The sequence below is a fragment of the Schistocerca piceifrons genome, chromosome X, assembly GCF_021461385.2.
Source record: "Schistocerca piceifrons isolate TAMUIC-IGC-003096 chromosome X, iqSchPice1.1, whole genome shotgun sequence".
NCBI classification, from domain to species: Eukaryota; Metazoa; Arthropoda; class Insecta; order Orthoptera; family Acrididae; genus Schistocerca; species Schistocerca piceifrons.
The window spans coordinates 65085348-65229526 of record NC_060149.1 but is presented as its reverse complement, the minus strand read 5'-3'; positions in this window follow the sequence as shown (position 1 = coordinate 65229526).

Below are 144179 nucleotides of genomic sequence, written 5' to 3'. Positions count from 1 at the left end.
CTCTTCACTAACTTGTCTGCTCCGTTCGTTAAGGTTGTCTTGTTTTTCGTTCGTCAGTTTGAAACTTTCATTTAGTTGTTTGAAATAATTATTCATCATTTCATTCCGCTGTTTGTACTGTTCCCTAAGTTGTTTGAGATCTTCGGCATTATTGTCAAGTTTTTCATTTAAGTGTTGTTTGAGTTTTTCATTATCTTGTTTGATATCTACACCAAGATCGTTCTTAAACTGTAGCATTATTGTCATAAATTGATCCAAACTTAAAGTAGCTGTTGCATTCTCAGTACTGTTTAATGGTGTACCTGCAGTTGTCGCGCTTTGTGTGACCATTTGGTCATTTTGCAACTTACAAAAAGGATTATCAGTCGGATGTACACTGTCAGACATTATTTCGGAATTAAATGGATCCGTCATACTCTCACTACACTGATCATTTTCATTCGAAAAATTTGTCTGTACATTACTTGGATTTTCTAAATCGGGTGTGTTAAACTCGGCAGCGCTCATTACCATAGAGCATTCTGCGTCATCAATTGTCGTCAAGTTAACAGACGAGACAATTGAGTTCGTTTGTTCATCATTAAGGTGAAAGTCATCATTAGTGGTTGGAATGTACTGATTGTTAGTGAACGCAGGATTGTCATCATTACGTTGCGTATCACAATTACTATCGGTCACGTTGTTTAAGTCGGTAATTTCATTCACAATACTTCGCGATACACTATTCACAGTCTTTCGCGGCATTTTTACAATAGTCAAAATTTTTCACAAAACAAATCAACACAGTGCAAAAGCAACACACAAATACAACAAAGCAACAAACTGCCGTTGACCTGTAGAGAGAAAGTCACAATATTATTAACAGCGTTGCGCTAAATCCTAATTATATCTAAGCAAACAAGAGCAGATATCTGACTGTTGTTCAAAAGACTCTCAACGAAATACGATCCTGGACTGGGTGTCGCCAAGTGTAACCTCCCCACCGCAATTTTTAAAGAAAATAAAGCAATACTTAATAGAAATGGGAGCCAAGTGTAACCTCCCCACAAAAATTTGAAAGAAAGAAACACGACAATATTTAATTATGAATGCTAATGGACATTGCGCTAAGCGTAACCTGCCCACAATCAAATGTACTGACAATGGCAACCAAAAATGTGAAATTCGCAATCTGACTCAAATATAAATTCCTCATGGAAAATTAAAGTCCATTCAGTGATAAGAAAATTTAATTAAACCGAAATATCGGTCTTTGGCCCTGTGTAAAACAATCAGAATTAAAGTCTTACCTCAGAATAAATGGATGTCACATATCTGCTCTTGTTGTTGCGCACCGCTTGGAGGAACTGCATTGCAAATAATAATATTCTGTTTTTTTTTTTGATTCTAGTGAAATTTTTCTTCAAAAGAAGTGGAATGAAATGGGAAGTGCAACGAGATCTTTAGTTCAATAAAAAATTAAATTTTTGAAAAAAATGCTTTTGAAATAAAAATTATTATTGGGGAACTTGTTGGAGAATAATTACAATAAATAAATTTTTACATTATCTAATGATTATATTAATTAACAGTATACCTTATTCCTCATCTTGACCAGTGTTGCCGACCGCCTACATCACACAACCGCACTGGGCTGCTACTACTGACCGACCGCTCTGCATGACGACTACAGACTGAGTACTGCTCTCAACTAGACAGAGCTACAGACTCGCAACGACTGAACTGACAGACTCGCAACGACAGACTGAGAACCGCTCGCAACACTCGCGCGGTCAAGCGCATACTCTCTGGTCACAGATGCTACAATGCCTCGCCATCGCTGCTGCGTTACATACGTGTTTCAAGCTCCAGTGTCTCATAAGGCCGGCCGGAGTGGCCGAGCGGTTCTAGGCGCTACAGTCTGGAACCGCGTGACCGCTACGGTCGCAGGTTCGAAACCTGCCTGGGGCATGGATGTGTGTGATGTCCTTAGGTTAGTTAGGTTGAAGTACTTCTAAATTCTAGGGGACTGATGACCTCAGAAGTTAAGTCTCATAGTGACGAGAGCCATTTGAACCATTTTGTTGTCTCATCAATGCGCAACCTCACAAGACAAATAACAACCACACTACATGCACTCCGCTACATTCTGTACGGAGGATTACAGAGAAAAATTGCAGTAGTAGATAAGATCAGAAGACAAAATGTTAGTAAAAAAAAGTAGATTACTCGTTTTGGAGCGCTCTAGGTAGTGTACAGGTGGTACCAGGGGGTCATGTGAGCCTCCATCGTATACGCAGGGTCATGCCAATGTAGTAGTGTGTAAATGCTAGTCATTTTTTATGGAATGAAAATAAAAAGACAAAGGAAGGAAGAAAAAATAAGGTTTAACATTTCGCCCACACCGAGGTCAGTAGAGACGGAACACAAGCTCGGTTTGTCTCAATGATGGGGAAGAAAACCGGCCATGCCCTTTCAGAGGAGCCATCCCGGCACTAGCCTAGACCGATTTAGGGAAATCACATAAAAACTTTAAGCTGGATGGTCGGACGCGGATTTGAACCGTCGTCCTCCCCAAAGCGAGCCCGATGCTCTGACCACTGCGCCACTTCGCTCGGTTTTTATGGGGTCAGCGCAGTAAGACTGGTCAACGTGAAGACGGGACGCAATGGCTACCGTAAATGAATTTGGTGGATTTGTTAGTGTGTCAACGCGGATTCTCCAACGTGTCTACAAAGAATAGTGTACCACTTCACGACATAAGAACAGTGGTCGTAGAAAGATCCTAGCACACTGGGATCGGAGACGAGTGTCACGCCTCGTCAATAGCAATCGGCTTCAGACTCGGCAGAAATTGCTACGATCAGTAAATGTAGAACCACCTGAACAGATTCCCGAGAGAACAATATGAAGGGAAAAGCGTGGGGGTGTTTTTGAGCCCACTCACTCATGTTAACGTGTGAATGAAATAGGATGTTTTTTCAACATTCTCCGTGGCCAATTTTTACCACTTTGTCTTCTACATGTTCATGATGAGTATGCTGCGCCGTGCGGAGTGGCCGTGCAGTTTGAGGCGCCACGTCACGGATTGCGTGGCCCCTTCCGCCGGAGGTTCGAGTCCTCCCTCGGGTATCGGTGTGTGTGTTGTTCTTGGCATAAGTTAGTTTAAGCAGTGTGTAAGTCTAGGGACCAATGACCTCAGCAGTTTGGTTCCTTAGGTATAAAAACTTCCCCAAGCAAGTGTTATAGGCACTCTATTGTTCCTGATCTACACTCCTGGAAATGGAAAAAAGAACACATTGACACCGGTGTGTCAGACACACCATACTTGCTCCGGACACTGCGAGAGGGCTGTACAAGCAATGATCACACGCACGGCACAGCGGACACACCAGGAACCGCGGTGTTGGCCGTCGAATGGCGCTAGCTGCGCAGCATTTGTGCACCGCCGCCGTCAGTGTCAGCCAGTTTGCCGTGGCATACGGAGCTCCATCGCAGTCTTTAACACTGGTAGCATGCCGCGACAGCGTGGACGTGAACCGTATGTGCAGTTGACGGACTTTGAGCGAGGGTGTCTAGTGGGCATGCGGGAGGCCGGGTGGACGTACCGCCGAATTGCTCAACACGTGGGACGTGAGGTCTCCACAGTACATCGATGTTGTCGCCAGTGGTCGGCGGAAGGTGCACGTGCCCGTCGACCTGGGACCGGACCGCAGCGACGCACGGATGCACGCCAAGACCGTAGGATCCTACGCAGTGCCGTAGGGGACCGCACCGCCACTTCCCAGCAAATTAGGGACACTGTTGCTCCTGGGGTATTGGCGAGGACCATTCGCAACCGTCTCCATGAAGCTGGGCTACGGTCCCGCACACCGTTAGGCCGTCTTCCGCTCACGCCCCAACATCGTGCAGCCCGCCTCCAGTGGTGTCGCGACAGGCGTGAATGGAGGGACGAATGGAGACGTGTCGTCTTCAGCGATGAGAGTCGCTTCTGCCTTGGTGCCAATGATGGTCGTATGCGTGTTTGGCGCCGTGCAGGTGAGCGCCACAATCAGGACTGCATACGACCGAGGCACACAGGGCCAACACCCGGCATCATGGTGTGGGGAGCGATCTCCTACACTGGCCGTACACCACTGGTGATCGTCGAGGGGACACTGGACAGTGCACGGTACATCCAAACCGTCATCGAACCCATCGTTCTACCATTCCTAGACCGGCAAGGGAACTTGCTGTTCCAACAGGACAATGCACGTCCGCATGTATCCCGTGCCACCCAACGTGCTCTAGAAGGTGTAAGTCAACTACCCTGGCCAGCAAGATCTCCGGATCTCTCCCCCATTGAGCATGTTTGGGACTGGATGAAGCGTCGTCTCACGCGGTCTGCACGTCCAGCACGAACGCTGGTCCAACTGAGGCGCCAGGTGGAAATGGCATGGCAAGCCGTTCCACAGGACTACATCCAGCATCTCTACGATCGTCTCCATGGGAGAATAGCAGCCTGCATTGCTGCGAAAGGTGGATATACACTGTACTAGTGCCGACATTGTGCATGCTCTGTTGCCTGTGTCTATGTGCCTGTGGTTCTGTCAGTGTGATCATGTGATGTATCTGACCCCAGGAATGTGTCAATAAAGTTTCCCCTTCCTGGAACAATGAATTCACGGTGTTCTTATTTCAATTTCCAGGAGTGTATATCAACAACATAGGACACAATCTGAGTAACCGTCTTAGATTGTTTGCAGATGATGCTGTTATTTACCGTCTTGTAAAGTCATCAGATGACCAAAACGAATTGTAAAATGATTTAGATAAGATATCTGTATAGTGTGAAAAGTGGCAAATGATCCTGAATAAAGAAAAGTGTGAAGTTATTCACATGAGTACTAAAAAAAAATCCGCTAAATGACGAATACGCGATAAGTCACACAAATCTGAAGGGTGTAAATTCAACTAAATATTTATGGATTACACTTACAAATAACCTAAATTGGAATGATCACATGGATGTTTTGGGTGTGGAATCCGCATCAGGTGGGATTGACGGGAGACATCGACAAAGTTCAAAGAAGGGCAGCTCGTTTTCTACTGTCGTGAAATAGGGGAGACAGTGCCACAGACATGATACGTGAATTGGAGCGGCAAAAATTAAAACAAAGACGTTTTTCGTTGCGACGAGATATTCTCATGAAATTTCAATTACCAGTTTTCTCCTCCGATTGTGAAAACATTCTGTTGGCACCCGCCTACATAGGAAGAAACGATCATCACAATAAAATAAGAGAAATCAGGACTCGCACAGAAAAATTTAAGTGCTCGTTTTTCCCGCGTACCGTTCGAGAGTGGAACGGTAGAGAGACAGCTTGAAGGTGGTTCATTGAATCCTCTGCTAGGCACTTTATTGTGAATAGCAGAGTAATAACGTAGATGTAAATGTAGAAAAGTATGCTGCGGACACTCCCGACTTTCAAGTTGACAACAGCCACACAGGGCTGCACGCACGCATTGCAGGTTTGACCAACACTTTGGCATCCTATTTGAGCTCAACTGGCCCGCTAAATCTCCAGATCTTAATCTCACGGAAACTGACTAGGACTGAGTGAAGCGTAACAATCAACTTTCCCGAAGCTTGGTAGCTTTACGGAATCTAATCATCGCTGACTGGCTGCAGCATGATATAGTATACCTAAAGAAACCTGACTGTCTTCCTTGCCGAACTGAGACGATTATCAGTATTAGAGGTGGTGTTACATGGTATTAGCGTCATGTCTCCTAGAGGTGCCTAATTTATATCCAGTGTTCTTACATTGTACACATTTGACACTCGAATTTTGTCGTTCGCTTTATCACTGACGTATTGCTTCTTACACTCGTATGTTGCACGTTCTCAGGTATATATCGACTCCATTTTCATGACCACCGTCTAGTTTTAATTTAAACCTGTGTAGATTTATCTTCTTCTCCTGATTCCTGCCCGTTCCGGATGTTGGCAACCATCTTGGCAGTGCTTTTCCTGTTACTTGCAGCTCTAAATAGCTCAGTAGATGCAGCTCTAAATAGCTCTGTAGATGTTTTAGAGGTCCACGTCCTGATGTTCTTAAGCCAGAATATTCTTCTCCGGCCAGCGCTTCTTTTTCCTGGTATTTTTCCTTGCAGGATGGTCTGGAGGAGATGGTATCGTTGTTGTTCCGCATGGTCTGGCCCACGTACAGGATCTTTCTTGTTTTCACGGTGGTCAGTGTTTATTTCTCTTTCTTCATTCTTCGTAGCACCCCGACATTTGTGACATGCGCTGTCCCCAGTATTCTTAACATTCTTCTGTACAGCCACATCTCAAAATCATCCAGCCGCTTACCCAACGATTCTGTCAGAGTCCATGTTTCAGCACCACAGAAGAGGGTGGAAAATACGTGGCAGCGTAGAAGTCTGATCTTCGTCGTCATTGCTCAGCCATGATTCTTGAAAAGTTTACTCATCTTACTGAAGACAGCCCTGGCTTTTCCAATTCGAGTTCTCACCTCATCAGCAAAATCCCACTGGTCATTTATTGTAGTGCCAAGGTACGTGTATTTATGTGCTCGCTCTATGTGATTTTGGCCTATCTTAATGTGACATGCAGGGACTCTGTTTTTACTATCATTTTTTTCGTTTTTTGAGGGCAGACATCTAGACCATATTCAGAGCTTTTTTGGGCAAGTCTGTCGACAAGGTACTGCAAGCTATCCTCACTATCAGAAAATATTACTGTGTCGTCAGCATATCGGATGTTGTTGATATATTTTCCGTTTAAAAGCACTCCCATTTCTACTTAATCAAGAGCTTCCTTAAAGATGTGTTCTGAACAGATGTTGAAAATTAGTGGGGATAATATACAACTCTGCCTTACGCTTCGTAGAATGTCTGTCTCTTCTGTATTTTCTCTGTCCAGCCTCAAAGAAGCCGACTGGTTCCAATATAGGTTCAGAATTATACGTCGGTCTTTATCATCCAAACTAATGCTTCTTAAAATGTCAACAATCTTCTGGTGTTTTACTCAGTCGAAAGCCTTCTGATAATCAATAGATCAGGCATAAATGTCGCAATTCCCGTCTCTGCACCTTTGAAATAGTACCTGGATACTAAATAATGCTTTGCACGTGCCAAATGCATTTCTGAAACCAAATTGTGTAGAAGAAATTTGTTCTTCACAGATCTTGTAAATTTTCCGGTGAATGACCCTCAGAAATATCTGGAGCAGATGACTCATGAGGCTGATGGTCCTGTATTCACCACAAGTCTTAGCTCCGGGCTTTTTGGGCAATGTAATAAATTCGGATTTAAGCCATTCCCGTGGGATGTTATCAGAGTCGTAGATGTCATTGAATATTGCAGTCAATCATTTTAAATCATCCTCACAGAGCAGCTTGAGAATTTCGGCATTCAAATTGTCGGGACCGGGTGATTTACTATCTTTCATTCCATTTATCGCAGCTTGTTGTTCTTCCAGCAGAATTCTAGGTCCTGTTTCACAATATATTTGAGGAAGTTCTGGCCGGTTGTCATTAAAGAGGTGTTCTATGTATGTTTTCCATGTTTCTTCAAGTTCATCTTGTCCAAATATTATTTTTCCTTCATTACTCACCAACCTGTTTCCTGTCCTTTTCTGTAATTTTCTGTCATTTCCTTGACTTTTTTTAATATTGAAACTATCATGCTTCAATTGTAATTTCTTTATTTCATTGCACTGTTCCTGTATTACTCTTTCCTTAGCTTCTCGTATCCGTTTTCTGATCTCCTTGATGATATTCTTGTATTCATCAGTATTACTTTTCACTTTCCTCCTTCTGTCCATCATTTTAAGTATCTCTTCAGGCATCCATGACTTCGTTTTGGTGACATTGGATTTCAGATATTCTTCTTTAGCTGATTCCACTACAGAGTTTATTATTTTAATTTTCCCTTCGGTGCACAAGTTACCTGACAGAGACTTTATTTCATTAAGAAGATGGACTCCTGCATGTTCTCTTATGCAAGATACTTTCAGTTTGGGGATATCATACATTTTCACTTTTTTCTTCTGAACTTTCTTCATTCTGATTTTAAAGACACCAACTAGGAGAACGTGGTCTGAGTTAATGTCGGCACCTGGATAAGTTTTCATTGAGAGACAGCTGTTTCTATATCTTTGATTCGTTAAGACATAATCATTCTCATTTCGGGTAATATTTTCGTCTGAATCTCTTGGGGACTTCCATGTGTACAGACGTCTGGGTGGTAGTGTGAAGAATGTGTTGGTTTTTACAAATCTTCACTCTCCTGCAAATGCACTGAGTAGTTCGCCTCTCTCATTCCTTTCATCAAGTCGCCTTCGGATCCCCTTCCTATTTATGAATTAAAATCTCCCATAATTATTGTAACATCTTTCTTCGGTGGTTGTTGCAAAACGCCTGAGATTTGGGAATAAAATTCTGCAACTTCTTCATCACTAAGGTCTGTTGTTGGAGCGTAGACCTGAATAATGTTCAGTTGTGCTGGTAGAACACTTATTTGGAGTAACATCAGTCTCTCTGAGACAGGTACACAATTAGTGACACATTCTGCGATTGCTTTCGTTGATCTAAATCCTGCTCCAGACTTATACTGTCCATTAGATGTTCCTGAGTAGTAAATTCTGTGTTCATTGATGTTACAAGAACCTGAACCTGGCCATCGCATTTCACTAATGCCCATGATCTTAATGCCCATTCTTTGCATTTCTTGGATTGCAGTGTTGATTTTTCCAGCCTGAGCCATCGTCTTCACATCCCATGTGCTTATCTTTATACTATATTTCGATGATAATCCCTTCTTTGTGACAGCGTTGCTCAAAACTTAATAGTGTCCTGCTTGACACAGCTAAGTCGTTAAATATCTGGGCTTTACGCTCCTAAACGATATGAAATGGAATGAGCATGTGAGAACTGTGCTAGGGAAGGTGAATGGTCGACTTCGGTTTATTGGGAGAATTTTATGAAAGAGTGGTTCACCTGTAAAGAAGACCGCATATAGGACGCTGGTGCGAACTATTCTTGAGTCCTGCAAGAGTGTTTGGAACCCGTACCAGGTCGGATAGAAGGAAGACATAAAAGCAATTCAGAGGCGGACTGCTAGATTTGATACAGGTAGGTTTGAACAAGACGTAAGTGTTACGGAGATGCTTCGGGGACTCAAATGGGAACCCCTAGAGGGAAGGCGACGTTCTTTTCGAGAACACGGTTGAGTAAATCTAGAGAACCGGCATTTGAAGCTGACTGCCGAACGATTCTACTGCCGCCAACATATACTGCACGTAAAGGCCGAGAAATCAGGGCTCATAAGGGGACATATAGACAGTCGTTTTTCCCTCGCTCTAATTGCGAGTGGAACAGGGGAGGGAATGATAGTAGTGGTACATAATACTCTCCGCCACGCACCGTACGGTGGCTTTCGGAGGATCTGTGTAGATGTAGATGTAGAAAAGTGTCACATGGCCTCACTACTTCTGACAATGCGGAAGGTTTGAAATTCAATTCATAACATTGGCACGAAGTCTGGGAAACACGTACCTTAAGGCACCACCTGTGCTTTTTCTGGCCTAACACTGGCTGTTATAATTTATCCCAGTACAAAGATTCGAACTGGCTACCTCCGAGTCGAGCTTCACTGCACAAGTGCGCGTTAACGATATCAACCACGGAGGCAGGTATAATTTGATTAATAGCACCGTTTATTAACTTGCATGTTCTGAAACCACACTTTTAGAAGTCAGTCACATTTGCTCCCTGTGCGTTGTTAGTCAGCCACAGAGATTTATTCTTTTAAGCTGGGGGAAGTGAAACGGCTGAGGTCAGAAGCACCCAGAGCATAGCTTGAAAAAGAATCGGTTCCTGAGTAAACGACTCCTTAGTTCTTGAAATTAGGTAAGATACGGGAATCCAGATGTCATTTGTAGATGGGTAGGACTAAATTGCTCTGAAAAACTGAAGGACGACACAGATAAAGTAACATTACATGTTAACTACTAGATGGGAACGAGTGAAATGCGGGAGTATGTTGCTACAAGCCTCCCAGTCATGCATGGCGTAAGGACAGCGTGGCTATAGTGCCTTCGACACGAGGCAGCTGAAGGAACCGGAAGAGGCAGTGTGTCGATCAGCAAGCAGTTATAAGGGGCGTTGAAAAAGAAACGAGCAGGAGGCGTAATTACAGAAACCAGCACCTGTGTGTTAGAAGTATTGACCCTGGCTATTGAGACCTTTGTCCCACTGTGACACAAGGCAGTGAATGGCTGTCTCATAAAATTCCCGGGGCTGCGATGTGAACCAGTTCCGCACGTACAGCTGGACGTTGTCGTCCCAGGTGAATCGTTTGCCCCTCGGAGATTTTTTAAGGGGACCAAAAATGGTGTAATCACAGGGAAACATTCACAACAGTGAATGCCCAGCGTTACTCGCCAACCTTGATCACCCTTCGCCAAGCGATCAAATCAGAATGACTAGGCAATCTCACCCGTGGGATCATTCTGCTCCACGACAATGCAAAACCTCACACGGCCAACACAGTCGCGGCACTCCTGCAGAAAGTCAAATGGGAGGTTCTCGGCCACCCTCTATACAGTTCGGACCTCTCTCACTGTGATTACGCCATTTTTGGTCTCCTTAAAAAGTCTCTGAGAGGCAAACGATTCACCTCGGACGACGACGTCCAGCTGTATGTGCCGAACTGGTTCACATCGCAGCCGCGGGAATTTTATGAGACAGCCATTCACCGCCTCGAGTCACAGAGGGACAAGTGTTTCAACAGCCAGGCTCAGAACTTCTAACAAACAGATACTGGTTTCTGTAATTATGCCTCCGACTAGTTTCTTTTTGTACTCCCCTTATACATTACATTTTGGTGGTGTTCTTCATTAAGTGTGACCCGAAGACAACATTTGGATAACATCACAAGGGAAAGAATCATGGGGAAACTGGAAGAAGGACGAAATGTGACGAGTGTAGCCCAGGAGTTTGGTATTGCTCACAGCACTGTTTCACGTGCATGGTGAGCCTTCCGAAACACAGCCACTGCTTCCACAATGAGATTTTCACTCTGCAGCGGAGTGTGTGCTGATATGAAACTTCCTGGCAGATTAAAACTGTGTGCCGGACCGAGAGTCAAACTCGGGACCTTTGCCTTTCGCGGGCAAGTGCTCTACCACCTGAGCTACCCAAGCACGACTCACGCCCCGCGCTCACAGCTTTACTTCCGCCAGTACCTCTCGCTGGAGAGCTTCTGTAAAGTTTGGAAGGTAGGAGGCGAGGTACTGGCGGAAGTAAAGCTGTGAGGACGGGGCGTGAGTCGTGCTTGGGTAGCTCAGTTGGTAGAGCACTTGCCCGCGAAAGGCAAAGGTCCCGAGTTCTTGTCTCGGTCCGGCACACAGTTTTAATCTGCCAGGAAGTTTCACAGCCACTGCTGTCTGAAGGAGAGCAGATGCTCGCCCACGGTCAACTACTGCCGCACATGATCGCCACCTTGTGCAACAGGCAAGAAGAGACCTACGTAAAACGACTGGTTCATTTGCAACCACATCTGACAGAACTGCAAGACACGCAATCTCACGCTCCATAATGGCACGGTGATTGCTTTGGGGTGGTATCTTTGCACGACGTCCAGTAAGTCGCTTGCCCGGTGTCGGCGGGTTATACGATATTACCGCGCCTGTGTTATTCCGAATTACGATGCAATGTCCCTTACGGGAATATACACTCCTGGAAATGGAAAAAAGAACACATTGACACCGGTGTGTCAGACACACCATACTTGCTCCGGACACTGCGAGAGGGCTGTACAAGCAATGATCACACGCACGGCACAGCGGACACACCAGGAACCGCGGTGTTGGCCGTCGAATGGCGCTAGCTGCGCAGCATTTGTGCACCGCCGCCGTCAGTGTCAGCCAGTTTGCCGTGGCATACGGAGCTCCATCGCAGTCTTTAACACTGGTAGCATGCCGCGACAGCGTGGACGTGAACCGTATGTGCAGTTGACGGACTTTGAGCGAGGGCGTATAGTGGCCATGCGGGAGGCCGGGTGGACGTACCGCCGAATTGCTCAACACGTGGGGCGTGAGGTCTCCACAGTACATCGATGTTGTCGCCAGTGGTCGGCGGAAGGTGCACGTGCCCGTCGACCTGGGACCGGACCGCAGCGATGCACGGATGCACGCCAAGACCGTAGGATCCTACGCAGTGCCGTAGGGGACCGCACCGCCACTTCCCAGCAAATTAGGGACACTGTTGCTCCTGGGGTATCGGCGAGGACCATTCGCAACCGTCTCCATGAAGCTGGGCTACGGTCCCGCACACCGTTAGGCCGTCTTCCGCTCACGCCCCAACATCGTGCAGCCCGCCTCCAGTGGTGTCGCGACAGGCGTGAATGGAGGGACGGATGGAGACGTGTCGTCTTCACCGATGAGAGTCGCTTCTGCCTTGGTGCCAATGATGGTCGTATGCGTGTTTGGCGCCGTGCAGGTGAGCGCCACAATCAGGACTGCATACGACCGAGGCACACAGGGCCAACACCCGGCATCATGGTGTGGGGAGCGATCTCCTACACTGGCCGTACACCACTGGTGATCGTCGAGGGGACACTGAATAGTGCACGGTACATCCAAACCGTCATCGAACCCATCGTTCTACCATTCCTAGACCGGCAAGGGAACTTGCTGTTCCAACAGGACAATGCACGTCCGCATGTATCCCGTGCCACCCAACGTGCTCTAGAAGGTGTAAGTCAACTACCCTGGCCAGCAAGATCTCCGGATCTGTCCCCCATTGAGCATGTTTGGGACTGGATGAAGCGTCGTCTCACGCGGTCTGCACGTCCAGCACGAACGCTGGTCCAACTGAGGCGCCAGGTGGAAATGGCATGGCAAGCCGTTCCACAGGACTACATCCAGCATCTCTACGATCGTCTCCATGGGAGAATAGCTGCCTGCATTGCTGCGAAAGGTGGATATACACTGTACTAGTGCCGACATTGTGCATGCTCTGTTGCCTGTGTCTATGTGCCTGTGGTTCTGTCAGTGTGATCATGTGATGTATCTGACCCCAGGAATGTGTCAATAAAGTTTCCCCTTCCTGGGACAATGAATTCACGGTGTTCTTATTTCAATTTCCAGGAGTGTACATAATGGATGTACGAATATAGGTTGTACCTGTATTGAACTGAAAATATCCAAACTACAGCGAAAATGTCGATTGTGTGCAGTAGTAAGAAATCAAGTGACAAGCATTTAGTCTGTAACTAGGCACTGGACATTACGGGTCCGCTATACCAGAATATTCAGAAAATATATTGCAGTGTCTGTGTTATTCCGAATACGATGCAAAGTTTCTTTCGACAGGCACTTCAATAACGTATTTATCGGCCGACACTGGATAGGTGACTTTCAAGTAAAATGTCTCATCTGTACGGGAATAGATGGACGAGTACAGGCTGTAGACGCATGGTTGACAACATACGGAATTTGGGTCCGGCCGTGAGTCGTGCACGGATAGAGAAATGGCAAGGTGACCGCTGGCGATGAGCGGGAAATCTGAGTTCGAATCCTGGTCCGTACAAACTTTCATTGTCGTCATTCCATTCTACAGCTGATGGTTATCCATATTCGCAGTTACGAATACATTTAATGTACTTCTTTACGGCTGTAATTGCCGCAGTGCATGTTCCTTTTTACATACATGCATGCCTAAAGGAACTTTGCATCGTAATTCAAAACAACAAAGGCACTGCAATATCGTATATACCTCAGTGCAGGTGCTCAGTAATGTAACCAGTGCAGATGCAGGTCATTTATAGCTGCTTCAGAAACAATTATCACAGATTTCACGCGAGATGGGTATCTCAGAACCTTCATACGAAAGTGCGAAAGACGCTGCCCTTCAAAGTACCCGGCGGAAATGAGGCATCGCTAGGTGCGAGAGGCAGGCAGCTGTCCGAAAGGTTAAAGTTCAATGTCCTGTCGACGAGGAGGTCATTAGGAACGAAGCACCATCTTGGAGCCACTTCTTATGGCTCAGTGGTTAAGTGTCAGACTTCAGATTCAAAGGTCTGGAGTTCGAAGCCAATCAAACATAGGATTCTTATCTGTCACTTCTTTCACATCTGGCACTGTTTGAGGACGTGGGAAAAAAAACACTTCGAACTTGATCCGTCTGTAACTGTCTGGATATTTTAGTTCGAAGATTGGAGCAAAGCAAAGAAATACCAAATTCGATAGGACTGTATATAGGGTGGTCAGGACCAGTCTGAAAAGCTTGTAAGGAAGTTGCAGGGGAGATTTTGCTGAGAAATAATCGTTAAGTGAAAAAATCGATACTTTGCGTCGTTTCCGAATTAATTAGCATTGAAGTTTGTTAAGGAGAGACAGTGTCGCCAAAGGTGGTCTTCATTTGGTATCCTAAAACCGAACAAAAGAGAAATGCAAATATTGACATGAGACGGTAGTAAAGATCGAACCCGAGCCAAAGGCTGAGCAATCTTGTGAGGTATCATCAACACTATGAGAACAAGTGACACTTAATGTATCTGGCAGGTGGCTTGAATTTGCACGCGCGACGACCTGTTAGGATAACTTCAATGCTAAATAATCCGGAAACAGCGCAACATATCGAACTTTTTTCTTAACCATTATTTCTCAGCACAACCTACCCTGCATTACCCTTACAAGCTTTTCAGACTGTTTCCGGCCACCCTCTATATAAGCTGGAATAAGTGAAGGTAGATTTATTGGTGTATGTGTGGGAGAGGGAAAGAGAGAAAGAAAGAAAGATGTCATCTTTATGGATTATATGAATTTCCGCAGTTACGGGAGAGTTCTAATGGAAGCACTATATGGACTGTGCAATTTCAAATAAGGTTGTTTACTTTCTTCCCCATTGTGTAACTAGGAGGAGTGTTGGTAACATGAATTTTCTAAGTATTCAATAGAACTATTCCGGCATTCGCCTAAGACGATTTAGGTAAACCACAGGAAACGTAAATCTGCGTGCTCTGGTGTGGATTTGAACCGGCGTTCTCCTGATGTGTTAGCCTCTGCACCACCTAGGTCGGTTCTGGCGCTCAAGAATATATCCTTGGCACGACATAAGCCTTTCTCCCCACGTCAGAAGACCCCGTTATCGCTTCCTCCTAGCGATAAGCCGGTACCACAGCAATGCCACTAATGCTAAGACGCCGCCCCGGCATCTGCTGCGGAGAACTTGTGGGGCAGGCTGTGAATTCACGCACGACTCCTCAATCGTGATTTCTTGAAAAAGGAAGTGCAGGGGGAACTCGCGCTTGTCAAGATTCACCCTCGCCAGCCTCCCTCACTCATTTATTATGTCGCGTCATTTTTTTCTTTAATCTCTCTTCTCGCGTCCCTTAAATTCTACTTCATTTTGTTCTTTCCCCCTCCCGCTTTTATCTGGGGATTACGGAGGGTTACGAAAAAGAATGAGCAAAGTGACAGAAAAAGTGGAGGGAGAGTCGCAGAAGTTTGCTCCTCGCTTCCCAATTAATCGGCGCGCGGCTGCAGCGCCGCCTCCGCGCCCTCCCCCACCTTCACCCTCCCCCCCCCCCAGTCACCGCCACCCCCACCCGCCCCCACCCCTGGCCGCCCTAAGCGTCCGGCTGCCGCCCTCTTTCACAAACATTCACCAGCTACCAGCTTCACAGCGCCTTTTCCCGTGTTCTCCTTATCGGATTCGACGCCTGTACACACAAAAATCATCTCCGGCTAAAAGAAGAAAATCTTAAAAAAAGTCTGTGTCTTCGAGCCACTCACAGGACATAAACATCTATTTTCGCATTACCTTCGTAAATATTATGTAGTTTCACCTTTATAGCTCCTGAGAAAAGAAAGAAATTTAAAAGATGAGCTAACAAATATGCGATATTCTGTATACAGTTTTTGTATTTAACTTGGTCGGAATAGGGCACTCAGATCCTCTCTTACATCGGATAAAGATTTTTTTTAATCATGATTGCTTAACGAATGATAATTTTCGTATTATACATAGTACTGAAATTATAGCAATAGAATTAAAAATTATTTGAAACCTGATAAAATATCTAATGGCAGTTGGAATAGTATTACCGAGTAAGAGCTAATAGCAATAATACCAGCGATAACACTATTACTGCCATTATTGTTATTATTAAGGAGAGGCATGTAGTATAAGCACCTTAAACATCAGACGGCCGCTGTGACCGAGGGGTTCTAGGCGCTTCAGTCAGGAAACGCGCTGCTGCTACGGTCACAGGTTCGAATCCTGCCTCGGGTGATGTCCTTAGGCTAGTTAAGTTTAAGTAGTTCTAAGTCTAGGGGACTGATGACCTCAGATGTTAAGTCCCATAATGCTTAGAGCCATTTGAACCATTTTGAACCTTAAACATTTTAATAAAAAATTAAATTGTAAGTATCAACTACCACGTGATAATACGACTTTTTAATACAATGGCAGAAAAAGATAATTATTCTAGAAAAGAATCAGCCACAACAAAAACTTGAATATATTAAATGAAGCTGACTTTTTTTTAGATACAAGAAAGTTTTGCTTTTCTAACAACTAACAGTTATATTGTTATTCAATGTTTCTACACAATTTCTAGCAGCATTACTAGATCTTAATTTTACATGGATGTTAATAATAGTGTGGTGTCACCGCCAGACACCACACTTGCTAGGTGGTAGCCTTTAAATCGGCCGCGGTCCGTTAGTATACGTCGGACCCGCGTGTCGCCACTATCAGTGATCGCAGACCGACGTTCACCATTAACGGATTAAAGTTAAGTATTCCACCAGCTACGTCCGTTTTTCTAAATTCTAATTTCCTTGTCCTGTTCCAGACCTCACGCCAGCCTGCGTGAGCTAAAACGCGTGCCTTTCGGCTTCCTCTATTAACAGGGTGGGCTCTCCTGCCAACCCACAACAAATAGCAATGAAAATAATCCACGTTTTCTGAAAGTTCATGATTTCAGCTCTCACATAGGACATAGAAACCAATTCTCTTCAAGATTCTCACTACATAAAATGATGACTACACTGGATCAAACAGATGGTTGTTGTGCAGTAGGTAAACGAGCTGTTCTTTTTTTTTTTTTTGGATAAAATTTTGTCGACGTGACGACTATTATAGCCTACAACACGTATTAAACTGATAACCTAAGATTTCCTGTGGCGTAATTCTTGGTGTTTTCGATAACGGATAAGTTACCCCTGTTAATTTATGTTATAATTCTAATCTTTCAGGAAGTTCATAGAAATGATTAAGAAATTCCTTCCGTGATATTTATTAACTCATCCTGGTAAGATTAGTGGATTAGGCGTCCTTCGTATTTTACTTTACCTTCAGTACGACACATATGTTATAAGATGTATTACATCCTGTATGAAATACAAAACTTAGAAAAACTTACAACATAAATAGTCGAAACAGTTGTAGCTACAGCAGAAAACAACACAATTAATGTTCGTTCAAAAAAAGTATAACAACAAAGAAAAATTACACGCAGGTAGACGCCGGAAGCAAGGGATGCTAGAGAAGGGGTGGGGGAGGAAGACGCGATAAAATACAAGACGTGAAGAGAAGGGGAGTTATGGTGACGAAAAGAGATGGAAATGTGTCTGGAAAATGATGGAACATTGACTTTACTATTTTACTAAGAAAACTGGCTGTATATTTCTACCATCCTTTTTAAGGAGAAGTTACGACGCTGACGAGAGTAAATGCTTCAGCTTTCTATTAAATGAAACAGAGCACTGAATTTTGAGCAGAGCTTGTTCCGGAAGTGGGCACTAGCAACAGAGGCATTTGTGAATGTTTTTTGGATAGCCAAGACTAGGATAGTTGATAAGTGAGATCTTGTTGTATGATTTATGACACAAGCCGAACATTCGAATCTTTCATATAAACTGCAGTTGTTTCAAAGAAAATGCCTTTTTTGCATGCTGCACATCGAATTTTTTTTTTATTTTTAATTATGCATCCAGACGCGTTTCGCCTTTTTTACAAAGCATCTTCAGTGAGTGTCAGATAACTTCTAATTCACTGCATCTACGCAAACTGCTTTTTCTGACCTGGCAACCAGGTGGACATCTTACAGTACACTGTTTACGTTACACATAAATCTTTCATATTTTACGAGTCTGTTTTCATGTAATTCGTCGAATGTGGTCAAGTATAGTCTTATGTATACTTGTGGTTCAAACCTTATAGCCGGCCCGAGTGGCCGTGCGGTTATAGGCGCTACAGTCTGGAACCGCGTGACCGCTACGGTCGCAGGTTCGAATCCTGCCTCGGGCATGGATGTGTGTGATGTCCTTAGGTTAGTTAGGTTTAAGTAGTTCTAAGTTCTAGGGGACTGATGACCACAGTAGTTAAGTCCCATAGTGCTCAGAGCCATTTGAACCAAACCTTATACAGGAAATTCTACATCTATATCAGTATCTATACCCCGCAAGCCATCTTATGGTATGCAGCAGAGGGTACTTTATGCACCACTGTCACTTGCCCTCTTTCCTGTTCCAATCTTGAACGATGAGCGGGAAGAGCGACTGCTGGTAAGCCATCGTATGAGCTCTGTTCTCTCTAATTTTACCTTCATGGCCTGTTCGTGAGATAAACCTAGGACGAATAAATATATTGTCTGACTCTTCTAGGAAAGCACCACTCGGAATTTCAACTGTAAAAGACATCGTGGTGAAGAACGCCCCTCTCGCTGCGAATGATAGTGGAGTTGGGTGAGCGTCTTCGTGACAGTATTTCGCCTAAGAAACCAACCCGCGCTGTTCTTCTTCGGATCTTCTCCACTTCCTCTATCAACCCTTCACCCACACAGAGCTCCCAACGTTACCCACTAATGAAAACACATGGTGAGAGAACGGAAAGCACCTTTCCGTGGAACTTACGGACGTGCAGCATGATTAAATCATAGGATGCCAGAGGTGTAAAAGATCGGTGCAAGTGGCTTCAGCCGTACTAAATAAACCTAAGGAAACTACACACATCTAAAAAAGTTTTGCATAACCCCGATTCTTGCCGGCCGCGGTGGTCTAGCGGTTCTAGGCGCTCAGTCCGGAACCGGGGGACTGCTACGGTCGCAGGTTCGAATCCTGCCTCGGGCATGGATGTGTGTGATGTCCTTAGGTTAGTTAGGTTTAAGTAGTTCTAAGTTCTAGGGGACTGATGACCACAGATGTTAAGCCCCATAGTACTCAGAGCCATTTGAACCATTTGAACCCCGATTCCCAGAACTCCTGAAGATAGACGTTGACTGTGGATATTGTATCACGCTGCCCCTTTGACTGTTCAGATATGTCACTAAACCCGCCCAAGGACGTAAACAATCATGCATGAGCAGCGGCTATTAGACGGAGGGGGTCCGACAGCCGATCAGTTCCAGTCATTCCACCATGAAGGAGGTACACGGCTATTGTTGTCTGTAGTTCAACCAAGCCTAGACGGTCAATACCGCGGTTCGATCGCGTCCGCTTTGTTACTTTGTGCCAGGAAGTGCTCTCAACAAGGGAAGTGTCCAGGCGTCTCGGAGTGAACCAAAGCGATGTTGTTCGGACATGAAGGAGATACAGAGAGACAGAAACTGTCGATGACATGCCTCGCTCAGGCCGCCCAAGGGATACTATTGCAGTGGATGACCGCTACCTACGGATTATGACAAGGATGAGCCCTGACAGCAACGCCACCATGTTGAACAATGCTTTTCGTGCAGCCTCAGGACGTCGTGATACGACTCAAACTGTGCGCAATAGGTTGCATGATGCGCAACTTCACTCCCGATGTCCATGGCGACGTCCATCTTTGCAACCACGACACCATGCAGCGTTGTACAGATGGACCCAACAACATGCCAAATGGACCGCTCAGGATTAGCATCACGTTCTCTTCACCGATGAGTGCCGCATATGCCTTCAACCAGACAATTGTCGGAGACGTGTTCGGAGGCGACCCGGTCAGGCTGAACGCCTTAGGCAAACTGTCCAGCGAGTGCAGCTACGTGGAGGTTCCCTGCTTTTTCGTGGGACCGACGTACGCCGCTGGTCTTCATGGAAGGCGGCGTAACGGCTGTACGATACGTGAATGCCATCCTCCGACCGATAGTGCAACCACATCGGCAGCATATTGCCGAGGCATTCGTCTTCATGGAAGACAATTCGTGCCCCCATCGTGCACATCTTCTGAATGACTTCCTTCTGGATAACGATATCGCTCGACTAGAGTGGCCAGCATTTTCTCCAGACGTGAACCCTATCGAACATGCCTGGGATAGATCGAAAAGTGCTGTTTATGGACGACGTGACCCACCAACCACTCTGAGGGATCTACGCCGAATCGCCGTTGAGTAGTGTGACAATCTGGACCAACAGTGCCTTGATGAACTTGTGGATAGTATGCCACGACGAATACAGGCATGCATCAATGCAAGAGAACGCGCTACTGGGTATTAGAGGTATGGGTGTGTACAACAATCTGGACCACCACCTCTGAAGATCTCGCTGTATGTTGGTACAACATGCAATGTGTCGTTTTCACGAGCAATAAAAAGGACGGATATGATGTTTATATTGATCTCAATTCCAATTTTGTGGACAGGTTCCGGAACTCTCGGAACCGAGGCGATGCAAGACTTTTTTTTTTACCTGTGTATTTGTGGCTCGGCACTAAATTACGAGCGCTTTCTTTTTTCAACCTCCGATATGCCATGAAATTAAAACCACAGTGAAAATCAGTTGAAACTTCGCGTAGATGCGTTGCGCAGTGTCTCTGGTATGCCCGGCACTTAAAGCTACCTGGAGAATAATGTCTTCCGCTATGTGTGAAGTCGTGCTGATGGGCTTTCGCCAGACTTCATGCAACCCACATAACGAAACTGTCATGCGTTTCCTTCTTCATGACATTTCTCAGCCGCAACTGCAGGGGCAACGAAGACGCTCCTGAGTGTTTTCAATGGGGAGTGTTTGATCACCCCCTATACAGCCCCACCTTGGCTCCCTCTGACTTCAGTCTATTCGCTCACACGAACAACAGGCGATGAGAACAACATTTTGGCACTGACAACGAGCTGCAGATCAGCGTTGGGAATTGGTGGAAATCATAGGCGGCTGTCTTCTTTGTCGAGGTTATTGAAAAGCTCGTACTACGCAAAACCAAATACCTTAATCGGAGCGGCGACTATGTAGAGAAGTAGCTGTAAGGTGTAGCTACATGTTGTAAAAAATCAGTTTTGATTTTCTGTGTGGTTTCCATTTCATGAGCGATCAGAGGTTGAAAACAGTAGTCCTCGTAATACTCTGAATTTCAGTTCGAAGTTTTCAACATCTACTAACACAGAATGAACTTTTCATTCTGCAGGGAAGTGTGCGCTGATATGAAACTTCCTGGCGGGTTAAAACTGTGTGCCAGATCGAGACTCGATCTCGGGACCTTTGCCTTTCGCAGGCAAGAGCTCTACAATCTGAGCTACCCACGCACGACACACGACCCGTCCACACAGCTTTACTTTCGCCAGTACCTCGTCTCCTACCTTCCAAACTTCACATAAGCTCTCCTGCGAAACTTACAGAACTAGCATTCCTGTGAGGAGGGGACCTGAGTCGTGCTTGGGTAGGTGGGATTGTAGAGCTTTTGCCCGCGAGAGGCAAAGATCCCGAGTTCGAGTCTCGGTCTGGCACACTGTTTTAATCTTCCAGGAGGTTTCACGATCACAATTTGTAAAATATAATTTCTTTTCGTAATCGTTCAATAATTTATTTAATTTCATGTTGCTACATATTGGCTGTTCAATTGTGATATGTCCCGATATTTAACTGCGTGTACACGAGTTTGTATTCTTTTCCCTGATGCATTGTGGGAATGACATTGCCACGTTTCATAGTACAACTGTGCACGGAGGTATACATTAATGTGAGGTAACATAATCCAAACCATCCTACCTAAATTTCACATGATTGAGTTCTTTTCAGTTACAAGCTATTTTTGCAGTCAAGGTGGTCTGCGCATTGTTTATCTTGTTTAATGCCACTGTCGTTTCTTTGAAAATGAACTAAATGTACTCTGATTTCAAGCTGCGTGTGTTTTTACGGTGGCAATAGTTTTTTAATACCATATAACGAAAAATCATATGGAGTAAAAAATTTGCTGGGAACCTGTTTTAATGCACTGCTCTCTATCCTTGAGTAAGTAATAACACTAAAAGAGTCTTGTCCATTTCATTAAGTAAAACGCAACACTATGATTTCGAACTAAAATACGTACTTTTGACCATTCGTAGCTATGTTAGTTACTGTTTGTAAAATTTACGTAGTGACTGGAGTTGCAAAGAGCATACTTTTCCTAGCAGAAATTATGATCGATGACACTATATTTCTGCACCGGTTCAGAGTTAGTCATTAAAATGTTTACTGGTGCAACTGATGAGAGCAACAATATTATGAAAAAAAACGAGGCTTTCTGATAAATAAAATGAAATGAATAAAAGTTTTACTTTAAAATCGGCGTAGCTGACTTTCATGGTCAGCCATTCACAGTGTGATGCTAGACTGTGTATCGGTAATAAAGGCTTGAATCGCATAAAAATGCGTACAACAGACTGTAGAAAATGGTTCAAATGGCTCTGAGCACTATGGGGCTTAACATCTGAGGTCATCAGTCCCGTAGAACTTAGAACTACTTAAACCTAACTTACCTGAGGACATCACACACATCCATGCCCGAGGCAGGATTCGAACCTGCGACCGTAGCGGTCGCCCATTTCCAGACTGAAGCGCCTAGAACCGCTCGGCCACAGTGGCCGGCCACCAGATTGTAATCGGGCTTCGTAATTCATGAGAAGATGATGAAGGTAGGTTCTATGATTCATCATGCAAATTTGTATACAAGCTGCTAGATTGGCGGCCGATCAATTGCATCGCCTCATCAAAACTTCCACGTCACCTCGTCTCAAATTAATGCAGAAACAGATAAATACAGGTTAGGACCAAGTATACGCAGTAATTCATTTCACTAGAGAACATTTCAGAGATTAACTGAGATACTGACATAAAATATGAGGACATTAGAAAAACCACATCTCCTATCAAAGCGTGTGTCTACATCGGAAGCTAAGACAGAAGCGAGTAATAGAGACAAGATCCCTCACTAAAGAAACTAGAATCATTTCACATTTGAAGATTACGTTTACATAAGTTTCTTACTACGTCGCGTGCGTCCATCTGTGGAGTAATCAATAAATTTAGAAAAATGGAGAGCACAACACTCATCTCTTGCGAAAATCTGGTGTCTTAATCACTATGTCGCCTCTCTGGTTCTCTGAAAGCACGACACAATCCCCTTCAGTTCTAACGTTGTTTCTAATTTCCAGATGGCGCACCACCGGCAGAGAGTACACCGAGCCCAAGGGGAAGAAACAGCACTATCCACAGCAGACTGGGGAGTCACCACCGAGGGAGATGAGCAGTCCCGTATCAACATCCAAGCGCTCCATATCGTCGCCACGAGTACGAGAATATTTCAGATAGCCTGCCGCCGCCCGTACAGTTTTCGTCGTTCACACACGCAACGGCTGCTACAGCTCTGGTCAGACGTACTGGTGGATGGCTGCTGGCATGCTGTGCGCGAGTCACATGCACTTGACAGTCATACGCATCTCTATTACACGTTGTAACAGTTTCTGATTTGGCCACAATCGATATAATAACGTTTTTACGGTGAAATATTTATTTAGGCTGTGACAGTCATATCTTTATGTAAGCGAAGTACGTGTACAATATTTGAATTTTAAAACATTTTAAAAGCGCTCTCATTCAATTCGTTATTTGCCGTCTACAACGCGTAAAATTATTATAGACGCCATTAGGTATTATATATTTATATGAAGTGTAAATGTACGTGAATCAATGACAAAAACGCATTCCAGAGTAAAAACATAACTACTGCCTTTTCGAGAGAATTATCACGATAACAAAAATTCATAATTGGTCAATAGGACACATTCTGAACCTTCTAAGATAGCTGAAATCTAGTTCTGGAATAAAACCGGATTACTACGCGACTAACTGCTACCGGCTGGAGTGGCCGAGCGGTTCTAGGCGCTACAGTCTGGAACCGCGCGACCGTTACGGTCGCAGGTTCGAATCCTGCCTCGGGCATGGATGTGTGTGATGTCCTTAGGTTAGTTAGGTTTAAGTAGTTCTAAGTTCTAGGGGACTGATGGCCTCAGACGTTAAGTCCCATAGTGCTCAGAGCCATTTTTGACTAACTGCTGTAAATACCTACCTTGTTTTCCAAAACATTGCACAGTCACTAAGCACAACAGTATCCCACGTTTGCAAATGAATACAAAATACAAACCAAACAATATTTTATTGAATTATTACTTTCGAAATGTTCATGTTATAACTGGACAGTAAACTGAGAGAAAAGTCGAAAATGTTGCAATGTCCCATCTCAATTGTCTTCACTTGTGTCATCCTCCTCATCGCATTTTTCTTATTTGGCTTCTTCTTCGCTGCTCTCATCATCTGTGGTTGCTGAGTCATCATTGCGTGTGATGACTATAGGACGACTTCTTTCTCAAAACCTTCTTTCTGTAAATTTCTGCATACTGAACACATTTAAGCCATTGTTCGCTTGTGAGGTTTTCCAAGGCTTCGTAAAGTAAGCGCTCAACATCGGCGATTTTAAACATGTTGTTTCTCACGGCTGCTTCTCTCTTGAATTGGGCCCGAATGAGCTCAGTTTGGTTGTGTTGGCAATGAGGCCAGAACAGCAAGTTCGTATATAGGTTTTACTTCGTTTAAACGAACCTCATCCAACATTTCTGCCTGTAGGTGAGAAGGCAATATTTTTTCGCGGTTAGCCAAGCAACTATTTCAGCCTTCTGAGTGTTCGGTTCATAACTATCGAATGAGACTTGGCGTTGTCCATGGGGGTGATGGAACCTTCCTCCAGTAAATACAAGAAACTGGTCTCAAACCAATTTTTAATCTTAGATCTGCTCATTTTGAAACGGTAACCTCATTTTTTCTCGTTTGTTTCATCTGTAAATTAATTTACCTTCTGTAAGAAAACCAGTCTTCGCTGACCACACATGCACAAAAATGAGCCTGGCGCGTTATCAAACAGGTACCTTAAGGTCCCTACTTTGGCTCGAATCCTGCCAGCTGTACTTTAGTGAATGGGTTTGAGTAAACCAAGTTTCATCCAAATAACAAATAGATCGCATGTCACATGAAGTACGCAGCGAATTCATCGTCCACAAAAACTTAATTCTCGAGGCCACTATGTCGTTGCGTACAAGTAAAAATTGTCTACTGTCATTCTGACGCTTGTATTTAAATTCGATATCGTTTAACATACATCTCACAGATCCAATAGCTCCAGTAAAATTTATTTTTTCAATTAACGGTTTCCTCAATGGTTCTGATGTGGGGTACTCGCAATTGTAAAATTCATAGACTGTCCGCCTGACAACGACTTACCGAAGTCGTTTACGATGGTTAAAGAACTGTGTTCTTTGATATTTTTCCTAGGAGGATCGAACATCGAGGATTTTCCTGTCGACAAACGCGCAGTATAGTCCTTAAGCCAATGCCACAAGCACAAATAGGCTGTACGTTAGTGAGGTTTTCTCTAACAATGGTTGTTTTTTTGGTAACATACCACTGCAATTTTTTCGTGTCATCATTGTTGAGTATGCGTACGTTCCGCAAATCTTTCCTAACAAGTCTGCATGTAGATGCTAACATTTTACCATCACTGCCTGCGAGATGTTTTAAATATTCGTAGACTTGTGGATTATGGATTTGTTTTACCAGCGAAACTCGGTTACCTTTTTCAGTCACATTTTCCTGGTGTCAGAGTGCGTCTTGTTGGAGATGTTTGTAAACTCGACACGCATGGCACAGGGAGAACTCTACTTCTTCTTGCTTTTCTATTTTCACCTTAAAAAAAATGGTTCAAATGGCTCTGAGCACTATGGGACTCAACTGCTGAGGTCATTAGTCCCCTAGAACTTAGAACTAGTTAAACCTAACTAACCTAAGGACATCACAAACATCCACGCCCCAGGCAGGATTCGAACCTGCGCCGTAGCGGTCTTGCGATTCCAGACTGCAGCGCCTTTAACCGCACGGCCACTTCGGCCGGCGTATTTTCACCGTACACAGACACTTTCACTAGTAAATAAATTCCATAAATAATACTACAAAATACACTTTTTTATTTCGAATCAAACTGTCAAAACTGAAAACTCAGTAAGGAATATAAAACAAGAACAGAGGGAAAATCTACACTAGTACGGTCTACTGATACTGGAATTAGGCAACTATGAACACTCAGCGTTGCCATTTTGGAGTATTCCAGAGAGAGCGCTAAGCGAGACTAGGCACAAGTGCTGAATCAGCGCGCTTGCAGCCACCCGCCAGCAAGCCTGGCCTAGGCTGCAGCCACAGTTCGCCGCCGAGCAGCGACTGCCTGTGCTCGACCGTCACCACGCGTTTCGTCTCCCCGTCAGACCATAGGCCACCATCACCGAGTGGACTGCCATGTATCAGCAGCGAGACCACTGACGAATAAAGTACTTGAAATACACTGAGTGGCCAAAAGTCATGGGAAGTCACTGGATGTGACGTTAATAGGGAGTCGCTTCTCCGCGAGCCCACAAAACTGCCGTAATACGTCAAGGCAAGGACTCTACTAGGTGTTGGAATTGTTAACGAAAGATACTGATCCATACATCTTTCAGGGCTCCCCGCAACTGTGGTCGTGTAGTTCGTGACGAATTCATCGAGCAATAACGGATATCAAAAGCATCTCATCGATGCTCGATTAGTTAAAAGCGGGTGACTTTGGGGACCAAGCCATGGTCGTGAATCCACCCGCGCGTGCAACAGAAGTGTAGTGAAATGTCACATTGTCCTGTTGAAATATGGCATCTACATCAGGATACTGTAATGTGAGAAAGAGCTACAGACGGTCTACAGGAGTGTACGAATGGTTCGAATGGCTCTGAGCACTAGGGGAGTTAACATCTGAGGTCATCAGTCCCCTAGAACTTAGAACTACTTAAACCTAACTAACCTAAGGACATCACACACATCCATGCCCGAGGCAGGATTCGAACCTGCGACTGTAGCGGTCGCGTGGTTCCAGACTGAAGCAGCTACAACCGCTCGGCCACAGCGGCCGGCAGAAGTGTACGCATAACGTGCTTCTTTCATTGGTTGTGTATCCGTAAAACGGGACTATTTGCGACCATTTGAACACAGTCCAGGCCATAACTGCCAAGGAGACCACACGCCAATCGGATTTTTGTAATTTTTTCTATTTATGTTAAGTGAAGTTCAGAACTCAAATATCAGTCCACCATAGCTTGTCGATGCAGCTCTCAAAATTTCACGAGAAATCGACTCTCAAAGTTTCCGATAGCCATTAGTACTCTAAAGTGAGGTCGTCCTTTCGACAGGGGGCATGGCTGTGTAGTAGAATGCTCGGATACTGGCTACGAGGCCCAGGTTCGATTACCAATTGTTGTAAATTTTTAAACGAAGGTATATGTTCGGTGAGCATTTTTGCATAGTGTAAAACGCGTAAGGATGAAAGTATTAATGTCTAATCGGGCAGGTAGGTTAGAAAATTTAAAAAGGGAAATGGATAGGTTGAAGTTAGATATAGTGGGAATTAGTGAAGTTGAGTGGCAGGAGGAACAAGACTTTTGGTCAGGTGAATACAGGGTTATAAATACAAAATCAAATAGGGGTAATGCAGGAGTAGGTTTAATAATGAATAAAAAATAGGAGTGCAGGTAAACTACTACCAACAGCATAGTGAACGCATTATTGTGGCCAAGATAGACACGAAGCCCATGCCTACCACAGTAGTACAAGTTTATATGCCAGCTAGCTTTGCAGATGATGAAGAAATTGATGAAATGTATGATGAGATAAAAGAAATTATCCAGGTAGTGAAGGGAGACGAAAATTTAATAGTCATGGGTGACTGGAATTCGAGAGTAGGAAAAGGAAGAGAAGGAAACGTAATGGGTGAATATGGATTGGGGGAGAGAAATGAAAGAGGAAGCCGTCTGGTAGAATTTTGCACAGAGCAAAACTTAATCATAGCTAACACTTGGTTCAAGAATCATAAAAGAAGGTTGTATACACGGAAGAATCCTGGAGATACTAGAAAGTTTCACATAGATTATATAATGGTAAGACAGAGATTTACGAACCAGATTTTAAATTGTAAGACATTTCCAGGGGCAGATGTGGACTCTGACCACAATCTATTGGTTATGAACTGTAGATTAAAACTGAAGAAACTGCAAAAAGATGGGAATTTAAGAAGATGGGACCTGGATAAACTGAAAGGACCAGAGGTTTTACAGAGTTTCAGGGAGAGCATAAGGGAACAATTGACAGGAATGGGGGAAAGAAATACAGTAGAAGAGGAATGGGTAGTTCTGAGGGATGAAGTAGTGAAGGCAGCAGAGGATCAAGTAGGTAAAAAGACGAAGGCTAGTAGAAATCATTGGGTAACAGAAGACATATTGAATTTAATTGATGAAAGGAGAAAATAAGAAAACGCAGTAAATGAAGCAGGCAAAAAGGAATAAAAACGTCTCAAAAATGAGATCGACAGGAAGTGCAAAATGGCTAAGCAGGGATGGCTAGAGGACAAATGTAAGGATGTAGAGGCTTATTTCACTCGGGGTAAGATAGATACTGCCTACAGGAAAATTAAAGAGACCTTTGGAGAAAAGAGGGCCACTTGTATGAATATCAAGAGCGTTGATGGAAACCCAATTCTAAGCAAAGAAGGGAAAGCAGAAAGGTGGAAGGAGTATATAGAGGGTCTATACAAGGGCGATGTACTTGAGGACAATATTATGGAAATGGAAGAGGATATAGATGAAGATGAAATGGGAGATACGATACTGCGTGAAGAGTTTGACAGAGCACTGAAAGACCTGAGTTGAAACAAGGCCCCGGGATTAGACAACATCCATTGGAACTACTGACGGCCTTGGGAGAGCCAGTCCTGACAAAACTCTACCATCTGGTGAGCAAGATGTATGAGAGAGGCGAAATACCCTCAGACGTAAAGAAGAATATAATAATTCCAATCCCAAAGAAACCAGGTGTTGACAGATGTGAAAATTACCGAACTATATGTTTAATAAGTCACAGCTGCAAAATACTAACGCGAATTCTCTACAGACGAATGGAAAAACTGGTATAAGCCAACCTCGTGGAAGATCAGTTTGGATTCCGTAGAAATATTGGAACACGTGAGGCAATACTGACCCTACGACTTATCTTAGAAAATAGATTAAGGAAAGGCAAACCTACATTTCTAGCATTTGTAGACTTAGAGAAAACTTTTGACAATGTTGACTGGAACACTCTCTTTCAAATTCTAAGGTGGCAGGGGTAAAATACAGGGAGCGAAAGGCTATTTACAATTTGTACAGAAAGCAGATGGCAGTTATAAGAGTCGAGGGGCATGAAAGGGAAGCAGCGGTTGGGAAGGGAGTGAGACAGGGTTGTAGCCTCTCCCCGATGTTATTCAATCTGCATATTGAGCAAGCAGTAAAGGAAACAAAAGAAAAATTCGGAGTAGGAATTAAAATCCATGGAGAAGAAATAAAAACTTTAAGGTTCGCCGATGACGTTGTAATTCTGTCAGAGACAGCAAAGGACTTGGAAGAGCAGTTGAACGGAATGGACAGTGTCTTGAAGGTAGGATATAAGATGAACATCAACAAAAGCAAAACTAGTATAATGGAATGTAGTCGAATTAAGTCGAGTGATGCTGAGGGAATTAGATTAGGAAATGAGGCACTTAAAGTAGTAAAGGAGTTTTGCTATTTGGGGAGCATAATAACTGATGATGGTCGAAGTAGAGAGGATATAAAATGTAGACTGGCAATGGCAAGGAAATCGTTTCTGAAGAAGAGAAATTTGTTAACATCGAGTATAGATTTAAGTGTCAGGAAGTCGTTTCTGAAAGTATTTGTATGGAGTGTAGCCATGTATGGAAGTGAAACATGGACGATAAATAGTTTGGACCAGAAGAGAATAGAAGCTTTCGAAATGTGGTGCTACAGAAGAATGCTGAAGATTAGATGGGTAGATCACATAACTAATGAGGAGGTATTGAATAGAATTGGGGAGAAGAGGAGTTTGTGGCACAACTTGGCAAGAAGAAGGGACCGGTTGGTAGAACATGTTCTGAGGCATCAAGGGGATCACAAATTTAGCACTGTAGGGCAGCGTGGAGGGTAAAAATTGTAGAGGGAGACCAAGAGATGAATACACTCAACAGATTCAGAAGGATGTAGGTTGCAGTAGGTACTGGGAGATGAAGAAGCTTGCACAGGATAGAGTAGCATGGAGAGCTGCATCAAACCAGTCTCAGGACTGAAGACAACAACAACAACAACGCTGTACACCTTCAAATGGGAAACACTCCCCTTGACATTTGGCCAGTCAGTTTATTTCTTTATGTGTATGGACTACAGCAACCTACAAGGCACGGACTACATTGTCCACTTACATTAACGTGACCATGTGTCAAAAGCCTGAGTGACTGTCTGTTGTTGTAGGAAGAGCGTCAGTGAGCTTCTGGGAGGTACTAACAGGGATGTGGAGCCTTGTCGTCAAGTAATGCTGTTAAAGCGTTTTAATTAAAACAAGCGTTATTATCATTCTACGTCTTTATTCATCATACAATCGAGGTATGAATTAAAAAAACGACTTCAGTCACAATTTTTAGTGTTTTATTCAGTACGCGATGCATTTCGGACCCTGTGGGCCATCTTCATGTGTAATACGTCTTAATACGTGCTTTGTTTGTTCTACTGAATGAGATGAAATGCATATTCCTATCACGAAAAGGTTTGATGTTAGGTTACGAATTTCGTAAGTCAGACGCGGAAAATATGTGCGAAATAGTGGAAAAGATGAATAGTGTAAATTTACCAAATAATCCAAGAAAAACGTTTTTAACGTTTTGGTAACAGCATAAGTTTTTTTCCTCCATCGTTTACATGCATATCACTTCATACAACAGGCACATTCGCAACCACATGTTTGTAAACACTTCACGGATTACAAACATGTGGTTGCGAATGTGCCTCTTGTATGAAGTGATATGCTTGAAAACGATAGAGGAAAAAACTTATGCTGTTGCTAAAACGTTAAAAACGCTTCTCTCGGATTGTTTGGTAAGTTTACGCTATTCATCTTTTCCACTATTTCGCACATATTTTCCGCGTCTGACTTACGAAATTCGTAACCTGACATCAAACCTCTTCGTGACAGGAATATGAATTTCACCTCATTCCAAAGAACAAATAGAGCATGTATTAAGACGAATTACACCTGAAGATGGGTCCACAAGGTCCGAAATGCATTGTGTACTGAATAAAACACGAAAAATTGTGACTGAAGGCGTTCTTTTTTAATTCACACCTCGAGTGTATTGAGTACAGTCACGTTTGAAGCTGCAAAATGTGGATAAAATTTAATTTATTCATCGTGTTCACATATTTGCAGCCCTCTGCCGTTAGAGCTTTTCGAATTGTAGCGTGTAAGATGGTGGTGTGTAACGTAACTATGTCGCAGCATCAGAAACAGTGTGCTGTAATCGAGTTTCGAATTCGAAGAGTTCGTCCAGACACGGAGCACACTCTCCTTGAGCGTGACAGTGCCGGACCACACACGAGCCCTGCGATGTCTGCAACAATCCGACACCTTCGGTTCCCTGTCATCGATCACCCTCCATACAGTCCCGACTTGGCCCCAACCGATGTTCATCTCTCTTCAAAATTTAAAGAACGTCTTACAAGGTGAGGCCGCCAATTGTGAAATTCAGATTCGATTCATACTGCGCATAATAAAAGCTCATGGCCAGAGGTGTAATGTGGCAAAGCACCAAGATGCACTTCTCAGCCGTTGTCGAGAAAATCGACAGTTAAAAGAAACCGTTGCGGTGAAATACTCTCTACGATTAGTAATTTTCTGCAGCGTGGTGGTGCAGCGGTAAGCGCTCGGGTTCGTAATCCGAAGGTCGCCGGATCGAATCTCGCGCCATGCAACTTTTTTTTTTTAGTATTTGTTTTTTGTAATTCATATATATATATATATATATATATATATATATATATATATATATAAAATTCCCGGCAATCGGTTGCAATAATTATGCATATAATAAGTTGTTGAAAGTCGTTTGTCGTGGAAAAACTGGCGACTTCGAACATCATTATGTTTTCCTCAAACAAAGTTGTATTTCACAAATGTTATTAATTGTCTCCATAATGTTAACCACGTATAGTTAACGGAAGACGTAGAAACTAATACGTATAGCGTAAGTCAAACGTTCGAATTCGAATAGAGACCCCACGAACACAAACTTGCTGTGGCAGGTATGAAACATAAACTCCGTTACTCGCTCGTTACACTTGAAGGACAGATGTTGAATGGGTCGAAACGAGCCGCCCCATAACAGCGTAGTTGCCTGCTAACTTCGAAAGAAGGTAGATGCGGTCCCTAGCGCAACTTATAACATCGTCGAAAATCAGTGCGGACGGGACAGCTTTGGTGCACCCTGTTAAACAAACGGAAAAATGGAGGCGGTACAATTGGAGAGCGATCCGCCTTCACCAACATGCATAAGCAATTCATTAATAGTATATATATATATTGCATGGCGCGAGATTCGATCCGGCGACCTTCGGATTACGAACCCCAGCGCTTACCGCTGCGCTATGACGCTATAGAAAATCATTAATCGTAGAGCGTATTTCACCGCAACGGTTTCTTTTAACTGTCGATTTTCTCGACAACGGATGAGAAGTGCATCTTGGTGCTCTGCCACATTACACCTCTGGCCATGAGCTTTTATTATGCGCAGTATGAATCGAATCTGAATTTCACAATTGGTGGCCTCCCCTTGTTAGAGTACTTCACTTTGATAATGGTGAAGCGGTACAAGCTAAGGCGATGATGTAGCTTCGCGAACGAAGTCAAACATCGTGCAGTGACGGTATCAACAAACTGGTCTCTCGTTGGGAGAGAAGTGTTCGTCACCAGGGTGACTGTGTTGAGAACGAAATATGTAGGCATGAAGAATAAAGATATAGAATGTTAATAACGCTTGTTTTATTTGAAGAGCTTTAAGAGTTTTAGGAAAAAAATACGAAGGCATTACTTTTCAGCAAGCCCTCTTAGTTCAGTGAAAAAGTTGCAGTATGTTGCTCATATACTTACCAGGAGTGATAGGTGAAGAAAGATCGGTCATAGTTGCGTTGCACTAACTGCGAACCATGTCCTGTTTTTGCATCACGCAGGAGGTCTTGACGTAAATGAGGAGAATTATCAGAAATCCAACGTCGACTGGCCGGCCGAAGTGGCCGTGCGGTTTTAGGCGCTGCAGTCTGGAACCGCGAGACCGCTACGGTCGCAGGTTCGAATCCTACCTCGGGCATGGATGTGTGTGATGTCCTTAGGTTAGTTAGGTTTAAGTAGTTCTAAGTTCTAGGGGACTAATGACCTCAGAAGTTGAGTCCCATAGTGCTCAGAGCCATTTGAACCAGCCAACGTCGACTGCTCTGCGAGTTAAAGTACCCCTATAGATGCAGTCGTGCCTCGTACGGATAAAAAAAGAGTATTTCAGCATCAGCGTCTCCATCACGAACAGACTGAAACAGTTAGTTGTTGTACTGACGTCGAGCTACATTATTTGATTTGGTCAATCCGTACCCAGTTGTTTCTTTGTAAGGCTACTCTTTGAGCTTGTGCACAGCTATGCACAGGTGGTCCAAATACACCAGTAAGAAGTATTAAACAGCTCAAGGCCGCTCCTAACTCTTGCATTCCTGCGAAAACCGATACTGTAAAGTATGTGGCGATCAGAGCCTGCCTCCCTGGTACTGATTCCGTGCAACGTCGGACGCATGAAACACATTGTACCAGGTGATCAAAAAGTCAGTATAAATTTGAAAACTGAATAAATCACGGAATAATGTAGATAGAGAGGTACAAATTGACACACATGCTTGGAATGACATGGGGTTTTATTAGAACCAAAAAAAATACAAAATGTCCGATAGAATAGCAATAATTAGCATAACAAAGTAAGACAAAGCAAAGATGATGTTCTTTACAGGAACTGCTCAGTATGTCCACCATCATTCCTCAACAATAGCTGTAGTCGAGGAATAATGTTGTGAACAGCACTGTAAAGCATGTCCGGAGTTATGGTGAGGCATGGCGTATGATGTTGTCTTTCAGCATCCCTTGAGATGTCGGTCGATCAGGATACACTTGCGAGTTCAGGTAATCCCAAAGCTAATAATCGCACGGACTGAGGTCTGAGGACCTGGGAGGCCAAGCATGACGAAAGTGGCGGTTGAGCACACGATCATCACCGAACGACGCGCGCAAGAGATCTTTCACGCGTCTAGCAATATGGGGTGGAACACCATCCTGCATAAACATCGTACTAATAAAAACCCATGTCATTCGAAACATGTGTGTTAATTTTTACCTCTCTATCTACATTATTCCGTTGTTTATTAAGTTTTCAAATTTATACTGACTTTTTGATCACCCGGTATTGCGATTCTACCGCCAGTGCGGATGGGAATGTGGAAGAAGAAACTAAATAAACACTCACGGCAGCAGAGCCTATGCTTATAGCAGCCAGAATTACTACCTCATCACGAGATAAATATCGGAAGAGGAGAAGCAAGCTGAATATAGACTTACCTGTATACTGCTATTGACATATCGCTGCGACTTTTGGATTTTGGGTAAACGAGCAAAAGCAAAAAGTCAGATCCAAAGTAGTGAGATACCTCCGGAATATAGAAAACAAGACTAGCCTGAATGTTCAAATGTGCGTGAAATCTTATAAGACTTAACTGCTAAGGTCATCAGTCCCTAAGCTTACATACTACTTAACCTAAATTATCCTAAGGACAAACACACACACCCGTTGTAGTACCTATCACACTCGCAAATGTTGCTGTAGAAACCAGGCGCCTGTAGCCATAGTTGGTCCTTGACTGACCCAAGCATAGCGTTGCCTTTAATCGTTGAGCGGAAAATCGTTGTTATAATGTGCACCTCCATTGTTTTGGCAGTCTTGGTTGTCGGCTTCCCTGCGTACGGAAGGAACGCCAGACGCTCGAGCAGAGATTTACGTAGCGCAGGATGGTCGCAGCTATTGGTGTTTAGGTTCAGATACTTACGTTGCTTCTACAAGGAGGTGCTGTTTAGAGAGTGTTGCGTGTATCACATCAGAGTGAGTGACCCATTAAGTTATAGTTCTGCGAGCAAAGAAAGTATGAAAGAGTTCGCAAGTGCTTTCCCGTGAGTGGATATGGAATTCTGCTTAATTTTCCTGTTTTTATCCGAATCTGCGTTTTACGGAGCTTTCACGTACCTGTTAACAAGAGGGCCGTAGCGAACCTGACGAGGTCTGAAAGTAGCCAGTAAATTCGATTTGTTTCTGTGGAAACTTGAACTGGGGTGCTTTTGTGTGTCTTTTGACCGATTGAATTTGAGCTATATTCCGGTTGTAGCTTTGCGGAAATTATCGGCGGTAATTTCTAGGGGTCAGCTGGAGGCGATGAATGAACTGTTAGCGGTGCACAAGTTGCAATCAAGTAGTCGGATTTCGGAGTCTGTCCCAACGTAGCCAGACTGCTTCATCGCATTTATTAATGGTATAGCAGTGGTGAAAATGTCTACCATTTCTCGTGGACAAAAGTGAGGCTGGAGACCATTATTTAAATTGATTTAATAGCGTAGCAGTACACGGGATTAATCTGGGTCCACCAATAAATATTTGAGGGTAAACAGGCAGAGCAATACATCTTGTAAATTGTCTTTCGTTCCACTCACCTGTGTGGATCTTGGCCGCGGCGGGTCTTGGCACGATGCCGCGGAATTTCTGAGAAAAGGATGAAAAGTAACTTTCCCCTGGCGAACACCAGCTCGGTCCATAAATCAGCATTTATTTACAAGGCATTGCTCACCCGGAACACAGCTCGCTCTTTTCACGCATCATGTTCTGTGAACAATATTTCAAATGGCTCTGAGCACTATGGGACTCAACATCTGAGGTCACCAGTCCCCTAGAACTTAGAACTACTTAAACCTAACTAACCTAAGGTCATCACATACATCCATGCCCGAGGCAGGATTCGAACCTGCGACAGTAGCAGTCGCGAGGTTCCAGCCTAGAACCGCTCGGCCACCTCGGCCGGCTGTGAACAATGGATGCAGGCGAACATACAAATTCCTCCTAGATTTCCGGTAAGTATTCGACACTGCACCATGCTGCAGACTATTAACAGACGTCCAAGCTTACAAAATACGTCCCCAGAGATGTGACTTGCTCGAAGACATGGGCGGCGAGTGTTCATCAGAGGCAAAGGTAACGTTAGGACCAGCCGCACAGTCCATGATTGCAGCACCTTAGACCGCTCGGTTAATCCCGCGCGGCCAAGACTAGCAAGGACAGGAACCGAAACATAGATATTTGGAAAAATTTAAACACAAAGTTTCTGGGGAAATCTCTCCATAAACAACAACTGAAAATGTGTGGACGTGTCAAGCGTATGTCGAAAGGTCGTCTGAGAAGCTTAATGAAAGAGTCAATCATTGCTCCACCTCGCTCGATGAAGACAGAAGACGAAATCAGCCAAGAAAGATGTGGGGAGAATGTAAGAGAAGACAGAGGGGACTGTCGGTGAAAGAGGAGGAGGCAGAGGCAGGCAGGAAGAGGTAGAGCTGCTTACACACTGAGCCAGATTAGGGCCGAATTCAGTAAATAATTGCGATTCTGCCAAGTAATGTTCCTCATTTCCTGGTAACGCACTGTGGTTTTCTCACTCGCTAAGGCCTTAGTTTAAACTGTCTAATTTAAAACTCTGTTTGTGCTTCAATAACGTAAGAGTATGTAGTAAAGGCCAATAACTGCATCCATTGTGAATATACATTTCAGTAACTCAGGTATCATCATAGCTTTCACGTCACACTGCAACACTTGCTATACCGGATGTCGCTCGTATGGGAAGTCAGGCGAATTTTCTCTGCCGTTTCAGCACATATTTTTAGTTTCGTTTTTGTGAAGTAAGTTTCGTTTTTGTGAAGTGTAACTGGAGTCAGCTCAAACAAATACTGCTCGTGAAGTCTTTCTTGCGACGCCTAGCGTCGACGGAAAGCGTCTGTTTGTTTCCCATTACAAACAAAATGCTTTTCAAAGAGGAATGATACGCCCGCTAAACCCGCAGGGCAGGATAGGTGATCAGGATTGTGGAAAGGGCCAAATAAGGTCGCAGTCAGTTTCACTTCAAAAATGTAAATTATTGTAATTTAATAACACATTTAACCAAAATGGCACATAGCCGAACCTTTACAATTAAGAGTTTCAAAATCCAATTCTTTAACGGCTAAAGGCCTCCAAACAAGAAATCTTAAAAAGCAACAAGAGAAATGTCAAGTGACTGAAGACACGCAGTTAAAATTGCAAATAAAATAATTAAAATACATTCCTGGAAATGGAAAAAAGAACACATTGACACCGGTGTGTCAGACCCACCATACTTGCTCCGGACACTGCGAGAGGGCTGTACAAGCAATGATCACACGCACGGCACAGCGGACACACCAGGAACCGCGGTGTTGGCCGTCGAATGGCGCTAGCTGCGCAGCATTTGTGCACCGCCGCCGTCAGTGTCAGCCAGTTTGTCATGGCATACGGAGCTCCATCGCAGTCTTTAACACTGGTAGCATGCCGCGACAGCGTGGACGTGAACCGTATGTGCAGTTGACGGACTTTGAGCGAGGGCGTATAGTGGGCATGCGGGAGGCCAGGTGGACGTACCGCCGAATTGCTCAACACGTGGGGCGTGAGGTCTCCACAGTACATCGATGTTGTCGCCAGTGGTCGGCGGAAGGTGCACGTGCCCGTCGACCAGGGACCGGACCGCAGCGACGCACGGATGCACGCCAAGACCGTAGGATCCTACGAAGTGCCGTGGGGGACCGCACCGCCACTTCCCAGCAAATTAGGGACACTGTTGCTCCTGGGGTATCGGCGGGGACCATTCGCAACCGTCTCCATGAAGCTGGGCTACGGTCCCGCACACCGTTAGGCCGTCTTCCGCTCACGCCCCAACATCGTGCAGCCCGCCTCCAGTGGTGTCGCGACAGGCGTGAATGGAGGGACGAATGGAGACGTGCCGTCTTCAGCGATGAGAGTCGCTTCTGCCTTGGTGCCAATGATGGTCGTATGCGTGTTTGGCGCCGTGCAGGTGAGCGCCACAATCAGGACTGCATACGACCGAGGCACACAGGGCCAACACCCGGCATCATGGTGTGGGGAGCGATCTCCTACACTGGCCGTACACCACTGGTGATCGTCGAGGGGACACTGAATAGTGCACGGTACATCCAAACCGTCATCGAACCCATCGTTCTACCATTCCTAGACCGGCAAGGGAACTTGCTGTTCCAACAGGACAATGCACGTCCGCATGTATCCCGTGCCACCCAACGTGCTCTAGAAGGTGTAAGTCAACTACCATGGCCAGCAAGATCTCCGGATCTGTCCCCCATTGAGCATGTTTGGGACTGGATGAAGCGTCGTCTCACGCGGTCTGCACGTCCAGCACGAGCGCTGGTCCAACTGAGGCGCCAGGTGGAAATGGCATGACAAGCCGTTCCACAGGACTACATCCAGCATCTCTACGATCGTCTCCATGGGAGAATAGCAGCCTGCATTGCTGCGAAAGGTGGATATACACTGTACTAGTGCCGACATTGTGCATGCTCTGTTGCCTGTGTCTATGTGCCTGTGGTTCTGTCAGTGTGATCATGTGATGTATCTGACCCCAGGAATGCGTCAATAAAGTTTCCCCTTCCTGGGACAATGAATTCACGGTGTTCTTATTTCAATTTCCAGGAGTGTACATATGTATATATCACAGCTAGGTTGAAAGCCTCAAGGCAAAAGAGGATAGAACAAACATAAACAAGATTGTCTCAATGGGAATTCCGCGATCGTTCATTAAATAAAATATGGCGTTTCAGTCTTCGATCGCTATTCTTTATTTTCAATTACCGGATTCGGGCTAGCTGCCCATCTTCAGATCTGTTAGACAAAGTTAAAAATGTAGTTAATGAGAGAGATACAGTTAGTGATAGAAATATCTTAGTTTACAAAAAGAAATTTTGGAACGTATTACATGCCAACATACCATATGTTGTAGTTACAGAGTAACTTGTCCGTACAGAACACTCGGTTCGCTGTCATATGTAAAGTAAATTTCAATCTGTTAAAACCTTATATCGTAGTTTTTAAGAGTAACCTGATTGGTAACAGTAAAAAGTGCCCTCTACATATAACAATTGTGCATCTGTTATTATTTCACCGTATATATTAATGGCGAATATTCTTTTTAATAAAACAATTTTTAAGGTAATAACACATGAATAATCTTTTTTGATTGGACGAAAAATTTTTACATTAATTTAGAATTTCTTTATCAAGAAACATAAAATATAATTAAAATGTAGATATTCTTCCGAAAATATGCGTTTCCTCTTCTTTGTTTTGATTGGTGGTGGAGTGGATTTCCCTACGTCAGAACGTATTACAACGCCACGCCGAGTCCTCTTCCGCCGCGCCCAATTCACCTCGCCGCCAGGACGCTGAGGGCCGTTCCGCTGCAGCTGGTTCTTACTGGAGCGTGCTGTTGCATTCAAGAGCAAGCCTAAAACGGGTCTTTAAAAATCTCATAATAATTCCTGTGCATAAAATTACTTTGCTCATTAAGTAGTAGGCCTGGGGTTTTTCTTTGATGAGCGTGTATTTCAGTCTCTTCGAGCACGTTGAGATAGAGACTTTTTGGAACTTTATGTAGCACCTCCATTTGTTCATTTATATTACTCACTTCATGTCTACTCTCTTTTACATGTGTTCCAAATGCTGTTCGATTGCTATGACTGCAATGTTCCCTGTATCGAATTTCAAAATTCCGCCCTGTTTGTCCTGTATAATAACTGTCACATTCAGCACATTTAATCTTATATACTCCGGAATTATTGTATTTCATTTGTTTTGTCGTTGCTAGTTTGTGTCTTAGTCTATGTGCCATTTTCCCTTCATTCTGAAATGCCACTGCGATGTTTTTTGGAAAGCATTTAGCAGTTCTTTCTGACACACGCCCTTTGTATGTCAGGGTGACAAACTTGTTCTTAACTTTAATTTTCCTAGAATCGCTACTGATGCCCGCGGATTTGTTTTTGATCTTGTTAAACATACGTGAAACATCTTGTGTCCTGTATCCGTTAGCTGCTGCTATTTGCTTTATAATACCTAGTTCTTTCTGCGACTCATCTTCCTTTAGTGGCAATCTGAGAGCTCTGTTGCACATTTCATTAAAGTCCGCTCTTTTATGCTGTGCCGGGTGGTGCGACGTCGCTACTATGATGTTGTCGGAGCAAGTGTCTTTTCTATAGACGCCGAAAACGTGCCTGCCTCCCTCCTTTCTGACGGTCAAATCTAAATAGTTAATCACCCCATTGTTTTCCATTGATGGGCAGCTAGCCCGAAACCGGTAATTTAAAATAAAGAATAGCGATCGAAGACTGAAACGCCATATTTTATTTAAACATAAACAAGGTGCAATACCAACGGCTGAAGGCCACAATTAAATTTCAAAGTTTTAAAATATATTACCATAATCTTTTAAGGCAAAAGTCCGCAATGTTTTCGCTTAAGGGGAAATTTTAAGAATAAGGCTTTAAGCGGCTGAAGGCCCACAGTTGACTTTCCAAAATTTAAAAAATAGCTTAAACCTTTAAGTTTTAAGTGGTTGACAGCGCACTAAATGAAAAGATAGCACAACAGTAACTTTCAGCAAAACATCCCCTTGCCAGAATTCAAACTTACTTATACGGGCTGAAGGCCCTTGATTTACATAACACAGAATAATTTTTTTTTTCCTTTAAAGCATTGGCTATAATAGATTACCAACAGACCATTAAACACCCATGAAAAGGACAGCATAGACAACGGCTCTCAGACGCCTCCAGGGAAGGGGGGGGGGGGGGGGCGAGGCGCTCGAAACATTAACGTTCACTTAGGTGAGACAGGTGGTGGCCCTGGGCCCAACTACACTTGATCTGTCGGTAACCCAACCAAGAGACAGTCACGGACCGACCGACCAAACGACTTGCTAGCCACCAATCAGTACATGAAAACTCAAGGACCAAACTGTTACGGACGTGATTATCCACAATGAAATATGTATTAAGCTGTCAAAACTACACACCGTGTTGGACAGCAACAACAGGTGAGTAAAGGACACTGCCTGAAATTACGTTAGTGGCCAGGGCAAGTAACCGGAATACATGGCCACAAGGCAGAAAATTCCGCTGGTACACTTGAATTTAAAATAAGGTAATATAGTTAACTCCACCAAAAAAGAACACTGCCTGAATTTAAGTCAGTGGCCAGGGCAGGTAACCAGAACACTAACGGCCAAAAGGCAGAAAATTCCCCTGGTGCACTTGAGTTGTAGTAAACCAATACAGTTAATTCCACCATACAGCGGCTCGAATTCACCACTGCAAACACTCGGTGTTGCTCACAGGAAAAGCTCCCCAACAGCGAACCACCGAAACTAACGACACAACATAAACGGATGTGGCTTGGGTACTTAAGACACCACTCAACTTTGACGTACTGGGTACGTGAGCCACGAAGCTCGTAGCGATCGGACAGCTCCAACACGCTCCGACATTGCGCAGGGATCGCCAGCGGACCCAGCCGACTGCGCCGCACGGATGTGTCCCCCCTGGTACGCACCAACCGACCGCCTGCCCGCACACACCCTAGTCGGAAACTACAGGGCTATTATAAATGATTGAAGCGATTTCATAAATTCACTGTAGCTCCATTCATTGACATATGGTCACGACACACTACAGATACGTAGAAAAACTCAAAGTTTTGTTCGGCTGAAGCCGCACTTCACGTTTCTGCCGCCAGAGCGCTCGAGAGCGCAGTGAGACAAAATGGCGACAGGAGCCGAGAAAGCGTATGCCGTGCTTGAAATGCACTCACATCAGTCAGTCATAACAGTGCAACGACACTTCAGGACGAAGTTCAACGAAGATCCACCAACTGCTAACTCCATTCGGCGATGGTATGCGCAGTTTAAAGCTTCTGGATGCCTCTGTAAGGGGAAATCAACGGGTCGGCCTGCAGTGAGCGAAGAAACGGTTGAACGCGTGCGGGCAAGTTTCACGCGTAGCCCACGGAAGTCGACGAATAAAGCAAGCAGGGAGCTAAATGTACCACAGCCGACGGTTTGGAAAATCTTACGGGAAAGGCTAAAGCAGAAGCCTTACCGTTTACAATTGCTACAAGCCATGACACCCGATGACAAAGTCAAACGCTTTGAATTTTCGGCGCGGTTGCAACAGCTCGTGGAAGAGGATGCGTTCAGTGCGAAACTTGTTTTCAGTGATGAAGCAACATTTTTTCTTAATGGTGAAGTGAACAGACACAATGTGTGAATCTGGGCGGTAGAGAATCCTCACGCATTCGTGCAGCAAATTCGCAAGTCACCAAAAGTTAACGTGTTTTGTGCAATCTCACGGTTTAAAGTTTACGGCCCCTATTTCTTCTGCGAAAAAAACGTTAGAGGACACGTGTATCTGGGCATGCTGGAAAATTGGCTCATGCCACAACTGGAGACCGATTGCGCGACTTCATCTTTCAACAGGATGGTGCTCCACCGCACTTCCATCATGATGTTCGGCATTTCTTAAACAGGAAATTGGAAAACCGATGGATCGGTCGCGGTGGAGATCACGATCAGCAATTCATGTTATGGCCTCCACGCTCTCCCGACTTAACCCCATGCGATTTCTTTCTGTGGGGTTATGTGAAAGATTCAGTGTTTAAACTTTCTCTACCAAGAACTGCGAGCTCGCATCAACGATGCTTTCGAACTCATTGATGGGGACATGCTGCGCCGAGTGTGGGAGTAACTTGATTATCGGCTTGATGTCTGCCGAGTCACTAAAGGGGCACATATCGAACATTTGTGAATGCCTAAAAAAACTTTTTGAGTTTTTGTATGTGTGTGCAAAGCATTGTGAAAATATCTCAAATAATAAAGTTATTGTAGACCTGTGAAATCGCTTCAATCATTTGTAATAACCCTGTATATGCACAAGACCAAAGATGGTACACGGTGCAAATATCGATACACATCGCTGCTGTCACAAGTAGAAGGAGGAAGAACCACGGCATAACTGCAACAACGGCGGGAATCCAAACGCAGATAGGCAGCCAAGTTCAAGGAAATGCATAGATTGGAGTGAGCACGGCTCACGGAATTTTACGCACCCATTCGACAGAACAGTCCAAAATTAGTCTATTGGGATATTCTTTTGTCGATATGTGTTAACAGGGATAGTAAAACAAGAAGAATAACCAGCACTCCAGCAGCCACGGCACTGACTGCTACCGACATACAGCAGCAACGCTGCTCGGTCGCTGCCGGACTATTGCTTATTCTTCGTGTTTTACTGTCCCTGTTAACACATATCGATAAAAGAATATTGCACTAAACTTAATTTGGGACCGCTCTGCGAATTGGCACGTAAAATTCCGTTTTAAAAATAATTTTGTTTGTAACGGGAAACAAACCGACGCCTTCCGCCGACGCTGGGCGTCGCATGAAGGACGTAATGAGAAGTATTTGTTTGGGCTGACCCCAGCTACATACTACAAGAACGAAAATGCAAATATCTGCCGAAACACCAAAGAAAATGCGCCTGATGACCCACAGGAGAGATACCCGGTATATACTCAGAAGGAATCTTTCACACTACAGGGGAGAGTCTGGTGCTGTAAAACTTCGTGGTAAATTAAAACGACAGTATTCGAACCCTGACCCTCGTCTGTAGTGGGCAAACCGTATAGGTGTGAATGACAGAGCTCCTATATGCCAGTACTCATCCCCTACCTTCCAAACTCCTCAACAGTTCTCCTGCAATCTGCATACCTTTTTGGACTGGTGCTGCCCTGAAAAAGGATACTGCGGAGAAACAGCTTAGCCACACCCTGCCGCCAGCCGGTGTGGCCGTGCGGTTCCAGGCACTTCAGTCTGGAACCTCGAGACCGCTACGGTCGCAGGTTCGAATCCGGCCTCGGGCATGAATGTGTGTGATGTCCTTAGGTTAGTTAGGTTTAATTAGTTCTAAGTTCTAGGGGACTGATGACCTCAGATGTTAAGTCCCATAGTGCTCAGAGCCATTTGAACCATTTGAACCACACCCTGTGACTAGCCGTCTGCAACTGAGCGTTCAGTTTCTGCAAGCCACTTTACACTGCATGACTGAGGGTACTTTATACTACTGCTAGCCATTTTTTTTTTTTTTTTTTTTTTGCTGTTCCTGTTGGAAAATGGCGCTAGCGAACAACAATTACTTGTAAGCTTCTGTAAGAGCTATAATCTTTATTATTCCGTCTTTACGCGTCTTTGCAACACTAATGTTAGAATCATTCTACAGTCCGTCATAAATGTGTGTTTTCTAAAACTTCGCAACAGCTTCTAGCGAGAAGACTGCCTTATTCCATGTAATGATTGCCATCTAACCTCACAGCACATTTCAGTAACACTCTCGCGTCGATCGAAGTGACCAGTAAGGGATACAGCAGCACGCCTCTCAAATGTTTCGATGCCTCCCTTTAATCTTACGTGTTGGTAATCCCAAACACTCGAGCGGTACTCGAGAACGGATCAGAAAAGCATTATTTACAATTAAAAAAGCCTTGCTCTGTTACTTTGTGCAGAGGTAAGTCCGATCATTAATCAGAAATGTATACAGCCCTGAAAACATTTTGGCACAAATAGCCTTCCCCTTTAGCGCCAAATGTAGGCCAGCGCCGCCGACGTCAAATAATTGCCTTCGAGAATGGTGGCTGGCTGTAGCCTCTACAAATATCGTCTCCTTTACAGGTGCACTACTCTTCCCCAGAACCTTGCCAAAAAACCGTGGCAGACTATTCGCCTTCCCTACAACCGGCGTTATGTGCGTGGTCCAACCTACGTCGATTCACAACGTTACGCCTAGGTATTTAGCCTACAAAGCCGAGTCAATCAGCAGAACACTAATATTATGTTCGAACATAACACTTACGTGTTATCCTTTCTCATCAACATTAACTTGTGTTCATCCACATCCAAATCAAGTTGTTATTCGTTGCACCAAATAGAAATTCCGTTCCAGTCATTCTGATCATCCCTGCAATGATTCATTCAGGAAATTTTCCGTACACAACAACGTCCCAGCAGATAGTTTATCGATATATACAACAGAAGAGGTTCTATCACACTTTCCTGGAGCAGTCCTAACGTAACCTTTGCCTCTGATGAACACTCGCCGCCCATGTCTTCGAGCAAGTCACATCTCTGGGGACGTATTTTATAAGCTTGGACGTCTGTTAATAGTCTGCAGCATGGTGCAGTGTCGAATGCTTACCGGAAATCTAGGAGGAATTTGTATGTTCGCCTGCATCCATTGTTCACAGCCGGCCGAGGTGGCCGAGCGGTTCTAGGCTGGAACCTCGCGACTGCTACTGTCGCAGGTTCGAATCCTGCCTCGGGCATGGATGTATGTGATGACCTTAGGTTAGTTAGGTTTAAGTAGTTCTAAGTTCTAGGGGACTGGTGACCTCAGATGTTGAGTCCCATAGTGCTCAGAGCCATTTGAAATATTGTTCACAGAACACGATGCGTGAAAAGAGCGAGCTGTGTTCCGAGTGAGCAATGCCTTGTAAATAAATGCTGATTTATGGACCGAGCTGGTGTTCGCCAGGTGAAAGTTACTTTTCATCCTTTTCTCAGAAATTCCGCGGCATCGTGCCAAGACCCGCCGCGGCCAAGATCCACACAGGTGAGTGGAACGAAAGACAATTTACAAGATGTATTGCTCTGCCTGTTTACCCTCAAATATTTATTGGTGGACCCAGATTAATCCCGTGTACTGCTACGCTATTAAATCAATTTAAATAATGGTCTCCAGCCTCACTTTTGTCCACGAGAAATGGTAGACATTTTCACCACTGCTATACCATTAATAAATGCGATGAAGCAGTCTGGCTACGTTGGGACAGACTCCGAAATCCGACTACTTGATTGCAACTTGTGCACCGCTAACAGTTCATTCATCGCCTCCAGCTGACCCCTAGAAATTACCGCCGATAATTTCCGCAAAGCTACAACCGGAATATAGCTCACATTCAATCGGTCAAAAGACACACAAAAGCACCCCAGTTCAAGTTTCCACAGAAACAAATCGAATTTACTGGCTACAATTCGACCTCGTCAGGTTCGCTACGGCCCTCTTGTTAACAGGTACGTGAAAGCTCCGTAAAACGCAGATTCGGATAAAAACAGGAAAATTAAGCAGAATTCCATATCCACTCACGGGAAAGCACTTACGAACTCTTTCATACTTTCTTTGCTCGCAGAACTATAACTTAATGGGTCACTCACTCTGATGTGATACACGCAACACTCTCTAAACAGCACCTCCTTGTAGAAGCAACGTAAGGATCTGAACCTAAACACCAATAGCTGCGACCATCCTGCGCTACGTAAATCTCTGCTCGAGCGTCTGGCGTTCCTTCTGTACCCAGGGAAGCCGACAGCCAAGACTGCCAAAACAATGGAGGGGCACAATATAACAACGATTTTCCGCTCAACGATTAAAGGCAACGCTATGCTTGGGTCAGTCAAGGACCAACTATGGCTACAGGCGCCTGGTTTCTACAGCAACATTTGCGAGTGTGATAGGTACTACGACGGCCAGACGCAGCGATGAGTCGCGTAGCGCTGTCCAGAACATGTGAGAAGCTTTCGCCTCGGGCGAACCGACAAGGGTGCAGTGGCAGAGCAGAGCATCATTGAAGGACACATGTTTGCTTATAAACAGACATAGGTGCTGTGCAGCGCATACGGGTTCCGGGACGTGGTCATCGAAGAAATAATAGAAAAAAGAGTACATGACGATCTTGTCGACCGGGGCATTAGTTTCCGACTGAGCTGAGTATGGGATGTGGCGTTAGCAAAAATGTGTCAGGAACGCTCTCATGTGTATGCGGTGGAAGCAGCGAGTGGAATAAATATGCAGTACCAGGACTCAACAGCCGGACCCCCCGCCATCCAACCCTTCAGCCCACCCCACACAGCCCAGCACCGGCCGCGACATCTCTTCCTGACTAAACCACCCGTCGGGCCCTTGGCAGAGGGAGTTTGAGGTCCAACGGCTATAAAGGAACCAACTGGACGCGTAGCGCCTGACGATAACGAGTAGAAAACTCTTAGAAACACTGCGACGACATGACGCCACGACTCGACTAATAACCAGAGTAGATTTCATCAATGAAATTCGCCGAGAAAGCTTGCATTACAATATGTCATCTCCACCGGCACACCTAGGAGGGTTACTGACTTCACGATCTACAAATCGTGCCACAAACTGATTTAAGACCCAGCCCTTTCAGCCAATCCACCGCCGGAGATGAATACGGGCCTTCCGCTAATAGATTTCATGTGGAAAATGCTGTTTCTAGTCAGAAGTTTTCATACGTCTATTTCCAGCAGATGCCGAAAGCACCAGCCATCATGGAAAAGCCAACAGCCGCGGAAGTAGACTCCGACTGCGCCCCAGTTGGAAGTGTTACGAGAAGAGCGACTCATCATCTTCAGCTTGGACGAAGACCTCTCCCACGGATACTGTAAATCGCCCCTAGCGTTCATAACAATCCAGAGGCGCCACCAGGAGTCAAATTTTACAACGACAGCAATTACACCAAGTTGCCCAGCCTAAGTGATGAGGAGTGCCGCTGGGACATGGGGTGGCAGGTTCAATATAACATCAATAGAGCAGATTCGGAAAGCCTAGCTCGGGAGAGTGATGTTCCTTCATTGCCCGAAAGTGACGAAGACGTGGATAGATATGCCGAAGAGCTGGTACGGTCACTAGTCAGAGCGGTGAAAGCAGTCGTACCAACCAGGAGGAGAGCCGTTGCAGCCTCCCCATCTCCATGGACTGCCGACCTTGAACGTATGCGTCAGTCTGTAAGAAGGACGAGGAGGTACTACCAGCGAAGTGTCGTCTGGAAGGACAAACAGTTCTGGCTAGAGAGATATCGAGAAGCCAAAGATGTCTTCCAGAAAGAACTAAAAGAGGTAAGGGTAAAAATATGGGAAAGATATGTGTTGCATCAGCTAGCCACTGACCCTTGGGGAGTCCCCTATAAGCTGGTCAGGGAAAAAATAAGATCTCTCGCGGTTCTTTCGACCATCAGGGATGGCGGCCGAGTGACAGAGTCCTGGCAGGAGAATGCTGTGGTGCTCCTTCGGACTCTGCTGCCAGGTGATGAAGAAAACGAGGACACCGAAATGCAGCGTCGGATCCGTAGGGATGATCTTGATGAGTACACCAACAACACTGTGGTGTACCCGGAGGAAGAAGTGGCGGCACATGTCAAATCTCTAAAAAGGGGGAAGGGTCCAGGGCCAGACGGCATACCAGCGGAGGTGGTGCAGCTCCTCGTCCCTCATCTAATTGCACCTCTCACAAGGCTTTACAACGAGTGCCTAAGTCTTGACAAATTTCTGAAAATTTGGAAAAAGGCAAATGTCATTATTATAAAGAAAGGCAAAGACAAGGGTCCTATGGAAGCCAAGTCCTACAGGCCATAGGTCTCCTGGATTTCTTGGGGAAAATATTGGAGAGGCTATTGGCTGACAGACTGACGGCACACAGGATACTGCGCGGGATGAGCGACAGGCAGTTTGGCTTTCGGCCAGGGCGATCAGCGTCTGACGCAACTGCCCTAGCGGCCGAGGTCTGCAGCTCAGCCCTGCACAAGTATGTGGTGGCCATGACGGTGGATATCAGTGGTGCCTTTGACAACCTGTGGTGGCCCTCACTCTTCTCCTGTTTGAGTGAGAAGGAGTGCCCAGGGTCCCTCTATGGCTGTCTGAGTAGCTATTGCGAGGTCAAATTATCATCACCTAGCGGAAAAATAAGTAAAACAATTACAAAAGGGTGCCCTCAGGGATCCGTTCTGAGGCCACTCTTTTGGGATGTAAACATGGAACCATTGCCAGAAAAACTACGTCTCAGTGAGGACGTGCTAGACGTAACAGCCTATGAAGACGTACTCTTCCTGCTGGTCAGCGGCCGTAGCCGCGAGGACTTAGAACCCAAAGTAGAACGAACCATGACATCGCTATCTGAATGGTGCCACACATCGAAAATGAAGGCTGCACCACACAAATCAACGTATGTACTGCTGAAAGGTAGTCTAATTAGGAATCCTACTGTAAGAATTGAGGGAACACGTGAGGCTAGATATCTATGGGTCATAATAGATGAAAAATGGAATTACACATCTCATATAGATGCCATAGGCCAACGAGCTTTCGAAGTCTTAAATAATCTCATCAACATTGGCCAAAAAAGATTCCATCTGCCATCCAATCTCATTATACTCTACCACAACAGTATTTTAACGTCAATAGTAGGATACGGGGCTGGGGTCTGGGCACAGAGGCCTGCCAGGGCTGTAAGAAGGGTGCAGCGGAATATTTTGTACGCTCTGTCGGGGAGTACCGAACAACTCCTAGGGGGCGGGGGCTCTGCTAGTGATAATGGAGCTATGGCCATTAGAAATCAGGATACGAGAACATGGTATTGGATAACCAAAGGGAAGATCGAAAAGACCAGGGAGATTAGGGGGTTCAGGTAGGCGACAAATTTTTCAATTACAAGAAGGGGGGAGGAATTGTGGCAGGAGTCATGGGAGAATGAGGAAACGGGGCGGAGAGTGTTTCAACTGTTGCCTGATATTAGGGAGAGACTACGAATGGGTTACTTTGAGCCGAGTAGGGGTCTGCTGCACTTCCTTACAGGGCATGGACCATATCTGACACTTACGTCGATTTGGGAATCGGGCTACACCCGCGTGTGACTGTGGCGCTGAAGACGGTACACCCGACCACGTCATTTATGAGTGTCCAATATACGACGACGTGGCAACCGAACTACGGCATCCACTACCGAACCGAGACACCTAGTCCCTGCGACGACGTGTCGATACCTATCAGGTCCTCAACACCTTGGCAAACGAGGTATCACAGAAGAACCTGAGGGAGTTCATTAGGGACCGTAATGGTCAATGAATAAAAACCGATTAAGACTGAGATCCACCTGCCCAGTGCTGCCGTTTGGCGAACGGCCGATCGCCGTTACGACCGAGGCAGGTGTATCAAAAATATTAACCCGATACAGCACTTCCATTTAGCTATTAGGTAGTAGCAGTATAGATTAGAATGTAGATATTAACTAACATCACTAACACGATAGGGACTGCAGCGACTTAAAGTAATTTGCGCCAGCCCAAAATCAAGGCCACGCCCACTGGGATTAGCTCGGTGGGCAGGCCAGAAATAGTAGGTTTGTAAAACTTCTGGCACACTTATAACACTGCAGAATTAGACTTTGTATTTTGTAGAGTAGATTAACAGATTGCACTTACTTTTCCATAGCAATAGTAATAGCCACCAATTAAAGTATAACACTGGTCAACACTCATTTTCTTGCCATGGATATTTGAGTGGCTTTAGGATGGGTTAGTGGTGCTGAGGACGAATATAGCAACCATTTATGCAGTTTGGCTCTAGTTTTTGAGATAATGCATGATTTATTCAAAAAATTAGAAAAAATTGCTAATACTGAACTCGAGCGCTACAAACTACAATGAAAAAAGAAAATAATCTTTATAAATAGCTTCTATGAAAACCTGATAGGCATTTGTCCACGTATAAAACATAATTGAAAAGTTTCTCTATAAGTATATCATTTTCCGTCCATGACGAACCGCTTCCTGCACGCTTTCCTTTTATACATCTCTTCAGAACAGTCACGTTGCAGATTCCAGCAATAATCTGCCATCATATGCCTGTCCCATCTTCCTTTATATCTTTCCTCTATTCCTTTCATATCTTGATGGAACCGCTCTCCTTGTTCCTCACTGAAATCACCTAGATTACGAGGAAATCGATCCAAGTGGCTGTGAAGGAAGTGCAATTTTATGCTCATGTTAGCTCCTAAGTTTTGAAAGTTAGTGAGCATGTTTTTGACCAGTTCCTCGTAATTGGGAGCTTTATGATTGCCCAAAAAACATTTTACAACAGCGACAAAACTGTTCCAGGCCGATGCTTCAGTGAGTCATGACACTTGTAAAATTGGTATCGTTGATGAGCCTGCGAATTTGAGGACCATCAAATATTCCTGCCTTAAGTTTTTCACTACTGAGTCCAGGGAACGTATTGCAGATGTATGTGAAGCAATTACCATTTCTGTCTAAAGCTTTGGTGAATTGCTTCATTAGTCCTAACTTAATATGTAATGGTGGAAGAACAATCTTGTCCCTACTAACCAGAGGTTCATTAATGATGTTTGCTTCAGCAACAGCCATATGTTCCCTTGGAGGCCATGTTTTCTGCTTCCAATGTTCGTGCTTTGCCCTACTATCCCACATGCAGATAAAACATGGGTGCTTTGTGTATCCACTTTGTTGTCCAAGCAAGAAGTTCACCATTTTCAAATCAACACAAATCAACCACTGGTGCTGCATATACTGAATTTTCTGCAGAACCATCTTGATGTTAGCATATGCTTCACAAAGTTTTGTTGAGTGGGCAATTGGAATAGATGCGTAACTATTGCCATTGTGTAGGAGAACACATTTTAAACTTCTAGTGGAACTGTCTATGAAGAGACGCCAGTCCTCTGGTCTATATTCCGGCAGCCCCAATTCAAGTAAAAGTCCAGGTATATTGCTGCAATACACTATAACCTCTTCTTGGTTGAAGTATGGAAGAAGGTTTTCTTCTCTCGTCCGGTAAGCTGTTATTTTAACACTTGGATGAAGACAGTTCTTTTCCTTAAGCCTGGATGCTAAGAGTTCTGATGCTTGCTTTGAAAGATTGAGTTCTCGTATCAAGTCACTGAGCTCCTTCTGGTCGAACTGCTGGGGTTGTGTCTCACGTCCTTCGTATTCCGAACCACTACTTGTACATTCCTCGCCGTGCACATCGTCATCTGATGATGTTAGTGTGGGTAATGTTGTGAAGGTTGGTACAGGAACATCGTTGCTGTGCACCACCGGTCTTCTTGCTGACTCCAAATCGGGATATTCCCACTTTCGTTTTTTGAACCTATTAAAACCTTTCACATTAACAATGCAAAAATAGCAATCATCTGTATGGTTCTTCTGCTCTCGCCATACCATAGGCACTCCGAAGTTTAAGCTTTTCCTTTTTCGTTTTGTCCACTGCCGTAAGCACTCCACACAGCATTTACAAACTTTGTGGGGTGCCCACGCCTTGTCTTGATCTCCAAATTTAATTCCGAAATATGCCAGATACGCTTCCTTCACAAAAGGAGTGATATTCTTCCTGTTCTTTTGAAGAACGTATTCACCACAAATGTAGCAGAACTCATCTGGATGGTTCACGCAAAGACGGCGTGAAGAACTCATGTTTTCCTAAAACAAAATTGCACAAATACTACATATTATGCAGAACTTTCTTGTATTTGCATGTCAATCACATCCAACAAACATCATTAATTGTTTTGTGTGAAATGAATACTCACCTCTTATTTGCTACGTCACGATGAAAAGGTTCTATCTCCTTGAAGCTGCATTGCACATGTGTGTGACTTTCGACCATCGCCATTTTTCTTGTTTACACTGAACGCTACCTATCGGCTGTTGCGGGGATTACCTCGGCCAACAAATGAATGTCGAGTACCGCCGAATTCAAATCTGCACAACCCTCAATATCTTCAACACACGCACCGCACAACAGGACTGAACACATGCTGACAGTGTGATGTTTGCATGATGTAATCCTCAACCACACAGATGCACTCCCTGAGCACAATTGTTTAATAAAGATAGTACAATATCACTAATTAAAAAGCAGGTAGCAAATACATTACACCATATATGGACCCTGCAGTCGATATTATCCACATGAAACTCTCATTTCCACAAATAACCTATATCTCAAAAACCAGAGCCAATTTGGAAAAAGTACAAATATACTCGGAATGAGTATCATAACAATATCCCATTTTCGTTCAAACTTCCCTGGCAACGAAAAAAAAAATTTATTTTGTAGAGCTGTGTAATAGCTGCAATTGTTGTTGTTGTGTAAATTATGAGGCCCATTAATTAGTTTAGGTAGTGGGTTATTTTGTATCATTATTATTGTATTGTATCAATAAAGTTTTTTTTTTCTTTTTTTTTAAAGTTGGCCGATGAACTGCAATGAACGAATGCATCTATTATTAAACAGTGATTGTAAAAGGTACTCTTGATGTTATTCTGAACGACCAACTACAAGAGATGCGGTTGATGTTACGCCTCTTGCTAATGGCAGAGGCGCCGGAGAGCAGAAATGTTACTTTGTCAAGTGAATGCACATTAGCAAGTGAAACCCAAAATTATTAGAAGTAACAAGACTGTTAAAGCCACACATACTATTCCTTAAACTAAATGTTATTCTATGAAACCAAAAGCATTCATGGCAAAATTTTAAATGCAACCAACAATCAAAACCATCGACTGCATGGGGTACACGGAGCTCATAAGCAAATGGCTCCACCGTCAAGTCCAATACTCTTTCTTCCTCGAACGCAAATCCACACGAACTGTTCCCCACATGTCCCTGCCTTACATTCATAAATATTATAAAAATGTATGAGTATACATATGTACGTGTGTATGTTCCGTATATCCTCCTAAATCATTGCACCAGTTTCAACCAAACTTCGTACACATATCACTTATCGCCTGGAAAGAATCGCTGTGTGGGGTAAGAAACACCTACCTATAAAAATGGTGGAGTGAGACTGTAAGTGTAGCGTAGCCCATAACGCGCGAATATCCAAACTCCATTCATCCAGTATTTGAGAATGAGAGCACTTAGGGCCTTGAAACAAATTTTGCACATAATTTCAAAGCTTTACGAAACTTTTTCTTGCTGACAACCTACTCAAAATGATGAAACGGAAAAAGTTTTCTCGCTTACTACAATTTGGATGCTCATATAACAAAACTGCCGCATCCAGCATGACGTTTTAATTTATTACTCCTTTACTCTCAACTGTATCGGTGATACATTTTCATACACTATTGATATACACCATTGAATTCACCTACAAAATTACATCAGTTTACGACACATAGTTCAGGAGCTACGACGTCTTATAAATTGATCTGGTTGAAAACGAAACCGTAGGGCGAAAATCGCTAGAGATACTCGTGAAATAGATGTACAAATGTATGTGAAATATAGTAAATATATGTGACTCGTGCGTTTGCGGATAAAGCAGCGGGTAACAAACTGCTCCTAACCCCTGGATCGATTTTATCCAAACTAGGTACACATATTACTTACTGTGAGACCTGAGTTTCTCACGGAGTGTACAATGTTCAGATAACTTACGGAAATGCTGACGGCTAACATCGTCAACAACAGCCGATATTTCGACAGGAGAGCACCCTTTCGGCAAAAACTGCAGCAGGAAAGCACTCTGTAAGGAAATTTTAAACCTCTGTTTGCAGAGCAATTCCGGAAAGATAACGAACACTCATACTCACACACACACACACACACACACACACACACACACTATAAACACTAGCACCACCACATCAACCAATGATGAGCGACGCCAGAAGTTATCCAAAGTGAAAATTACTACACAAAGGATGAGGTAGCATTTAACTTCGTCCCGCTGTTTCTTGACAAGGAAGAGAGCAGGATTCCACGAAGAATTTAAGCAAAACCCTGCATCTGTATTTGCAAGGTTACTTACTAATTTAATTTCAACTGCTTCCTTAATAACACTATCCCAATAGCTCGAAGTGCATGCAAGAACCTCCATAGCGTGATCGATGCGAAAACAATGTTCTGGAAAAGCCGGTTTACTAGCGTGATGCTTATGCTCAATACACCGGCCGTCCACCGTCCTGATAGTCTGACCGATATATGGCATGCCACAACTGCTAGGAATACGATAAAAACCCGCCTTACACAAACCAAGATCGTCCTTAACGGAACTTAAAACACCCCTAATATTAGGTGGTGGTCGGACAACGCATTTCATATCATATTTCCGCATAATACGACCAATCTTTTTGAAAATGTTCTCTGTGTAAGACAGAAAGGTTACTTGATGCCAACTCGTTATTACCATCACCCTCCCGGTCTACGGGTTGCCGATAGCACAACGCACTTCTGCTCTATCTTTCACTACATCCATTCTAACGAAAGGTGACCTCAAGATGGGTTAACTCAGCTGACAAACTCTCTGGGTCTGAAACGACATCCGCCCTGTGAATCAAGATACGAAGTATACCTTCACGCTCTGCCGGATGGTGACAACTATCAGCCTATAAATAGAAGTTAGTGAGAGTAGGCTTTCTACAAGCAGCATGTGCCAATTGACCACCGACCTTCTTCCTGACCAACACATCAAGGAAGGAAGGGCAGCCATCATTTTCCACCTCCATAGTGAAACGAATAATCGGTTGGATTTGATTCAGGTGTGGTAAAAAGTCGTTCCAGTTCTCACTGCCATGAGGCCACACAACAAAAGTATCGTCTACAAAGCTGAAAAAACACGCATGTTTCAAAGCCTCTGACTCCAGTCCCACGTTCCTCGAAGATTTCCATAAATAAACTTCCAATAACAGATGGCAACGGGCTTCCCATCGCAACTCAATCTGTCCTCTCTTAGTATTGGTCTCTGAATAAAAAGCAAATGGAATTTGACACATGTCAAAATAGGTTCGGAAATTCGACACCAAACCTAACCTCAATTAAACGTACCGAGTCTGACAGAAGAACACGAGTAAGGAGAGAGACCACATCAAAACTTTCCAGAGTATCAGAGTCATTCAAAGGAATTCCTTCTGATGGACGTAAGAAATCCGTCGAGTTCTTAATATGATGCCCACGCCGACCAACCAGTTGGTTCAAATGAGTAGCAAGGCGTTTTACTACACGACATGTGTTACTTATAATCGGGCGAAGAAGAACCTCCTCTTCGTGTATCTTCGGAAGGCTATATAACGTAGGGGGGAACAACACAGTAAGTATTAATACTTACTCTGGTCTCACACTGTTTACCTCCAAAGGGAGTAAATGCATCGTTGCTTGCGAAGGTTGGGTTAAATCTGCAGCAATGTGCGTTGTTGTTTTGTTAACCTGTCGTGATCAAAAAATTGTCGCAAAATTTGTCAAAGTTGTGCATCATATTAATACTCCTACCGCCACTCGCGCCAAGTAACGCACTGACCCAGCTCTTGTTCGTAAAAGGATCCATTACACTCGTCGACAGCTGGACCTTGTTTCCAAGGAATTAAACGGCGTCATTTAATGATTGCTTCAAAAATGTCAGCTTTTTCTTGGGGTTGGCTGGATAGTACTTCTTTTTCTTGGGTTTGACTGGATAGTACTTCATGGTCGCCGTCTGACCGGAAATTTCGTTCTATAAATATCCGACATTTGCCGAAGTTTGAATATTTCAGTGTCTCGGAATCTAATGATATGTCTCTACGTTCTGTAATAAATCTCACGGCGAAAGCTTTTCACGACGCAGCTTTATGCGTGATAGGGAAAGGTTTAAATTTTGCACCGACGCCCAAGTATTTGCCAGTGGTTGATTTTATTAGTTTTGTTGAAGAGGGTGGTTTTGAATTACCTCCTGAGGCTGCAGAGGAGGCTAGGAGAGAAACATGTCGTGTGCTGACTGGAGCACGTCACGTCCACCCAAGAGCAATAGAACAGCAGCAGTGAGGGCTGATTTACGTTCACTTACAGTTGGTCCGGATACTGTTATTTTATCCGTGGCCAAGGACAATACTGCAGTTGTTCTGGAAAAGCAGGATTACATTCAAAAGATGCAGTGCTTACTATCTGATTCAGCGTATCGTAGTATCGGTGTTGACCCCAAAAAAAAAGGGTTGAGAGAAGAACTAACAATCTCCTGAAAAAAGGTTCATCGTCGCAGGAGACTTTCAAGAGTCTTAATACTTACTGTTCTGTTCCCCCTAGGTTGTATGACCTTCCGAAGATCCACGAAGAAGGGGTCCCTCTTCGTCCGATTATGAGTAACACATATCGTGTAGCAGGACACCTTGCTACTCTTTTGAACCCACTGGTTGGTCCGTTTGGGCACCATATTAAGAACTCCACGGATTTCTTACATCGGTTGGAGGGAATTCCATTGAATGACTCTGATACTCTGGTAAGTTTTGATGTGGTCTCTCTCCTTACTCGTGTTCTGTCAGATTCAGTATGGTTAACTGAGGTTAGGTTTGGTGTAGAATTTACGAACCTATTTCGACATGTTTTACATTCCATTTGCTTTTTATTCAGTGGCCAGTACTAAGAGCGGACAGATGGAGTTGCGATGGGAAGCCCGTTGTCATCTGTTATTGCAAATTTGTTTATGGAAAACTTCGAGGAACGTGGCTTTGGATTCGGAGACTTTGAAACATGCATGTTTTTTTTTCAGATATGTAGACGATACTTTTGTTATCTGGCCTCATGGCAATGATAATTGTAACGACTTTTTAGAACACCTGAATCAAATCCGCCCGAATATTCGTTTTACGATGGAAGTGGAAAATTATGGCTGCCTTTCCTTCCTTGATGCGTTCGTCAGGAAGAAGGTCGGTGGTCAGTTGGCACATGCTGTTTGTAGAAAGCCTACTCTCACTGACTTCTGTTTATAGGCTGATGGTTGTGACCATCGGGCTGAGCGTGAAGGTATACTTCGTATCTTGGTTCAACATGGCGGACGTCGTTCCAGACCCAGAGAGTTTGTCGGCTGAGTTAACCCATCTTGAGGTCACCTTTCGTTGGAATGGATGTGGTGAAAGATAGATCACACGTGCGTTGCGCTGAGTTGTCACCAAGTAACCTTTCTGCCTTATTCAGGTAGCACCTTCAATAAGATTGGTCGTATTATGAGGAAAAACGGAGTGAAATGTGTTTTCCGACCTCTATCTTCTGTTAGGTTCCGATACGGATGATCTTTGTTTGCATAACGCAGGTGTTTTTTGTATATCTTGCAGTTTCGTCGTGTCATATGTTGATCAGACTATCAGGATCGTGGAGGACCGGTGCATTGAGCATAAGCATCACACACCTACAACAGCAGAGCAAATCGTCTATTGCAGAACATTGTCTTGGTCCAGGTCACTCTACAGGATATAGGAACATGGAGATTCTGGCATGCACTACTAAGTACTGGGATAGTTACGCACTATCTTGTTTGAGGGAATGCAGACATTTCGTAGCTTAGAAACCATATCATCTGATTAGATCTGTTAAATTGGAAACAACATTCACTAAAATTGTGATCTGTTGTAGTTACAACCAATAAAAGATCCAACCTGATGATGTGGCTTCCGGCCGGTGTGACCGATCGGTTCTAGGCGCTTCAGTCTGGAACCGCGCGACCGCTACTGTCGCAGGTTCGAATCCTGCCTCGGGCATGGATGTGTGTGATGTCCTTAGGTTAGTTAGGTTTAAGTAGTTCTAAGTTCTAGGGGACTGATGACCTCAGATGTTAAGTCCCATAGTGCTCAGAGGCATTGGAACCATTTATTTAATGTGGCTTCTAAACTACGAAAGTGGTCTTTGAATAAATAATTTACAAGAGCAGCCAAGCGACTGTTTTTCAAGGCATCGGGATAGCGTTAATAAGGAATCAGCTGAAATCAAATTGGCAAGTAACCTTGTAAGTAGAGATGAAGGTTTTTGCTTAAATTCTGCGTGGGTCCTGCTCTCTCCCTTGTCAAAAATGGAAGGACAGAGCTAATGGTACCCCACCCGTTGTGTAGTAATTTTCACTATCGATAACTTCAGGCGTTGGTCACCTTTGGTTGGTGTGGTGGCGCTAGTGTTTACTGTGTGTGTGTGTGTGTGTGTGTGTGTGTGTGTGTGTGCGTGCGTGCGTGTGTGTGTGTGTGTGTGTGTGTGTGTGTGTGTGTTATTTCAGAATTACTTTGCAAACGGAGATTTTAAATTTCCTTGCACAGCGCTTCCCTGCTTCAGTTTTGGCCTGAAAATGGCAGGGTGGTCTCCTGTCGAAATATCGGATGTTGTCGACGACGTCATCCGCCTCCATTAGTGTAAGTTATTTGGAGTGGGGGTGATAATGTGGAGAGAGAGAAAAGGGGTGGAAGAGATGGAAGACAGAAAGAGGGAGGAAGGATATGGATACAGATATGAAGGAGGAGGAGATGGTCAGAGCGAGTAGGAAGGAGCAGATAGACGGACAAAGAGAGAAGGAGCAGACAGAGAGAGAGGCACGAGGAGACAGACAGAGAACGGGGAGGGAGGAGATGCATTGATAGAGTTGGAATAAATACACACGCGGGCAAAGCCGGATACTCAACTAGTTTGTTTAATAAACAAGCTACAAGGGCTCTTCAAGAGCTATTTCTATTTGAAGACTGATGTTGTTGATAACACAAATTGGTATTACCAACCTGTATCACCATCTGTTAGACGACGCTAATACAAATATGAAATTAATTGATAGGTTAATTTTTTTTTCTTTCGCTGCCCCTAAAGGTAGAGCGGGCTGTTCCGGCAGAGTCAGGATTTTTTCATCCAAATACAAGGAGAGCTGGTAGTGGAGCACAGGGATTCCCAACTGCGAATATTTTGGACGGATTTCCAGTTCCGGTATTTTCCTTACAACCATAGAACACCTCCGTAAAACGATTCTGATAATAGTGGGGCGGAAACAATTTTAATTTAATTATACGAAAGTCTCATGTATATGCAAGTGTGTTGTTTACGTGCTGAGTAAAGTTGATGAGTTGCTCTACATGTACATCTACCCTGAAGCGCCAAAGAAACTAGTATACCCATGCGTATTCAAATACAGAGATATGTAAACAGGCAAAATACGGCGCTGCGATCGGCAACGCCTATATAAGACAAGTGTCTGGCACACTTATTCGATCGGTTACTGCTGCTAGAATCGCAGGTTATCAAGACTTAAGTGAGTCTGAACGTGGTGCACGAACTATGGGACACAGCATCTCCAAGGTAGCGACGAAGTAGGGATTTCCCCGTACGACCATTTCACGTGTGTTCCGTGACTATCAGCAATCCGGTAACACATCAAATCTCCGACATCGCTGCGGCTGGAAAAAGATCCTCCAAGAAAGGGACCAACAACAACTGAAGAGAATCGTTCAACACGACAGAAGTGCAACCCCTCCACAAATTGCTGCAGATTTCAATGCTGGGCCATCAACAAGTGTCAGCGTGCGAATCATTCAACGAAACATCATCGATATGGGCTTTCAGAGCCGAAGTCCCACTCGTGTACCCTTAATGACTGCACGACACAAAGCTTTACACCTCTCCTAGGCCCGTCAACACCGACAATGGGCCGTTGATGACTGGAAACATGTTGCCCGGTTGTACGAATCTCGTTTCAAATTGTATCGAGCGGATGGACGTGTATGAGTATGGAGACAACTTCATGAGTCAATGGACCTTGCATGTCAGCAGGGGCTGATCAAGTTGGTGGAGGCCCTGTAATGGTGTGGGGCGTGTGCATTTGGAGTGATATGGGATCCCTGATACATCTGGATACGACTGTGACAAGTGACACGTAAGTAAGCATCCTGTATGATCACTTCATTCCATTCGTGTCCATTGTGCATTGTGACGGACTTGGGCAATTCCAGCAGGACAATGCGACACCCCAAACGTCCAGAACTGCTACAAAGTGGCTCCAAGAACACTCTTCTGAGTTTAAACACTTCCGCTGGCCACCAAACTCTCCAGACATGAACATTATTGAGCATATCCGGTATGCCCTGCAACGTGCTGTTCAGAAGAGTTCTTCACCCCGTCGCACTCTTAGGGATTTATGCAAAGCTGTGCAGGATTCATGGTGTTAGATCCTTGCAGCACTACTTCAGACATTAGTCGAGTCCATGCCACGTCGTGTTGCGGCAGTTCTGCGTGCTCGCGGGCGCCATACACGATATTAGGCAGGTGTGCCAGTTTCTTTGGCTCTTCAGTGTATACTGCTGCCGTCATCAGCATTGTAGATCGTAAGTTAATTTTTTATGTAAAAGTTACTCACATTTCCCTTCTGGGGCCGGACTGCTGGGGCCAAAACTGTCACTCGTTGCAATTGTATTATATAATTTTTCAAGTTTAATGTGAAAGGAATAATTCAAAAATGGTTCAAATGGCTCTGAGCACTATGGGACTCAACTGCTGTGGTCATCAGTCCCCTAGAACTTAGAACTACTTAAACCCAATTAACCTAAGGACATCACACACATCCATGCCCGAGGCAGGATTCGAACCTGCGACCGTAGCAGTCGCACGGTTCCGGACTGCGCGCCTAGAACCGCGAGACCACCGCGGCCGGCAAAGAAATAATTAATAAGTTATTATAGACGATAATGTTTATGACAAGACGATGATGCTGTGATGTACATTTGCTTCGTTTTGACGACGACATGACGGGGGCTTCTGGTAACCGTGGGTCGAAATTTGGATGTGGGAAGTATCTGAGTGGGTTTAATATGGAAAGTGATGTGGACAGAAACGGATAGACAGGATGGCAGCTGAGCACAGAAAGGGTTTATTTGGGATCCGTTTTTGGGATGCGAAGGGCGTCCTAGACTTCTTAGTGAAAGGAGAAACGATCACTGGACAACACTCCCTTTAGACATTGGAGCGCTTAGATGATAAACTGAAGAAAAATACTGCCCCATTTTGGGGAAGAAGAAAGTATCATGACAAAGCAATTAGCGCGATCATCTGCGGCTATCGCCCCAAAAATTCACGATTTGCGTTATGAATTGCTGCTCTCCCCTCCTCCTCCCCTCCTCCCTTCTCCTTCACCAATCCCACTCCACCCACTCCAACGTCCTCCTCATGTCCGCATTCACTCGACGTGGCTACATGCCATTTCATTTTTTACCGAATATGAAGAATTGTCTCAAAGGTAAAAGTTCTGCTCGAATGAGGAGGTTTTCGTCGAGACAGAGATGTATTATAGTTAAGCTAAAAGTGGACTGCACTGAAAAATAAATTCAGTGGCTCTTTAACTTTATGAAAGCCGCAATATTTGAGCTAAGTAGTTTCAGGCCGATTACCGACGATGAGCCGCGATAACGCAGTTTCGTCAGGCGACCCACACAAACACGATAATACAGACGCACAGACACTATAATAAATTAAGAAATGTGGTAGATAAGTCAAAAAGTAGAAAGTCTCATAAAAACGAATCGCTCCAGAGTAACTTGCAAATTTACGATGACTGCCGAGACTGGCGCATTGTGGATGAGGAGCATTTCTTTTCTGGCTCTCTGTTTTGCGCCGGCCGCCTTCGGGAGGCGCGGGGGCGGCAGACGGAGGCTGCGGCGCAGGTAGAGAGCGGGGAAAGGAAAGAGGAAATTACGCGGAGGGCAGCGCCAGAAAAGACGGCGAGAAAAATGGCGCCAGTGAGGGGGCGCGCCGATCTGTCTTTCTTATCGCGCGCTGCAATTCCCGCGCCTCGCGCCATCAGATAGCCGCGCTAAATACTAGCGTATTTCACCTCGGCCCGAATAACCTAACTGAAATCGCTCCTCGCCACGAGAAGGCGACGCCCGAAGAAGGCGGCCGAATTAAAAGAAGCGCCGGCCGCTTTTCCTAATGCGCGCATCTAATCTGGAGAGCGCCCAAGTCACGGATTATGCTAAGGTTACATCGCTCGTACTATAATCTGTTCTTCACCACTGCGAAAAAAGTAGTGCAGCTTATTAAGTTTGTCCGGTTGCGCTACGGAGTCCTACGGTCACTGCGAGGGTCGTCTCAAAAGTAAGAGCTTATCGGCCAGAAAAGATCATAGAAGACGCAAAAAAAACAATTATTGCGAGGTCTACACACATACGAGAGGTAGTCAGAAATTTTCAATTATGACCTTGAAAATATTAAGCTACGCAATTTTTTTAATTTTTTTTACCTTTTTTAAACTGCAGCTACACGACTAACAGACCTAGAACACATTGAAATCCTCGCGCCACAGTACCATAGCATCCCGCTACAGAAACCAAATAAAATGATCCACATCCACATTATCTGCGGGATCAAATGGTTCAAAAGGGTGTGAGCACTATGGGACTTAACATCTGAGGTCATCAGTCCCCTAGAACTTAGGACTACTTAAACCTAACTAATCTAAGGACATCACACACATCCATTCCCGAGGCAGGATGCGAACCTGCGCCTAGAACCGCACGGTCACAACGGCCGTCTGCGGGATCCCTTTGGTGTAGTCATAGACGACACGTTAAGACTTAACCTTATTCCTCTCTGTCTAAAGTCGTAAGTTAATGATAAATGAATGATTGAGCGATCAAAACTTTACAGTTTTTCTTTAAGGGCTACCCTTGTAAGTTCATCTAATGATATTCGCGCCAGATACCGTACTAAGAGACACATGAACCGTGGACCTTGCCAAGGTGCGGCAGCTTCCGTGTCTCAGCGAGACAGATAGTCGCACCGTAGGAGCCGTCATACCGAACGCGTATTTGCTAAGGGACCAGGCTAACCCATGGTCCATGAAAACGGGTAACAGCCTCTTCAGTAGTTGTAATGACAACAGTCTAGATAACTGACTGACCTGGCTTTGTAATATTGGCCTTGCTATGCCGCTACTGCGAGCGGTTGAAAGCAAGGGGAAACTACAGGCGATATTTTTCCCCAGGGCATGAAGTTCTGCTATATGGCTTAATGATATGGTGTGCTCCTGGGTAAAATATTCCAGAGGTAACATAGCCCCATTCGGATCTCCGAGCGAGACTACTCAGTACTACGTCTTCATCTGGGGAGCCAAAATTGGCATTCTACAGCTTGGAACGTGGAAAGTTAGAGCCCTTAATCGTGAGGGTAGTTGAGTTAGAGAATTTAAAGAGGGAAATAGATAGAATGAAGTTATAGTGGGAATTAATGAAGTGCAGTGGCAGGTAGAGCAGGACTCCTGATGAGGTCAGTACAGAGTTATTAACACAAAATCAAATAGGGATAATGCAGGAGTTAACTTTATAATGAACAGGAAAGTAAGAATGCTGATAAGCTACTATGAACAGAATAGTTAACGAATTTTCGTATCCAAAATAGACAAGCGGCCAACACACATCACAGTAGTACACGTTTAGATGGCAAACTGTTCCGCAGATGATGAAGAGATTTACATAATCTATGATGAGGTACAGGAAATTGTTCGGGTGAAGGAGATAAAAATGCAGTTGTTACAGGGGCTGGAATTCAGCAGTAGTAAAAGAAAGAGAAGGGAAAATAGTAGGAGGACATGGGCTGGGGGAAGGGAATGAAAGAGGAAGCTACCTAACAGAGTTTTGCATAGGGCTTAATTTAACCATCGCTAACACTTGTCTTATGGATCATGAAAGAAGGTTGTATACGTGTAAGAGACCTGTTGACACTGGGAGGTTCAAAAAAATGGTTCAAATGGCTCTGAGCACTATGGGGCTTAACAGCTCAGGTCATCAGTCCCCTAGAACTTAGAACTACTTAAAGCTAAGGACATCACACACATCCATGCCCGAGGCAGGATTCGAACCTGCGACCGTAGCGGTCGCGCGGTTCCAGACTGAAGCGCCTAGAACCGCTCGGCCACACTGGGAAGTTACAGATATATTATATAAGGGTAGGACAGAGAGGCTTCGGAACCAGATTTTAGACTGTAAAACATTTCCAGGATCAGACGTCGATTCTGGCCGTCATTTGTTGGTTATGAACTGCAGATTAAAACTAAAGAAATTGCAAAAACGTACGAATTTAAAGAGATGGATCATGATAAATTTAAGGAAATAGAGGGTGTTGAAAGTTTCAGAGCGAGTGTTAGGCAACTGAACCAGGGAAAGGAATACAAGACGAATGGGTAGTTCTGAGAGACGAAGTAGTAAAGGCAGCAGACGATCACATGAGTAAAACGGCAAGGCCTTGTAGAAATCGCTTGATAACACAGGAGATAGTGAATTTAACTGACGGAAAGAGAAAATATAAAAATGAAGCACATGAAGCAGGTGAAGGTGAACACAGACGTCTCAAAATGAGACTGAAAGAGAATACATTATGACTAACCAGAAGTAGCTGAAGGACAAATGCAAGGCTGCAGAAACATCCATGACTAGGTAAGAGATAGACGCCGTCTATGGAAAAATTAAAGAGACATTTGGAGAAAAAAGAACCATCTCAATGAATATCAAGCGCTGAGGCGGCAAAGCAGTACTAAGCAATGTAGTGAAAGCTGGAAGGTGAAAGGTGGAAGGAGTACATAGATGGTACATAAAAGGGGAACAAACTTGAGAACAATATTATAGAAAGAGAAGAGAGAATAGGTGAAGATGAGACGAGACATGTGACACTTTCAGAAGAATTTGCCGGAGCTGAGAAAAACATAAGTTGAAACAAAGCCCCCGAGTAGATGACACTCCCTCTGAATTACTGAGATCTTTGAGAGAGCCAGCCATGACAAAACGTTTCCACATGATGTGCAAGGCAAACACCATCGGCACCATCAGTTATCAGGAAAAATGTGATAATTCCATTTCCAAAGAAGGCATGTGTTGACGGGTGTGAGTACTACCGAGCCATCAGTTTAGCAAGTCATGGTTGCAAAATATAGACACGAATTATTTACAGAAGAATAAAAAGCTGGTAGAAGCCGAGCTAGGGGAAGATGAGTTTGGGTTCTAGATTTATTCATTATTTAGCGTACGTGGTTTTCAAGTACAAATGGTTTCATGTTTAAATACATACAGACAGATAAAGATAAAATCAACATGCATTATAACACGTAAATAATGTCTCGTCTTATGGACATTCAAGAGAAATATAGGTATACAAGAGGCAATATCGACATTACGTATTAGGTTGAAGAAAGGCAAGTCTACATTTACATCATCTGTAGATTTAAAAGTTTTTGACAATGTTAACTGGACTACACTGTTTCATATTTTCAAGGTAGGAGAGATGAATTACGGGGAGCAAAGGTTATTTCCAGCGTTTATCAAAAACAGACTGCGATTACAGGAGGAGAGGGTGCAACGTCATACCGATAAGTGAGCCCATACTGCCAAGTTCTTTATACGAGGCGTGTTTTTTAAGTAAGTACCGTTTTGAAATTTAAAAAAGACGTGCTAAGATATCTCAATAATTTTATTTTTACATGAAAGCCTGTACCTTAATTTACTTTTCTACATAATTTCCGTCAATATTGAGGCACTTGTCATAACGTTGTACCAGTTTTTGAATACCCTCCTCAAAGAAGTCTGCCGCCTGACTTGTTAACCATTGCATCACCACTGTTTTGACTTCGTCATCGTCTTGAAGACGCTGACCGCCTAGGTGTTTCTTCAAGTGCTGGAACAGATGGTAGTCACTGGGCGCAAGATCTGGGTTGTACGGAGAATGATCTAGAGTTTCCCATCGAAAAGATGTGATGAGATCTGTGGTCTGATTCGCCACATGCAGAAGGGCCTTGTCTTGCAGCAAACCGATGCCCTTGCTCAACTTCCATGGATTGTTGCTTTGATTCACGTGTGACGTAGGCCACCCATGTTTCATCGCCCATAACAATTTGGCTTAAGAAATTATCGCCGTCGTTGTGGTACCGCTAAAGGAAAGTCAATGCACTGTCTAAACGTTTGGTATTTTTCACATCCGTCAACATTTTCGGTACCCAATGTGCGCACAATTTTCGGTAATTCAAGTTCTCGGCTACAATGCCATACAAAACACTACGAGAAACATTAGGAAAGTCATCCCGCAAGGAGGAAATCGTAAATTGTCTGTTTTTTCTCACCTTATTGTCCACTTCCTGCACCAAACTTTCATTAACGACCGAAGGACGCCCACTCCGCTGTTCATCATGCACATTTGCGCGGCCATCTTTAAATGCTCTCACCCACTTTCTTACCAAACCATCACTCATAATGTTTTTTCCGTAAACTGCACAGATCTCACGACGAATATCGATCGCTTTTAGGCCTAAGAAATCTTATAACAGTCCGTACTTCACAGTCGGCGGGACTCACGATTATCGGAGGCATCTTAAACACTCATTGCACAACGTGAACAAAGAAGAATAAGACTGTAATGGCGTCAGTGCGTAGATTAAGGTACAGGCTTTCATGTAAAAATAAAATTATTGAGATATCTTAGCACGTCTTTTTTTAATTTCAAAACGGTACTTACTTTAAAATAACACGCCTCGTAAATATAACTCGATAACAAAATGATGTTTCGTTTCGTATCGTCCTTCCATCTTGGTGCTTCACTTTTTTTGTGAAGCAGCGTACTTGTGTCAAGGCTAAATAGACGTTTACGTACCGTTGAAATGTATTCGCCCATGAGACAGTTCATGTGTTTCGAGGAGAAATCCAACACGAATGAATCTTTGTCACTGTATTGTATGGTGCGCGATTTTGAAACTTCCTGCAGGATTAAAACTTTGAGCCGGACAGGGAATTGAAGCTGGAACCTTCTCTATCATGGAAGGTGAAACATGGATCTTTCTTACAGGTCTTACAGACTGAACTATCCAGGCAGTACTCATGAGGCGCCCTCACAATTTCAATTCTGTCAGTGTCTCTCTCGTGGTATATTAGTCCCTGTCTCAGCCCACAAGTAGCTGGACAATTTTTTTCGTCCACTGACAGCCGGAGCAGTTATCAAAATTTCCAGCTTTTAGAAAAATCAGACTGCGGTTACCGGCAGAGAGGGTGCAATGTCATACTGATAAGTGAGCCCATACTGCCAAGTTCTTCAAAAATATAACTCGATAACAAAATAACGTCACCTACCCTGTCAGCCCATGGACATGTCCCGCAGTAATGCTTTGGTGCAATAGTTGTTACGGAGCTCACGCATTACACTTCTGGTGGCTGAGCGAATTTCAAATGACATCGCCTCGTGATGACTGGGTGTTGTGTGATGTCCTTAGGTTAGTTAGGTTTAAGTAGTTCTAAGTTCTAGGGGACTGATGACCATAGATGTTAAGTCCCATAGTGCTCAGAGCCATTTCAAATGACATCTGCCTGTCTGCAGATTTCTCTTTGCGCAGCAGATTCTGTTTCTTACGAAAGCTTCCTGATATTGTCGGTAACACTTTAATCTTGAATATTGTAAACCTCGTAGAGCTTCAAAGGCTATTCGTTAGAGCTTTTTTGAGCCACAATTTCTTTACATGTTAACTGCCTGGATGAAATGAGTCTAGCTCCTGTCTGATAAATAAGATAACCTCTTCTTCTGGTTACGTTTATAGCTCTTGGAACCTTGGTCTCCATTGCACGGTGATCATTGAACCCGTGAACCTTACTCTGACCGTCAGAGGTGGCGCAGTGGTTAGCCGACTGGACTTGTATTTCAGATGATAACGGTTCAGTCATCCAGATTTAGATTTTTCGGTTTCCCTAAATAGAGGCAAATACCGGGATGGTTCCCTTGATAATGGCACTGCCGATTTCCTTTCTCATCTTTTCCTAATCCGAGCCTGTGCTCCGTCTCTCATGTTTCCGACATCGACAGCGTATGACCAACACGCTAGATTGATGGTCGAAAGGCATCAGTCCTTCAAACGAGTGCTGCCGGTTTCCAGTAATACTTTCATTCGTGTTGTATTCTACCTCCGTTTTTATCGATGACAGGACATTAATACCTAAAGTTCGCTCCCTTCTTGCTTCAAAGGTAAAGACAAACTGAGGTACCTTTTTATTTTTTGTAATTTGAACCCACTTGTAACTAGTGAATGATCGTGTATAATGTCCACCCGGACAGCAGTGTGAGTTGGAGCGCCGATTCCAGGACGGGTAGGTGCGTCGGCCCGAATCGAACCCCTCCCTCCCCCCCCCTTCACCACCCACCTTGCCCATCCACCAGCGGCTTAACGACGACAATCGCTGCGTATGCTAGCTTCGATGTGGAGCATCTGAGTTACACAATTCACAAACATCTAGAAAATTTTGCCGCATTGTAAATGAATAACACTACACGCAGACTGTTGGGATACACATATTCTGTCCCGGGGAGGGGAGGCGAGCCGGGGAGGGGTAGTGTGGAGGGGGGAGGGGGGAGGGGGTAGGGGGTTAGGGGGGAGGGGGAGGGGGGAGGGAGGGAGGGGGAGGGGAGGGGCAACGGGGGGATGGTGACACATGAAGAGCGTTCGGCCGCCCCTTAAACTAACCATGCCAAATCCTTTCGCAACCATGCCGGCCCTGCGGCGATGCGTGACAAAGGCACAAGAAAAAAAGAATAATAGTGCAAAATGTGGATAACATACAAGTCATACTATCTTCTTTCCATAAACAGCCGTAACTCTAAGACGCATAGCGAGAGGAGTAACAAATGCTGAAAGTGAACTTGGTATATAAATATTCACATTGCGTATCAACTGAAGAACGTGACGGTCTCATTAAGGACAACATCAACTCGTTTTGTATCTGGGGAATTCCACCAGACGATTCATATACCGGGTAGTCCATTGATCGTGACCGGGCCAAATATCTCACGAAATAAGCGTCAAACGAAAAAACTATAAAGAACGAAACTTGTCTAGCTTGAAGGGGGAAACCAGATGGCGCTATGGTTGGCCCGCTAGATGGAGCTGCCATAGGTCAAACGGATATCAACTGCGGTTTTTTTAAATAGGAACCCCCATTTTTATTACATATTCGTGTAGTACGTAAAGAAATATGAATGTTCTAGTTGGACCACTTTTTTCGCTTTGTGACAGATGGCGCTGTAATAGTCACGAACATATATCTCACAATTTTAGACGAACAGCTGGTAACAAGTAGGCTTTTTAAATTAAAATACAGAACGTAGGTACGTTTGAACATTTTATTTCGGTTGTTCCAATGTGATACATGTACCTTTGTGAACTTACAATTTCTGAGAACGCATGCTGTTACAGCGTGATTACCTGTAAGTACAACAGTAATGCAATAAGTGCTCGAAATGATGTCCGTCAACCTCAATGCATTTGGCAATACGTGTAACGACATTCCTCTCAACAGCGAGTAGTTCGCCTTCCGTAATGTTCGCACATGCATTGATAATGCGCTGACGCATGTTGTCGGGCGTTTTCGGTGGATCACGATAGTAAATATCCTTCAACTTTCCCCACAGAAAGAAATCCGGGGACGTCAGACCCGGTGAACGTGCGGGCCATGGTATGGTGCTTCGACGACCAATCCACCCGTCATGAAATATGCTACTCAATACCGCTTCAACTGCACGCGAGCTATGTGCCGGACATTCATCATGTTGGAAGTACATCGCCATTCTGTCATGCAGTGAAACATCTTGTAGTAACATCAGTAGAAAATTACGTAGGAAATCAGCATACATTGCACCATTTACGTTGCCATCGATAAAATGGGGGCCAATTATCCTTCCTCCCATAATGCCGCATCACACATTAACCCGCCAAGGTCGCTGATGTTCCACTTGTCGCAGCCATCGCGGATTTTCCGTTGCACAATAGTGCATATTATGCCGGTTTACGTTACCGATGTTGGTGAATGACGCTTCGTCGCTAAATAGAACGCGTGCAAAAAATCTGTCATCGTCCCGTAATTTCTCTTGTTCCTAGTGGCAGAACTGTACACGACGTTCAAAGTCGTCGCCATGCAATTCCTGGTGCATAGAAATATGGTACAGGTGCAATCGATGTTGATGTAGCATTCTCAACACCGACGTTTTTGAGATTCCCGATTCTCGCGGAATTTGTCTGTTACTGATGTGCCGATTAGCCGCGGCAGCAGCTAAAACACCTACTTGGGCATCATCATTTGTTGCAGGTCGTGTTTGACATTTCACACGTGGCTGCAAACTTCCTGTTTCCTTAAATAACGTAACTATCCGGCGAACGGTCCGGACACTTGGATGATGTCGTCCAGGATACCGAGCACCATACATAGCACACGCCCGTTGGGCATTTTGATCACAATAGCCATACATCTACACGATATTGACCTTTTCCACAACTGGTAAACGGTCCATTTTAACACGGGTAATGTATCACGAAGCAAATACCGTCCGCACTAGCGTAATGTTGCGTGATACCACGTACTCATACGTTTGCGACTGTTACAGCGCCATCTATCACAAAGCGAAAAAAGTGGTCCAACTAAAACATTCATATTTCTTTACGTACTACACGAATATGTAATTTAAAAAATGGGGTGTTCCCATTTAAAGAAATGCAGTTGATATCCGTTTGACGTATGGCAGCCCCATCTAGCGGGCCAATCATAGCGCCTTCTGGTTTCCCCCTTCAAGCTATACGAGTTTCGTTCTTTGTAGTTTTTTCGTTTGATGCTTATTTCGTGAGATATTTGGCCCGGTCACTATCAATGGACCACCCTGTATAGTCTTCTGCAGAAAAAACTGGAGCTCAGATTACTTCTGTATGATCTCTGTGACTACAACCAATGATTTTCTGAGTTTTGTGATTTCGGATGTACAAATTCAGCAAACGACTATTTCTATCGGAACTATGGGCATACCAGTTTATGTTACCGGGAGTTTCTCCAAATCATTGTCGAGTTCAGACCTGCGACGAAACCAGATGGCGCAGTCACTAAAGCAGGGAACTTATATTTCAAGTAAGAGTGGATCAGATTCTCGTCCGGCCAACTTACACAAAAATTTACGAAAATACTTCGCAATCCAGTGCACAGTGCATGGCGGAAAGTACTTCCTATTAAAATAGCGACTTTCTGTTCTTTTCCGTTCGCGTACCAAGCAATGGACAGTATGTTCTGTATATCGCCGCATGTACCTTAATCTCACTTATCTTATATCCACGCTAACCGTCTGAAATATACGATCACAACAGAACAATCGCATTTACATTACTTTACTTTTTCGTGTCCGAAAACCAAACCACAGTTTTTAAGCCTAGTATTGGACCATCTCCATAGCTTCTTTCTTGTCCACTTACGTATCATCGGGGTGCATCTGTAAGGACTGTTTGAACAGGCGCCGAGAGAGGTGACGCAGTACCAGTACCAGTTGTTTGGGGAAGGAGACCAGACAGCGAGGTCATCGGTCTCATCGGATTAGGGAAGGATGGGGAAGGAAGTCGGCCGTGCCCTTTCAATGGAACCATCCCGGCATTTGCCTGGAGCGATTTAGGGAAATCACGGAAAACCTAAATCAGGATGGCCGGACGTGGGATTGAACCGTCGTCCTCCCGAATGCGAGTCCAGTGTCTAACCACTGCGCCACCTCGCTCGGTGTGACGCAGTGGTTAGCACACTAGCCTCGCATTCGAGAGGACGAAGGTTCAAACCCGCGTCTTACAATCCAGACTTAGTTTTTGCTAGGATGGTTCCTTTGAAATGGCACTGCCGATTTCTTTCCCCGTCCTTGACACAATCCGAGCTTGTGCTCCATCTCTAATGACCTCGATTTCGACAGGAAGTTAAAACCAATCTTCCTTCCTTTTTCCAGACTGGACAGGCCAGGAGGTGCTCCACGTCTTGCATAGCACCACAGACGCACTCATGGCCATCCACGTTACCATGACCCAATGACCCCATCTGTTTGTTTTCGCGGTGCCGCTCATGTTCTTATGCGGGGCAGGATCCTCCATATGATCCAGTTTTTGTAGAGCCGCCAAGCACTACCTGTGTCGGAGGACAGTCAGGTGGTGGTTCTTCAATGGCAGTGTTTAAGAACCTTTTACGGGATCTCAGTCGTACGGGCTCCCACTCAATCCCAAAGGGAGGATGTCAACGTCGATGACTTGATTGAGTCACTCTGTGAATTGGTGAGATGTTCTCGCAAGACCGCCAGCTCTGTGATGCTTTGATGGGGGCTTGGGTCTCATACACCCCGTTGTTATTAGACATGTTTCATTAATCCCTATATCAACTTCCTTCGCGTGGTTTGATCTGTTTCATACCGGACAGACACAGTCGGCTGTAGGGAAGTACAGTGCTTGCGAGGTGGTTCTCAGGATAGCAGGTTTTGATCCCCATTTGCTGTTTATGAGTTTTGGAAAATATTATTTCTGGAGGCCACTTTCTGACGGATCTTTTCACAGTGGGGTTATATGTCAGCGATCTATCCAACATCACACCCATATAGGCTGGCTGATCTCCGTATTCCAGTGTGGTATTATTCCAGGAAATACTGAGATTAAGATTTGCTTCCCGAGATCGAAGGTGGAACGCGCTTTCTTGAGTCTTCGAAGAACTCGGTTTAAGGGAGTTATTTTGATAACATTCTAACAAGTCTCTGAGTGCTTTCTCCAGCTTCTGCTCTTTATCCTCGGAAGCCCTTCTCTGAGCTATGATTTCCAGGTCATCTGCATGTAGCAAATGTTCAGTATGATCGTGTGTTGACTGGTCGTTAGTGTATAAGTTAAAAAGGAAGGGGACCAGAAAGCTTCCCTGGGCCAGTCCATTTCTTTGGTTTCTCCATTGGCTCTTTGTCCCATCGAGAACGACGTAAAATGATCTATTTTGTACGATAGATGCAAGGTTGTTGACAAAGTGATAATGTCTTGAGTTCATAATAGAGTTTTAGGAAGAGCAACCTATAATTGACTATTTCATATGCAGAGCTGATGTCGACCAATGACCCTGTAATCTCTTCATTTTAGTACCTCATTTATGTGTTCTGTCAGGTACAGAACTGGGCTGGTGCGTGAATTGCAAGGTCTAGAATCACCCTGTTAAGAGATAAGCTTCAGATCGATAGAATCTGCCATGTGCGATTCAAACTGAGTCTCTCTTATAATTTGTACAGGTGACAAAGAAGTGTTATAGGTCGACAGCTCTTTCACGAGACTGGTTCCTTCTCAGGCTGCAGCAGCGCCACTGTCCTAGCGGTACTGGTCTAGCGTGACAGCCATCTAGCGGTAGAACGGGTCAAACTACGAAGATTAGCAGACACATTATCCACGCGCCAGAATAGACAGCGGTTCTAAAATGCCGTCAATCCGCGCATGCGCACTAGGTAGCGAAAACTCGCGCATGCGCAGAAGGGGATACGTCAGTGCTTTCTGCTTGTTATTTTCTTATTGTTCGGTGGCTAGTAGCTAATTTCAGTTTTCGTGTTGGGGATTTTCCTCCTTTTTTTCAGTAAGTAGGTTTTCACAAATGCATAAAAAAACTTTCTTTTATATTATCTGTTTGTGAAAGCATTTTTTTCTTTCGATTACTTCGCATTACAGAAATGAAATGGAGCAAACAGGCGTTAAGCATCTTAATTCAGGCACACAGCGAGGAAAGGTGTCTATACCCGCTGTATCATAATACAGTACGTTGGCAGTCCTTTCTTTCTGAGTAATACGTGTATAATGTTGCATGGTGATTTTCGATATGTATCGTAATGCTTTAGGTTACGATAGTTCATATTTGATTTGACTCGATTTCTTGCTTTATTTCATCATGCCACAAAAGAGAAACTGTAGGTTACGATAGTTCATATTTGATTTGATTCGATTTCTTGCTTTATTTCATCATGCCACAAAAGAGAAACTGGCAGTGATGGCGAGGCGTCAGACGAGGACTGCAAAACTCTGAGTAGCACATTGCACATTGCATTCCATTTTCCAAACTTGGAAAAATAACACAAGGGCACCTTTAAGTATTAGTCTTTTAAAGTGTTGCAAATTGCAGTGCATACACCCACAACAACTTTTGAAATTGTGGGATGTGCTATTCTGTGGCCAAAAGCCAGACTCTTAAGGTTCCCCAGTCGCCAGGATACGTAATTTTACAACCAGCCTGCCGGCCGCGGTGGTCTAGCGGTTCTAGGCGCTCAGTCCGGAACCGCGCGACTGCTACGGTCGCAGGTTCGAATCCTGCCTCGGGCATGGATGTGTGTGGTGTCCTTAGGTTAGTTAGGTTTAAGTAGTTCTAAGTTCTAGGGGACTGATGACCACAGATGTTAAGTCCCATAGTGCTCAGAGCCACAACCAGCCTGCGACATAACAGGGCATGCTCTGGTATTTTATCAGTGAACTAGGTTGGTATGATCACAAAACATACAAATATATGATTCAATTCTTACTTTCGAGAAGATGAGATAGCCTCCCTCATGACTGTCACACTTGCTAATTCCATCTTCTATCACAGACAGCAGCTTCTCGAAACAGGCTGTGTCCATCCTCACGAAGTTCCGAAATTCTTGCAGACCTTTGAGCCTCAGTTCTTTCATAAGCAATATAATTCCCTGTTTTCGTTCCTTCTTTTCAGCCAGGGTCCACCTCAGCAACGTCTAGCTTTTCGTTTTCGTCGTCGTTCTGCCCTGATCCGAAGATTTGCTGTCACTGCCTGGGAAATAGCTCAAAAACAAGTGGGCCTTCCTTGTCCAAAACGCAAATTTTGGTATACAAATACCTGTGTGACCAAGTGTCTAATATAAAACTAACTGTTCAGTCTGTAATTCAGAACAGTAGTAACCTAGATAATAGAATAACAATTACTTAATAAATAATGATAAAAAACAACTTATTATTAAATAGGAACCCTGATCTCACATAAATAATTTGAATGAATGACGTTCCAATATGTCACACAGTCCCCCTTGAGTTTCGCGCGGTAGAACGAACGACTGTACAAGAATTCAGACAGTTCAGTCTGCGTTTCATGCGTTATATTACCGTCTACTGCGCATGAGCGCCAGGTATATCCCGCGTGGCTGGTATAATAGATCTACGTGAAGCAGCCCTTAGTTACAGATATGTACGCTTGTGGCGCTGGTGCATAGGTGTACAGTTTAGGCGCATCGCGTAATACGGGCTTTACCGTTTTTCAGTGTTGAGGGCTTGGCCGAGTCCTTTCACTGTGAAAGGCACTGAGAGCGTATGGGCTTCCAATTGTAGGACCCTGTTGATTTTTACATTTAGTGTTTTGTATTGGACTTTTCATTCAAGAGGATTTGATGAGCCACTTGGTTGCGTGCTACCTCAGCAGGCTGTCTGAAGCCTTTTTCACCGTTGAAAGTTTTAATATGATTCCAGGCTATTTTGCTGTTGTGTGTCATGTCCATCCTCCGCAAGCTCTCAGTCTATCTGTTTTGCCTCGTTTCACTTAGCATTTCCGTCAGTGCCGTACAGCATAGTTATACATTCATTAAGAGGGTCTTTCGGATATAGTTTCTCATATTTTCCAAGATCTACTCCAGGCGGGTGTAAAAAATTAATGTGCGCAACGGAAAATACTGAACGCGAAAATGAAGAAAAAAATGGTTCAAATGGCTCTGAGCACTATGGGACTCAACTGCTGTGGTCATTAGTCCCCTAGAACTTAGAACTACTTAAACCTAACTAACCTAAGGACATCACACACACCCATGCCCGAGACAGGATTCGAACCTGCGACCGTAGCAGCAGCGCGGATCCGGACTGGAGCGCCTAGAACCGCACGGCCACCGCGGCCGGCGAAAATGAAGATTTGGCCCTATCTGACTACCCCCTGAAGCAGATCTTAGGATCTCCTAATGGTGATATTATCTCCTCCTTCTTGCTCTTTAACATATAAATTACAACTTAAACATAAATAAATGATTAAGGGAACTAGTAACTACAAAATGATAAATGCTGTTTCTGCTTATACTTTTATTGTAGACTAAATCCCCTTTATATATTTCAAATGTTTATACATCAATGTCTACTGGACATAGAGAGATACAAATGAATTCCCTAACTAATATTATTGATCAATTGCCCAAATCTGCCTCTTTTTAAGGCTACGAAATCTAATATAAACAACGCGAGGTGACTGATATCATCTAAGTACCAAACACTAGAAGACAATACTTTCAAAGATGATCTACAGTGGTGTGCAACCTTAGTGGAAATAAACTTATGTGGTCACAGTTGTTTAGCTTTATAGTCCAATTAAGCCGAAGCAATTTGCAATATAATTGTATGTACTGCGTCCGGTGCATTGGAGTCATGGTTCTCGTACATGTCTGCGACGATGGAAGAACTCCAGCCACAAAATAATGTCTTTCAAACAATAGGACAGCAGAAGGCGGTCCTCTGACTAGTATAATCTGTCTTCTCCACTCTGTGTTCTACAGACAAGAAATGCGAACTCCCAGCCACAAGGACGGAATTCAGATAACGTCTCTACGTGAATATAGACAGAAGAAGTGCTCTCAATCACTGAAGCCTGCGTACTCAACAATTACTCCCTACCTGGAGGCGAAGTCCAGAATCGTATAAGTTCACAACAGTACAGTGCCTAATCTTTCTAACTATAAAATCTCCTGAGAGCAAAGACAGCAAATTCGTCTGTACCAACAATAGCTGATACTGAGCGACCGTCAAACATGGGCGCTCAAAACGGAAGACCACATTCTCTCCACCGCTGGTTTCCCAGCAAAGCTCGGCTCCCGTCCCTCGTAACTGCAGAAGGCGAATCATATTCTCGAAACCACGAAATAACCTCCCTCTCTACAGATTCTTCCGAACGCCGACCAACCATAGTTTAGTTTTTTGTCGTCCAGCGCGGAAAGTTTCCCAGGAAATGCCTATCCCCATTAATTAGGAATTCACACAATTGTACGATTCTCAGAGTAAAAAATCCTCAGAAATAACCCAGCCTGCGTGATTTCCGAGGTAACGCTTCCTTGTTCCTCTCTGTTGCATCCAAGATTTTCAGAGTTTCCGATTATCCTTCCAGCCCCGCTACAATACCTTCCGCTGCCGCTGTACTGTGCTTCAGCGCTCAGGTGCCCCGAACATCCGTCTTTGCTACTTCCTGTGTTTAAGCAGTACCAGCACACCCTGTGGCGCAGCACGTTACTTTTTACCGCCCTGCCAGTGTCCAGAAATGTTCATTTGTCTAGCTCAAAGCTGTAGTAGAAAATACTAGACCACTACTGTCTATTGTAGGTCGCAACATACATAGAATTGTCCGGTAAATGGGATGTGGATAGCTACTGAAATAAAAGTTTTAACTTGGCAATGTAAATTTTCAGGTATATTTTTACGATAAAGATCACAGTTAATACTGCCAAGTCCGTACTAAGTTGCAACAAAATGTAAAGTTCACACCCACACCACAATCACACACGTAGCCAGTTCATGGTATTTACACCCGTTACCGAAGTTAATAGAGTTCACCGGATCGTTTAGTTATGGAGATGCTCGCTCAAATGTTGTGCACTCTGCTCTACACGTAATACCTGTTCCAGTCTTAGACCGCACAACACGCCACGCGGTTTTAACTAACAGTCAAAAGCAATAATTTTGATATTTCGTCCGAAATTCCACACGACTTCCACTATACCGTTCACTTAAATACACTTTGTACTACTTCGCGAACTCGTAGTTAGCATTTTTCCGCGATTTTACAGTACTTTCGTCGGATATGCTTTCAATGAGATGTTACTCGTTCGAACCCTCAGTCCCGACCCCCCTAGATCACACCAAAGGCTTTGTTCCCCGCATAGACTGGCGCGAGCCTGCATTTTTCTGGTTGGCTGATATCACAAACAGCAAATCAGGTTGCAGTATTATCCCGCGCTAACCCGCGCTTTACTTCAATGACCAATCATAGTAAAACATTTCTTTCTATGACAATTTCTAAATAAATAAATTTAGAAAAGTATCAAATATAAAATTACTCCTTCTGAAATTACCGATTAATTTCTGTTCTACTCACGATTTAATAGTACCATAAACCGACTGCACATTTAATTATAGTAAATCCCCTGTATAGTTTAACTGGTACTTCGTGAATAAACAAAACAATTTTCATTTACTTCTGTTCTTCTTCACTCATACAACACTCACACTGCTAATTACTACACATATAAAAAAATTATAACTATGCAAATACATTAAATATTAATCAAACATAACTTTACAACATTGTTTTGACTACGACTGCTAGGACTGTCCGTCAACTGCTGACCTCTGCCGCCTACTAGCACAACTACGTGCAGCTCTGTAATTCAGTACCATGTCAGCTGGTGACATCTGCCGATGACTCATGCCTATAACGATATCGTCCTAACAAGTGACAGGAGCGATGCGAAGGCGCTACGCCTCAACCTGTGCGGGCTTTTCCACCCAGGGACTGAGTTACACCTACCATTTCATTTCCACTGGCACTAAGGTGCGATATTATAGCCACCTTCCAATTTTGCGAGAACTTTCTTAGATCTGTACGGGAGACATGGAATGAACTGCTGTCTGCAGCCCCATAGTATGCATTGTCCCAAGATTCTTTGTAATATTTTTACAAATATACGGTAATTTCCAAATGTAGGGATGAGGTTCGTAATGACTTTGTTAAGTTCCTCCCGAAAACATATCCATTTGGCCTTCCTGAAGTTAAATCTTCTACAGAACGGCAGCGTAGTGCGGCATAGACCTGCATTCCAATTGGTCTGTGCTTGGTTCGAGGAACGGTCTGATCTACAGTTTTAATACAGCGGTCTTGTATGTTGTAGCTGGTGATAAGGCTATCAGGTTGCAGCCACACTTCCATTCTTTACTTGTGAAAGAGGAGGAAAATTTTGGATCTTGTCCGTTTTCGTGTGTTTCTTTGTAGCTGCAGTTGATGCTGTGGCATTGAAAATCTGCTATTGTGAATTCGGTATTTTTGTTGTTAAAACTTTTTGGCGGCAAGAAAGGGAATTTTTCTCCTGGAAGTTCGTACACGGATGTACACAAATTGTTAGTATTTCAGGGCACTATTTGTGCCTGGTCTAGTGAATATGGCACTGTATCGTTTACGGTGAGGTGCTTCGGCAGCTGGTCGCATCCCTTTTATTTCAGATGTTTTTCCTTCTACGGCGCTGTGAGTTTCTTCAAAGCATAATAATTCACATTTATGTATTTGGCAGTGTGTCGAGAAGATGTCTTGTTCCTTGTGATTCCCTCGACGTTCGGGCTTACATTTGCCATAGTTCGCTCCGAGAAGTGCCTAACTTGGTTGTCATTTGTTTCGGAGATAGGTTTACGGTGGTGGAAGGACTGACCGTCATCTTTGTGGAGCCGGCTGGGGTGTCCGAGTGGTTCTAGGCGCTACAAAATGGCTCTGAGCACTATGGGACTTAACATCTATGGTCATCAGTCCCCTAGAACTTAGAACTACTTAAACCTAACTAACCTAAGGACATCACACAACACCCAGCCATCACGAGGCAGAGAAAATCCCTGACCCCGCCGGGAATCGAACCCGGGAACCCGGGCGTGGGAAGCGAGAACGCTACCGCACGACCTCTAGGTCTGGAACCGCGCGGCCGCTACGGTCTCAGGTTCGAATCCTGCCTCGGGCATGGATATGTGTGATGTCCTTAGGATAGTTAGGTTTAAGTAGTTCTAAGTTATAGGGGACTGATGACCTTAGAAGTTAAGTCCCTTAGTTCTCAGAGCCATTTGAACCATCTTTGTGGATAACGTTTACAGGGGACAACGGCGTTCCCTGATCTGTTTTTTGCTTTCCCACTTCGAGAACTCTCTCTTGGAGGCTCCTGCCATGTTCCCCAAAACAGCTGCAAAGTTTTACTCGATACCTAGTTCTCTAAACTTACACGACTGACCATTTAAATTGCCTACGCACTTATGCTGCACTTTAGTATGAGTGATACTGACCTGTTATCATCCTATCAGAGCGTCACTAAATTCGATCGATGTGTACTGCCATGCCTACTTGACGAGGAGTCCAAAGGTTGAAGCAGTACTCCATAATTCGCCACACTTGCAACTTGTATCCGAGTTCCTTTGCAGTTTTGCCAAATCCTTCCAATAGAAGACAGTCTCTTGTAGTTTACACCCGGCCTTATAATCAGATGTCATCTACATCCATATTCCGCAAGCCACGTATGGTGTGCAGTGGAGGGTACTTCGTGTAACACTGACACTCCCTCCCCCTTTTTTTCCGTTTCAGTTGCGAATCGTCCGCGGTAAGAACAACTGCTGGTAAGCCCCCATGTATGCTCGAATCTCTCTAACTTGACCTTCATTGTGAAGGAGCGGCGTTTAACACAGTGTGTGGCCAGTCTGATAAGGGTTTCTCATAAGGACACAGCCGATTTCCTTCCCCAACCTTGTCCAATTCGAGCTTGTATTCCGTCTCTAATGATCTCGTCGTCGACGGGGAGCTAAACCCTGATCTTCTTTCCTGTCTTCACTCAGTAAATAAAAAATAGTAAGCACTACGTAGATATTTCCTCTCGATCACTCGTCGAATACCTGTTTCGATATCTTGGACTGTTTACGAGGTGGCTGCTACGTGTGTGCCTTACGTGGGGCACACTAAATACACAATAGTTCTTTGTTCTCCGTCAACTCAGAATATATTTATCCTCCTCTCGACTCACTCGTGTGTGTCTGGGCGGGAAGCGTTGTCTGAAAAGTAGGTGTAACCCTGTGGCCGCCGTAGGAGCACAAAAAAATGTGCCGAGCCGCGTCTGCCCCAACTCACGAAGTGCCTAACTCCGCTCTGATGCATTATAACACTAACGTTAAATGAAACACGCTAATGTTACTCTCAGAGAGGATTTCAAAGTTCGACCGTGCGTGTGTGTAATGGAAAAGGGTATCAGACTATAATTTCGAATTTTGTGAAGTTGACACTAAAACCTAACGGGTCTTAACCTTGAGCGTTAACAGAAGTGGTAAAAAAAAAAAAAAAAAAAAAAAAAAAAAAAAAAAAAAAAAAAAAAAAAAAAAAAAAAGAAAACTAACGGTCGCCAGCCTAATGAGGCACATTAATTTAGAAATATATATTTGAGAAAATTGGATATTAGTTACTGAAGTTACATTTGTTGAGATTTACCTCTGAATAGCAAACAGGATACAAACTGACACAGTTAACTCTGTGCTGTGTGTAGCGGCAGTTACCAAAACACACACACCAGTAAATTACAGGGAGCAAATTTGCACCGAGCTCATACTAACGACGTCCACAATCATTATCATTACTTAATCAAAATATTAAAACATCACTACATGAAGTGCAGAACTAATTTTGGACTTGAGGGGTTTCTATCTTGACTGACATGAATAACATCTTAAACACACTGTTTAAAATCCTCTGCATATAGCACTTTTCCTTAGTAACAGTAATAGTTCATTTTTTTCTTAATAGAAGAACATTCTATCTGGGCGTGATCGTATCTGAACAGTTTGTGTACCGTATTGTCTCAGGCGTACCAGCCACCATCGTTAATTCGTCCGCCGTTTCGATCTGGGTCTGACTCACCTGCCCTTCTCGCAAGCCTAGCGCGCTGCGCGTTACACTATACGAGCAAGTCGATATAAAATTGGACGATCACATAGTCAGTAGTCCTCTGTAGATTTTCTTGACCGTGAGAGACATTCATTCTAGTCTGGTCGCCTAGTTTGTAGACTGTTTGCCGTTCCGTCGTCACTGACCGTTGCCCGGGGTACACCGTCTTGGAGGTCGTCTAAACTTCGTCAGTAGTACAGATGTATATTGGAGGACTTAGATTTTGTGGAAGGGTTCTGATAAACTGCATCTTTAACTGAAGGTAGATAGTTGAGGCGAGTCCTACAAATTCTAGAGTAGGCATTTATCTCACATAGAACGAACTCAGAGATGCAGTACATCTGCATCTACATCTACATGGATACTCTGCAAATCACATTTAAGTGCCTGGCAGGGCGCTTCACAATTCTCTATTATTCCAATCTCGTAAAGCGCGCGGAAAGAATGAACACCTATATCTTTCCGTACGAGCTCTGATTTCCCTTATTTTATCTTGGTGATCGTTCCTCCCTATGTAAGTCGGTGTCAACAAAATATTTTCGCTTTCGGAGGAGAAAGTTGGCGATTGGAGTTTCGTGAGAAGATTCCGTCGCAACGAAATACGCCTTTCTTCTAATGATGTCCATCCCAAATACTGTATCATTTCTGTGACACTCTCTCCCATATTTCGCGATAATACAAACCGTGCTGCCTTTCTTTGAACTTTTCCGATGTGCTCAGTCAGTCCTATCTGGTAAGGATCCCACACCGCGCAACAGTATTCTAAAAGAGGACGGACAAGCGTAGTGTAGGCAGTCTCCTTAGTAGATCTGTTACATTTTTTGAGTGTCCTGCCAATGAAACGCAGTCTTTGGTTAGCCTTCCCCACAACATTATCTATGTGTTCTTTCCAATTTAAATTGTTCGTAATTGTAATTCCTAGATATTTAGTTGAATTTCCAGCTTTTAGATTAGACTGATTTATCGTGTAACCGAAGTTTAACGCGTTCTTTTTTGTACTCATGTGGATGACCTCACACTTTTCGTTATTTAAGGTCAACTGGCACTTTACGCACCATTTCGATATTTCTTCTAAATCGTTTTGCAGTTTGTTCTGATCTTCTGATGACTTCATTAATCGATAAACGACAGCGTCATCTGCAAACAACCGAAGACGGCTACTCAGATTGTCTCCCAAATCGTTTATACAGATAAGTAACAGCAAGATGCTTATATCACTACCATGGGGAACGCCTGAAATCCCTTCTGTTTTACTCGATGGCTTTCCGTCAATTACTACGAACTGTGACCTCTCTGACAGGAAATCACAGATCCAGTCACACAACTGAAACGATATCCCATAAGCACCCAATTTCACTACGAGCCGCTTGTGTGGTACAGTGCCAAAAGGCTCCCGGAAATCCAGAAATACGGAATCGATCTGAAATCCCTTGTCAATAGCACTCAGCACTTCATGTGAATAAAGAGCTAGTTGTGTTTCACAAGAACGATGTTTTCTAAACCCATGTTGACTGTGTGTCAATAGACCGTTTTCTTCGAGGTAATTCATTACGTTCGAACACAATATATGTTCTAAAATCCTGCTGCATATCGACGTTAACGATATGGGCCTGTAATTTAGTGGATTACTCCTACTACCTTTCTTGAATATTGGCGTGACCTGTGCAACTTTCCAGTCTTTGGGTACGGATCTTTCGTCGAGGGAACGGCTGTATATGATTGTTAAGTGTGGAGCTAATGCATCAGCATACTCCAAAAGGAATCTAATTGGTATATAGTCTGGACTAGAGGACTTGCTTTTATTAAGTGATTTAAATTGCTTCACTACTCCAATTTTGTAATCACTGGAGTAACATTACATACCCTTCCAAGCTGTGACATTTCATTTCGTTTCGTCTTCCCCTTTTGGGTGCTTTACCTCTTTTGTCAGACGACTACGAAAGTACATGACGGCTAACAGGCTACTATGACAATCTATTGCCCAACAAAATGAGTCTCGGCGTTGTGGTTAAGATACTTCACTCGCATTTAGAAGGACAGGGGATCATTTCCCCCTCCCGCTATTCGTATTTAGGCTTCATGTCGTTGTTTTGAATCGCTTAAGGCAAATGTCTTAGTGGTTCCTTTGTAAAGGACACGATTTGTGCTATGTTTCTAATGACCTAATCTTCCTTTTCACTTTTTTCGTCTAACTAAACCAGGGGGCTCTTAGACTTGCATTTACCATATTCCTTCAGGATTTGAGTTTACTTTTCAATATCAAAACTGATAGTCAATAGGTAGAGTTCTTCAAGGAAACATCTTAGGTTTTACAAAGAGAATGGACATCAGCGTGTCTTTCAAAAAATGTTGGGAAACACTCAGCAACTGTTTCTGAATGCATACAAGACGACGATGACAAGATTACAGTCTAGCGAATGAATCCTTGGCGTTTTCTAGGATAATTAATTCAAATGTCAGTTTGATGCTGCTGTGAGTATCCACAAATGGCTGGAAAAGCAGGTTTTGTCGTACTTCAAAAACGTTGAAATGCTCGAACGTTCATGTTCCATAATTCTCTAACAGATTGACGTCAGCGACATAGGCCTATAATTATGTGCATATGTACTAAGAGCCTTCGTCAAAATGGCGATAAATTGCGGGTTTTGCAGTCTCTAGGCACCGTCCGTTGCTCCACCAATTTACCATAAGGTACAGCTAGAAGAGCAGCCAGTTCTTCCATACAATCTCTATAGAATCTCACAAGCACACTCCTGGAAATTGAAATAAGAACACCGTGAATTCATTGTCCCAGGAAGTGGAAACTTTATTGACACATTCCTGGGGTCAGATACATCACATGATCACACTGACAGAACCACAGGCACATAGACACAGGCAACAGAGCATGCACAATGTCGGCACTAGTACAGTGTATATCCACCTTTCGCAGCAATGCAGCCTGCTATTCTCCAATGGAGACGATCGTAGAGATGCTGGATGTAGTCCTGTGGAACGTCTTGCCATGCCATTTCCACCTGGCGCCTCAGTTGGACCAGCGTTCGTGCTGGACGTGCAGACCGCGTGAGACGACGCTTCATCCAGTCCCAAACATGCTCAATGGGGGACAGATCCGGAGATCTTGCTGGCCGGGGTAGTTGACTTACACCTTCTAGAGCACGTTGGGTGGCACGGGATACATGCGGACGTGCATTGTCCTGTTGGAACAGCAAGTTCCCTTGCCGGTCTAGGAATGGTAGAACGATGGGTTCGATGACGGTTTGGATGTACCGTGCACTATTCAGTGTCCCCTCGACGATCACCAGTGGTGTACGGCCAGTGTAGGAGATCGCTCCCCACACCATGATGCCGGGTGTTGGCCCTGTGTGCCTCGGTCGTATGCAGTCCTGATTGTGGCGCTCACCTGCACGGCGCCAAACACGCATACGACCATCATTGGCACCAAGGCAGAAGCGACTCTCATCGCTGAAGACGACACGTCTCCATTCGTCCCTCCATTCACGCCTGTCGCGACATCACTGGAGGCGGGCTGCACGATGTTGGGGCGTGAGTGGAAGACGGCCTAACGGTGTGCGGGACCGTAGCCCAGCTTCATGGAGACGGTTGCGAATGGTCCTCGCCGATACCCTAGGAGCAACAGTGTCCCTAATTTGCTGGGAAGTGGCGGTGCGGTCCCCTACGGCACTGCGTAGGATCCTACGGTCTTGGCGTGCATCCGTGTTGAGCAATTCGGCGGTACGTCCACCTGGCCTCCCGCATGCCCACTATACGCCCTCGCTCAAAGTCCGTCAACTGCACATACGGTTCACGTCCACGCTGTCGCGGCATGCTACCAGTGTTAAAGACTGCGATGGAGCTCCGTATGCCATGGCAAACTGGCTGACACTGACGGCGGCGGTGCACAAATGCTGCGCAGCTAGCGCCATTCGACGGCCAACACCGCGGTTCCTGGTGTGTCCGCTGTGCCGTGCGTGTGATCATTGCTTGTACAGCCCTCTCGCAGTGTCCGGAGCAAGTATGGTGTGTCTGACACACCGGTGTCAATGTGTTCTTTTTTCCATTTCCAGGAGTGTATATCATCCGGCACATATATAATCATGCTCGCAATCAAACACGCTCAATCTTTTGTAGAAAAGAAATGTAGGTGATGGTAATCCCAATCATTCTGTGTAGTTTTCCAGCACTCGTTATACTGAAGCCACGTACGTCTTAAAATTAGCTTCCTGGTGTTTGGGAACTGTGTAGACGTCTCTCTTCAACCCCTTGGCAAATGCAGTTATTCACTAACGATCACAACAGAGAATATCGGTCCTTCATATCAACTCACATGAGAAACGTCCCTGAACAGGCTTTGAAATCTGTCGGTAGACTTCATATTTACGTATCGAGAGATGTGCTGCAGTCGTTTGGACACTGGATTCATGTTCGGAGGAGCTCAACTTTCCGACTGACCGTCCCGAGTTAGGTTTTCCTGATGTTCCTGTCACAGGTCAGGTGAATTCTGGGATGGTTCATTAAAAAAAAAAGAGAGAGATAACCATAGCAGATTTCCTGGAGCATCCTTGACCAGTTCAGACTTTGATTGAATGGTCTCGGTGTTAACGTGACGTTGAACAGTAATCCTTCATTATTTTCTTTTTCAAACCCACTCTTTAAATTTCTACGCATTTGGCTGTAGATCAAGACGGATAGGACCTGAGACAGAACTCAACATTCACCCACTCGATAGTGATAAATAACAATTATGTAGACCATGGTGTGATATCTCTAGCGTATGTCGTATTATTATGGTCCCTGTAGTTACCCTGGTTCTAGCGTCGTTTCCGTGTCGAAAGATAACTTTAACTACCTCTGTTGTACATGTCCTTCCTACAGCAAGTCGATATAATTACAGGGCAGAAATTCTCGTACGTTATGCTGAAATGTTCCTTTCGTATCGTCCTCGGAAGTTGTGTGGCGTCGTGCGAGATGCCATTCGCGGTCGCTGTCAGAATCCAGCCAGTCTTCACAATGTGCCAGACAAATTACGCGACGTACTGCACGGCACATCTGTTCATACACTTAGTGGCGAGCCCGGATTAATTCTCTAAAGAAAGGGTCACCAGCGTCGCTTTGACCGAAAAGACAGGGTTAAACTTCTCACTGCCCCAAAATCAAAAAGAAATCAAATGATGGAACGGCATTAATGGCTAGGGCTGTTCGGCCATCTGGTGCAAGTCTTTCTATTTGATGCCAGTTTAGTAACTTTCTCGTCTTTGTGATGAAGTTGAGACTAAATGGTTAGGACAACACAAACACCAAGTCCCCGAGCGTAGAAGATCTCCGAGCGGGCCGGGAATGAAACTAAACATATCGTAATTATCAGAAAGCATTCAGAAATATTCCGAGATCCCACTGTTGGTACACAAAATGTACACCGCTAGCAGCTGGATCCTACCAAATTCTGCTAACATCCACGCAAACAAAAATAAAGTAACAGTTCCGAGTCAGTTGGTCAAACGACACAAACACCAGACTTGAAGTTGCCACGTGCACAAACAAAATTCATGTTCTTCTAGCAGGCATCAACAAGTCCACCTCGTCAAGTAAACACCAGCAACCAGCGAGCCAAGCTCTGTTGTGAGGCCACTGCCTGTACCCGCTCACTACTCCGCCACACTCGCCTACTCAACAGGAAGACTCAGCAGTATTCCACACCCAGTGCACGAGATCGCGTTTGTGAATTCTTTGATTTCCGTGTCGACAAAACAACTTTATTGATCACTGAGGACCACTATTTCCTGCTAAGACATATTCTACACTCCTTAAAACGTCACCTCCACCACACACGGCCGACACTTCGCTTCGACTCCTCGATTTCGCGAGCTCCCAGCCACTCAAATGGTTCAAATGGCTCTGAGCACTATGGGACTTAACATCTATGGTCATCAGTCCCCTAGAACTTAGAACTACTTAAACCTAACTAACCTAAGGACATCACACAACACCCAGCCATCACGAGGCAGAGAAAATCCCTGACCCCGCCGGGAATCGAAACCGGGAACCCGGGCGTGGGAAGCGAGAACGCTACCGCACGACCACGAGATGCGGGCCCCGGCGACTCCATGAAATTGTTTCAACATTCATGTTTTCATCTAATCAACTTACGAAGCACTATGAAGACATTCTCGTTCGCCATTCCCTGCTCTCGCTATTAGCAACGTGTTTCTTTCTACCAAAGTTCATCCAAAAGCTTATTACCAACAGGTGGTGGAAGACACCAGAGATCTTGGAAATAGCGTAGCAGGCACCGACCACAAACCACTGTAGATACATCCCTCATAGATATATCCCTCACCTTCGTGCTCGACAAAGCCCTCTTTCGACGGTTTAGGAAACGCCCTGGCATACACAACAGTTTAGATGACCAACCTAAGGGCGCAGCCAAAAGTATGTTACACTCTGTCTTCGAAGTGTGCAAACTCTGGGTTCATTACATTAGTGCAATTATGTTTTTCAGCTGAACGGCGACCGTTTCACTACGAGCGCCTGTTCAAATATCGTGGATCTGCAACTAGATCTGTAACATGCACGGTATTAGTCACTTGCTGGTAGCAGAATGATGATCCGCGCGTCAACTTGTCGCCTCACGCGAAGCATTTTTGTCAAATGCGGAAATGGAGAGGTTCAAATGGCTCTGAGCGCTATGGGACTTAACTTCTGAGGCCATCAGTCCCCTAGAACTTAGAACTACTTAAACCTAACTAACCTAAGGACATCACACACATCCATGCCCGAGACAGGATTCGAACCTGCGACCGCAGCGGTCGCGCGGTTCCAGACTGTAGCGCCTAGAACCGCTCGGCCACTCTGGCCGGCGGAAATGAAGAGATCTCTCACTGTGGCGCTTAATACCTTGACCGGAGTCGGTCAGCGGGAACGTAAGGCGTGTATAATTGCGATTGGTTCTAGCAATCCGTTTGAACTAGAACGGATTACTAATTTCTCGTCTCGTCTTTTGCTGATCAGCATGCTGATAAAATATAGTAATATGGAGGCATCTGACTAGCACACTTTAATGTAAGTGGTGATATGGATATATCCACGCGCATTACAGTTGCTTTCATACGGATGTGCTTCATAGTATTAATAGTTTCTGAGAGTCGTCACTCTTTCGCGTTGCTGTTCATGTGGAAATTTCGCGTGCTACATGTGGGATTTTCGCCAGCCTCGTAATTGCTTCATAGCACATAGCGATCCGACACTGTTTCGGTTGTTGGCGTCTGCAACCTCAAGTGACTTATAGGCAGCTCTTTCCACTTTAAATTATGTTTTATGTACTGGGGAGTGTTAATTTTGTGGCGTGGTTCTAAGGTACTGCACTGAATTGATTTAAAGATACTCCCTATCAAATTTGTATTCACAGCCATTAGCGCAGAATTACAAATTTAACTTTTTTGTCAATCGTATGGAATATCAGTTTAATTTTTCTATGGAAATTCATTATGTTCACCACTTTTCCTGACTTACGAATACTCTCACGTGTAACCGCATCCATGCGAGTTTCAAGATTTGGTCCTCTGGGAAAACGTATCTATTGAATGTGTGTTGCACTATGCTCAAGGATCACATGGAACGCGCTTGTTGCCTTAGAATTTAATCTTTGTACATTATTTTCAGCGGTTAAGGTAAGCTGGATGCTGATGCAGCAGTCCCACATCATCCGACGGTAGTGACGACAGATTTGCAATTAATAATGTTCGTCAATAGGAAGGTTATTAGGTGGTGATAGGTGACTGCTAGTAAGGTACATTACTTGCGCTAGTTGAACATCTCAGATGCATATCATCACACCTCGAATCAGTGCAGCGTGGAGTTCACAGTTTCCATTACATATCCAACGTTGAAAAGAAATTATATCGAGTAACATTTCCCCGTTGTTGGCGTTGCGGATGCTTTGCCATCTCATTATTATCAGTCAAAAATCAGATCGCGTAATCCGTAAATCATATTTTCTGTTTGGGGGCATATATCAGGGCAGGAACAGTGCTCTGTTTCCCGTATGAACATTTGTGGTTAGTTGAAGAAGAAGTGGCAGCTTTCAGACTGCTTGCCGATATTGTGAAACGAGAACCACTCTAGTTTTCTATTAAACGCAAGTGGCCCGAGAGAGATTGCGCATTGGTAAGACACTGGAGCCGATTCGCGAACAGTGAGACTCGAATACCCGTCCAAACATCCAAATTTAGGTTTTCTGAGCTTTCAATAAGTCGCTGAAGCTGAGCGCCAGGTGCGTCTCTAATGACCATGTTGTCAACGGTACATTAAACACTAAAACGTCCCTCATTAGCTACGCCTTCACTAGTTGCGAGAATTTCCCGCAACGTGCTGCATAGAACACGTCCGAGACCGTTATCCCCACCCACACAATGCAAACATACCAGGGGCGAGTAACGCTGTGCTGCCTAGCGCTCTACCTATGGGAAACGCTTGCGAGCATCAAGGGGAATCTGCCCGTACGTCGCAGCGATTTGCTTGGTTGAGGGAGTTCGAACTAAGCAGCAGCAAACTACTAGGCGAGAAGTGCAGTGTTTGTTTCGCGCGCGGGGTGGCAACAGAGAAGCTAATTCTTCCGACATAATTACTTAAACATTCACCAGAAATGTTGGCTAACCGCTTCTCTGGCTCAGAGTTTGAACAGCTTTGGTTCAAATGGCTCTGAGCACTATGGGACTCAACATCTTAGCTCATAAGCCCCCTAGAACTTAGAACTACTTAAACCTAACTAACCTAAGGACATCACACACACCCATGCCCGAGGCAGGATTCGAACCTGCGACCGTAGCAGCCCCGCGGTTCCGGACTGCAGCGCCAGAACCGCACGGCCACCGCGGCCGGCTGAACAGCTTTACCGAGTTGGTATCATAGCAGCATTTTTTGTGGAACATGGCCGATAACTTCTCAAAAAATGACTCTGAGCACTATGGGACTTAACTTCTCAGTTCATCAGTCCCCTAGAACTTAGAACTACTTAAACCTAACTAACCTAAGGACATCACATACATCCATGCCCGAGGCAGGATTCGAAACTGCGTCCGTAGCGGTCGCGTGGTTCCAGACTGTAGCGCCTAGAACCGCTCTCCCACCCCGGCCGGCGATTACTTCTCAGTTTGTCTTCATTTAATGGAAGAAGATAATGAAACTGGTTAGGTGTGAATCTGAAAAATGCCTTAAACTTATACGTATTATCGAGCAAATGTTATGTTACAAAAATGTTAGACGCTTTTTCTTCTTCACGATGGGCCGGCAGTGGTGGCCGAGCGGTTCTAGGTGCTGCAGTCTGGAACCGCGAGACCGCTACGGTCACAGGTTCGAATCCTGCCTCGAGCATGGATGTGTGTGATATCCGTAGGTTATTTAGGTTTAAGTAGTTCTAAGTTCTAGGGGGCGGATGACCTCAGAAGTTAAGTCCCATAGTGCTCAGAGCCATTTGAACCAATTTCTTCACGATGTAAGTACATTTATAAGACAGTTTTGCGCTTCCTGAGGCTTCTTCCCAATAGTATACAGTCTTCCAAAATTAACAGCAGCTTTTATTTTTTCTCTATCTAGAGCACAGCGCTGCATGTTTGGCCTTCGCTGTTTCCTCTACTACCGTCGCGCCGCACTGCCCTGAGCCACAATCCGATTAAAATTAAAATTTCTCGGTAGTTGACGTCTGTCATTTGCCGCTACAGTTCTGTCACATCCGCTGCCGACTACTGCTCTGTTAAAGGCGCCACACAAACACAAAGGGTAACTTCATATATACTGTTACCATGTAACGCGTCGAAATTTTAGAAGCGGTCGCAGAGAGTTATGACTGAAATGGAAAATGCTCCGTCGGCAGCCGGTTTTTGAGTGACAAATGACTGTACTGCTGCAGACGACGGGTTTTGCAACTCTGCATTTAAACTCGTGTCCTAATCTAACCACAACCAAGTTATGTGTAATGTATCCGAGAAAACGGCGATCAACAATCTGCAGCAGAACTGAAATCACATCGCTTTTTTCTCGGCGTTTAAGACCAACTTCTACGAGCAAACTCAAGACAGAAAAATTTCATATGCTTGTTTGCGTAGCCATCTTCTGCAGCAAAATTTCAGTTATAATGGTAAAAGCAAACTAATTTCTCGCTGTCATTGGCTACCTGAAACTATTCTCACACTTTCTACACGGAATGCCGCGTTACCAACCGATAAGCAGTTGGCATGGTTGGCACTTGATTATAGATTTTAGGTGGAACAAGCAGATTCCAAATAAAAATAGAATGATAGGAAGAAAAATCAAAGCAAACAAAAAACGTTAATATCACGATGAAAATGCCGCAGCAAGGTATTAGAAAGAAAAAGTACATTGAAATTATTTAATTGAATAAAAATAATGAAGATTTTTGATGAGATTTAAAAAAAAGAAATACTTTCACTGCATTTGACGAGGTTCGAAGCTTCAACTTACTGCACGTCATCAGATACATACGCTAAACACTTCGCTATGCCACTACATTTCAAATGTGTGACATATTTACGACTCTGGAGTCCCAGTCTCAACTATTGACAGCCTTCTAAAATTTGGTTTCACAGCTTATCTAATGTAAGCCGATCTCTGTTATAACAATAACAGTATATACACACATCAAAAAAAGTTTTGCATCACCCCGGTTCCCAGAACTCCTGAAGATAGACGTTGACTGTGGATATTATATCACAGACACAGTCTCTTTGACTGTTCAGAGTTGTCAGTAGATCCGCCCAAAGATATAAACAACCTTGCATGAGCAGCGACTGTTAAACGGAGGCAGTCCGACAGCCGATCAGTTCCAGTCATTCCACCAGGAAGGAGTTACATAGCTCTTGTTGTCTGTGGTTTAACCATGCCTAGACGGTCAATATCGCGGTTCGATCGCGTCCGCATTGTTACTTTGTGCCAGGAAGGGCTCTCAACAAGGGAAGTGTCCAGGCGTCTAGGAGTGAACCAAAGCGATGTTCTTCGGACATGGAGGAGATACAGAGAGACAGGCTGCCCAAGGGCTACTACTGCAGTGGATGACCGGTACCTACGGATTATGGCTCAGAGGAACCCTGACAGCAACGCCATCATGTTGAATAAAACTTCTCGTGCAGCCACAGGACGTCGTGTTACGTTTAAAACTGTGCGCAATATGTTGCATGATACGCAACTTCACTCCCGACGTCCATGGCGAGGTCCATCTTTGCAACCACGACACCACGCAGCGCGGTACAGATGGACCCTACAACATGCCGTATGTACCACTCAGGATTGCCATCACGTTCTCCTCACCGGTTAGTGTCGCACATACCTTCAACCATAGAATCGTCGGAGACGTGTTTGGAGGCAACCTGGTCAGTCTGAACGCCTTAGACACACTGTCCAGCGAGTGCAGTAAGGTGGAGGCTCCTTGCTGTTTTGGGGTGGCATTATGTGGGGCCGACGTACGCCGCTGGTGGTCATGGAAGGCGCCGTAATGGCTGTGCGATACGTGAATGCCATCCTCCGAACGATAGTGCAACCATATCGGCAGCATATTGGCACGACATTCGTCTTCATGGACGACGATTCCTTCTGGATAACGACATCGCTCGACTAGAGTGGCCAGCATTTTCTCCAGACGTGAACCCTATCGAGCATGCCTGGGATAGATCGAAAAGTGCTGTTTATGGACGACGTGACCCACCAACCACTCTGAGGGATCTCCGCCGAATCACCGTTGAGGAATGGCACAATCTGGACCAACAAGTCCGCAGCTCGTGGTCGTGCGGTAGCGTTCTCGCTTCCCACGCCCGGGTTCCCGGGTTCGATTCCCGGCGGGGTCAGGGATTTTCTCTGCCTCGTGATGACTGGGTGTTGTGTGCTGTCCTTAGGTTAGTTAGGTTTAAGTAGTTCTAAGTTCTAGGGGACTGATGACCATAGATGTTAAGTTCCATAGTGCTCAGATCCATTTGAACCATTTTTTGGACCAACAGTGCCTTGATGAACCAGTGGATAGTATGCCACGACGAAGACAGGCATTCATCAATGGAAGAGGACGTGCTAATGGGTATTAGAGGTACCGTGTGTACAGCAATCTGGACTACCACCTCTGAAGGTCTCGCTGTATGGGAGTACAACATGCAATGTGTGGTTTTCATGAGCAATAAAAAGGGCGGATATGGTGTTTATGTTGATCTCTATTCCAATTTTCTGGACAGGTTCCGGAATGCTCAGAACCGAGTTGATGCAAAACTTTTTTTGATGTGTGTATTAAGCTGAATCGCATCTTGTGCAGATGCATCCAGTAGTGTTTGGTTAGCGCTGTGTCTGAAAGGTGTACGTTTCGTTTTTAGATTAGATTAGATTTACTTTCATTCCGATTGATCCGTAGTGACGAGGTCCTCCAGGATGTAGAACATGTCAGAAAAACAATAATACATGACAAATATTTACGACTCAAACAAATAAGCTAATGTACTATTCCACAGGTCCCAAGTGGAATGATCGTCATTTTTTAATGAACACTATAAGAAAGAATCATTTTACAAACACTAATGCACTGAATGTAGAATAATAAAGCTTTTTTAATTTATAAGGTGAGAAACATGTAATAGAACTACTATAATACTTATTTACAATGAACACATTACTGCACTGAAATTGTGCAGAAGTTATGTTGTATAAACACACACACACACAAACACAAAAAAAATCAGTTTGTTCGACTGAGAAATTCATCAATGGACTAGGAGTTGGCCACCAACTCTTAAACTGAATCTCATTGGTTGTTAAGCTTTTTATGGCTGCTGGCAAGTTATTGAAAATTGTGTTCCTGAATAATGCACACCTTTTTGTACAAGAGTAAGTGACTTTAAATCCTTGTGAAGATTATTCTTATTTCTGGTACTGATTCCATGAATTGAGCTGCTGGTTTGAAAAAGTGATATATTTTTAATGATAAATTTCATTAAGGAATAAATATACTGAGAAGCAGTAGTTAGTATCCCTAGTTACCTAAACAGGCTTCTGCAGGATGTTCTTGAGCCATTTGAAAAAAATGGTTCAAATGGCTCTGAGCACTATGGGACTTAACTTCTAAGGTCATCTGTCCCCTAGAACTTAGAACTACTTAAACCTAACTAACCTAAGAACATCACACACATCCATGCCCGAGGCAGGATTCGAACCTGCGACCGTAGCGGTCGCGCGGTTCCAGACTGCAGTGCCTAGAACCGCTCGGCCACTAGAGCCACTTGAACCATTTTTTTGTCATTACTGTGGGGTAACACCTGTCCATGGCAAGAGAGTGATATAACGAAATTTTATTTTATTATAGTTTAATTAAATAGTGCTTTAGCTCATATAATGTAAGTTTATTATATCATTGTTGAATCAAACTACGAAAATTGTCCTAAGGACAAACACACACACCCATGCCCGAGGGAGGACTCGAACCTCCGCCGGGACCAGCCGCACAGTCCATGACTGCAGCGCCTTCGACCGTTTTTTTTTTTTTTTTTAATTTCATTTTGCTCGGTTTTGTTCGTCGCATCTGCTCGGGGCGGACGTCGTAAGACGCCCTTTTGAGTTCGTTGTTGATCGATTAACTAGAGTTCGGCTAATCCCTCGAGGCCTTCAGGTTCCAACATTGCAGGAGCCACAGCTGTGCGCTGCCGACCGGCATGCGGGAGATGGGACAGGTTTGCGCGACCTTGTTGCGATGATGACAGACGCCTCGCCCTACGACTCGTCATGCTTTTGTTCACTGCCAGGTCTTAGTAGACATTCTGTAAGAGCCTATGAGTATCTATGATCCTCTGGTTTTCCGCCAATAGAAACTCAGTGACAGCTTTCTGCTTGAAAAGCACCTCCGTTAGAGACGCATTTTGAAGGCTGCGTATAACACCGCTAGCTGCTCAAACTTCATAAAACAATAAGGGCTGCAGCGGGAATACTCTGCCGGCCGGGGTGGCCGAGTGGTTCTAGGCGCTACAGTCTGACCCGCGCGACCGCTACGGTCGCAGCTTCGGATCCTGCCTCGGGCATGGATGTGTGTGATGTCCTTAGGTTAGTTAGGTTTAAGAAGTTCTAAGTTCTAGGGGACTGATGACCTCAGCAGTTAAGTCCCATAGTGCTCAGAGCCATTTCTACATCTACATCTATACTCCGCGAGGCACCTTACGGTGTGTGGCGGAGGGTACTTATTGTACCACTATCTGATCCCCCCTTCCCTGTTCCATTCACGAATTGTGCGTGGGAAGAACGACTGCTTGTAAGTCTCCGTATTTGCTCTAATTTCTCGGATCTTTTCGTTGTGATCATTACGCGAGATATATGTGGGTGGTAGTAATATGTTGCCCATCTCTTCCCGGAATGTGCTCTCTCGTAATTTCGATAATAAACCTCTCCGTATTGCGTAACGCCTTTCTTGAAGTGTCCGCCACTGGAGCTTGTTCAGCATCTCCGTAACGCTCTCGCGCTGACTAAATGTCCCCATGACGAATCGCGCTGCTTTTCGCTGGATCATGTCTATCTCTTCTATTAATCCAACCTGGTAAGGGTCCCATACTGATGAGCAATACTCAAGAATCGGACGAACAAGCGTTTTGTAAGCTACTTCTTTCGTCGATGAGTCACATTTTCTTAGAATTCTTCCTATGAATCTTAACCTGGCGCCTGCTTTTCCCACTATTTGTTTTATGTGATCATTCCACTTCAGATCGCTCCGGATAGTAACTCCTAAGTATTTTACGGTCGTTACCGCTTCCAATGATTTACCACCTATGGCATAATCGTACTGGAATGGATTTCTGCCCCTATGTATGCGCATTATATTACATTTATCTACGTTTAGGGAAAGCTGCCAGCTGTCGCACCATGCATTAATCCTCTGCAGGTCTTCCTGGAGTACGTACGAGTCTTCTGATGTTGCTACTTTCTTGTAGACAACCGTGTCATCTGCAAATAGCCTCACGGAGCTACCGATGTTGTCAACTAAGTCATTTATGTATATTGTAAACAATAAAGGTCCTATCACGCTTCCTTGCGGTACTCCCGAAATTACCTCTACATCTGCAGATTTTGAACCGTTAAGAATGACATGTTGTGTTCTTTCTTCTAGGAAATCCTGAATCCAATCACAAACCTGGTCCGATATTCCGTAAGCTCGTATTTTTTTCACTAACCGTATCAAATGCCTTCCTGAAGTCCAGGAATACGGCATCAATCTGCTCGCCAGTGTCTACGGCACTGTGAATTTCTTGGGCAAATAGGGCGAGCTGAGTTTCACACGATCTCTGTTTGCGGAATCCATGTTGGTTATGATGAAGGAGATTTGTATTATCTAAGAACGTCATAATACGAGAACACAAAACATGTTCCATTATTCTACAACAGATTGACGTAAGCGAAATAGGCCTATAATTATTCGCATCTGATTTATGACCCTTCTTGAAAATGGGAACGACCTGCGCTTTCTTCCAGTCGCTAGGTACTTTACGTTCTTCCAGCGATCTACGATAAATTGCTGATAGAAAGGGGGCAAGTTCTTTAGCATAATCACTGTAGAATCTTAAGGGTATCTCGTCTGGTCCGGATGCTTTTCCGCTACTAAGTGATAGCAGTTGTTTTTCAATTCCGATATCGTTTATTTCAATATTTTCCATTTTGGCGTCCGTGCGACGGCTGAAGTCAGGGACCGTGTTACGATTTTCCGCAGTGAAACAGTTTCGGAACACTGAATTCAGTATTTCTGCCTTTCTTCGGTCGTCCTCTGTTTCGGTGCCATCGTGGTCAACGAGTGACTGAATAGGGGATTTAGATCCGCTTACCGATTTTACATATGACCAAAACTTTTTAGGGTTCTTGTTTAGATTGTTTGCCAATGTTTTATGTTCGAATTCGGTGAATGCTTCTCTCATTGCTCTCTTTACGCTCTTTTTCGCTTCGTTCAGCTTTTCCTTATCAGCTATGATTCGACTACTCTTAAACCTATGATGAAGCTTTCTTTGTTTCCGTAGTACCTTTCGTACATGATTGTTATACCACGGTGGATCTTTCCCCTCGCTTTGGACCTTAGTCGGTACGAACTTATCTAAGGCGTACTGGACGATGTTTCTGAATTTTTTCCATTTTTGTTCCACATCCTCTTCCTCAGAAATGAACGTTTGATGGTGGTCACTCAGATATTCTGCGATTTGTGCCCTATCACTCTTGTTAAGCAAATATATTTGAACCATTTGGGAATACTCCACGATGTCCCACAACAAAATATGCATTTTTTATCAACCGCAACTGTCGAGAAAAAAGTGTTGCATTACTTACTGAAAGTCCCTCGTAAAACATCAGGTACTAAACACTGAATATGAACAAACATATCAGGGACTAAAGACAAGTAAAAATGACTTGATACTATTGTTTACAAATTTTTGATTCAGCATTATGTAAGCTACGTACTGACTCATTCCATCTCGCGCCGTCCCACCGAAGCTGTTTAACAACCAAAAAATAAAGTAAACAGATATGCGATTCACAACCTGAATACTACCTTGCATTTCTTAAACGCAGATGTCCGGAAGTACCTCCCGTAAATGGGCAGGAAATTGTAAAAAAAAAAGAATCTCATACACATAGGAAAACAGATAATGTGATCATCATCTAACAGATTAACCACTGAGATCACATTACCATATACGGCTTGTTCAGGCATCTGCATGTAAAACGTTATCAAATGTTAGCTCATAGCACTGCATTTCCGCTGGCATATGGAGTCAGTACGCCCGTTCTTTTGAGTGCACTGTCCCGCGGTTACAATTAGCCGATTTACGGAGATTACATTAAACTCGAACGGCCGCAATCTTAGGTCGTGTTACGAACAGTTATCGCGAGCTGCTTCTGCCATGCACTTGCTATTTTACGTACAGCAGCCGCTTAGGATGAAATATCAGTTCTCTTTAATAACCTCTTTGCGATGGTATTAGCTATTTTGTTAAGTTTATGATACTCTTACCACGCTACAGCTTCGCTATTAGATTTTCATGTGAATGCTTGTGGTGGGAGATCTGCTGTTCATTGTTAAGTTGGTTAGTTGATTTGGGGACGGTTCTAGGCGCTTCAGTGTGGAACCGAACGACCGCTACGGTCGCAGGTTCGAATCCTGCCTCGGGCATGGATGTGTGTTATGTCCTTAGGTTAGTTAGGTTTAAGTAGTTCTACGTTCTAGGGGACTGATGACCCTAGATGTTAAGTCGCATAGTGCTCAGAGCCATTTGAACCATTTGATTTGGTGAAGGGGACCAAACAGTGAAGTCATCGTCCGATTGGATTAGGAAAGGATGAGGAAGGAAGTCGGCCTTGCCCTTTCAAAGGAACCATCCTGGCATTTACCCGAAGCGATTTAAGGAAGTCACGGAAAACCTAAATCAGGATGACCAGACGCGGGTTTGAACCGTCGTCCTCCCGAATGCGAGTCCAGTGTGCTAATCACTGCGCCACCTCGCTCGGTCATTGTTACGTGACTTTCGCAACGTTAGCTGTTTGTTTACTTTTCCGCTAACATCTAAACTTTAATATTACACATATTGGTGTTGTATTTACGAATTTAAGTGTAAGTAACAGGAATGGACAGTAACTTTTGTTTGCTATGGATGCAAATCGATAAGTTACTTTTCATACGTGAGCACCACACACGTCTAATTATTGAGACTGACACATTGTATAAAAATTTGGGGGTAATACTTGTAATACTAAGAAGCCATATGAAACGGAACGATCACATAAAGTCATTATTATGGAAAGCGAATGGACAACATAGATTTGTTAGAAAGTTTTCTTGGACTACAATGCATCAGTGATAGAAATCACACACCAAACCAATTACAGAACATTGTTCTAGGCTATTGAAGTACTTTTGATGCAGGCATGATAATAGATATAGAATGCGCCAGTCGGACAGAATGTGGCGCGATACCCTTCAGGAAAACATCCAACAACTACGTCAGTCAATGCCAAGCTTACATTAGAGCCAGAAACTGACCAACGCGTCATTGACTTACTCAATTTGTGAGGCTCTTCCTCTTGAATAACTCGTCCAATTTTTCTGAAATTATAATCATTTGTTTCTCTGTACATGTACATCATATCCGCCGATTTCCGCCCCATTCAGATAATTCCTTCGTTGTGGGTGGTTTTTTTTATTATATTTAGAGTGTATAACGGAAATGATAGGAGAACTTCATTGAGAATTCTTAGAAGGCAGCTTCATTGGGAATTCTTAGAAGACAGCTTGTTGGTAAATTTAGAGAGTTTGTACCCAAAAATTACTGTGGCCATTATCGGGCCACCACAGCATATTTCTTATAGGGATGTGAGTGATTAGGGTTCGTACAGAGTCATGTAAACGGCTATTTTTCCCTCGCTAAATAGACAAATGGAACACGACAAGAAATCCATAATATTGGTACGCAGACCTCTTTGCCGTGTACTGTACAGTGGCTTGTCGAGTATGTATGTACACGTCATATGGTTATCTGAATAGCAAGAGGCCGTTTATGTGTTGAAAAATAATCGGGACACAGCGTAATAGAGTTAATTCCGTAGGGCTAATTTGTGTTAATGCATGGCAATATCTTTACGAACAAGGGCCAGATAATATACACTTGGTTAAGAAACATGTGGAAACAGCCAGAAATACATGCCTGAACATAAATGCAGATGCTAGCTCAGCGTCAGTCGTGGTTGGAACAGTGTTCTGTGTAGTGGTGAGTGTATTAAGTCGGAGCAAAGTCAAATCAAACGCTGGCAAACTGTTGTTGCTCGCATGGTTCAAATGGCTCTGAGCACTATGCGACTCCTGCCGGCTGTTGCTCGCATGGCTGACGCATGTGTAGCCAAGGCAGCCGAAGTGTTAAGTGTTTCAAGAGGCATCGCATCGAAAATATACACCACATAAAGGGAAAGAGGTAAAACATCATCCGCTAATTCACAACGCGGACGGAAGTCTGTGTTGAGTGATCGTGACGATCGCTCATTGAAGAGAACTATGACGAAAAATAAAAGGACAACAGCTTCAGAAGTCACTGCAGATATGGGTGTCGCATTCGCGAACCCTTCAGCACAAAAGCAACAAGAAGGGAGCTCTATAAGCAGGGAATCGTAGGGAGAAAAAAATGGCTCTGAGCACTATGGGACTTAACTTCTGAGGTCATCAGTCCCCTAGGACTTAGAACTACTTAAACCTAACTAACCTAAGAACATCACACACATCCATGCCCGAGGCAGGATTCGAACCTGCGACCGTAGCGATCGCGCGGTTCCAGACTGTAGCGCTTAGAACCGCTCGGCCACAGCGGCCGGCAATTGTACGGAGAGCTCGAACGCTCATCAGTGATGGAAATGCCGGTAAATGGAAAATGTGTCGCCGATGCCATAAAGCCTGGGCGATGGAGCAATGAAAGAAAGTCATTTGGTAGGGTGACTCTACCTCTGCGCGAGTTTACGTCCCAAAAGCGAAACATGACAGTGGTTCGGTGATGATTTGGATAGCCATATCACGGTATTCCATGGCCATCACTGCCAAGGATCATGTGACAATTTTGGCTGATCAGATCCATCCTATGCTACAACGTGTGTTCCTCTATAGTTACATCGTGTTTAAAGACCACTGGGACCCTTTTCACACAGCTTGCATCGTCCAGGACTGGTTTTGTGAGCACGAGGATGAATTTTCGCGTCTCCCTAACCACCAAAATCACAAGATCTGAATGTTATCCAACCTTTGTAGTCTATTTTGGAGAGAAGTGTTGCGTGATGACTACCCGCCCCCTTCATTGTTACCTGAATTTGCCACTGTTTTTCGGGAAGAATGGAATAAGATTTCGTTGAAAATCATACAGGGCCTGTATTTGTTCATTTCGAGACGACTGGAAGCTGTTTTGAACGTCAGTTGTTTTCCTACATCATATTAGGCATTATAATGTATTGTGTTTTTGGTGATTCTATGTTTTTGTCCAACCCCTGTAACTTCGAAGGCTTCCGTAGCGAGCGTAAATTTGAATAATACAGTATCATTCTGAGTATTATGCTGCGTCATTATGAAACACTGAAACAATTAAAATGCCGACGTTTCGACCGTCTTTGCAGTAGTCGGCTTCAGAGCCCACGAAGAGGCGGGCTGGCAGCGGATAAAACCACTCTTCAGCCAAAGGTTCCACAAAATGAAAAGGTACTTTAAAATAAATAAGAACAAATGACAACAATAGATGATGATACCGCCAACGTAGGCAATGTGATCAAAAGTATCCGGACTCCTCCAAAAACATACGTTTTTCAGATTAGTTTCATTGTGCTGCCACCTACTGCCAGGTACTCCATACCAGCGACCTCAGTAGTCATTAGATATCGTGAGACTGCAGACTTCGAAGGTGGTCAGGTGATTGGGCGTCACTTGTGTCATACGTCTGTACGCAAGATTTCCACACTCCTAAACATACCTAGGTCCATTGTTTCCGATGTGATAGTGAAGTGGAAACGTGAAGGGACACGTACAGCACAAAAGCGTACAAGCCGACCTAGTCTGTTGACTGACAGAGACTGCCGATAGTTGAAGAGCGTCGTAATGTGTAACACGCAGACATCTATCTAGACCGTCACATAGGAATTACAAACTGCATCAGGAGCCACTGCAAGTAATATGACAGTTAGGCGGGAGGTGAGAAAACTTGGATTTCGTGGTCGAGCGGCTGCTCGTAAGTCACTCATCACGCCGGTAAATCCCAAACGACACATCGCTTGATGTAAGGAGAGTGAACGTTGGACGATTGAACAGCGGAAAAACGTTGAGTGGAGTAACGAATCACGGTATAGAATGTGGCGATCAGATGGCAGGGTGTGGGTATGGCGAATGCCCGGTGAACGTCATCTGCCAACGTGTGTAGTGCCAACAGTAAAATTCGGAGGCGGTGGTGTTATGGTGTGACGTGTTTTTCATGGAGGGGGCTTACACCCCTTGTTGTCACGTGTGACACTATCACATCACAGGCCTACTTTGATGTTTTAAGCACCTTCTTACTTCCCACTGTTGAAGAGCAATACGGGGATGGCGATTGCATCTTTCAACACGATCGAGCCCAAGTTCATAATGCGCGGCCTGTGGCGGAGTGGTTACACGACAATAACACCCCTGTAATTAACTGGCTTGCACAGAGTCCCGACCTGAATCCTATAGAATACCTTTGGGATGTTTTAAACGCGGACTTCGTGCCAGGCCTCACTGACCGACATTGATACCTCTCCTCAGTGCAGCACTCCGTAAAGAACGGGCTGCCATTCCCCAAGAAACCTTCCAGCACCTGACTGAACGTTTGCCTGCGAGAGTGGAAGCTGTCATCAAGGCTAAGTGTGGGCCAACACCATACTGGAAGGCGCCACGAACTTGTAAGTCATTTTCAGCCAGGTGTCCAGATACTTTTGATCACATAGTGTACATTTCTCGCAAGGGCCGTGAAGATAAGATCAGAGAGATTATGGCTCGTACGGGAATATATAGATACTCGTTTTCCCCTCACTCTGTTTGCGAGTGGAACAAGTAAGGAAATGACTAATAATTGTACAAAGTACCCTCCGCCACGCACCACACAGTGGCTGGCGGAATATATATGTTGATGTAGATGTTGATGCAGTTTCTTTAAAAACACGTTGGTGGGCATTATTGATGATTTCCAAGCTTTTTAGATGATTTTGTATTAGAACTAAAACATGATCACTGACTATTGTGTGGATAATGTTAATGATGTAATGGCGATACTGATGATGCTTGAAAATGATCATTATTATGAAGGACGTGGAACGATGAGTATGACTGTGGGGACCTGTGGAGTTGCAACTAAATGTTAGCTTGGTGGAGGAAGAAAATAGAAGGATTGTCCACGGTGGAGCGCTGCAACTAGGTTTGGAAAGGGGGGTATACATCGGAACGGATTTCAGCATTGGGAAGTGAGAATTGTTTGAAACGGGATTATGGTAATGGTCGTCCCCTGTATACTGTTTTATTTCGGTTGTCAGGTGCCTAACGACTTCAAATTCCGGGATGTCATTGGACAATTGGGAGTAAAGATTGCTGTGGAGAGCTGACTGTATTATAGGCTATTGCCAGTGCTACTGTGGCAGGTGATTGGTAGAAAACGCGTATTGGCAGCTTGACACAGGGGTAGCGTTCTGATGCTTCAAGGCAGTTCTCTTGTGGCCGCTTGTTTATACCGTTGAACCTGGGCCGTGTCGAGCTGCTGGCTGCGGAACACACGTGGCCCATTGGGTTGCTATCACTGCCAGCCAGGACATCGACAACTTGTAGCCATCTTCCTCGATCATGCTTTTAGGGCGTTTAATTATTCTGATAGCCTCTCTTATTTCTCGGTGCTGCATCCACGGCTGTCGAGCAAGCATACGAAGCTGAAAATTAATAGGTCGACCACAGTCCCAGTGGTGTTTAACGTACATGCTCCGACACGCGAATGCTAATATCTCTCCCGGTTTCACCAACGTAGACTTCGTCGCACTGACATCGAAGATCTTAGACGTCAGAAGTGTGGAAAGCACATACGAATAGTTCGTGGATCTCAACAGATCTAGGATTTTGTGGCCACTCTGGAATATTGGTTTAATTCCTCCGCAGCGCAGCACCTCGCACACACGGTCGCTGATGTTCTCAAGTAACGTAATCGAGTCACAGGAAGAAATTCTTATTTCCTTTTATTTCCGGAGCTCATCCACTTCATTTGGAGGTTGTCAGGGTCTCTAATCCGGTGAACTCAGGTGGTCGTCTTACGTAACACAGCATTCTTTTGAGGTGAATGGTGGCGCGACTCCGCATGTAGATATCTGTTCGTGTGTGTTGGTTTCCTGTACACTTTATGTCCTAGTTTATCGCTACATGTTCTGTATACTTCCACATCCAGAAAAGGAATTGTGGTGTCACCGCCAGACACCACACTTGCTAGGTGGTAGCCTTTAAATCGGCCGCGGTCCATTAGTATACGTCGGACCCGCGTGTCGCCACTGTCAGTGATAGCAGACCGAGCGCCACCACACGGCAGGTCTAGAGAGAGACGTCCTGGCACTCGCCCCAGTTGTACAGTGGACTTTGCTAGCGATGCTACACTGACGAAGACTCTCTCATTTGCCGAGAAGATAGTTAGCATAGCCTTCAGCTAAGTCATTTGCTACGACCTAGCAAGGTGCCATCACCAAGTTATATTGAGATTATAATACTGTATCAACAAGACCAATGTTCACCAATTGTGGATTAAAGTTAAGTATTCCAGCAGCTACGTACTTTTCCTTGTAGAATTCATTACGTATCCTGTTTCAGACCTCACGCCAGCCTGCGTGAGTTTAAGCGCGTGCCTTTCGGCTTCCTCTCATTGTGTCTAGGCTGTCTTGTCTAGACACAACAGGAATCGCTCAGCTGTTCTCTATTTCTGGAGTTAATTGAATGTTTTTCTGTAAGCTGTTGAGGTACTGGTGAGATCTGGGTAGTTATGCATCCCCTTGTGGCCGTATGATGAACGTGTCTTCCACGTACCTCAGCCAACAATGTGGACGCAGTGGCGTGGAACTTAGTACTGTCTCTTCGAATGCTTCCATGTATACGTCAGCTGCTACAGGTGAAAGGGGAGAGCCCATTGCAGATCCGTCTGTCTGATTATAAAATGTGCTGCGTCAACGAAAACGTGTTGGTGACAAGCACGTTGCACCAAGACACTTGATGACAAGCACGTTGCACCAAGACACAGATGTCTGGTAGTATTTGCTACTAGACAATGTCAGTGGTCTCATCTGCAGGCACATTGGTAAACAAAGGTTTTATGTTAAAACTGGTCTTTAGAATCGCAATTAGTATGTGCTGTTTCCGTATGAACAGGATGAAATGTGTAGAAATCATAACACAAGACTCCGTGTGACGAACGAGGCAGTGTAATATGTGGGCCAGATGCTTCTCCAGGTAATATGAGGGCGAGATGAATCTACTAATGATCAGTATTAGAGGACAGCCGTCCTTATGCACCTTTGGTGGCCTATACACTCTTCGTATCACTGGAACTTTTGACATGAGCCCCTTGGCTGGGTCAGCACCAATTCCAGAATGCTTAATTAGGGATTGCGTTTGTCTCACTATCTTCAGTATAGGGCCACTTTTCAGCACTTTGTACATGGGATTATTCAGCAACTCACTCATTTTGGCTTCGTATGATGTAGTGTCCTTCATTACTGTGGTGTTTCCTTTGTCTGCATATGAAATAACACTGTACTTGTGGGTCATGAGCCCGTTTATGGTGACTTTCTTCGAGTGATATATTCTGCTTCGAAGGCTTTCATGCTGCAGGATTCGAACTGTTTCTTCTCAGATATTCTCTGCCTCTAATTGAGGCAGTTTTTGGGGCGACACTTCTATGGCTTGTCTGTCCTTCCCTGATACAGTATGTGATGGGGTGTCACAGTAAAGTTTGACTCTTTGACTACCGGTGGTTTGTGCCTGCACCCAATACTTTATCAATTTATTTTTTGAAGTATCAGTGTCTTTTGCATGAAACTATCGATGCAATGCAAGACAGGTCTAGTGGTACACTAAGGTACTGCTACGAATATAGTGCACTGCAGCAGTCACTTAAAGCGTTCAAAGCAACAGTCAGCGCGGAGATTGTGTTACGTGATCGTAGGAGATCGCGACATGTGGTTTTTTTATAGTGATTATACTGAGGAAATCATTAACAGTCAAAGTAAATACATCCGAAGGCATTGTAGCGTAAATTTAAGTTTGTACTACTGCTATTATGGGTTGTTTCGAGATAAAACTACTGAAGCAGTATGCAATTTTGATTTATATTTAGTAGCTTTTAAGTCCATTTTTGCTTGATATTTACGACTATAATTTGTTTTAGGCATGCTGAGTTCATTTAAGTTCAGAGATGTAGGATTCTGTACAGGAAAAATGCGAATTTACTGTCAAACATATCACATGAAATGATTGGTGATTGAAAACTACGTGTCCTAGTGGTTCCTAAGTGAAACTATCTCCTCCAGACAATTGGTTATTTACTTTTTACCAAAATGTTCAAATGTGTGTGAAATCTTATAGGACTTAACTGCTGAGGTCATCAGTCCCTAAGCTTACACACTACTTAACCTAAATTACCCTAAGGACAAACACACACACACACACACATACACACACACACACACACATGCCCGAGGGAGGACTCGAACGTCCGCCGGGACCATACTTTTTACCAATTTGTTCTTGTATCCGTTCCTTACTATGATCATAAAGGTAAATTACGTTAAAAAATTTAAAGTTAAATGTTTTTATGTTGTGGGCATTCAAAGCGTTGACCCTTAGACAGCACATCTGTAGTTCCCTTGCTGATGGTATGCGTCGAAGGATTCGTCACAGTGTGAGATGTATCGAGTTTCAGCTGGGTTCTGTTAACCTGTGCGAGCTAGCATAGTGGTAAGCGCACTGGACTCGCAGTCGAGAGGACAACGGTTCAAATCCCCGTCCAGCCATCTAGATTTAGAATGTGCGTGATTTCCCTAAATCGCTCCAGGCAAATGCTGGGATGGTTCCTTTCAAAAGCGGATGGCCAATTTCCTTCCTCATCCTTCCCTTATGTGAACTCGAACTTCGTCTCTAATGACCTTGCTGTCGAAGGGACGTTAGACTCTGAAATTACTTCCTTCCTTCCTTGCTTCATGTTCACGAACTCTACAAATTTCCTCAGTTGACGGCTCTTTGCTGCTTCACCCGACGTGTAGGCTTGCTTGTACACTATTTTGTCGACGTATTCCAAGCCGTATGTCGATAACTGAGATAGCAGACATAGATGTTTCCTGAATAGCGCCCTGTTGTTAAAATCTAAGATGGAACGCAAGTGATGGAAATATTTTCCTCAGTAGTGCATGGCTAGCACGTTTGCGGATGTTACTTGACGTTATCTACAGGACAGCGTACCGTAAAGATACCCTTTCACAAAAACTTTTACTTCCAGTTGTCCAAAGGTATCCCAGAATGCGACGTCAGTAGCCAACTGACAGTATATGAGGGAAGACCATCCAGCACTGAGTTGTCCTGAAGAGAACCGCTGCAAAGACGGTGAAATCGTCGGCATTTTAGTTGTTTTAGTGTTCCATAACGATGCGACCTAATACCCAGAAAGTGCTACCGAAATTCGCCAGTATGGAAGTCTGCTGGCAGTCAGTGCGCTGAATCCAGGCTGTCGGGCTTGTTTTGAAGTAGTCGCAATATTAAACTGTGCTACTAGTACTTACGGCCGGGAGCATGATTATGCGCGATAAATATTTTAGTTTCCATAATCAAGAAAAGAGTGTAAAAATATTGTATCTGAAAGAACAAAACACAAAAATTTGTTTGTAAAAATAGTCAAGATTGTGATGAATCGTTAATTTGTTGTATGTCATAGCTGTAAATTCGAAATTTTTCCGCAGACTTTCAAAGATGGTTCAAATGGCTCTGAGCACTATGCGACTTAACTTCTGAGGTCATCAGTCGCCTAGAACTTAGAACTAATTAAACCTAACTAACCTAAGGACATCACACACATCCATGCCCGAGGCAGGATTCGAACTTGCGACCGTAGCGGTCGCTCGGTTTCAGACTGTAGCGCCTAGAACCGCACGGCCACTCTGGCCGGCCGCAGACTTTCACTTTAGCGTTCTAAGAAACGATTCTCGACACAATCCCAGCATCATTTACTAAAGAGCAAGCTTAGAAATCCGCTAAGGTGCAGTGCAAATCCTAAAAGAGAGCGGTGTCAATCCGTTATTTTCCTACAATAAAAAAAGCGACATCCGAGCCGTGACACAAGTGAAATCCCCTTGCATTCATGTCTCCAAAATTTCAAGCCAAGTTCATTTCTGATTTCTTAAGCAAATTATTAAGACGCTTATGAATCGCTGTGCTGAAAATTAGAGATACTTTTGAAGTAGCTCTGTCTCTGTTAGTGATGTAATCACATTCAAAATCCGCAAGGCGCTTACGGGAAAATCTTACGCCTTGTCGATCAACGCGTGTGGGCTACCACAATTAAATTACTGTCTTCTTTTTTTTTTTTTGTCACCAGGAACCATCTCCGATCGTTGTCCACAAGTCGTATGAATAACGCATTTTAATAAAACTCGATCCAGAGTCCCTTTTCATCAAAGTTTTTTTCCGCCACTTCTACTAATTAAAAGTTTGCTAAACTGAACTGGAGGGGACATTGTGCAGCCACGTCGGATAAATTTCCGAGCTACAACCTCATTACTCGCGCAACAAAAAGGTGGAAGACGCGCCGAGAAACAATACGTCGAGATCGTGGCGCATACGTGGCTCCGCCCAGCGGCAAAAATAATTATCTCCGAGTCCGGCGGGAAAAGTGGGAGGGGGGGTGCAGAAGAAACGGAAGGGGAAGACTCCGCAGAAGACGCCTGCGCGAGCCGGGCAAAAAGAACAATAAAGAAATATAAAAGCGAGAACAAAAGGAAAAAGAACTTTCCTTAAACAAAAGAGAAACGAAATTCGGGAGAAAAGGAGGAAATTTCTCTCGACTTAATTTGCATTTTATTTAAAGAAAAGTAGGAAATAAGGCAGTAACATTAAACATAACACAGCAGCGAGGAACTGAGCGTGTTGTTTTTTTAAGATATACGCGCCTCTATTGTCTGTTTCGCGCATTTAATAAGAGCGCCGGCAAGGAATGAGAAAAGAAGGCGATCGATGCGCGAGGCGGCCGGGCCGTCCTCCCGCCCCCGCACTCTCCCCCGATATAAAAAGGAACGGCCGAGAGGGGCGGCCGAAAGGAGCAGAGGCGGCAGCACGGAGGCGCCCGCCGCCCGTCGTGACATTTGGGCCGCAACGTCGCAGCCTTCAAATTTTAACACGCGCCACAAACACCGCAATTTCGCTGGACGCTGAACTCGCTTAGTCGCGATAGAATGTCACTCCAGAGCCACATTCATCTACATTCAGCTCACATTTGCATCCGTTTTATTGCCATTTTTTGTTTTTGTTTTTACCTTTGGGACGTCCAGTGACTGCCCATTTTCAGAACGTTATACTGGAGACTGCAATGCCTTCATATCGTGAAGGACAATGCAAGGATACTACACAATGTAGGTTTAGGTATGGTAATGACACTTTCGTTACATGGCGTCATCAAGGAAAGGAACCCTCAGAATTTCTACATTTTTTGAATATTATTAATTGTAACGAAGTTCGGGATGGAAAGGGGGGCAGAAGGTCAAATTTCATTTCTGGATACACGCGTACTCCGAGAAACTGATGGAGCATTAGAGCGTAAAATCTACATAAAGTCCACTCACACGTGCATATACCTTCACAAAATTTCAAATCACTATCCCAAGCAGAAAAGAAGGAACGAATCTGTGAGTCACAATATTGGGAGAAGCAGCTCGATCATTTAAGAATTACTTTCAGAAGAAATGACTACAAAAAAGGCAAATAGAGTGCTACATCTTAAAAGTGTGGGATTTCAGGCGAAAAAGAAGCAGCTGAAGCAAGCAGGGGCAACCTTTGGTGCCCCGTGGACCTGATTCACATATTTCAGCTCGTGGGCCGCCTCGTCATATTTACGCGACAGCAGCGCTCCTAGCGCATGAAGTCAAGACTATAGCGTACGTGACGTTAATGTTTATCGGGTAATGCACCAATATGAATGGCACCCCTTCCTCGACACGTCAGACCATCAAATCATGACTGAAAACACACGTTTTTGAGAGTACATTCGTTTCATGTTCACTCAGTCTTCAGATGTTTACGTTAACTTAAGCGTCATGAACATTGTTTCTTTACTTACGATGTTTTACAATAGCTGTCTTAAAAACTTACGTTACAGAATACTGTTTCAACTGACAGTGAATTAGTGCGTCGGACTTCAAAAAATTGATGCTCGTGATAACCACATCCATGACTTTTTTGGTTACATCTACATCTACATGGATACTCTACAAATCACACTTATGTGCCTGGTGGAGGATTTATCGGACCACCTTCACAATAATTCTCTATTGTTCCGTTCTCGACAAGCGCGTGGAAAAAACGAATACCTATATCTTTCCGTGCGAGGTTTGATTTCCCTTATTTTATTATGATGATCGTTTCTCCCTATGTAGGTCGGCGCCACAAAATATTTTCGCATTCGGAGGAGAAAGTTGGTGATTGAAATTTCGTGAGAAGATCCCTCTGCAGTGAGAAGCGTCTTTGTTTTAATGATGTGCACCCCAAACCCTGCACCATGTTCGTGGCACTCTCTCCGCTACTTCTCAATAATACAAAACGTGCTGCTCTTCTTTGGACTTTCTCGACGTGCTCTGTTAACCTATCTGGTAACAATCCCACACCGCGCAGCCAGTACTCCAAAAGTGGACGGACAAGCGTCGTGTAGGTAGTCTCCTTAGTAGATTTATTGCATCTCCTAAGTGTTCTTCCAATAAAACGCAGTTTCCTATGTGTTCGTCCCAATTTAAGTTGTTTTATTTAAACTGATTTAGCACACAAACGTTGTTGGTGAAAGATGCAATGGAGAACTGTTAAATTGGCTTTCTCAGTATTCATTCAGCATGTTTTTCGTTCAATATGCCAGCTGCTCCGTCAGAAAAAAACTCCAGAGACTTGACTCCACTGCAGACTGAACTATTCCATGGTCTTATTCACTTCTTTAAAAATATCTTGACTAGTAGTGCTTCTTTTTAATGGCTATAATGCTCATAATTCTTCGATTATACTGAATTACACATCTAGATCACTAACTAAAACAGGTAACTGAGCTGTGTCTGACAAATCTCACCCAGAGTGATCGCAAATGCTTCGAATCTCGCAAACGACCGCGCAAACTTTTTAATGTCGTCAGTCATCATACAAATCGGCGAACAACTGTTCGTCTCGACAAACTATTTGTTCGAACTCCTTTTCTCTAATGTCACATAGTATATCTGCAATGTTCAAGAAACATTCCTTTACGATATCGCCCTCAGGAAAAGGTTTTAACGATTTAGAAATTTTTCTATTCACTATAAACCTCCATATAACTGAATTGCCGCACTGTGTCCTCGATTTGGCAAACGTTTGTTGTTTCTTGTCCAAATTTAAAAATCAATATTTTAATTTTGTCTTTCCGCAGTTCCACTTTAAGCTGTTGTTGACAGATGGTTTTCGCAGAAAAGTGCCTTTTATATTCACTCACAACAGATAGTGATTCACTGCACAACAAGCAAAAAGGTACAACTTTGTACATGGCAAACAAATAATCCCCCGTCCATTTCTCAAGGAATTGGCAACATTCCGCATCCACTTTTCTCTTCTTATTGCCAGACATTTTACGAATAAATGCAGTAAAAACGCACGAAAACTCTTGCATGAAATCAACCAACAACTAGAACAGAACTTAACACATGAATTGACAACAGATAACTAGCGAACCAGCAAGTTAAGGCCCATGCTGCCGTTGTTCGAATCGGCACATTACGCGAGTAATTGGTAATCTTCGTTCCATTGCCACCTACTACCAACGCTTGCGATCTATCCAAGTGTAGCACAGTCGTAGGCAGATAGCAGTAAATAACGTGCGTGTATTGTCAGTATGATGCAGCGGCCAAAGTATTCCTTCCCGCACCACTACAAGGGAGCGAGCTGTTACCTCCACTCTTTGCACGCACATGACACATGGGCCATAGCCTAGCGCCCATACTGCTAACGTGTGTGTCTTACTTGTTCAGATCGAGCGGCGGAGAAGTGGCATTATGCATGCGCGGGGTAAGCAAGACTTGCACAGTCTGCGTCATGAACTACAAACCCGAGAGGAACCGATGTCGGCTAATGTGTCGGAAAATGTGCCCTTGCAGAGTACAATGCTTGCGCCTCGCTCTCTCTACCACGGATTTCTTCCACAGGCCGGATTGAAACCAACTGAAACCATCCGTAAGCTAAAGCGAAAGTTTTCCTTCCATTCGTAAAAACAGTTACAGAACGCACCAGTAGAGTGCTAAGAAAACACAGTATTCAGTCACTGTTGACACCGACAAAAAATACAAGTTTGTTTGCGTGGCCATCCTGCGCAGCGAGCACAGAAATACTTGTTTTGTAAATAAAACCGCCATTTCTTGCTGCAACTTAATTTATTTTTCCCAGATCCCACTTAAGATGTCTTAGAGTAAGACAAAGGCGAAATGAGTCTGGGGAAAATAAATTAAGTCGCAGGAAGGAAAAGCGGTTTTATTTACAAAACGGCAAAAAAGAATTTGAATATCTGAATACTGCGTAACACCTACGCGCACCTCCTGCCGCATCAGGAGCATACAGAATTCCTTGTACCTGTGCTCAAGTCTACATACTAACTACTAAAAGAAGCATTAATACCCACCTTAATAAACACAAAATCAACTGTCGTCTGTGGCCGAGTGGTTCTAGGCGCTTCAGTCCGGAACCGCGCTGCTGCTACGGTCGCAGGTTCGAATCCTGCCTCGGGCATGGATGTGTGTGATGTCCTTAGGTTAGTTAGGTTTAAGTAGTTCTAAGTTCTAGGGGACTGATGACCTCAGAACTTAAGTCCCATAGTGCTCAGAGCCACTTTGAACTGTCGTCTGGGCGACACGGATAAATCGGCAGTAGCAGATCGTGCACTTGAATAAGGAACCACCAAATTCTATTCCCTGGCACTGTGGTTCTATCAAGGCCCAATCATTACTATACTAGGATGTGGAGAGAAGTCAAATGAAATTAGACAAGGTTGTGGGCCTTAGTGTTAAGCAAAACAAACAGCGGTACGAGCTCCTTACGGCTCTACGACGAGACTCCGCAATCGGATGACGTCACTAGCCGGCCACTGCACAGTTAGTCGGCTTGCTGTGCATATTTGACTTCGAAAAGCATGTAACCAATTCTTATGTCCTCTGACGATGTCTCCGACGTTACAGCACGAAACGTTAGGCACAGAAACGTTCCGTAGACCATAGCTAAAATCACCAAGGAGAGATAAGAACAAATATTGCCCACTATCCTCAGCTGAATGTTTCATTCATTTTCAGTCAAACATGTTTCGTCTCTTCGTACTAGGCATAATCAGTGGTCTGTAAAACAAAATATAATCGCTTAACTATACTTATTTCGTTATGACATATGTACTGTTTCCTGACAACATTTGACCTGGCTGCAGGGTTTACTGCAATTTCCTCACAGCAAGCGAGATCAAGTGCTGCATGGAGCAAGCGAGGTTATGTGCTGTGAAATGCTTAATTGTGAGGACTGAAAGCCGGCCGCGGTGGCCGTGCGGATCTAGGCGCTTCAGTCCGGAACTGCGGGACTGCTACGGTCGCAGGTTCGAATCTTGCCTCGGGCATGGATGTGTGTGATGTCCTTAGGTTAGTTAGGTTTAAGTATTTCTAAGTTCTAGGGGACTGATGACCTAAGATGTTAAGTCCCATAGTGATGAGAGCCATTTGAACCATTTTTTGAGGACTGAAAAAGTTAAATGAGAAAGTTGTAGGACTTAAAAGGATCTATCGCATTCTTTTTATAAATATCGATTACTTTTTTGAGTTTCGTGATATATCTAAAAACCCGACAAAATCGAGTTCTCTATGACTCGTTAACCTTCAAATTCTCATACTTGCTATTTACTGTGAGTATAGCCCGCGGTTAGTCAAACAAGTCAATTGGTTAAAAAGGTTCAAATGGCTCTGAGCACTATGGGACTTAACTTCTGAGGTCATCATCCCCTAGAACTTAGAACTACTTAAACCTAACTAACCTAAGGACATCACACACACCCATGCCCGAGGCAGGATTCGAACCTGCGACCGTAGCGGTCGCGCGGTTCCAGACTGTAGCGCCTAGAACCGCTCGGCCACCCGGCCGGCGGTTAAAAAGGTACAACAATCAGTCGCAAATTGTGTTTATTGTAGCAGATCTAGATTTCGGTCACTGTGTGACCATCTTAAATGCACCATGTAAGTTAACAAATTTCACTCGTTATTTCGTTATTTTGCATAGTCCCTCTTGGACTATACACGTAAAGAGATCAAACTGCACTCTGTTTGAATTAAATTGTTAATCGGTTGATTTATTCAGGATAAAAAGCTTAACAAATTGAGCAAGTCAGTGACCCATTGATCCACCTTTGGGCCTTATACAAGGAGTTACCTGGATTGGCATTGATTGACAAAGTTGTTGGATGTTCTTCTCAAGGATATCGTGCCATATTCTGTACAATTAGTGCATTTGATTCTTAAAATCCCAAGCTGGTTGGAGGGCCTTGCTCATAATGCTCCAAACGTACTCAATCGGGAGAGATCCGGTGACCTTGCTGGCCAAGTTAGAGTTTGGAAATCACGAAGACAAGCAATGGAAACTCCCGCCGTGTGTAGGTGTGCATTATCTTGCTGAAATGTAAGCCCAGGATCGCTTGACATGAAGGGCAGCAAAACGGGGCGTAGAAATTCGTCGAAGTACCGCTATGCTCTAAGGACGCCACGGATGACAACCAAAGGGTCCTGCTACGAAAATAAATGGCGCCCCACGCCACCACTCCTGGTTGTCGGGCTGTATGGCAAGTGACAGTCAGGCTGGCATCCCACCACTGTCTCCAGACACGCCTTCTGCCTGGAGTCTCCCTGACTGGAGTAGATTTGTCTTCGGTGATGAGCCCCACCTCGAACTGAGCCCGATGACCAGTGAAGACGTGTCTGGAGACGCCCCGGACCAGTAGGATACCAACCTGACTCTCGCCCGCCATACGGCCTGACAGCCAGTAATTATAGTCCGGGGCTCCATTTCTTTTCATAACAGAACCCCTTTGATTGTCCCAGGACAGCGGTACGTCGATGATATTCTACGCCCCGATTTGATAATGTTTCAATATTACACACAAGATCCTTCACTACCAAGTGACATTTCAACACGAAAAGTAGTCTACTTCGCATATTTTCATACACTTTTGTCATATGGTATTATTTTTGAGGGTAATTCTTCTGATTCAAAAAGGGTATTTTTGGCTCAAAAACGGGCTGTTCGAACTATGTGTGGTGTAAGTTCGAAAACCTCTTGTCGACCCCTATTCAATAGTCTGGGAATTTTGACATTGCCCTCACAGTATATATTTTCTTTAATGTCGTTTGTTGTTAGCAATACTAGCTTATTCTCAAGAGTTAGCAGCTTTCACTCAGTTAATATTAGGCAGAAATCAAATCTGCATGTGGAATGCACTTCCTTGACTCTTGTGCAGAAAGGAGTGCAGTATTCTGCTGCATCCATTTTCAATAAGCTACCACAAGAACTCAAAAATCTTAGCAGTAGCCCAAACACTTTTAAGTCTAAACTGAAGAGTTTCCTCATGGCTCACTCCTTCAATTCTGTCGCGGAGCTCCTGGAAGAGCTAAAAAATTAAGAAAATTCTAGTGTTACATTGTTGATTTTCTTTATTTAAACTTACGACTTGTCGCCTGAATATGTTTCTTATATTTCATTTTATCTGTTTCTACAATCGTGTTATAATTTCATGTATTGACTCGTTCCATGACCATGGAGACTTCTCCTTAATGTGGTCCCACGGAACAATAAATAAATAAATAGGGCAATATTTCTCTCTCTCTTTCTATCCAAGTCTCTTCTATCATCTGTCATCATATCTTCTTAAAATTGAATATTTTTGTCGTTTTTTTTAATTACTAATGTATTTCTAATTTATTATTACTTCCATTGTAATTGCTGAAAACAGTAATTGCTGTTTGTAATATGCAATGTGTTTTGTAATCTATATGAAAAACTGTAAAATGAACGACCTGTTATAATATGTAAAGTAACAAGTATCTAAATGAGCAGTAAATCAACTCAAATTGCCATATTTTGAGAGTTGGTAGTATGTTCGGTAAACTTGGGCTTTAAAGTGCATACCTTATAAGCTGTGAGCACTTGTTCACCTGAAGAGATTTGTTTCACAGTATTGAAATGAAGAAGTGCCCATAGCATCTGAGGTATGCATTTTAGACTGCATTTCTAATAGACGTTTTTGCTCTAAATGATCGTTCCTGCCATATCCCTGATCATTAACCATTCCTACTAGGACAAAAAATGGTTCACATGGCTCTGAGCACTATGGGACTTAACTTCTGAGGTCATCAGTCCCCTAGAACTTAGAACTACTTAAACCTAACCAATGTAAGGACATCACACACAGCCATGCCTGAGGCAGGATTCGAACCTGCGACCGTACCGGTCGCGCGGTTCCAGACTGAAGCGCCTAGAACCGCTCGGCCACAGCGACCGGCCCTACTAGAACACCCTGTACCATTTATAAGATTAAGCTAGCTGTATATCGTAAGCTACAAGCCAAAAAATAAACTAAAAAGTTTAAGAGGCTAAAGTGTTGAGTATCGTGAAGTCGTCACCATGCTGACGGTAGGAAGGTTAGAGTTTAGCGTGTCATCGGTGTGGAGGTGATCAGTGGCAGCGGACAGAAATGGCCAGAGTCTGCCACAAGTAGCTGCACTTTGTTTCGCAGAGAGCAAGAAAAGCTATCCGCCTGATCAGTGTAAGAATTTTCTCAATGCAGCCGGCAGCGGCAAGTTGTGCAGGAGAGCCACCCTTTGGTATCTGAGATTCCTGCCCACCCTCGCGTCCCCTTCACTTCCGTCGAGGAACCGCATAACGAAGCGGCTATCACCACCCCCTTACTTCACGAAAGACGTTGACTGCAATCGCCAGTATTCTCTGCAGGGGAAATGCGCCAACTATATTTCCCCCATTTGTACTTTCTGCCGAAACCGTAGAAGTGATACTCGCATGAAAGGCAAAAATTAACCATACATCCGTAGTCAACAGCTTACGTGTAGCTCTTTATGATTATGACCCACATTTGCCTTCGAGAACACCGCATACGTTAAACTCCCACTAAAACGTTTCACTAAGCTGAGGGACGCGGTTACGTCTATTTTCGTGGTTTCGTCCTGTTGCGCGTTAAAATGTGCTCCTCCATTTCAGGTAGCCTGCTCTGAAAGTCTACTGGCGCTGTATCTTACCCTAGAGGTAGACGTAACAGCTCTCGAGCCAGCCATAACGTGTATCTGAGCACATCACCTCCGCTTATTAAAGAAAGCTGTTATGATGAAAACGAAAAGAGCTACTTCCCATCCACACACGGTACGAAGTCCCTCTGCACATTGCCCGGATTCTGTTCTTTAATATTTTGTACCTTTTTCTCGTACAGTAGTTCAGTAACGTTTTGGAGATTCTGCATCGCGTGTTACAAGTGATGTTAGGCTCCGTCATTCACATCTCGTATTATTAGATGCAGGCCACTGTTGTGACTTCAACGAATGCTGTATGTGGTAGCAATTCGTATTTTGTGAGATAAATCTGGCATCAAACCGAAGATTGGTGTGAATGCAACAGCTCTATACTACTATACTGGCTGCGGTATGTCGGTGCCTTCTTATGACTTAACCAGTCAGTGGTAGAGGGACTCATATTTTAATGTGAACTGTCTACCACGGTACTACTTGCATTTAGTATTTCATTGCTGCAATTTGCTTTAACCTAATAACTACTTTTCTTCAGTGGGCCATAGTGTTTCACATTTGTTCATACAGGGTGGTCAGAAACAGTCTGAAAAGCTTGTAAGGGTATTGCATGGTAGTTTGTGCTGAGAAATAATTTTTAAGAGAAAACTTAGAAACGTTCCCCCCGTTTCGAGTTAATTAACCTTGAAGTCGGGCAGTCAGGCCGTTACGAGAGCAAGTTCAAGCTGCTCCCAAGAGACAGTGTCGCCCAACGTGTACTTCGTTTGGTTTCCTAAAACCAGACAAGAGAGCGATACAAAAATTGGACGTGGAACGGTAGTATGGATCGAACCCGAGCCAAACGGAGAGCAGTCTCGTGCGCTGTCACCCAAGCTATGAGAACAAGTGACACTAACTGTATCCGGTGAGCCGCTTCAATTTGCTCGCGCAACTGTCTGATTGGTCAACTTAAATGCTAATTAACTAGGAAACATCGATTTTTTTTACAATTATTTCTCAGTGCAACCTACCCTGCAACACCCTTACAAACTTTCCAGCCTGTTTCTAGTCACTCAGCATAAATCACCAGCACATGATCAATAATCATATCCTTTCTTCCAGGAGTGCTAGTTCTGCACGGTTCGCAGGAGAGCTTCTGTGAAGTTTGGAAGGTAGGAGACGAGATACTGGCAGAAATAAAGCTGTGAGGACCGGGCGTAAGTCGTGCTTGGGTAGCTCAGTTGGTAGAGCACTTGCCGGCGGAAGGATTGGATTGGATTGGATTGTCTGGGGGAAGAGACCAAACAGCGAGGTCATCGGACTCATCGGATTAGGCAAGGACGGGGATGGAAGTCGGCCGTGCCCTTTCAAAGGTCCCGAGTTCGAGTCTCGGACCGGCAGACAGTTTTAATCCGCCAGGAAGTTTCATACCAGCGCACACTCCGCTGCAGAGATATAAATCTCATTGTGAGTACTTGAAGCAGTTTTTGGTACAGTTTCGTGAATAACTACTGAAATAAACGCAAAAATGTAAGTAATAAAATGTTTACTACTTAATGGTTCAAATGGCTCTGAGCACTATGGGACTTAATATCGGATGTCATCAGTCCCCTAGAACTTTGAACTACTTAAACCTAACTAACCTAAGGACGTCACACACATCCATGCCCGAGGCAGGATTCGAACCTGCGACCGTAGCAGTCGCGCGGTTCCGGATTGAAGCGCCTAGAACCGCTTGGCGACAGCGGCCAGCCCTACTTAATGATAAAAGAAAATATTATTTAAAAATTAAAGAATTGTCAAATATTAATTGTTAGTATTTTAAAATCTATGCACAGCCCGCTAGTTTAGTGAGTGTCTTTGTCACTACACGCGTCACTGACAATTTCATGTTGACAAGTAATTATCGAGGCTTGAGAGCGGCCCTGCGGTTCACTACGACGCAAAAAGGAAAGTTAAAAATAGAAATGTTTCGAGATAGTCTGCGATGCTGTTCACATGCTGTCAGAGAGCTAGTTTTCTAGTTAAACTATCTGGAGAATGGACCAGAGAATCCTCTGTTGTGAACACTTGGACACTGACATACGATTTGTCCTTGGGTCCCTAACACTCAACAATCGCTGTTTCCTCTCTGTCGTCGCTGAATTCGAGTAGAGGCTACAGCCAGCCACCATTCTCGAAGGCAAATATTTGACGTCGGCGCTAAAGGGGAAGACTATTTGTGCCAAAATGTTTTCAGGGCTGTATAAATTTCTGATTAATGATCGGACATACCTCTGCACAAAGTAACAGAGGAAGGCTTTTTTAATTGCGAACTGCTTTTTTTTCTATTTTTGTAACTGCGCTATTATACTGCATTATGTAGGACTTGCATAAATGCTGAAATCCGACAAGGGCTGAATGTGGCAGATATTTGACAGAATAAAAGGTAGAAACATAGCTTTTCAGTGAAGAGAAGGTGCGGGTCGAGGGCAGCTCATATACGCTGCTAGCCATTAAAACCTAAACAGCAGGAAAGCTAGAAAGTAACCAAAATGTACTTATTTGAACAGTTTTCGGGTATCCGACCGGGTAGCGTCGTAATTTCTCAACAATATTTCGGCAGACGTACACGCTGCCATCTTCAGGTGGTTCCTGACGAATGATGTGCTGTTCCTCTCGGCGACCTATATATACTAGCTGTTACCCCCTCCACCGTTCCTCTCCTGGAGTCTTCGGTGCGGCCTGCGCGGCGGCTACTGGAGGTGGTGGGGGAAGCGGCGCCTGGGTCTGAACTGGGGTCTGCAGTCTCCCTGCTGCCACCGTCGGGGGCGGTCATCGATCTCTGGGACCGCATCTTTCTCTCCAGGCTGAGTGCAGGGTTCCAAGCCTGACTAAGTTGAAGGCCGCTATCTGTATTAATTAGATCGTCCTGTAGTCGGATTTCGATGGCCTCTTTAGTAACGCAGTCCCAGAAGTAGGAGGATTGACAGAGTAGTTTTTTCATAGTCCATAGTATGGCCAGTCTTTATACAATGGTCAGCCACGGCTGATTTAGTGGCCTGGCGTAACTCGGTATGGCGCTTGTGTTCGCGGCACCTCTCTTCAACAGTGCGGACTGTCTGCCCAATGTATGATTTTCCGCACTGACAGGGAATTTGATAAACGCCTGGTTTTCGAAGGCCTAGGTCATCTTTCACTGAACCCAGTAGAGTCAAGGTTTTTGCAGGGGATCGGAATATACGTTTCACATTGTGTTTCCCCACGATTCTACCGATTTTTCTTGAGGTGTTTCCGACAAACGGAATGCACGCTAATGACTTGTGTTCTTCTGTTTCTTCTTCTTCTTGTTCTCTTGGCGCAGTCTGTCTGAGTGCGTGTCTTATTTGCTTCTGGTTGTACCCATTTTTCTGAAATGTTGTCTCGAGGTGCTGCAGTTCTGCTGGAAGGCTCTCCTGATCGCAGATCGATCGTGCCCTGTGAACAAGTGTGCGCAAAACGCCTTCACGCTGGGAGTTGTGGTAGCAACTGAAAGCATTTGGGTACAAATCGGTGAGAGTAGGTTTTCTGCATACACTGTGTCCCACCTTGACGTCAGGTTTCCGTTTCACCAGGACGTCAAGAAACGGTAGGGCACCATCCTGCTCCACCTCCATCGTAAACTGTATGTTGGAGTGCAGCGAGTTGAGGTGTTCGAGAAATTCATTTAAGCTGTTCCGTTCATGTGCAAAACGACGAACGTGTCATCCACGTAGCGGAAGAAACAAGTTGGTTTTTGTGTGGCTTGTTCTAGTGCCTTCTCCTGGAAATTCTCCATAAAAAAGTTGGCTACAACCGGTGAAAGCGGGCATCCCATGGCGACGCCATCTGTCTGTTCATAATAATTTCCGTCGAACAGGAAGTATGTTGAGGTGAGCACGAACTCGAAGAGCCTTGTTAGGTTGTTGTCGAATTTCTTGCTTATCAGATCGATGGAGTCTTTCAGTGGTACCCTAGTGAAGAGGGACACTACGTCGAAGCTCACTAGCAAGTCGCTATCCTGGAGCCGAAGTGCTTGTATATGTTGCACAAAGTGGATGGAATTGCGGATGTCGTGTTCGCATTTTCCCACAAATGGACTAAGGAGACCCGTCAGGTGTTGGGCCAGTTCATAGGTTGCTGCTCCTATGTTGCTGGCTATTGGACACATAGGTGTCCCATCCTTGTGGACCTTTGGTAGCCCATACAGTCGTGGCGGTGCAGCCGCTCGTGGTCGAAGTTTATTGACAGTTTTTCCATCCAAGATACTGCGAAGAACTTCAACGTTTCTTCTTTGAAGGCGACTTGCCGGGTCTCCTTCTATCCTTCTGTGCGTCATCGAGAAGTTCGTACATTTTTCTCTTATATTCTGAGTGCCGGAGCAGTACTGTAGCATTGCCATTGTCAGCAGGAAAGACCTCCAACTCAGGATCGCTGCGTAACTCTCGGATGGCCGCTCTCTCCTCCTTCGAGATATTCTGTTTCAGTGGTGCGGCCCTGGTGAGCGCACGGCACGTTTCACGACGTATTCCTTCTGCTTCATTGGCTGACAGAGTGTAAGTGGCCTGCTCCACACTGCTTATAATGTCCACAATCGGTAGAGATATCGAGGTCGGGGCGAAGTTGAGTCCTTTCTCGAGCACCGACCTTGCTGCGTCATTGATCGTTCTTCCAGTAGGGTTGATGACAGTATGCTTAGGTGGTTCTTGCCTACTCTTCTGTCGTGCTAAAAGGCGTTCAAACTTCGATGTCTGCTTGCTCGGGTGGAATTATGTCAATTTTATGTTGTTTATATAAATGTTAGGTTTGTAGAATGTTAAACCAGTTCCTATTATTTAGAATGTTATTTATGCTGTCTTTCGCCGTTCTCAACACTGGCTCTCTAACTACAATATTGGCAACCAGAAAGTGATTAGCAAAACGTGAAGCCTGTAATTAGAATTCCTAGTGCCCACTTCATCTGAGAATACACTTATAGTTACAGCTTATAGCTCTGACAAATTAGGAGATTGTCTGAGATTTATAATCAAAAACGGTCGTGAAAAAACGTTCTGTGTTCTGAAAGTCACAGATGAAAACAAAAGAATCCACACAATCTAACTAACAGAGCAGTTCAGAGTCTAATGCGCTGATGCAACTATAAATGTCCAAATTGAATGTTTAAATGAATGCTCGCCATAATTTGATGATTAGGTTCATCAAACGCCACGCTAAATAATGGTAGAATGTTTGTCCCGCGGCGGCACGTGACAATACGACATACGCAAACTGAAGCTAGATAATTAAAGTCAACCCAGAATTAACACTTCACTCGAAAATGATTTCATGGTTACGCGTATCCCGAGTAACTTAATACGGCATCCGAGGCTGTTTGTAGCAATGTTACCGACGCGACGCAACTCCCGACACAGATGGCGTGCTATTCAGCGACTGGAGAGAAATGGGGCCTTGCTTCCTCGCGCAGTGTTCTTATATATAAAGCCGCGGTGCGGACGGCTAAGGGAACGCCTGATCAAATCGGCTCTCCCGACTAGCCGCTGGGCTAGTAATGCACCACTTTAAGTTATTGAATAAATCATAGCTTCTTTTGCTGATGGCCGATGAAGCTCTTAATTTAAATGTGCATTCAGCACACAGGTAAGTAATCATAATAAAAGTTTTACGTGGCTAAGTTAAGTATTTTGGGCGAGAGAATTAATTTAATTACACTGGACGCAGTAGACGAGCTCTGAACTGGTCCTTTGGAGATACGCTATCACTATAGTTTTATAGGTATTTAAATGAAACTTCTCACATCCTTATGGTTATAGCGTATCTCCATTCTACTTAAATATAAACATCCTAGCCTTATTTATTAGCCTACTTAATCTATCTTGCTTCCTTAAGTTTTAAGACGAAAACCAGAAAATCATGAATTTACGCTAAAATCTTAATTTGTGAGATCCAGAAGACTGTTTCTATTAAATATTTATGAAAAAGGAATCCAATTATTAATTTTGAAGTTTCTAGCTCTTTTCTGTTGCGCCAATAATTTTTACGGAAAAACGTCCAAATTTCGAAAATGGCTAAAGTTATCGAACTGATATTTAACACATATTAATTTAATATTACTCTTGACATGCTAGAACCGTTTCAGGTTATTTGCTTAATTTTTAAAGTATTGCGCAACATTTATGACGTCAGAGCTAGTTACAGCGGACTGGCTGGCACACAATGGAAAGACTGATGTGAATTTACTATGGCGTGAGTAGGCTGCTTCCTTACAGAGGCATCGACATGGATATGTCATTCCATGCAACGTTTATTCTATGCCAGAGTTCATCAATCACAGCGGCTGGTTAGCGGCGGCTTGCCAACCTCACGGTAATTCATAACTAGATGTTCTGTAAAGTTGAGAGGTCTGGAGAACATACTGACCAGGGAAATAACCGAATATGTCGAGGTATAAGAAGAAAACACAGGCAACATACGACTTCGCGTTTTCTCGACGGAAGATAACGTCGCGGAGGCATCGAAGATAGAGCATAGTTACCGACCTTAACGTCAGAAATCGAGAGCCTGCTGTAAAATGAACTGCAAAATGGGCCAATGGTTATCCTGTTGTGTACCAATGGCACTCCATACTATTACGCCAGGTGCTGAGCATATACAGGGTGAGTCAGTAACTATTGCCACCCAGAATAACTCCGAAAGTATGATAGGAGCTGAAAAGTTTGTGGGACAAATGTTGCATGGGACAACGGGAGATATACTATGACGTTGGTTTTTTGTTGCTAGGTGGGTTCAAATGGCTCTGAGCACTATGGGACTTAACTGCTGTGGTCATCAGTCCCCTAGAACTTAGAACTACTTAAACCTAACTATCCTAAGGACATCACACACATCCATGCCCGAGGCAGGATTCGAACCTGCGACCGTAGCGGTCGCGCGGTTCTAGACTGTAGCGCCTAGAACCGCTCAGCCACTTCGGCCGGCTGCTAGGTGGGGTCGTGCCAGAGATATGAAGGTCAATTTTTTTTTTTAAATGGCATGCTATAGTTTGGTACTTATTTTCTGATAGCAGCTATCGAGACGAATCCAATGATGTGTAACAGTAAGGTCTTTGAAGGTCAACGAAGGTCAAAAAGATGGCATGAACGTCCATTTACAGAAGGTGTTCGAAGTGATGACCATTGGTATCAATGCAGTGCTGCCATCTTCTGATCATGGATTGAGTGGTATTCCTTACCACTGTGGCACTTATCGAAGCACATGCTCTGACAATTCTCTCTTGTACATCGTGCAAATAGTAAATATTACGGCGTATCCATCTAACGTGCCATTGACATGTAAACACCATTCGACAGTTTTGCAATACAACACTATTAGGAACTGTAAGACTAGTATCATCGAATGAAGCGAATATGAATGATGTATTCCTTCGAAGAACAAGTCGATATGCTTCCCATTTACGGAGAATGCCAACGAAATTCAGTGAGAGCTAGAGACTTGTACACGCTGAAACATATCCTCAACGTACTCACCCTACACGTCGCACATTTAAATATGTGTATGATAAACTGATAACAACTGGATCTTTAACGCATCGAAAACATATCGGGCAAGGAAAAGTTACTAACGAGGAAACGGAATTTGGTACTCTTGCCACTGTGGTTCGAGATCCTTTTGTTATTTCGCGTCAGATCGCAAGGAAATCTGGCATGAGCCAGAGTAATGTTGTTCGTGTTCTGCATCGCCATAAATATTATCCTTACCATATCAGTCTCCACCACGAATTAACTGCTACGGACTGTATGACTCGCATGGAATTCTGCCGATGGGCTCAACTTCAGATTCAGAGGGATGACGCATTTATTAATTTGCTTTTATTTACTGACAAGGCTAAATTCACGAACCATGGAAATGTTAATTTGCATAACATGCATTACTGGGCAACTGAAAATCCATGTTGGCTGCGGCAAGTTGCACACCAGAAATCGTGGTCGTTGAATGTATGGTGTGGGATTCTGGAGGACAGAATTATAGGCCCCAATTTCATCGACGGAAATCTTAATGGTAGGAAATACACCACATTCCTGCAAGAAACATTAGGTCTGTTATTGGAAGAAATACCTTTAGGAACAAGGAACGGAATGTGGTATCAACACGATGGGTGTCCGGCACATTTTTCACTGATGGCTAGAAATGAGCTGCAGAGACAATTTCCATATCGTTAGACTGGACGCGGGGGAGATGTGTCGTGGCCGGCTCGTTCGCCAGACTTGACGCCTCTGGATTTTTTCTTGTGGGAATTCGTAAAATACATTGTTTATAAAGAAGTTCCAACTACACCTGAAGATTTGCGAGAAAGAATTGTCAGAGCATGTGCTTCGATAAGTGCCAAAGTGATACCGAATACACTCAATCAATTACAAGAAGATTGAAGCACGGCATTGATACCAACGGTCATCACTTCGAACATCTTCTGTAAATGGACGTTCATGCCACCTTTGTGACCTTCGTTTACCTTCAAAGACCATACTGTTACACATCACTGGATTCGCCTCGATAGCCGCTATCAAAAAATAAGTACCAAACCATAGCATCTCATTGAAAAAAACAAAATTGACCTTCATATCTCTGAAGCGACCTCATATAGCAACAAAACACCAACGGCATAGTATGGCCCCCGTTGTCCCACACAATTTTTGTCCCACAAACGTTTCAGCTCCTATCATACTTTGGGAGTTATTCTAGGTGTCAATAGTTACTGACTCACCCTGTATAGTGACTGTAACGTTAAGCATATGTAGGCGAGCTAATCGGCCACCTAGAATTCGTAAAAGATAAGGTGAATTTGTTGTGCAGCTAAACCTAGCGGGCCCAAGGGCTCAGGTCCGGCTAGGCGACCGGCCCAGGCGAGTCCAGGTGCAGAGACAAGGAGAGCGTCACTGGGAAATGGCTAAATTCCAAAGCTGGGACTTTGGCGGCTGTTGTTGGCATGGCCTTTGTGCAGGAGACGATGTTCCAAAAATAGCGGAGTGTCAAACAAGCTGAAAGATGGCTTCTTATAGCTCTCTCAGAGTCTATAATAACTTACTGTCAAGTATCAAAGCAAATCTGATTACATCTGCGATCCCAGAAAAAAGAGCCACACACAGTGACACAACACTATTTCAATATCTTTAAAACTACAGAAGTTAATTTTCTCAGTGAATAAACATTCAACTTCGGTGTTAACAAATTTTAAAAATGCTTTGTGAGGTTTCAACATGCGATATCTCAGATGACAGCATTTCACAATAGCTATCATCCATGAAAGCTGCTCATCTGTATCTGTTTCATATATTAACTTATGACGTCTTATATAACTTTTTTGTTACACAAATGTTTGTCAGAACACCGTATTCTCAACTTTTACACAGCCAATGAGTACAGTATGAATACTTCACATTTTGTCAGATTTGTGTAGTTATTTAATGAGCATTTATTATCTTACCTGTAACTTTATTTAGATGCTGTGAAAGTGTTATTAAGAAACTCTACTACTTAAAAGTGGAGGGACTGATGACCTAAGATGTTAAGTCCCATAGTGCTCAGAGCCATTTGAAGTTAAAAGGGGTCAGTCGCATGTGTCAGCAGACACCAAATTGAAAAGACAACCATACGACGCTTGTGTCAAGAAGACACAAATACTTGTTTACATAATATTTAACGACAATTCTTTGTCAGCTAACGTGAGCGCACTAGAGTAAGAACACTTGCGTGTTTATTTATGAAGAATCGTTTATTTGTAATTATTGTGAATGATATGAGTGTTAACGAATATTTATAACATTTCTTTATTTAAATATTGTTGTTGTATATTAGATTAGTTTAGTCTGGGAATTGGTCAGTATGAGTCAGATCATGTCTGTAGCACATAAGAGAGATGTATTTTGGTGGGTATGACCTTCAGCCAATGGAAAAGCAGACAGTAGCAGAGCACTATGGGAATCAAGTAGAGAGGCACTTTTCGAGTGAAGAGCTCAAGGGAGCGATTATGGGCACTTTTACGTTTGTGCGTATTTCTGATGTATAGGTGATAGATTCTGGGCGGTGGAACAGCCACTATGAGACTTTAACTTTTGAGGACACTGTTTGGTTAGATCTTGAAGGGAACACTTTTATGTTCGTTCTGGAAGAAGGCAGACCTACCTGTGGTATAGTGTAGCTTTTTGTTAAGTGGCAATGAACGGCCATTACCACACTCTAACTTCTGAAGGGACTTCATATTTCTAGAGGTCTGAACGTGCTCCAGTGCAGACTGAGGATAAACAGAGTATGAGCTACTATTCTTTGTATCGCATGCGATAATTTGTAAATCGTCATGTTGAACTCTGAACTGTTTTGAGCTATTGAATATTTCGTATATTGTGATTTCTAAATGGACTGAGTTTTTACATATCTTTGATTACAAATTAGTTCAGAAATTTTGATACCATTCTCGTAACGCTCTCAGCGTAAACTTATTGCATTTGATAGGGGTATTTTCTGTCTGTATTTTAACTGAATTTCTTAGGATTACTTCCAGTATATTTGAAATGTCCTTTCTTGAATAAACATTATTCAACATAATTCTCTGCTGTTCCCATCGGTTACAGACATTAGAATACAACACTTATTATTACGTTATTCATTAACTTTTATTTTGTATTTCTGTGTATTTTATTAACTCGCAGTTCTAGACTATTTGCAGAGACTATTTGCAGGATCAAAGCAACAGGTTATTATTTGCAGTGAATTAGCTGCGGGGCATGAAAGCAGACGTGCGTAGCTATTCTTTTTAGACAAAGCCGTGCACAGACCCAGTACCTAAAGTAAGAGTAACCAGAGGTAAAGAAGCAACTGGTTTGCTCGCATGAGATGCTGTTTCGAAGAGCAACTACTCAGCAGTAACCGCTAGGTACAGTCGCATGACGGATGCCGTCTGCCAATGTTTGTTCTTCTCGAGGCCTCCACACATAGATGCGTACGTGATGATGCTGTACGCTAGATCGGAACTCGTCTGGAAAGACGACATGACGCCACTCATATGTGCAGTGTTGTCGTAGGACACCCCATTGTCGGCGCTCCACCTGCAGCCACGTCTAGGAAAGCCTCAATAGTTGTCTCCGTACTGACTCTTAGTGATGCTCCAGACCCGTTCGCACTGTCTGTGTGATACTTGTCTTTCTGCAAGCACGTCCATTGCCTTAATAAAATACGTGACGCGGTTGTACGACCCTACACGGCCGAGCAAACAATACAGGGTTATTACAAATGATTGAAGCGATTTCACAGCTCTACAGTAACTTTATTATTTGAGATATTTTCACAATGCTTTGCACACACATACAAAAACTCAAAAAGTTTTTTTAGGCATTCACAAATGTTCGATATGTGCCCCTTTAGTGATTCGGCAGACATCAAGCCGATAATCAAGTTCCTCCCACTCTCGGCGCAGCATGTCCCCATCAATGAGTTCGAAAGCATCGTTGATGCGAGCTCGCAGTTCTGGCACGTTTCTTGGTAGAGGAGGTTTAAACACTGAATCTTTCACATAACCCCACACAAAGAAATCGCATGGGGTTAAGTCGGGAGAGCGTGGAGGCCATGACATGAATTGCTGATCATGATCTCCACCACGACCGATCCATCGGTTTTCCAATCTCCTGTTTAAGAAATGCCGAACATCATGATGGAAGTGCGGTGGAGCACCATCCTGTTGAAAGAGGAAGTCGGCGCTGTCGGTCTCCAGTTGTGGCATGAGCCAATTTTCCAGCATGTCCGGATACACGTGTCTGTTCACTTCACCATTAAGAAAAAATGTTGCTTCATCACTGAAAACAAGTTTCGCACTGAACGCATCCTCTTCCATGAGCTGTTGCAACCGCGCCGAAAATTCAATGCGTTTGACTTTGTCATCGGGTGTCAGGGCTTGTAGCAATTGTAAACGGTAAGGCTTCTGTTTTAGCCTTTTCCGTAAGATTTTCCAAACCGTTGGCTGTGGTACGTTTAGCTCCCTGCTTGCTTTATTCGTCGACTTCCGCGGGCTACGGGTGAAACTGGCCCACACGCGTTCAACCGTTTCTTCGCTCACTGCAGGCCGACCCTTTGATTTCCCCTTACAGAGGCATCGAGAAGCTTTAAACTGCGCATACCATCGCCGAATGGAGTTAGCAGTTGGTGGATCTTTGTTGAACTTCGTCCTGAAGTGTCGTTGCACTGTTATGACTGACTGATGTGAGTGCATTTCAAGCACGACATACGCTTCCTCGGCTCCTGTCGCCATTTTGTCTCACTGCGCTCTCGAACGCTCTGGCGGCAGAAACCTGAAGTGCGGCTTCAGCCGAACAAAACTTTATGAGTTTTTCTACGTATCTGTAGTGTGTCGTGACCATATGTCAATGAATGGAGCTACAGTGAATTTATGAAATCGCTTCAATCATTTGTAATAGCCTTGTATGTCTATCCTCTCAAAGACTAGTTGCGTGGGACCATTGAGATCCTGCGTGGCGTTGAGTGTGGCTCTCCTGAAAGGTTTGATTCGATATCTGCACAACAGTCGTGAGATGCTGACCAACGAGTAGCAATATCCGGAACGACAAACAGTAGTCTCGGTAGTCTATGATTCGACAGTTGCTAGTAGGCGTTTCTCCTTCCTAGATTTGGCAGAACGCGATCTGTTCTCACACAACCAACTGACATTCAAATGCGGTTTCTGAACGAGAGACGCGCTGCATAAGACACAGTCCAGTCACATTAATGTGACCACATATGTTCGACGCCGACGTGTAGTGATCACTCACAGACGCAGGTGACAACACTAGCGGTGAAGAGTATACAAAGCGTATCGGGAGAAAGCGGATAACTGTGCAGTCGATGTCGTAATGCGAAAACGAACCGACGTCCAACACGGCATGATCTTTGGATTTTGGGGCCAGGGTTGGAAATATTTCCGAAGTGGGTAACCCTGTAAACTATTCGCGAGCGGCAGTGGTTAAAGACTACCGTGCATTGCAAAATGGCGCTATCCAAAACCGATGTCGATGTAACTGTGGTGCACCACGGGTCGTGGATGACAGGGATGAACGACGACTGCGGATATGTGTACGGGCGAACAGACGTGCAACTGTTCGACAACTGGCCGCCCAACTGAACTGAGAGGCCACCAACAACGTCTCCTCAACGACCGTTCAGCCAACGTTGCTGTGCACGGGTCTTCACATCAGCAGCCTGGTTCGTGTCCCCATGCTGACTGCTGTACATCGGCAACGAAGGCTGGAATTTGCACGACAATACAGCAACTGGACGTACAGTCGTGGACAAAACGAGCGAGACCCCTCGCCTTTTCGTTATGCTGATCCACACAGCTTTAAAGTCTGCTACACAACATAACAAGCAAGGCGACGAAGTGCTACCAACATACACTGCTGGCCACCGTAAATGCAACACCCTGAAGGAAGCATCCGAATCAAGTGAATTTTACACCATGGGTTTGCAGCGATGAGATATGCAACTGATTAGAATTTCATCGCAGACGCACGTCGCGCGCGCCTGTGGCGCCACCTCATAGCGCCATTTAAGGCTTGGCGATTTCGACGAGTGTACGTTCGGCACGTGTGTTTACCTTGTGGTTGTTTCACAAGACGATCAGTTATGCCTCGTAGACAACAGCGAACATCGTTTGATCAAGTATCCGAGTTCGACAGAGGAAGGATAGTGGCTTACCGAGATTGTGGATTATCATACAGAGAAATCGCTAGTCGTGTTGGACGAAACCAAACAACTGTAATGCGGAATGAGATTTTCACTCTGCAGCGGAGTGTGCGCTGATATGAAACTTCCTGGCAGATTAAAACTGTGTGCCCGACCGAGACTCGAACTCGGGACCTTTGCCTTTCGCGGGCAAGTGCTCTACCATCTGAGCTACCGAAGCACGACTCACGCCCGGTACTCACAGCTTTACTTCTGCCAGTATCTCGTCTCCTACCTTCCAAACTCCGCTGCAGAGTGAAAATCTCATTCTGGAAACATCCCCCAGGCTGTGGCTAAGCCATGTCTCCGCTATATCCTTTCTTTCAGGAGTGCTAGTTCTGCAAGGTTCGCAGGTGAGCTTCTGTAAAGTTTGGAAGGTAGGAGACGAGATACTGGCAGAAGTAAAGCTGTGAGTACCGGGCGTGAGTCGTGCTTCAGTAGCTCAGATGGTAGAGCACTTGCCCGCGAAAGGCAAAGGTCCCGAGTTCGAGTCTCGGTCGGGCACACAGTTTTAATCTGCCAGGAAGTTTCAACTGTAGTGCGGATATGTGACCGCTGGACGCAGGAGGGTACGACGGACCGACGTGGTCGATCGCATTCACCTCGGTGCACCACTGCACGTGCTGATAGGCAAATTGTGCGCATGGCAGTGACGGATCGCTCAGTGACATCCCGAACCATAGCACAGCACATTGCGTCTGTAACGCATCATCCAGTGTCTGCGCGTACCATTCGACGCTGTTTACAGCAGAGTGGTCTGTCCGCAAGACGTCCATTGCTTCGTCTACCATTGACGCAGAACCACAGACGTCTCCGTCGCCAATGGTGTGATGACAGACGGATGTGGACGGCAGAATGGAATGACGTTGTCTTTACTGACGAGGCACGCTTCTGTCTGCAGCACCACGATGGTCGGATTCGAGTGTGGAGACACCGTGGAGAGATGATGCTGGACAGCTGCATTATGCACCGCCACACTGGTCTTGCACCGGGTATTATGGTATGGGGCGGTATTGGATATTACTCTCGCACGCCTCTAGAACGCATTGCCGGTACTTTAAATAACCGGCGCTACATATCCGAGGTGCTGGAGCCAGTTGTCCTTCCTTACCTTCAGGGCTCGGCCACAGCCATATTTCAACAGGATAATGCGCGACCACACGTGGCATGCATTGTCCAAAGGTTCTTCGTCAATAACCAGATTGAATTGCTTCCCTGGCCGGCTCGCTCTCCGGATCTTTCGCCGATAGAAAACATGTGGTCCATGGTTGCTCAACGAGTGACCCAGATTACATCCCCAGCTGCCACAACAGATGATCTTTGGCAACGTGTGGAAGCTGCTTGGGCTGCTGTACCCCAGGAACACATCCAACGTCTCTTTGACTCAATGCCGAGACGTGTGGCAGCGGTGATCTCCAACAATGGCGGCTACTCTGGCTACTGATTCTGGCAGGAACCACATGTCACAGACGTCTGTAAACGTAATCATTTGATACTTGGTCAACATGTTACCTACAAAATAAATTTTGTTGTGCTACCTCTTGTCTTTCTTGGTGTTGCAGTGTACTATGCAAGTTCGCGCAGCTGATGTGCTGAGATACTCGCGCTTCTAAGACGCCACAGCATCGTCTGCCACCACTTCGTGAAAAACGAAATACCTCAGGTATAAGCCAATGTGTTGTTTTCGCATATCTGTGGCTATGACTTGGATCTAAAGTGTGGTTATGGATAGTACGTATACTCAGATTGCGAATCGAACATCATGAATAAGGTCAAGGGAAAATAAATTAGACGTCCTTCCTCTTGGGTAACATCAAATATATTTTATTTATTCTTTCTTAAATGAACTGCGCAGAAAATCATTCGCCAGAAGTGAATAACTTTTTAGTAACACCAGATGATATTAACAGCTTTCCGGCGCGGTTTAGCCGTGCGCTCACCGGCGTCATATCGAGGGCCGCGCGGCTCCTTGCGCCGTCAGTTTACATCCTTCCCCGGGCATGGATGTTTGTTAGGTTCGGTAGGCTGAAGTAGTTCTAGGTCTGGGGGACTGACGACCTAAGCAGTTTGGTGGCATATTTCTTAGAGTAATTTTTTGAACTTTAGCGTAAATTTTCTTTACATAAACGGCCGTATCTTCAGATTGCGTTGACATAGCTCACTTTTTTACACCACCAAGGGACCGTATACCGCAGGAAGTGCGATGTTTTTCCGCTTATTATGTCCACCCGTACTCGGGGTAAACGGGTTTTAAGGACTGGGTAGACAGACAGACGTTCAAGAAAGTGAGACTACTAGGGTTCCATTTTTACCGATTTAAGTGACGAAATCCTGACAACGAAAATAGCTACCACAGTTACTGAAGATGAGGACCGTATAATAATTTCCCCTACTCTTTATTCGAAATGTCCCAGTTGCAGTCGATACATCAGCATATTAATAGTAGCTACGCTTTCGATCCAAATCACATTTACAGGCATGCAAATAAAATCCATTTGCCTATACACATGGTAATTCAGACCCCACTATTAATGCCACCGCGTTTTAGATGTGCGAGCATTCCCATATTTCAGATAGTTTTTCAATTTCACGCCTGTGCACATTATGTTGGTAGCACTTCGTCGCCGTGCCTGTTATGCTGTGTAGCAGACTTTAAAGCTGTGCGGATCAGCATAACGAAAAGACGAGGGGTCTCGGTCGTTTTGTCCACGACTGTACATTGAGTGGCGACAGGTGGACTTTTCAGATGAATCGTGTCTTATGCACCATCTGACAGATGGTGTGTACGGCAGGAAACGTTTGAAATCAAACAACCTGCAACTAGGAGGGAGCAGTATGATCTGAGGAATGTTTCCGTAGCATTCCCTGGGTGATCTCGTCATTCTGGAAGGCGCAATGGATCAACACAAGTATGTCTCTATCCTTGGGACAATGTCCATACCTACATACAGTTGGTTTTTTCTCTGGACGGTGGTGCCTACCATCAGGACACTGCAGGGTGCCACACAGCTCGCACTGTGCACGCATGGTTCGAAGGGCATCAGGATGAGTTTACCGTACTCTCCTGGACACCATACTCCCCTGATTTAAACGTAATCGACAATCTGTGGGACCATCTCCATCGGGCTGTTTGCGCCACGGATCCTCAACCGAGAAACGTGGAGCAGCTGCCCAGGGCACTCGAGTCGGCATGGCCCCACATCCCCGGGGGGGATCTCACGCTGCAAAAGGTTGTCATTAAGGCTTTTGGCAGTGGTCAGTGTGACTTTACAGTCTATTTCCTTAGATACAGAATGTGGATAGCGTTATTCCTACTTAGTTCGTGCACGTGAGCCGAAATGCTAATCACTTGGACACTGAAGGATTCAGTACAGTTCATGCCGATTTGACGTTTGTTCCATGCCGCCTTCACGGCGTTGCAGTTTTAATGCCCAACAGGGTATGCCGTTGGGGTAGTGGTAAGAGGTTCATTCGGTCAGCATGTAAATTGCCATATAATTCAGAGCCAGAGGGGCTCAATCAGTGGTATATGCAGCAGCTATGGCAGTTGTGATCACGTTATTAATTCTTTTTAATGGCATTGAACGTACAGGTCTCAGGGCCTTTAGGCCCCTTATGTGTCATGTCTCTGTACTGTAGCTATATCGTGTAAGCGACTGTTGTGAAGTGTTACATGATGAGAAGAGGGAGAGGGTGAAACCTGGTCTTGGCACATAGCTTACTACTCACCAAAAGCACTAAAGGAACCTCGAGGTTCACCTCCACATCCGACGCACGGATCACTATCATACCCTCTCTACATGAGACACAGTGCAGGCATTTGGAATTTAATCAAGGAATCTCGAATAGAGTCTGGCGATCGCAACTTGTACTTCGCGATCAAAAATTGTACTTTGCTCCATCTTCCCCTCTCTTCTCCCTCTCACAGAACAAATAATGGCAGTAAAAATAGTTTCACCAGCAGGAATGGTACTGGTTACCTTCGATGACAGCGCTACAACATAGACGTGCGTTAGCGAACCCATTGGACGTTTGTTGCAGACCATCTGCGAAGCGTTGCAGTTTTAATGGCCAACAGTGTAACATTTGTGGGGCAGTAGTAAGAGGTTCAGATGATCAATATCACTGCAGCCGTTGAGACAGCAGAAGGTCTTAGATAAGGTAACTAATTTTAATACGATATTGTGATTTAGTTCCCGAAATTTCACTATCTACTTCCCAAATACGTTGCCATTACCCCTCGACAGAGGAGAAGTTTCAACACTAGCACTAAGATTGGCTCGCGTCGAAAGTTCAAATGGTTCAAATGGCTCTGAGCACTATGGGACTTAACTTCTGAGGTCATCAGTCGCCTAGAACTTAGAACTACTTAAACCTAACTAACCTAAGGACAGCACACGCATCCATGCCCGAGGCAGGATTCTAACCTGCGACCGTAGCGGTGGCGCGGTTCCAGACTATAGCGCCTAGAACAGCTCGGCCAACCCAGCCGGCCGTCGAAAGTTATCCAGGAATTCAACAGATACGACTTTCATTGTGAATACGCTCTGCACGTGTGTAATCCAAATCGTGAGACCTTAAAACACTAATTCTTACGACAGAATACCGACCGTTGGTAGAGAAATTTATTAGTGATGGCCGCATAACAGCCACAGAGTAGCTGTAATGTGTGACGTATTTGTCGTTCCGTATTATGATCTTAACTTTTATCACGAGGAGGTCTTATTTAATTAAATTGCCCTCCCTTCGAGCGCTGTCATTATTCTCAAAGGTCTGAATTGTTTGAGTGGCCACTTCCCAGCTGTCGAGTCCTTCGTCTGACCTTCCATCTTCTCCCGCAGGCTCCGTATCTCAGTTATGAGTGAATCTTCTGCATTTCAGACTGACTGATTTCGAGTGCCTGAGAATATTACCGTTTCTGAGTGTGAGAGTATTTCTTGAGGAATCTAGAACGACCATATTCTTGGTTGGGATCCGGACTGATTCGGAGCTCCCGCCAAGCCGCAGGTTTGCAGATAGTAACATCCTCGCTGCCGTGCAAGCGGCACTAGCAGACCGTACAGTGGGCGCATCCTCCGGTGGAGTTGTGCGCTTACATACCCACGATGTTACGCATAGCTACGACCCTGTTATCGCTTGAGCCCTTGGACACACTAATAGATGCATCGGTTCACTACTGCTAGCTCTACGGTTTTACCTCTTTCGGCATTCACTCTCAACAGACCTTGTACGATTGCGACTAACTTGCTGTGTTAGGACTCTGTCCCTAGCCAGCCGTTCACTACGTGAACTTAGTTCTTACCGACCAAACGAAACTGTGATTCAAGATAGGAGGAAGGGCAGCATCGGTCGTAGATGTTTAATCTGTTTATTTCAGCCCGATTTAGGCTGCTCTGTAGCTGTCTTGAACGCCATTACATCCAAGTCATGATGACTTGGATATAACGGTACTGAATAAAAACTAACGACCGATGGTGCCCTTCCTCCTGCCATGGACCTCAATAATACGGCCGTGAAGCGCGCTTTTCCTGATGAAAACAAACCTGAAGAAAACTTTAATTTGACCTACCACGTCAGTAAGTGCCGAGTGACACTGAACTTTTGCTACCTACGCCGACTAGGACCGTACCCTGGCGACGAGGCCGTTACGGATACTAAAGAACTCCATGCTGAGTCCCAATAAACAAGTTGCGTCACAACACTAGAGTATCTCAACTAACAAAAGAAAGAGCTTTTCCTTTTAAAAAACTGAAACAATTGCGCCTACGTAATTCAGCTGGAAAAGAATAGAAATTCATGAGGAAACTGGGGTCTGAAGCTGGCCATCAAACAAAGCGTACCACAATATATGCTTCCATTCAACTACTGTCCAGTTTCTATGTTGTTAGCTCCTGTATATGCTGCTGCGGTACCTCTAGTGCCATATCGAAAAACCTGTGGAAAACGTCTAAGGGCCGAGACAACAAATCAGCAACACCTTCGGCGAGGAAGGAGTTCATGGGAACGAAGAATAACGTTCAACCAAATCCACAGATTTCGAGTCCGTTTACATTGGCAGAACTTAACACAGTTCTAGTTAGCGCTAAGTGCTGCTAAGCAACAAGTTTTTATCGAATATTTTCTAGATTTCTGATTCATCTTGGACCAAGAGTAAAAGACTGGACCCCCAAACTTTTCAGTGTAACTCTAAAAGACACTAAATCATCTAGTTCGCAGAAAAATGCTATGGTGTTTACTAATCAATAATTTAAAAAATGGTTCAAATTGCTCTGAGCACTATGGGACTTAACATCTGAGGTCATCAGTCCTCTAGAACTTAGAACTACTTAAACCTAACTAACCTAAGGACATCACACACATCCATGCCCGAGGCAGGATTCGAACCTGCGATCGTAGCGGTCGTGAGGTTCCAGATTGAAGCGCCTAGAACCGCTCGGCCACAATGGCCGGCATCAATAATTAAACAAAATGGGAATTCGACTGGCTCGTTTCAGATCAATATTTCTTCTCATCGCTGTGTAAGCTCACCAGACAAATGACGAGGGGCATTCAGAAAGTAAGGCAACACTTTTTTCTAAAAGCAGGCTGGTTTTATTCGCGATCCCAATACACCATATCACTTCCCACGCTTTTGGCTACAAACACTGTTTTTCAACATCATCTCCGTTCAATGCGTCGGCCTTACGCCACACTTGCTGGAAGGGCCTGTATACGCGCACTGTGTAACTCTACTGCCGGCCGCTGTGGCCGAGCGGTTCTAGGCGTTTCAGTCCGGAACCGCGCTGCTGCTACGGTCGCAGCCCCGGGCATGGATGTGTGTGATGTCCTTAGGTTAGTTAGGTTTAAGTAGTTCTAAGTCTGTTGGGCTGCTGACCTCAGATGTTAACTCCCATAGTGCTCAGAGCCATTTGAACCATTTTGTCAGTCTACTGGTGACGTCGGAGCCAATGTCTTGCTGCATCAATAACCTCCATATTAGCCACTTATCCACGTTGCTTCCCACGGAGTGTATCCTTCAGGGGCGAAACAGATGGAAGTCGGAGGGTACGAGTGGAGGCTGTAGAGTGGATGAGGAAGAGCAATCCAATGAAATTTTGTGAGCTCCTCTCAGGTGCACAGATTTGTGTTGGGCCTTGCAGTCTCATGGAGAAGGAGAAGTTTGCATTTTTGTGGCGACGAGCACGCTGAAGTTGTTTCTTCGATTTCCTGACGGCATCACAGTACACTTCAGGGTTGATAGTTGCACCATGAGAGAGAGCATCAAACAGAATAACCCCTTCAAAGTGCCAGAAGACCGCCGCCACGACTTTACCGGGTGAGGGTGCGGTTTTAAACTTTTCCTTTGTAGGATAAGTGGTGTGGCGCTACTCACTGGATTGCCGTTTTGCTTCCGTTTCAAAGTGATGAACGCGTTTGACCGCTGGTGATGAGGTTCGACAAAAAATTGTCACGATCAGACTCTCAAAGCGTAAGAAATTCCGTACAGACGGTCTGTCGTTGCTCTTTATGGTCTCCTGTTAGGTGGCAAGGAAGCCGACGGGTACACTCCTTAGAGTATCCCAGCGCGTGGATGAGTGGGTCAGCACTAACAACAGAGACGTCCAGTCGAGCAACGAGGAGTTTGATTGTGATCCGTCGATCACCTCGAATAAGAGTATCCGAACGTTCCAACGTTGCCGGAGACACAGTTGTGTGCGGCCACCTGGCACACGGGAAATCGGACATGTTTGTGGGGCTTAGTTGCGATGATGACAAACTACTCGCACAACGACTCACCGTGCTTTTGCTCACTGCCAGGTCTCCGTAGACATTCTGCAAGCACTTATGAATATCTGCGATGCTCTGGTTTTCCTCCAAGAAAAATTCGATTAAGCTCTCTGTTTGGAACGCATGGTGGTCGTAAAACGCTCCTAACCGACAGGGACCTGAGACAAGAGTCACCCACTGTCAACGACAATCGGTATCAAACTCGACAGGAATTACTGCTACAGAGAATGCAGGTCCTTCTCAACCAGATCCCTAGTGAACGTTGCAAAAAGAAACTGTTTAGTATCTGACAGTGATTCGGATTCCCCGCCCGACCTAAGTACAGATGTAGAGGAGAGGTCAGAGATACTCGGGCTTCATACCAAGGCCGTGGTTTGCTCCTGCAGAAGGCGCCCCGCGGTCAAGGCATGGAGGCCTGTCCATTGACGCGACATAATCCGTAAATACCGTGGTCCCACACTTATCCGGCAGTGCCTGAAGCCTTCGATAAGCCCCGTTGATAGTACAGTAACTGACTTTGCCTGTGTTTATGTTTTTCGATTCGGATCGATCTCTGGGTTGTTTTCTTAAACGTCTTCTGCTACACTCTGGATTTTGCTTCTGGCTATCCGTCCACATCGTGAATTCCACCGTCGTCGAGGACGGGAATCGCGTTTTTGTTCCGCTGGTCTCAACGTCACCGACAATGTGAGTGAGCATAAACGTTGTTCTACAAACACCAGTTAGGAGTGAAAAAGCTGCATAGAGTGGTCACTTGGAATCAGTTGCCACACAAAAGGTTGTTAGCCATATAGAGCTGCAAGTCTTCAGTGGAGTTAACTAAAAAGAAACTGGACAGTAGTTGAATGGAAGCAGGTATTGTGGTACAATGACCGGCACTGTTGTCTTTTATCAAATGGTGTAAGCTTCGAGTTTAAGCCACAATGTGTGCGGGTTATACAGGGTGTTTCAAAAATGACCGGTATATTTGAAACGGCAATAAAAACTAAACGAGCAGCGATAGAAATACACCGTTTGTTGCAATATGCTTGGGACAACAGTACATTTTCAGGCAGACAAACTTTCGAAATTACAGTAGTTACAATTTTCAACAACAGATGGCGCTGCAAGTGATGTGAAAGATATAGAAGACAACGCAGTCTGTGGGTGCGCCATTCTGTACGTCGTCTTTCTGCTCTAAGCGTGTGCTGTTCACAACGTGCAAGTGTGCTGTAGACAACATGGTTTATTCCTTAGAACAGAGGATTTTTCTGGTGTTGGAATTCCACCGCCTAGAACACAGTGTTGTTGCAACGAGACGAAGTTTTCAACGGAGGTTTAACGTAACCAAAGGACCGAAAAGCGATACAATAAAGGATCTGTTTGAAAAATTTCAACAGACTGGGAACGTGACGGATGAACGTGCTGGAAAGGTAGGGCGACCGTGTACGGCAACCACAGAGGGCAACGCGCAGCTAGTGCAGCAGGCGATCCAACAGCGGCCTCGGGTTTCCGTTCGCCGTGTTGCAGCTGCGGTCCAAATGACGCCAACGTCCACGTATCGTCTCATGCGCCAGAGTTTACACCTCTATCCATACAAAATTCAAATGCGGCAACCCCTCAGCGCCGCTACCATTGCTGCACGAGAGACATTCGCTAACGATATAGTGCACAGGATTGATGACGGCGATATGCATGTGGGCAGCATTTGGTTTACTGACGAAGCTTATTTTTACCTGGACGGCTTCGTCAATAAACAGAACTGGCGCATATGGGGAACCGAAAAGCCCCATGTTGCAGTCCCATCGTCCCTGCATCCTCAAAAAGTACTGGTCTGGGCCGCCATTTCTTCCAAAGGAATCATTGGCCCATTTTTCAGATCCGAAACGATTACTGCATCACGCTATCTGGACATTCTTCGTGAATTTGTGGCGGTACAAACTGCCTTAGACAACACTGCGAACACCTCGTGGTTTATGCAAGATGGTGCCCGGCCACATCGCACGGCCGACGTCTTTAATTTCCTGAATGAATATTTCGATGATCGTGTGATTGCTTTGGGCTATCCGAAACATACAGGAAGCGGCGTGGATTGGCCTTCCTATTCGCCAGACATGAACCCCTGTGACTTCTTTCTGTGGGGACACTTGAAAGACCAGGTGTACCGCCAGAATCCAGAAACAATTGAACAGCTGAAGCAGTACATCTCATCTGCATGTGAAGCCATTCCGCCAGACACGTTGTCAAAGGTTTCGGGTAATTTCATTCAGAGACTACGCCATATTATTGCTACGCATGGTGGATATGTGGAAAATGTCGTACTATAGAGTTTCCCAGACCGCAGCGCCATCTGTTGTTGACAATTGTAATTACTGTAATTTCGAAAGTTTGTCTGCCTGAAAATGTACTGTTGTCCCAAGCATATTGCAACAAACGGTGTATTTCTATCGCTGCTCGTTTAGTTTTTATCACCGTTTCAAATATACCGGTCATTTTTGAAACACCCTGTATATGGTCCAATCACATTAGTGTGATCACTGACTATGTTTGACGTCACCGTGCAATAACCACTCACAGACGACATGTCACCTGCAATAGCGGAAATATAAAGCGTTACGGGGAGGTAGGGGCGGGGCGCGGAAAACAATACAGTCGATGTCGTATTGCGGAAACGGAGTGATTTATCTGACTTCCAAACGGGCATATTTACTGGCTTTCAGGCCAAAGGTGGAAACTTTTCCGAAACGGATAATTTTGCAAAGTATTCACGTGCCGCCGTGATTGAAGTATACCCAGAGTCGCGAAATGGCGCTATCCAAAATCGGCGCTGTAGTCCACCACAGGTCACAGATGACAGGGACGAATGATGGCTGCGGATACGTGTACCGGCGAATAAACGTGCAATTGAGGAGCAACTGACCACCCAGGTGAACCAAGGGGCTACCAACAGTTTCTCCTCAACGACCGTTGCTGGTGTAGCAGGCGCCTGGTTCATTCACCCCTGCTGACTGCTGTTCATCGGTGACTGGAGGATCTATGAGTAGCGATAGATGGTCTTTTCAGATGAATGACATTTTATACTTTATTGGACAGGTGGCCATTGGCGTGTATGGTGTGATACGTAAGGGTTCAGGCCGATGGATGGAGTGTTATGGTCGGGGGAGTGGTTTCGTGGCATTCCTTGGGTGCTCTCGTCATTCTGGGAAGCACAATGGACCAACACAAGTATGCGTCTATTGTTGGGGACCATGTCCAGGCCTGCATGCAGTTTGATTTTCCTCTGCGTGGTGGCATCTACCAGCAGGACAAGCAATGTGTCACACAGCTCCCGTTTTGCGTGTGTGGTTGGAAGAGCACCAGAATGAGTTTACTGTACTCTCCTGGCCACCAAACTCCGTGGACTTAAACCCAATCGAAAATCTGTGGGACCTCCTCAATTGGGCTGTTCGTGCCACGGATCCTCCACCGAGAAATCTAGAGCACGGCGCTTGAGTCCGTATGGCTCTACATCCCTGTTGGTACGTTTCAGAACCTCACTTGCACTCTTCCTGCACGCTCGCAGCGGTCCGCGCAGCAAAAGAGGATCATTCGGTTTTTGACGGATGATGGCATTAATGTGACTCGACAGTGTAATTCAAGCCAGACATGGTTTAGTGATCCTTAAAGGGTGTTTTCCTTGCCATAACTTGTTCGCACTCATTCAGGTTAACGTGAACATGAACCCGGTCGTTTATTTCCACAGTCTCGGTGACCAAGCGTTGCCCTCACTTCTACATCTTCCTGGTGAATTCTCTGGACTACAGTTGGAGTTACACAGTATTAACAAGATGGCTCCTGGGAGTGACAATTTTTTTTTTTTTTTTGTAATCCGTGCTTATCTACTACTCCAGATAAGGCATCTTCATGAGATATTAGTCTTTCGATAGATATGTTCCTCCTAAGTTTTTTACAGATTGAAACGATGCCATACCGAACTAGCCGCAGTCTTCATCATTCGTGTGGTGATGAATTCTAAACGGAAGTAGTGTTTCTGTTCCTAACCACTACTTACGTCACAGTGCGGTGAATGGAATGACAAAGATATCGGACTGGAAAAGTTTTCGTCCTGCATAATCT